General features: G+C 41.2%; 1 protein-coding gene across 1 annotated transcript; it reads left to right on the top strand.

Moving 5' to 3' along the window:
• Positions 1-57,076: 57,076 nt before the first annotated feature.
• On the top strand, positions 57,077-105,616 carry cdh11 (cadherin 11, type 2, OB-cadherin (osteoblast)). The gene is made up of 12 exons (XM_023790827.2): positions 57,077-57,570; positions 89,611-90,060; positions 90,821-91,115; positions 91,999-92,118; positions 93,230-93,397; positions 95,188-95,375; positions 98,085-98,338; positions 98,849-98,985; positions 99,465-99,586; positions 100,001-100,118; positions 102,998-103,249; positions 103,941-105,616. Exons 2-12 carry the CDS (start codon positions 89,830-89,832, stop codon positions 104,435-104,437), a joined length of 2,382 nt encoding a protein of 793 aa, XP_023646595.1. The 5' UTR covers positions 57,077-57,570; positions 89,611-89,829; the 3' UTR covers positions 104,438-105,616.
• The last annotated feature ends 38,563 nt before the right edge of the window (positions 105,617-144,179 follow it).

The following is a 144,179-nucleotide window of genomic DNA, read 5'->3' as shown; positions in this document are numbered from 1 at the left end:
CTGGCACGAATAAAAATATGATTTTATTCATTTTGTTTGGTTGTTTCCTACTGCCAGTTACAAATTTTTGGTTGGATTTTCAGCTACAAAGAAGGTTCTGTATTATAATCCCAAAGGGGCCACGTTACTTCAGCAAGGAACTTAACCTGAATTACTCTAGTAAATATCCAGACGTAAAACTGTAGGCCATGTCGATCCCTCTGGATAATAATAAATTGTGTGACTCACAGTATTTTAATCATATTGTTGCAGCAGTTGCCAGGGCATCAAAGAAAAAAAATCCTGATTGAAAGACACTAACCTTGGGTTTTCCTGATAGCTCACATTTTTCTTTCTTAGGGATGCTTAGTATTTTCTGAAAGTTTAAACCCACTCATCCTGAAAAAAAGAACAATAAAATTTAATGGGAAGCCGGTTAAGCAAATACTTCTATTAAGACTAAGCAGCTGTTTAAATACTAGGGCTTTAAGATTCTCAGCATGAATGAGGCACAATTCGTGTGCAAACGTACATATGTACCGGCCTGTATTTCCTGACACATCATGCATGCTAATGAGCTGGGACAATGGTCTTGCAGTAACGGAGTCACCCATAAGGACGCATGCTTTAGATGAGATGTTTCTATTGCAAACCCTGGGAAGGTGACTCTTCTTCCCCACCCCTCACAGGCTACCACCATTTTTACATCCACATTAGCTCGCCGTGTGCTCATTTTATTTTCCCAGAATGCACCGGTGCAAGGAAATGGAAAATAGCATTTATGGGAAACCTGTTACCTAGCCATCGTGCTCAACCCCGGTGTTCTTCCTCTGAAGCATCACGGACACAATAACCCCCCCAGCCACCCCCTCTCCCACCGAGCTTCCGAAATGTATGGCAGGAAGAATAGGCCTCCACACAGAGCAGACAAGGTGACACACTGAGAGGGTCCTAATTGAATGGAAATGAGTCTCGCAATTTATATACAAGGCAATCTTTCATCAGCTGGAGTTCCCTGCCTAAGCTGTCATTGAGGCTATTATTCCCCGGTGTGATGTCATGCTTCTCTGTTGTGTCAGGTGCATTCTGACATGCCATGTTAGGTTTCCCTTTGTAAAATGTGTGGCACAGCACAGCTCAGCTCGGTGGTGATCTACCAACTGGATGCTCCCCTGTTGGCGTTTTCCCAATAGGGAGCCAAACTTCTCTGCCAGTGTTTTCAAAGAAATACATATATTTTACACATTATTTACACTTATATTTCTACTTTAATTGGTTACTAATTGACTGTAAATCATCTTAGGAAGTGCTGCAGGGTCCCTTTGGACTGTTGGACAGTTGCTCTTTGTGTAACCACACGTTTGTGTGCCATCTAAGTAAACCATCATAAGCAAAATTACAAAGACGGGGTAGCTATAAATTCTGCCTTCGGTAGACTACTCCCTCATTTTTGGCTCCGAAGCTGAAGCCCGAATACAAAGCCCCGAGCATGCAGCCTCCTCTGTCTCCTGCGGAACTTGCTGGTGGCTTTTATGGTAGCCTGACCACACGGCGTTGGCAGGAAGAAAGTCGTTTATTTGACTTTTGAAGGCAGCTGAGGCATCTGCTTGTTGTGCTTTGGATCTGGCCTTGCCCCGATGCTGGGCTGAGGGGGTGGGATTATGGGTAATGGACTTCAGATGTTTTGTCGTGCCACGTCACTCTGCGCTGCTCCCATTTTTTTTTCCACGTCTTTGTCTTTTCAAAAGCTCTGCACAGAAGCGGGGGCTTGGAAAATATAGCAGGAACCGTTTGTAAATTCTGATCGGTCTCAGGTCACAAGTTTGCCAGTTATTACTCTGCTTTTCCTCAATTTAACGACAAATCTCTGCAGAGGTTTAGACAAAGAAGTCCTGCTAAGAAAAGACAGGCATGAATTAGTCCAGCTACTGTAACTCATTTAACAGCTCTGGATGTGGGATGTGTGTGTAAAAAAATAGATTTATTTTGGCTATATTTTTCAATTTTCAAATTCTGTGAGACATTTTAGTTCATACAAGAGTAGCCAAAATTGTGCAAACACTTTATTCAAATGTTGCTCCAGTTACTTATTTAACAGTGTGATATTTGTAAACATTCTTTGGTTGTTTAGAGACATTACTACCAATATTTGTGTAATAGTTTTTAAAGCATAATGCCAAAAATGCTAGATGTTTCCACAATTTTGGCCTCTAGTGTATATGATTTAGAAGAAAACACAAATATGTTTTTTTAGAACATGACAAATGAATAGAGGGTGGTGTCCCATCAGCAGGGTCACCTCACTGGGACACTGTGCCATTTGCAATACGTTTCACAGTCAGCCTTAGTGATCTGTGTAATCCTGTCACTCTCACGTAGTTAGCATTTTATAAACAAAATGGAGGCAGGATTTGCAGCAGTTAGTAAAGGTGATTATATGAATGTTACCTTAAGCTGCTTCAGACTACTCTGCATTTCCTATCTGTAAATCTTGCGAAGTCATTTTGCAAAGTGCATTAAAGACCAAGAACTAATCTTGTGTCTAAAAGGTTCAAGGATCTCCAGATGCTTTCAGGTAATACATTTTTATTTGCTAATATTGTAATTACTTGTTTATTTGAAAATAAATTTACAAAAGTTATTGGTAGGTTATGTGCCTTGTAGCACTTATAGCGCGTATAGTGATGTACCTGCCCTCACTCTAGGTCAAAGAGGCACCACTTCCCAAGCCAGTCCTTTAGGGTGCCAACTAAATGAAACGTGTCTTAGCCAGAGAAGGTTTCAATAAATACTTTGATTAAGACTAAGTAACTCTTTAAAGACTCAAACTTCCTCCAGCCGTTGACAAACTCATCACTTTATCTCAAGTAATTCAGTTGCTATTCACCGGGGCAACCGTCCAAAAGAAGGATTGATGTTCAAAACAGAAATGTTAAAGCAGTTAAATCCTTCAGAAATAAGTATGAATTCCTGCTTCAAACAGAGACTATTCCAGCCGTAAGAGGGGTCATAATTCATACAGAGGAATCTTTTTTTTTTTTTTTGGGGGGGGGGGGGGGGGGTTATTTAATTTAATTTTAGCATAGGACACAAGGCACTGGATGACCGTGAACAGAAAATGAGTCCATCACTGGACATGTGTGGCCACACACTATGGGTAAATATATCAAATTAAAATTAACAAAATTTATGAGAGTAAAATTAATAGAATGTTTTCTGTTTGTTCAATGCAAGCAAATGTTCTGGAATGAAACTGGCAAAGTAAGGGTTTGGTAAATGTGCCTGTGTATTTGCCCTGAGGATTTGCCCCTCGTGCTTGTAATTCATACTGATTGTGATCACTGGGAGGACTCTTTGGACAGAATGGAACCAACATGGCACCACGCTGCTGTGTGTCCACATCTTTAGTATTCGATAGGCACCTGTCGTTTTCTTTCACCAGGCTGGAGGAGGGCAGCAATCTGAACACTTACCTAGAGGCCAACATGTCTATACATACAGCTGACCCAAGGAGACGAAGAGATATCGTGCATATATGTACTGATAAATAAAAGAGGAGGTTACCAATCACCCAAATGAGATACTCACTTCCGTCGCTTTAAGAAATGTGATAATAGTGGCGTTGCATCAGATTTATAGCACAAAAAAATAGATAAGTAAACAAACAAATAAATAAAGTTTCTTGGAAACAAGGGATTAGCTGTACCCATTGTCCCTGGGTAAAACCGCTTTGATCCTCATGTAAGGCTCACAAGCTTCCTGTTTTTAAGTAACGTGTTTCTCCGTTGAACGGACTGGTGATCCGGCTTCTGCGATGTAGCCGACGCCTCTGGGCATGAGGCATCGCCCCGGCTCAGCATCTCAGCAACCGGAAAGCAAAGATTCCGGAATTTAAACATATCCCCCATTCCAATTCCGTCGCGGCCCAATCTCCCGGTTCCCCACGGGCGTACGCGTCCCTTGGCCGTCTGAAGGTTTCTGGTCAAGGTACAGACAAAGCCAGCCCGAATTATGTAACGTTAAGTCATTCGTGAGGTCGTCTGATGTTAAACTGCATGGTCTGATAGGTAGAGAAGCTAGACTGGATCCCGCAGTGTTGTCCTGGTCCAATGATGAGAGAAAATGGTTTATCTGTCTCCTGGCATATTCTCCCTGCGGAGCGACACAGGCCCTTTCCAGGTGTAGGATACCCTATTTTTACCTCCCTGTCTGTTTATTTTCCATTCTCTGTGCACGTGTTTAACATTCAGGACAGCCTTCAGTGGGTAGTTCACAGCAGATCCCTGCTTCAAGCCAGATATCTGCTCTGAGGGAAAGAGATACATCCATGTTGGCGAAACGTTGATTCAAAAAATTATAGCTCAACTGTTAATGTGGCTTTCGCAATAAATCGTTGCGACTGGGCAGCGCACGTGCTGGCCGATTCCCTCAGGGCTGCATGTGGCTTGTTAAATGTTTTCTGAGAAGCAAAAGACAACTCTTGATGTCTTTGTTGCATTAAGTAGAAGACGGTGTTTTTACACTAATCCTTTATTCTGCACTTTCAGGTTCCAATTTGTGTTGGAATATAGCAAAGTCTCTGTATCTAAATGGAAAAATTAACTCACTTAATTGACATTTATAAAAAATAAATTAGCTGGCACGTTCTTTCAGCAGTAGCCATAAAATATTTATGGTGTATTTCTGATTGAGTCGGAGATGGCTTAATTGTTAGAGTTACTGCTGCATCTGTTTTAAATTCTCTGAAAAGCTCAAGGTGTAACACTTAGATTCAAGCTGAGAGTAAAGGGTAGATCACAGCATGGCTTTCTGACGGTGGGAGGGAAAATAGCAATTTCATGTTACTGTCACAAATTTATCACTGTCTCAAGTTACTTACATGTTAAACGGAGGCAGTTAGGGCTTTCTGTGTGTGTGTGTGTGTGTGTGTGTGTGTTTGTGGGTGTGGGTGGGTGGGTGTGCATACCTGTCTGTCTGTAGCAATATGTCCTGTTATTCTGACGTTGTGGGGACCACCTTTTTGTATGTGTGCTTGTGCGTGTGTGTGTGTGTGTCTGTGCGTGTGTATCTGTGTATGTGTGTGTGCTTGTGCGTGTGTGTATGTGCATCTGTGTGTCTGTGCGTCTGTGCGTTTGTATCTGTGTGTCTATGCGTGTGTGTCTGTGTTCCAACAATTATTTATATCTAAAAGGTTGCCAGTTCAAGTGCATGGACTTATTTATTTATTTTTTCTACCCACCAGCAAGGTGCTTAACCTGAATTGCTTCAGTAAAATTGTTTTAAAATTTAAATCTGTGTCACAAAGTGCCTTCAAAGAACATACACCAATAATTAAAATAACGATGTATAATATATGACTGATTTCCTTTGTCACGAAGAAGTGCTCGACCCAAATTTTATGGTACACGGTTGCTAACCCGGCTTATGCTTGTGGCATATAACACATTGCAAATACTGACAACAATGAACAGGATTCTCTCTCTTTCTCTCTCATTTTTTCGTAAAATGCTTTGGAATAAAGAGAACACAAAAGCGTTCTCTCTTGAGGGGATGAATGCTTACTTCACTGTTGCTGTAAATTATTCAAGGTCACCTTTTAAGTTCACTTCAAATGTGTTGGATCCGTTCAGTGGCAAAACAGCTTGTGAGGTTTGTAATGATGCCACCAAATGGATGTTTGTTTGTGGAACGCTTCCAAAGGGTCTTGAAGTTCAGTTTGTCACCAGGCTCTGTATTGTGTTGTAATTGGGATTTCTTGTGAGTACATCATCTTCATATAAAGGAATAATGAGAGTTAAGATGGTAAGCGCAGTGGCTAGTTACGGGGTAAATGGAGCAATGGATATAACTGATGACAGGATCCTTGCTGTAGACATTAAGAAGCTCTTCCCCTATATTGTAACAAGGCATACTGTAACAATGTCCACAGCAGAATCAGAATGTGTATTGTCACATGACCAAGGCCGGTGAAGAATTTCATTAGGTCAGATTGTTACTGTTAGGGACATGACAATAGACAATTAACAATTACAGACAGAGAATGGATGGATGGATGGATAAGAGAGAGGAGTAAAGGTATTGGGAGGTATAGAATAAACACAGTGGTTTGTACAAATTTAAGTAGTGCAATGCTGAAATTTGACAGGTACAATACAGACAACATGCATACATACATATAGTGCACACCATGCATAGTGTACCTATAATTTGCAAATAGAATGTCACAAGTCTCTACTGATGCAAAAATAAACATTTAAAGGGTGCGAATGTCACAAGCAGGTGGGACTGTTGATCATCCCTTGTATTCCATCCATTGGCCATGTTCAAGGCAGAAAGCCTGAAATTAAGGGCACATTGAAATGAATAACTGAAGTCACCAGCTGGGCCACCGGCATATTCAATTAAATATACTATAGGACATATATTTGGATAGTTAAGAAATTCCTGTAAATTATTTGGAAGGGATTCAAAAGCAGGGCTGCTCTTGGGACTTGTACTGGCAATGTTCCGGTAATAAAAACCAAAGACTTTACTGCCTGCTGGTTCAAAAACCTGCCACGAAATCTGCTATACTGATTATTAATTAAGCATGTCTGAGCCAGGGCACCAAACTAAGTGCAGGACTGTAAAAGAGAACAGCACCCGCAGAGTAAACATTATGGTTCCTACCTAAATTGATGATCTCTTCACATAAAATAACTAAGTAAAATGCATTCATTACTGAATGCCTGCAAGCTTTGTGTCATACTGGACAAAGCTGGCACAATTTCTTTCTAATATCTGCTATGATTAATGAACGAAACACAAAATGCATGAAAGTCAATAGGAGGCAAAGACCAGATTCTGATTGTGTGAATCAACTCTACAATGCCTTCCTAAAACAGGATCAAATATAGGGATGCATCACATGTTGTTTATATATAAAAAAACGCTGTTTACATCCCAGTGGCTAATTCCTGAATGGAAGCCTCTGCCAAACAAAAACAAAGATAGCAATGTAAAACTTTTGTGCAATATGCCAAGTACTGCAACAAAATAGTACTCTTTTTCCATTGACACATCTATGCTTTTTTAACAGGTCCAAATGAAAAACCTGGATGAACCCAAATTTCTGTTTTCTTCAAGCCAGCTCACCCTCATCAGGCGTAATTAAACGATATGCCTTTGTCTCCGCTTGGATATCCCCGTTGTTTTGTTTTCATGGGGCTTTTGGCAGTTTGCTGTCCTGAATTTGTGAGTGAGTTAAGCCAAAAATTTGTTTTTTTTTCCATCAAAGTAAACATAAAAACATACGTACAAATCCACTCATCTTCTAACCGCTTGGTCATGGTTGTGTGTGTGTGTGTGGTGTGTGTGTGTGGGGGGGGGGGGGGGTGGTTTGGAGCTCATGTGGACAGTTCATTGCAGGCCACATACACACACGCACTTATGCACAATTTAGAGATACTAATTAGCCTAACTACAAGTTTTTGGACTGTGGGTGGAAACTGAGATACCGGGAGGAAGCACAAGGGCAGCATTCAAACTCCACAAGCTCAACGCGGAGGCGCAGCTCAGCTGTCTGGCCTCAGAAATATGAGGCAATACTGCTACCCAGTGTGCTGCCACACCACACCATATGTAAAAGTGACTGACGTACATTCAGGAAAGGAGCTTTTATCTTCTGATCCATCAAGTTTATCACAGTAACCAGGAGGGAAGAGGTAGCCAGGGTGTAAAACAAACCCACCGCAGGCGAGAAAATTACCAAAAAGATCCAATATGGCTGGCAGGCTTTATTCAAATCTCCTGTTGGGAACAAGGCCCCTGTAGTCTTGTTATTCTGGTGGAATGGTAGAGATAGCATAGTGGTTAAAGGACTGGGCGTGTAAACAGAAAGGTTGCTGGTTTAATGTAGGCCTCGGGAGTTACATGTCTCAGCAGAATACTTGAACTGCTTCATTAATAATTGCTAGCTGTTTAAACGCGTGTGGCAGAAAACAGTAAACTATGCTGGATTAAAGGGATTTGCTGAGACATTAAAGGAGGCTGGGAATGAAATGCATCTAAAATAAAAAAAGGGACACTCTCTTGCTCCTCCCTGGAATTTAATCTAAGTGGACATGCTTTCTCGTGTCTCAGGGTGGGGAGACGGTCCAGCAGGGCGGCATGAATAACAAGACGGGACGTGGAATGTGGCAGAGACGGAGGGTGTTGGCGAGGACTGTGTGCTTAGGCCAGTAACTGGCACATCTGCAGAGTCAGAGAAAGAGAACATATCAATCATGGAAAGAGATTGATTCACTGACAGCACGGACCTGGAGAAGCAGGAAGCTCACGCCACCACAGATCACAGTGCTATTTCATATCAAGCGTAACAAAATACGCCTGCACTTTCCAAAGGATGCTTTTTATTCTCTTTTTATTCTTTTTTAATTCTTTTATTCTCGCATACTGCAGCAGTCTGCTCTTACAAAGCATTTAGCCACTTACTTTTCATACATTATGACTCAGTCCACATCTTCTCCCTTATTTAATCAAAGAGATATATAAGCGTTCCTTTATATTACTGAAATAAGATTTTAATGAGCTGTTTAATTAAAGGCTAATTGAGGTGAATCTATCATGGGTTCTAACATTTGTAATAAAGGGCATGTCTGGACTGCTGGAAATAAATGAATTCTCTTGTCCTGGTTCTTTAAAATACACCAGTACGAGCTGCAATGCTGCTTTGCCATCCTATGGCCAGATGGTCAATTCTAATCTCACCTCAGCTGTATTTGCGCAAGGATGCTTTGTCAATAAGTAATGAAGCACCAGAGATTCTTCATCGGCTTCTGCTCAGCCATTGATGACGGATATGGAATAATGTGTCTAGGCCAAGGATTTTTCTCTTTACTTAGTTACTTGAAGAATTAGCTGGATCTCTTTCCCGTTCGAAGGAGTAACAGGCACTCTATATCAGTGCTTCTCAACCCAGCCCATGGGGACGCCCATTGGTGCTTCTTGGCTCTCTACGTATCTGTACCAGGTATTCAGTGTTCTTGATGGGCTTGGACCTGGGAGGGAGCAGAAATGTGGATTTTCTGGGTGTCCCTGAGCACTGGGGCGAGGATCACTTATCTAGAGAACCAAAAACCCAACCAAAATTAACCAAAAGGAGCACTCCTAGGTCCGCCTGTGCAGTGGTGAGAGTGATCTGTGATTATCCAGAGGTAATTCCGGGTTTTCATCATTGTGCACCTCAGAGGATTTGCCCCTCGACCCCCTGCACACTGGGATTGTGAGACGGTGATTGCAGCTACCTGCCCTCCTGCATGATGACCATACGTTTCCTAGTCCCTAGAACATCATGATCACAGTTGTGGTTCTTCCTGCTTCGGACTCTCTCTAAGCTAGTGTCTGAATGTTCTCATTAGCAGTCACAAAATGATCTATCAGCTCATCTGCAAAGACCCAAAAGCCTGAACTTCCCACCAAAACAGCTGCAGCCTTGGTCTCATAGCAGCGTAGGGATACGCAGAATAAATCATTGGGCAAGAGGTCGTATGAAGGTTTTATTTCCCAGCACCAAAAGGCATGAAATCTCTCTTCCTAATGACTACACTTTTCCAGCAAGAGGGTTCAACCATTGAGGTAAATACCCAAGTTTGCTGTTTAGGGAACAACTTGGATATTACTGTTATAATTCTCTAAAATACTGTATGTTCGATAAAGTAAGATACATCATATGAGATGATACAGGCTTAAGTTTTACAATAAATTTAAAAGTGTTTCTTTTATTCTGGTAACACGGTAACAATCATTATTTACCAAACATTATTTTCTTAATTCCGTTCATTTCAGCTATAATTTTGTCGCCAAAAGAGAAACGAGAGGGAATTAAAAACTCTGGAATATCAATAATTTGCCTCGCAAAGCGCAGCGTTCCAGCAGTGAATCTTACCCATCAGGTTGGGGGTGGGATTGCTGTCTGTACAGTTTGCCAATCGGGGGTTTGGGGTATCGCCCCGAAGGATCAATCGGCCAAATTTAAGAAATTTTATGTTATTATAGATCACGATATTTGGTAACGCTTTACATTAACTGCACCTTCATAATGCATTCATTTAACATTCATAAGCAGCATGTATGCTATAACATCCTGACATAGCTTCATAGCTTTATTAATAACAAACATTACAATAGTATAATCATATAATGTTTGTTATTAATGTATACTAAAGCTGTTAAGGTATGTTAGGATGTTAAAGTATACTTACATGCTGCTTATGAATAGTCTATGAATGCATTTTAAAGGCATTTTGAAGGTACAGTTAATGTAAAGCGCTACTCAATATTTTAACCAAAATTATAATATAAATGTTGACATTTGATGTGTTTAATGACTAAAAAGAAAAAAAATCTCAGATCAGCAGGAAAACCCCTCAATTCAGGGCCCAATTCTGAAATTCCAATCAGTTCTTCATTCAGTTCTCCTTCTCATTTCAGATCTCACTTCCTTTTGTGGGATTTATGCGGAAAAGAGCCCACAGTCTGATCACTGAATTGGGTCGTTGGCTGCATTGTCTGCTTCTACAATCAAAGATAAAGATGCTGCTTTGTGGTTGTTGTCCCCCCCCCCCCCCCCACATTTTTCCAATCTCTCTGTCCCTCTCAATAGCAGCTGACAGCACGGTTTATCTCCTCCATGAGGCCTTGGCTGCTAAACGTCTCAGTCTTAAACACTGCCGGATGAAATGACCGTCTACCAGTCCTAAGTGGAAACTGCCAGGAAAAACACAGCTATGTCATTGCTGCTCCTTGTTGTTACAAGGATCATTTGCCATGAACCTTTCTTGCCTCTTGCCGCATCCTCTCTGGCGCTAGAGCATGATGGGAAATGCAGTATATGGGACTGCCTGATGCGTCGTACAACTGTCAGGGTGCGAAGCTGGAACGTTTACAAATAATTAACCTTTCATGTTACCTTCACACCTGTGGTACCGCTGTACAGATCACACTCACGCAATTTAATGGTGAAACTAAATAATAATACGCAATGCTGTAGTTAGCATGAATTTCCTTTGGAGACCAGCGTTTGAGACTCAAGGTCTCCATATGTGTGGAGTTTGCATGTTCTCCCCGTGTTCTCGTGGGGTTTTCTCCGGGTTCTCCAGTTTCCTCAATAGTCAAGGCGAATTGGAGTCGCCAAATTGTCCGTAGGTGTGAATGTGTGTGTGAATGGTGTGTAAGTGTGCCCTGTGATGTGTTGGCGCCCCATCCTGGGTTATTTCCTGCCTTGGGCCTGTTGCTTCCGGGCAGGACTGGACCAGGATTAAAAAATGGCCCTGGATTGTTGCCCAGACCGGCCCACCACACATACATACCCAAGATAAATTTTGCCAGACCACTAACCCCTCGGCCCACCAGGAAAATCCCTGTTATGCCAGATGGCCAGTCTCCGGACCCCTGACCCTGCCTAGGACAAGTGATCATGGACTATGGATGGACAGTTACTAGTGAAAATACCCTGTATAATCTTGAGTACTTCCTAAATAAATCTAATTTTAAATACTTAAACATTTTATTTAATACACTATTTGTTTTTTTTGCTTTTGATATCTTTTCAGAAGAAAAAAATATATCAGAAGAAATGCATATTTAAAAAAATTAAGAGACCACTCTATATATTTTTAAAAATCTGCTTTTTAAATTCCTGGTTTAATCCAGGTTCTGCTGGCAGAAGGCTACAATGAGCGGCAGGCTGCTTCCAGCCTCAAAGTTTCTCTGACAGAAGTACACAAGAACAAGGTGAAGAAGGGGACACTGGCAATGACCAAAAACCAGCCAGGTAGAGGGCAGAAGCGACCTTATAATGCCAGAGATGATCATCAACTTATCCGCCAGGGTCTCATAAATCAGAGGACGACCTCAAGTGACCTTCAAAAAGAATGTGAAACATTTAGTGGTGAGAAGTGCACTGCTGGGACAGTTCGTATCAGGCTCCTAGAAGCAGGACTGAAGACCCATAAAGCCATGAAGAAGTCCTTCATCAAAGAGAAGCAGGGAAGAGCCAGGCTGGAGTTTGCAAAAAAAATATTTTACACAGTTGCATACTCATTCACCCTGGGCCGGTGTTCTGACAAAACATCCTACCTATCGAGAGGTGCTATCGAGCCTTTCTGCGCATGTGCAGTTCCACCGTCTTGGGATTAGGGTTAGGTTTTAGGGGATAGGGTTAGGGTTAAGGTAAGAGTTTTAGGGGTTTTTTGGGGGTTAGGGTTAGGGTAAGAGTTAGGGTTAGGGCTATCGATTAGCACTACGGTAGGATGTTTTGATAAAGTAGGACGTTTTGTCAGAACACCGGCCCTCATTTTAGTGATAGTGGACTTTCAAACAGAAGTGTTTTGAAGTGTTACTGTATTTCCTTGCAACGGGTGAAGGTAACGTTCCAGCATCAAAAGGCATGTGGCTTTTCACACGGACGGTCAAATGCATTTGTCTCAACTATTGGGCGAAAGGTCAGAGGAAGTGAACCGACTGCAGAAAGTCAGTGGGCTTCATCAGTATTCTTTTGCTGCCTGTGTCAGCTTGCTCCGAAACTGGAAAGGCAAACAGGATACAGCGGGATATAGACATCTGCACGTTCTCTGTATAACAGCGTCTGATAGAAACAGTGTTTGTTCTGTAGACTGAGAACAGAGTTTTGTGTCAGAAACATGTGCATTGGACCTTCTGTTCCCAATGCCTGATGCAAGGTTATGGAGAAATGCTAGATTCCTGCTTTTATCCTCACCTGCCTCTCAGACTTAAAAGGGATTCTGGTCATACGAAAATAATGGCTCTCCACAACATTGTTTCATCACCTTCAGACTGAAACATGAAGTGAAGATATGGAATTGTCAGTTTACAAAGCGTGAATTTGCTCTCTACTGTCTAGCATTTATGGCCTGACTAGCAATAGATACACAGCACAAGGAGAGCTTATTGCGAATGCACTAATGCCTTGTTTTGGAGCCTGTTGTCTATGTATTAATGTCTTGTTTTGAAAACACTATCAAATTATGTATGTAGATGTGTTTCATATGTAATCAATGTATGCAATGGTTTACTGAATGTCTCTGTTCATGTTACTTGATTCTAGCTACCAAAAACAATTGATAACGACAGCTACTTCTCTCAGACTTACTAAATATGGCAGCCTGAATTTGATTTTACTTAAGAGTGAGATAATAAAATACCTCACAATGTTTGACCAGCACTTTCGGAGCTGTTTCTTTTCGATGAATAAATCCTGAAATTATGCTTTCTGCCATTTGCCCTGTAGAATAAGGCCAATCACAATTTCTGTGAAGCAAATTGCTGGCAAGCAGAAGCGAGCCTTAAAAAGAAGCCATTGCACTTGTATAAGAGTGCTGTCTTTAATCAAGAAAGTTCTTTGCTGCGGCATGCACACTGCCACTGAATTTTCCGTTTTGCCTACCTGCATAATATAAACATAAACACAAATTTTTAAATTCAATTTAATTTGAACTGAGAAAATGCTTTATCACTTTAAATATGGAGCCAAAAAAACAATACGTAAACAAAAACATTTCCAGAAATAATTTATGTGCAGTGCAACCTCAGAGATGTTCAAGAACTATAGCACATTCGGAAAGTTGGCCACTGTCCCGCAGTTCCGTTAATTTAAGGGCTGTGATGATGTCTTTTGGCACTGAGGATCTTTAGAGCTCTACAAAGCTGCACTAAGTTGGTTGTTCCTCCCTCCTCTTATCTGTCCTTGTTATTTCTGAGAACATAAGCCAGTTACTTGCCGTATTGTGTTGTTTATAAACACATGCCACCTGTGATTCTATTCTTGTACAGGTCTAGCTGCACTTAGAGAAATCTGTCATACACTTGGTCTTCCTGTAAATTTTAATTCCAGTTCAAATACTGTAGCTTTATTTACACCAAAAAGGATCTTGATCTGGAGAATGGATGAAAAGGGAGTGTTTAAAGGATCATTAAACTACGACCGAAGAAAAAGAGCATCTCTTTATTCGTTATATATTCACACAATAATCTGTGTGCAGGGGAAACCAAATTTATATAATGAGAAAATTGTTTCTAATAAGCTACTCTGGTCTACTATCCAATTGAGTCATAGAGATTATTTTTGAAGAAATGGGACTTTCCTAAACAAAGACTTTTTCCAATTTCATCCTCTTTATGCTCCTTTGTTATATATCAGTTTTTATCTTGCTATAAAAAATGTTGTTCATTTGCAGTTAGGGATTGTTTATTGTATTAAAGAGTCAATGGGAATTTCCCCAGGAATACAAGCATATCTAGGGGCGTATGTACGTGAGTGTGTGTTTGTTTGTAATTGTTAAAATGTAGTGACCAGATTTCCCCACAATGTGATAAAACCCTTTTTAATTTTTTATATATTTTTTTTATCTTGTAGGGACAATTTTCTGGCCCCAACAAGGAGCACATCAATTTTATACAGTGAAATCAATCAAAAAAACGTCAAAAGACTTTTTGTTTGGTTAAGGTTAGGGGTGGGTAGGGTTTAAGGTTGTAATAGTGTGGATTTTGGTTATGCCCATAGAAATGAATGGACTGTCCCCACAAAGATATATGTACAAACTGAATACAAATGGTCCCTCCTATTAACCTTTACATTTGCAAACACTTTTTATCCTGTGGGGTCAAATGGACCCCAGCAATTTAATCCTCCAGAAAATTATTATAAATGAAAACTCCTACCCAGGTTAATGTGTCAGGTTATCCTGCTTCTTTGTTGAATACCAAAATAGCCTTTATAATGATAGATACCCCTCGCATCCCCCCTTATACATCCAGAAAATTTATATGACTAATTAAAAATATAAGTCACCATAAATTCTCACTGATTGACCTGAAATAGAAAAGGTCTTTTTGGTGTCTTAATGACTTGATATAATTTCTAAGTGCAGATCATTTGGAAAGAAAAGGTATTTCTGTTACCAAGGAGAATAACATGTATTACATGAAAAATAAACACATTTTCAAACATTCAAAACGATTTTATTCATAAAATTGAACATCATAACATCAGTTAAGAACACATAACAGTTTGTTTTATAAAAACGCGTGTTATGAAGTAAATTTGAGCATTGAATTAGGGATTATTCTATGCTACTGTAAATGCTATGGATGCAAATGTGTGTAACAGTAAAACTAAGTTACATAATCACCAAAAATTTGACGGAATATGAACAGGTACCAAAGAGCCTTTTGTCTGCACTACTGTGTGCATGAATCAGAGTGTGTGTGTGTCACGAATACGCTCAGACCCCGCGTGGGTTTGATCACTGAGCCTTTATTGAGCCTGTCAGAGACAACAGATATAGGGAGCGGACAGAGACGTGGTCGTGCAGGCAGGGTCGAAAGCCGGGAGATCAGGAACAAGCGGCAGGCAAGAGTCAGGATCCGGGTCTGTGGTCGGAGGTCGCAGGCGAGAGGGTCGAACACACAGACAGGGCACACGGGGAACTCACAAGGAGGAAGAGCGAGGGGAGGAAGGGCAGGAGGGAGGTTGAGATGAGCTGCAGGGAGAGTCGGCCAGGGCAAGCAGGGCGGAACGGAGCTAAACGGAAGACAGGGAAATTAACGCTCAGTATGTCTCTATACATCAGCTCAGTATGTCTCTATACATCGTGCTTTTATTCAACGTGGTTACTGGGTTTTGGTCGGGGGTAGCTGCCTCCCACTGCCAGTCCGCCGGCGGGGCGTGACAGTGTGTATGCGCCTTGCAGACAGATATCAGCGGTTCTCGCAATACTGCAGGTATGTTATGTTAGATTATGGTCCTAAAGCAGATTTTTTTTGAAGATTATATGAAGACTATAAAATTGTATTTTATGGTGACCTCAGAATCATCCAAAACAACCAAAACAAATTTGTGTAAAATGTTGATATTTTATGTTTCGTACAGCTAACACAGCCAGGGGACAATTTGGTGCCCAGGACAAATTTTGTGTGCTAAATGTGTACAGGACATTGAAAACAAATCACCATGATCATTTTATGTTTAATCACTTGTCTCCATCAAATTATGAGAAGCCATCAATTGTGAAGCAAAAACATGATGTCACTCATTTCTTTAGAGACGTTCCTCATGGAATGGGGTCAAATTGACCCTCACGGATAATAGCAGGGTATGTGTGACAGAGAGAGAGCAGAGAAAGAAGTTGAAGTAATATGCAATCAGAGCAGTGAATAAAGGAGAATGTCAAGGTGTCATACAATCCAAAAACAATATGTAGTTTCTCTGCTTTAAAAAAAACCCTTTTTCCCCCCAGGACATGCATTTTCCTAATTCATTCCAAAACTTCCTATTGCATATTAAAAACAGAACTGAGGATTTGTATGTGCGCTGACAAGCTGGACAGATCAGAATACTTAGGCTAAAGGGTGCAAAAACACATTAAGGCAATTTATATATATTAAAGGACCTACATTAGAAGTATTTGTCATAAAATTGCTCCAGCAGCAAGGTGCAGAGTCCCAGGAGATAAACGGTCTTTCTTTCCTTAGGGGCATCTTCACTCAAATTGCTATTTTGCTATTATGTGGAGTTTTAAATAGCAGATCAATTTTGTTTTGTAGTATGGCCTTTTATATGGCACAACAGCCATAAACCTCCCGAATAGGAGCCCCACACGGTACTCATTGAACATTTTCCCCACAGTCGAGGCTGAAATCATTGTGCTACTTGTTCTGACTGATTGTATTTCCATTGTCATATATGTACAGATACTGCATCAGTGGGACGGTTCCCGACCTATTGCACCATAGTGATGGGTTGACAGGGGCACTGAATGGATGCACAGCTTTTTGGGTTTTTAACTTGCTCGACAACTTTAATATTATATGATTGACTTTTTTATCTGTTCTTTCTGCATGCGCGGAAGAGTCTCGATAAATCGAGGCGTGTAATGGACCGTCTTTTGTAGGCTTCCTGCTGACCCCAGTACAGCAACTGGGCCTTTGCTTGTCAGTCCCTTGAAGAAAAGCATCAGCTACCAAACTGCCTGTCGCAGGTGTTTCAAGAAATTTGTCCGAAACTCTCACTTCCTCCACATTTATTTATGTAGCAGATGCTTTTGCCTAAAAATTTTTTTTTAAAAAGTGGGGAAAACTTGGGGTCAGGGAGCAGGATCAGCCGGTGTCCCGGGAGCTGCTGGGGTTAAGGCCCTCGCTCTTGGGCCCAACAGTGAAGCGATTACTCTGTCAGCCACGGAATTTGAACCCATGACCTTCCAGACGCAGGTTATATCTCTAACTCTGTGGAACTACACACCACCCCTGCATAAACAACAGCTTCAAAATAGCTGTTTCATTGCTGAGGATTAGGCTGAAGAAGCTTTTGACAAGGTGGCTGAGAGGTTATAGTGACGAACTGTTAATCTGTTCCGCTTGCCCCCCTGTATCCCATCCTCATGGGTCAGTTTTAAGAATGTCCTCCACGTAACAGTAAATTATCTTAAGATAAGTTCAAAATAGCCTTGACAAAGCTTGCTGACGTAAATTTTACTGATTATCTTTCTAAAAACCAAAATGATCATTAATAATAATGTATTTTATTTGGACATCAGAGGAAAAACTGTAAACATTTTTTTTCTCATCTATGCAAAGGTTCAGAGTTGTGGATGAATCCTGTCTGCGATGTGAGTTTAATGAACAGCACCGTCATCCTAACACTGCATTTGATTAATCCTCCTGGCAACACTATGCCATGATTGGGTCTCAGGTGTCCCTAATAGTGGCATTTATGCTCAGCCTTACATCTTCTTTACTATCCTTGTCATAATGTAGTTCCCCTGACTAGTTCATCTGTATTGTACTTGGCTATATGAACTTGTGCTGAATCTATTTATCAACAAAATAGCTTTTTTTTCTCCATTTTCCCTGGTCTATTTATGGCTCCCCGATGCTCCAGACTTACAGATCACCAGCAGGATTCAGACATCCAGCTTGTGACAGTGTGCTATGAAAGGATTAACATATAGACGAAAACCACGTACAGTCCCGGTCAGAAGTTTGGACACATGTACCCATAGAAAGGTTTATTTTAAAGACAAAAATATAAAACAGTATATGGATTATGCATTGAGCAAAAATGTTTTAAACAAAAAAATTATAATTTGTTGGGCGGGGGGCAACTCTGTGGGTTGTGACTCAGAAGGTTGCCAGTTCAGATCCCTGGGTTGACATCCCATGGGATCCCATGATTGGGCCCTTGAGCAAGGCCCTTATGGTCTGTGCTCCAGGGACTGGCTCCCCATACTTCTTCCTCTACGCTGTTTTCATAAGGTGGTCTCCTGGGATGCTTTTCCAGCTGTGCTGAAGGAGGTCCCACATATATGCTGAGCTCTCATTGGCTGCTTTTCCTTCATTCTCTGGTCAAACTCCTCCAAAACCATTTCCACTGTGTTTAGGTCAGGTGACCAGGTCATGTGATGCTACATTCTGTTATGCTCCCTTGTAGGTGCCTTGGCGTGTCCAAAGCTTTGACTGGCATTGATGCTATCAGCACCTACTCTCTGACCACAATCATTGGTCCCCGTGGCCATTGCCTGGTTACCATATTTAAATAATTTTAAAATCAGCAGTATTCTATTCTTTATGAATAAATTGTTTATTAGAAATACTTTACAATTACTAAATCAGGACAAATAAAATGATATATCCATACAATTTTAAAAAAAGAGAGAAAATCCCTATTTCTCAAGTGAGTCACAGATCAATTTACTCAATTTCAAGTAAAACATGTCGCTGCTGGTTCATATTTAGCCTTTTGCTTGATTGGATGAAGGAAGCCATGTGACCATCACGCAATCAATGAGAATGAAATACAAAACAGAAATAAGAAGGAAAAAATGCAGTGAATTAAGAATGATGAAAGCTAAATGAAGAGTTCTTTTAGAATACACTTAAAAATGAAATGCATTTGTGCCAGGAAATAATTATCATAAAAGTCAAAAATCTTCTATGTTTTCCTGCAGTGTTTGTAATAAAGGATTTTACCACCCAACTGTGGTCGTTGCATGTCAGGAGCTTGCATTGTGTCCTTTATGGATCGTGTTGCAGTCTGTCCCCCTATATTCAGTTTTACGTTTCCATTTTCATACACTAGCTCTTCCTCTTTTGTCACCATAAACACCAGAAATCCTTGAGAGCAGCTCCACTCCTCGCTTCTTAACTTGTTTTCAGGAATCATCACACACGCTATACAAACCGCTCCAACGAATACATTTTAAATTACATCCTGGCACACAAGCATTAAAGCAAACAAAGACAAAAGGCTGTCTGTAATTATGCATATTTAACATATTTAACTGATATTAGCATCTAATTGTTTAGACTTTTTTCAAAACAGTATCATTATTGTCCCCCCACCCTGTGCCCCCCCGCTAAGGTTCCTGACTCAGGCAGATAACAGAAAGGTCCTTTGTTTGCCCAACAGATAATAGAGGCTTAGTTGTGCCAGTAGGTGTTCCCCGTAGTGATATGCCGCAGCCTTGCATGTTAAAGTCGCCATTTGTAGCTTGTCCTCACTGTGATGCCCAAGCTGCTTGGCCCGCTGGCTCAGTCTTAACAGCGAGGCGTCGGTGGCCCAGGTCTGCCGCAGCGACCGCACTCTAATGAAAGTTCCTCAGATGTCAGTGCCCTCAAAGTGCTCCCCAGCACATTTAGACGTCATGTGGTGCGCCGGTGATGACTAGCCCTTTTGGGTAGACGCACGACCTTCTGTGTCTTGATCCACCCGTGCACGTATTCCTCAGCCTCCAGTTGACTTTCACATCACTGTTTCTACCTGCTCACAATTTCCTTTATTAATTGCTTGTACTGCTGATACTCTAAAAGCCTTCTTTTAATCAATGGATCAATATTCAACGCTGCTAAGTGGGTGATTATTTTTCCTTTCGTTTTTTTCATTCCCGGCTCGCTTCATTTCGAGAACTCCTTCGGTTTCACTCAGAGTACCTATATTTAGTGTCTTTTTAAAGTCTTTCTTTTCAAACAATCATTTTTATTTCACCGAGAGAGCTTTGAAGGTGAGTCTGTAACAGATCACACCAAAACTCCCTTGACCAGAATATTTTCCTGTTTTTCTTTTGTCTAATTTCAGTATTTACAGTGGAACTGATAAACTTACTGAGAAACTCAATGAAACCTCTTATCAACAATGAATTAGAACAATATTGTGCATCCAGTAGATGTATAACAACATATTCTGCTTTGTAATTTCAATGTATTCAATTTACAGTAGGGCCAAACAAATATAGGCAGGAGAGATTAGGAAAGGTAAGCAAATTTTCAGTAATAAAGCTGTTAATATGATGTTCTTGCCCACAGCGGTTGAACTACTGGGACTGTAATATCTGTCTGGAAAATATCTGCATCCCAGATCTAATATAACTGTGTCCCCGTATAGGATGCATTAATGTCTTAATGAGCTACTGTAGCACATTGAAATCTTATATGAGGGAGGCAGCAGTTTACGTTTGCAGGGTTACCGGGGGTAACCAAGGGTGATTGTCAGGTCAACAAATCAATCAGTGATTTTTCAGCCAGAGACCTTTATTCCCGAGAAATATTCATCAGCCAATGCAATCCACTGTGCCACCCTTTGAGTCCAGAGTCAAGAAAATAGAAAACTCCTGGGTCAACAGGATTGATTTTAAATTCCCCCATGAAACCAAACACAGAGGTGAAAGGTCATTCTCTTTCTCGTGTCGCAGTGTGGCGGACATCTGCCTTCCCCAGCATGCCATCCTTACTGAAGGCCCTTTCTTTCCTTTCGTTTAGATTGGCGAAAGTGTCCAAATTACGTAAATGCACCATCAGCTGCACAAGCACAAGAAAAGCCCATTCAAGCAGATCCTTTTTACGAACAAAATGATTTATTTCAGGCAGGACAGAAGGTGAAAAACATGTTCACATAAAATGCAGAGGCATATATGAGTTAAGAATATGCAGGAAATAATTTCAACATTTGCTTGAATATATATAACAGATGAGTCCTCAATGTAGACACTGTACTGAAATTGGACCACAACCATCTGGTGGGAGCCTGTGTGCTGCATTTCACGATTTCACCTTTATCCGACTGTGTATTGCAAATGCAGATTAATGCAGTAACAGGTGAAATCTCTTTCCTCTGATGAATCTGTCAGCTCCTATTTTTCCCCGGTTTGTAACAGCAATTACGCATTTGAAAACGCTCTGTGTGCCAAGTCTGAGATTAAAGAGGTAAAGCATAACCAGAGGCTTGCCCTACAAACACCATACACATTGCTTGCCTCTCACTGCCCACAATTACAGGTTTGTACCTAGCCATAACCAATCCTATGTGACAGCTGACTAGTTCAGTCAATCTGCAAACGCAGAGATATACATTTCATGGCAAGAGACGCAAACTGAGGAGCATATATGGCTTGGCCTGCGAGTCTGAGCTAGAGAGGTGCTTGGGATGCACTGTTTGATTCTAACAATGTGCCAGGTTTAATCAGTGTTTTGCCTCATTCCTGCAAGAGAGACCGTGTTTTTTTTTTCCTTTCATGCTATCCGCTGAGATAAATCCCTGACAGTGTTAATAGCAAAAGAGAAAAACCTAATGAAGACAAGACATACACGTATGCACCGTTACGCCAGCATCTTCAATATTTCTGCTGTGTATATTGGCTCTGACTTTTTCATCAGCAGATTTCATCGAGAATTTGTTTTTTTTTTTTTTTTCCTCTAGACACGTCTGGAAACGTTAATTTCCCATGACTTTTGCAATATGCCAGCCATAACAGCAGCATGGCTGTTTGATATTTTCATACATTCTGCTACTCAGATACTGTTTTCTTTTTCTTTTTTTAAATGTTTAAAATTATTTTGGACCCTTATTCCAGCATGATGTCTGAAAGTGAATGTATACACAGTAACGTGATAACCTTGTGAAGCTTTTAAGCTGAGACGGGGGGTGAATTATATATTCTGTGCCCGATGCCGTGAAATCAGAGATTTTTGCTTCAGATGTATTTCCAACTCCCTTTACGTCACATGGTTTGCGGTTTCCCGAGGCTTTTGCCGTCCAATCAAGGCCTGATTATTTTCTGCAAACCTAATTTGCCTGATCTACTGACTGTCTGTATACCCATGAGCTGACACCTTGACGAAAACCTTACGAACAAACAGCAACGCAGAATGCATATGAGGCTTGGCATTTTCAAAAACTGCTTATTTCCTTTGCTGATGGGTGAGTATGAAGACACACATATGACAAGGTGATGGTCCAGAGTGTGTGTTTTTGCTGACCTATTTTGTTGGTTTATGGGAAGGCCTGCCGTGGCGAACAGGAAGTTCACTGTGCGTAAGAGTCAGGGCGTGGGCTACAGAGTATCTAAGCCACTTCAGAGTCGTACAGCATTGTCTCTTTACATTATTGAAGAAAGATTTCTCTTTCAAATCTTTTTTTTTTTATCTCACTTATTTTCCTCTTAGGTTTTCCTCTTAAGGAGAAAAAAATTGGCCGGGGGGGGGGGCGGTCTTTTTACTTGCGTCAATTTTATGTAATATAGTTATTTTATCTCCCTTTGTTGGCTGTTGTGCCTGATGTAATTTAAAGGAAACCTGTAAAGTGAGTGGATATTGTTCCGTCGTTCTACAGTAAGTGCGGCCTGTGATGGGAGAGGGAGTCTTGGAGACAGTATGAAACAGGTCTGCATCTTTCTGCCTCTGTATTCCTCTCCCTGAAGACTACCTCTTGGATCTCAATGGGATATCTCAGCAGCCATTCCTTTTCTATGGCTGTAATTACAGCTCGAGGGCATGGGCAATTCTAGGATATTTTTATGGTTGGGGACATAGCTATAATTCATAGAGGAGGCCCAACTGTATTGATGATGGCCTGAATGATACGTCATGAATCGATGAGTGACAGGGTAGGTGGCACTCCGGGGGCCAATCAGCTTTCAGCAAAGGCCAGCGCTTCTGCGGCGCCGCCCCTGTGCAGACCCCTGCTCTAGGACTGCACTAGGTGATAGAAGTCTGGTCCCAATCAATCAATCAATCAATAAATAAACATTATCTTCATTACCTTTTATTAGGGACAAGTCCAGCTGTAAATCTTTGGGACCATCTTCCATCAAAAATTATTGGGGTTTATGTACATTTACTGTTGTTACGTTTGAGAAACATACCATATTGAAGCATGCATAATTTCCATCTATAATTAAGCTAACAAACGTTAAACAAAATGGTGGTCATGCGAGTCTCCGGGACTTTGGTGTATGCCTCAGTCTATATATACATAAACACACTGATGGGTCGTTATTAAAAGTTCTCAGAATAAGCACCACATGACAGTACGTTTTCACAGTGCCACGTCACATACTGCTTCCACACATACAGCAAATTCACATTGGGCAGGTAATGGTCCCTTCATACGATGGTGCAAGCGGCCATTACTTCACATCATGGCTGCCTGGGCTACTAATAGACACCAGAAAGTTCTAGCTGTCTCCTCAGACAAAGGAAGCCACACATGGCACAAGCTGCCTGTCCAGTAATTGCATCATACCTTCAGCTCATTCAGCAGATCCAGCACATAGGGTTAAATGCCTTATTAAAGTAGGAACGCACAGAATGTCAGATAAATCCTCTGTGCTTGTGTGGGGAGACTCTGCCTTGCAGGGAGTGGAGTAAAAGGCTTCTCTGTTGGACATGGGCTGTGCAATGATGGATAATGGGGAAACTCTCCTGCTCAAGAATGTAGAGGCGATGCATAGCCTAGGAGAAATTAGGAGAAACTAGCATTGCTACTAAAAGATTGAGAGGTTTGTGTCTCTTGAGTATCCCTTGTGTGTTGTCCACATATATCCTGTAAGCCGGTTAAGACAACAAAATTATGGTACTTAGTATACATAATGCAGATGAATACCGTCATTCATTCATTCATTCATTCATTCTTTTTCCATACTGCTTGTCCAACACAGGGTTGTGGGGCTCTGGAGCCTATCCCAGAAACAACGGACACAATGAATTAGATTATTTAAACTTAATATAACTGCATGGCTAATATGACAGTTTGATGTTCCAGACAATGGTAGGAAAGACATAGAAACTTATATCAATTCATTTTTCATCAATATTATGGCTGGTGGAGCCAAATAATGGCAGATGGAGGCTACTTTAAGGACCAAAGAGGCAAGTGAAGTCAGTTTATAACTCATTAATCTGAATTAGTCTCTCTTGTCATCCTTAAGGGGTCAAATTTTTAAGGCTGTTCTTTTTTTTTTCTTCATCATTTATTTAATGGTTTTTAAGGCTTGCCCGCTTCTAAATGTGCCGTTACGAATCATAAAATTTTAAGGGCAAATAATTTGGCGGCCCAGTGATGTGTTTGAGGAACGCCGTGGCATGGTGCTAAATTATCCAGCTTATCTTACACGTCTGGGGGGATGTCCTTTCATCCTTTTTTTTGTGGTTTCTTGAGGTGGAGGGCAGGACTTAAGGAGAAGCTGAGAATTTTTTTCAGGATTCTTTGGTTATAGGGAACTTCCCTGTCATTGATCCTGGGGTGGGAATAGCAAGGCCATGGGGATGCTGCAAATTTACGTGGGGGCCGGAGACAGGAGGGTAATTGAGCAGGTACTGGTGTCCTGTAGTGCTGTGTCAAAGCCTGGATCCCTCAGGAAATGTTCTGGGGGGGGCGTAGTGCTCGTCGGAGGGAGGCAAGACAGGGATTGGGTCAACCCTTTTCACGGACTCCGGCTCAAGTTGAAAGCCAGCGCATAGGGCCAGATCGGATCAGACTCCTGGATCAAGGCTGACGGCCCCGGCTGACCTTGGGGTCCGCTTACCCGCTGTGGGCACAGGGCCTCCTCTTTATTGCCTGCCCGTAGTTTCATGTGGCACCTTTTGTCTAAAGATAAGGCTGACAGGCACTTGACAGAAGCCGGCGTACGATGCAGGTGAGGCATTTAGCTCTGACACAGAGCTGAGGGATTGAGTCAGCAGTCGCCTGATTGCGGTTCAGAGCAGTGCTGCTAAGAAAAGGCGGCTTTGTCTGATACCCATGGATGGGGGAGCCTCTACACCAAGTGTTCAATTACCCCCGAGGTCAGGGGTCAGGCCTGCTAATTGTACGGAAAGCGAAATAATCATCAAGGTCTTTGTGGCATCTTTCGAGGTTTTCCGAGCTCTTATCTCAATCTAAATAAGCAGATATAATCAAAAGTCAACCTCAGCCCCCAAGTCATCTTAGCGGAAGGTCTAAATGCTAAAGTCATGAGAAAGAATCCCCTTCCTTCATTACGATTACATTTCACCGTCTGTATAATTCACATCAGATGCCAGTGAAGAACACAAAGGGAACTACAAAACTGCATGTACGATGGAGAGACTTTCCGACTTGTCTTTCAAGCTGCATTTGTGCTCTTTAGAAATGGCACCTTTGTTAACAGAGTGTGACGGAAGTTGTCCCATCGCCATGTACAGCCAGCGTCATGAAAGTTGCCCGCGCAAAATGAATCGCCCAGTGACATTTAATTTCGTCCTTCATTATTTGGTTTTAAACATTGCACACTGTTGTGCAAAGGGACGGGCCGTCCCCTGGCGTCTGGATTATGCATGACAAAATGCCTGACATCTGAGCGGGACACTCGCTGGAGACTGACTGATGAATGCATGTATGGCTGGCAAGCCAATTCAACGCCCTTTTGTCTGCGACATCACATCGTCTGGAGCAGATCGGAATTTTAAGCACGCCCCCGGTTGGAACATCCCGTGATTGACGGGTGTCTCTCCCTGAAATTCTGGGGGCCACTTGGAATGCACGAAAGCAGGAGTTTCCTCTGAGGGTAAATTATCCTGATGACCGACAAGCATTCAGTGAGCTTGTCCATCTAGATGCTTCTGTAATCACACTAACAGTAGTTTATCTCTCGTCGGAAAACTGGATGGATGGATGGATGGATGGATGGAAGGGGGGGAGCTGGATTAATGGTGGGCAACCCATTAGGGGATATAGGCGACCACCTAGGGCGCCATTTTCTGAGGGATGCCGGCAATGAAGTTTGCCTAGGGCACAACATTGACTTCAACCAGTTCTTCTGCTTCCCTCAGTTCTTCTGCTTCTCCAACAATCTCAGGCTGCACCATCAAAGGAGCCACGTAAACACTTCGGTGATACTGATCATATTGGAGGCAAACAGAACAGCCCTGGGACTTATGGGTCATTGGTTTTAAAGCTTGGCCTCACACTGGGGGCCTCCGGGGCTCCTGAGACACAGGGTGGAGCAGCCAGGGGCCCATGTTCCCCGGGGCCTCCGCCAGTAGGGCCGGCTACTAAGACGCCTGCTTCCACTTTTGAGCTGGGGCGTTTCTTTCATCTCCCCCAGGCTCGCAGAGAACGGTTGGGTCATACTTTCCTTTTCCACAAACCCAATTATCCCACATGGAAGTTTGAATTGGCATGTTACACATCCTATAGAGCGGTCGCTGCCAACAGGTTAATAACTGATAACAAAACTCCACAAAGAAGGTTGCCAAGGCCATTGCCGTATTTTATATCCTGTTTAATGAGCGGTGAGTGGCCTTTTCCACGTTTGTGAGCAGTTTAAGACCAAACGGCGCAACTGGAAAAAGACTAAATAAATGCAACCTATAACTTGACCTTTCCTCAGCCTGTGTAACTAGCTTACAGAGAATAGCTTTGCCAAGCCTTGATAGGTGCCTGAAGGAGTGTATTACACAGTTTTTCAGTATCACAGAGGAGTTAACATAAGATATGCTGGCACACGCTTGTAGAATGCACAGGTGTTTCTTATGACAAACTGTACTGCTCCAAGTAATTGTGTAAGATGTATAATTGATGATGAAACAAAATTTTGTATCTGGACTGTATGTCTGTAACATTCTTTACTTCTCTGCCTTGTTTCATGTTCTGCGTGACTCAGTGGGTTAGGACTCTGTGATGAGATGGCCGCTGATTCAAATCCCTTTGTTGGTGGAGTGGTTTTGCAACAGCAAGACCCTTAACCCCAAATTGCTCAATCAAAGTGGCTGATCCGGCTTTCTAAAGTTCAAGAAAACACTGGATAAATGAATAAATGCAGTCCAGTGTGCTGACACTGAACGTATCATTCGTATGTAGCTTCTGATCTCTGTTTCCCTTCTAGCATCACAATATAATATGTGAGTTCTGATCTGGGTTATCCTTCCTCCGAGCAATCCCTTGGAAAGGAAGAGTGCTCAGATTAGCCAGCTAGCCTTCAGAGTATACCCAAGACAGCTGTTGAGCGAATTGCCCCAAAATGACACAAAACACCCATGACTTGTTATCAGGGAGAAATGCTGTAATTTGCAGCTTTGAGGGTAACCTTTCTGTTCCAGGTCGACTTAAAAACCAGGAGCACATGCCAGGGAGTTTCCACTCTGCCAAGTCCGTGCTCGCGCCCCCCCCCCCTCCCCCCCTGTCCAGACGAGCTGGCACGGTGGCCCCCAGCAGGTGGGCTGCTATGTCCATATCAGATGTACTCCAGGGCTGAAATGTTCGGAGAAAAGTGATTTTCTACCCGCCGCACAAAGGATCCATTGCAAAGGTTCCATGTGGTGCCCAAGGCAAGCTTCACTATCCCCCCCACGGCAAACATCACTGCCCAATTTCACTTTGTCTCTGGGGGGCACCAGTGGTGAAGCTTGCTGGAGGGGGGGCTTTCCCTTCAGAAGAAGATGGTACCCCAGATGGTCACCGGTGTGACCTACTGGGCCAACTGGCACTGCATATACAGTATGACCTGTGTTTATGTCAGTCAAGGTCATAGGTTTCGGATGCGCATTGGTAGGAACCAAATCACCAAATCAGCCCCGAACCCCCCAGCTGCCTAAACACCCACTATACTCCCACAATATTGGCAGGGTCATGTTCCTACTCTCCATACCCAAATCCGTTCCCTTGTTGTCAGTGGTTTTAAAAGGCCTGTGCATCATTTATATACACTTTTCTTAAACATTTCTCATGACACATATTATTCTGCATTTAAGATTTGCTATATAAATGAATGCAAATATAGAGACTTTCCTGAAATTAAATATTTCATTGTTCATGTAAAATTATTTTGTTCTTTGTGGTGTCATTTTATGGATGTTTGTGCTTTTATTCTTTATAAAATGTTGGATTGCACAGGAGGTCTATTTAGAAATGTGAACTTTTCAGAAACAGCGTCTATGATTCTGGATGACATTAAACCCATGTTACTAGTGTGAATTTGAAACAGGAAGTCAAACACAGCATTCTGCCTTCCCTATGCTGCACGGAACACATATTTTATCAGTTCTGCTACATAGCACTGGGTTTGAAATATTCAGTAACAGCATGTGAGTTTAGAAAAAAATCCTGTAAATAAAAAATAAAATTTGACAAATAAAAAATGATCTTGCAGTAGAGGTGACACAGTGGTGCAGTCATTACCGGTGTGGCCTCACAACTCTGGGGTCAGAGCTTGAGTCTCTACCATGGCCCCATGTGTGTGGAATCCAAAAACATGCTAAGGAGATCTGGAGTTGCCAAATTGTTCATAAATGTGATTGGTATGAGTGCACTGTGATGGGTCGGTGCCCCATCCTTTCCGGACCCTGCATATAGGAGGGGCAGGTATAGAAAATGTATAGGTGGGTAGATGGATCTTGCAGCGTAAGTGAGGCTCAGTTTGACTTTTGCTGAGTTGTGTAATGTAGAATCTTAAGAAAAATGCGGAAGAAAGAACGGAGGCATGATAGGAGGTTGAGGTATTTCCATTAGGGATTTTCCTTATAAATTCTATCCTTCAAGATCAGAAGAGCCCTGAACGCTGAATACCAGTGTTTCCCAGTATGGTGCTCGGGGACCAGTCCACGTTTTTGCTGGTCCCTCCTAGCTCCAGGGAGCAAAACATGGACTGTCCTGGGGGGTCCCCTCAAGGACTGGGTTGGGAAACACTGCTGTATATTAACAGTGAGAGAGACTAGTACACTGTTACAGTTTGCTGGGGAGTGATTACCCTCCCACAGCCCCCCCCATTTAAATTAGAGGGCTTCAGAGAGTAGGGCTCTTTGTATTCTCCCTCACTATCCTCCCCCTTTACTCATCGGCAACTTCCACAGCTGAGGTTTCTATTCAAACCCCCCCCCCCCCGCACTCGCCACTTCCCCAGTGACACAAGCACACATGCATCTATGTCTAGACAGGAAACACAAGTCATTCCATTCCAATCCAAGTCATTAAAAATGCACAAAATCTCTTTCAGGATACTGTTATACATCTGTGCAAGGTTTGCATGCATACATTTTTATTTAAAAAAAGAGGAAATTCATAAAAACCTCATTAATCTCAGGTATATTAACAGAAAAAAAGATCCATATAAAATAATATACTAGGGATTTTTTATCTTATTTGGGGAGATATCTTGCAGTTGTACAACGTCAGTTTAGGCCTGTTTTTCTCTTACTTTTTTAGAATGAAAAAATGCTTCATAGAGTTAGCAAATCCGGCAGAAAGCCAGCCACACACTGGATGGGATGCCATTCAATCACAGGGCACAATCACACAAACATACTGATGGTAGTTTCTGACTAAAGAGGGGAGATAGGATTTGAACCACCAGCCTGGAAGGCTTGAGGAAATCACTAAGTCACCATGCTACAGTAAAAGCATTCTGTTTAACATTAAAATAAATGACAGGTAAATGCCCCAGGATACACTGAGCTCCTCCATCATACAGGAACCAGAATGCATCTCAACGCATATTACTGACTTGCACTGTGAGATACCTAAATGTCAAAGTTCCACAGCTCCCTTAAGAAAGCAGTTACCTTAAAGTTCCTCTTGTTTATTTTAATGCCGGCTGTCTGCCTTATCTTCAAATAACATGCTTGCAGACTTGCAAATGGTCTGGACCCTCGTGCACATTCACAAGAAAAACTATATATTTTTTCGAACCCAATGCCATGAACAGGGGCGTTGAAAGGGCTTGGAGATCCAGGCCCAGAATTTTAAATGGGCCCCAAAATGTACTGTTGCATGCCACCCCCCCCCCAACATCCAAGGTCATATTTTATCTGGGGGCCCAGAATTTCTAGCATCACCGTGGTACATTTCTTTTGTCTTTGTGACTCTGCGTACGGTGTGGCATGGTGATGTGGCATGGTGGTGTGGCATGGTGATGTGGCATGGTGATGTGGCACTGGTGCCTCACATTATCTCACTGTGTCGTTGTGGTTTTTCTCTGGGTTCTCCCAAAAAATGCAAAGATGAATAGGAATTGCCAGTTTGTTAGTAAGTGTGAATGGTGTGAGTACCATGTGCCGGGTTGGCGCCGCGTCCTGGGTTATTCCCTGCCTTAGGACAGACTCTGGACCCCTGTGACCCTGTACCGGACAAGCGGGCATGGAAAATAAATGGATGGACTCTTTGTGCTCAACTGCTAGAATTTGTGTCGCCATAAAAAGCCTCTTGGTCTGTAGTCTGTAGACTAAACATCAAATGATCTGTCCACTCTGCATTAATTGAGCCTTTTTTGGATGTATTTTGGAGCAATGCAAAACAGTTATTAAATTTATCGTAAATCATCCTTTAAAACTGTGAACCGCAAATGAGATGTAAGTGGGCTTTTTCTAAATGAAGGGCTTTGAATAAGCGCAATAGCTTTGGGCCTTCAGTATTGCCAATACATGGCTATTGAAGCATAGTCTACTGCCCATTGTGCCAGAACCCTGTCTATGGAAGAGGCCCGTCCTTTTACTGGAAAAAAGAAGGGGAGAATTATGAAATAATGCACCTTCCTTCTGAGTCGTCGGCTTTTTACAATGCACTTGTGCTGTGTCACAGTAAGCGGCTGAACTACCTTCCCATAAGCCCCTGGGAAGAACAGAGACTTGGCGGCATGAGAAGTGAATCGATACGGCCTCACAGTTCAAGGGCTCCTAAGCGAGGACACGGCAGTAAACTGACAGGGTACACCAAGCACTCATAAAGGAATGCTTTATTAAAGCCCAACTCAAACGTCTCTCCTTCACACTACAGGGTGCGATGAAATTTATGCGACTGCACATTTGTGTCATGCAACACGAAGCTGCCGTTCATCTTATCGTCAGCCTCAATGTTTCCGTAGAGACAAGAATTACCAAGACTTCTGAAAACACTTAATTGCCATTCATAGGGTGGTATATAGCTATAGTGGCGGTTCTTACAGCAAAATAAATGTTGTTATTGTGAATCTCGAAGGGCATCATTGGCATTAACATGATTGAAGCTATTATCGAATCAAAACAGATACTTAATTTTCAATTCCACTATTTACAACACTATAATTAGTCAAAATAGAAGAAAAGTCATATATGTTGCAGACTACATTATAAACATCTTTTGATGGACTTTATTTTGATGGATATTATTATTATTATTATATAATTATATTGCTATATTTTTATTTTGTTTTCTTTGCATTTCTCACATTTGTATGTCTTCTGTTCATTTGTCACATCTTTGTAAAACTGAATAGCAATAATTTGTAATACATACGTTTATTACCTGTTCTTGTGAAAGAACAGTAAGTATATCCTAATTATTCTTGAATTTGTTGTAAACAATGTGTAATAAAATTTTAGAAAATTTCAAATATAAATGATATAACAATGTTGACATCAAACTTATTGGTATTTTAGCAATCCATCATTCTGTATTGATTTTACGTGTTTCACTGAGATTTATAAATCACTCCAATCAAAATCAAATTAAACAACTGGAAGCATTTCTTGATGTTCGTATCAAAAACGTACAAGTGTATTTTAGTCATATCGATATCATTGCTAACATATCATTATTGGGTAGCACTTTACTTGAGAACACAAATACTGATGTACAAATCATGAACAAATCATTCATAAATATAATTGGTACTTTGGATGGAAGAAGTATCAGTATTTCACTTGTGTTGAGATCAGTATTTCACTTGTGTTACTCATTAGTTGTTCCAGCAGTATTTCCTTAGTAGTTTCTTCAGAATGAACAGATATGGTAACAAATATAGTAACTGCTTGATGAGAGATGCATCATGATTCATTAACGATGAATTAACATAAGATCAGTTATTTTACATTCATTATTTGTTTCTACTGTACTTCTTTCAGTGGTTCATTCAGTAGTTCACAAAGGTTTACAGAATTAACAGATATAGTAACTAGCGATGTAACGATACACTCAACTCGCAATTCGATACGATTCTGAGTTCACAATACGAATTTCTCACGATTTTTTTAACAGAATGAGCTGCAGACAAATTTATTCAAAAATATTCCTTTATTTATCTTTCTAAACTGTGCAAAACATGTTCTATTCATAACAGTGCAATGGCGGTGGTGAATGGAGCTCACTGTGGTACCGGTAGACATGTTGAACCATGTTCGTTGTGCTATTTATGTAGGTTATCAGTCTTTTACAATGTTTGCATGCAGTTTTTGTCTTGCCTGTGCTTTTCTCGCCGTTTTCGCTTGTGATTACCGAAAAGGTAAAATGCTGCCACACCACCGATTTAAGATAGGGGGGGCTGTCCTCAATTTCAAATTCACTCGCCATCTCGCCTTCGGCCAAAACCAACGACTAACGTACGACGTCAATGTGAATACGCAGTGACATCTGACGTCGAACTGACGTCGTGAAATCAAATGTAATATTACGCCAGTTTTTCTGTTATGTAAAGTACCATAACTAAAGTAGTGATTAATTTTCCACATCAGCCAGTTTAAATCGTCATACATTTACATCAATTTTTAACCGATTCGTAATTCATCGTTACATGCCTAGTAACAAATATACTTGCTTGAGATAAAAGATGTGACAATTCATTAATGATGAACAAACATGGGATCAGTATGTAACTAAGACTTAGTTTCTGGTTAATTAATACATAAGTACAGTAATAGCATAATGCTACATTATTTGTGTCCCCTCAAGTAAAGTGTCGCCCATTATCGCATTGTATACCTCGGAGCATAACACTTAGGAGTTTGGGCTTCTGGACATTTGCTGAGCCAATTTAGGAGAAATAACCGGACAGCATGTCCCCTCCTGGGATTTAAACTGTCACAGGGACAGTTTGCGAACACCAGCTGTTTGACAGTTTGTGGAACCAGCTGATGTCTTGCACAATTTGTGGATGATAGATTAAAATATTTAACTTTATTAATTTTATTAAATGACGTTTTACTTTAACGTTTTCAACGCGTACCAGTTTTCCCCGTTAATAAGGTGCACATGAATGGACGAGGTGTAGAAACCCGGAAATGTTCGTCATCGTCTGCTCACCTCCCATGGAGGATCTGTGGACAGGGCATGGATGACACCCCACCGTCTCCCGTCAGAAAGTTGTCTGTACCTTCCTGATTTATTAATACCGCTTAAGTGCCTCAGACCATCTGAGTGTTTCAGGAGGTGCTGTTTCCGCTGACTCTCCTACCCCCTGGATGAATTTTTCATCTCGGACGGGGAGAATGCTCTTGTCCGTGATGTACATATTTTATTCATGCTGGGGCTTTCAAAACACAATTTTAATTGAGCTGAATTCAGCCATTGACCCCCGTCCCTGCACCCCTTTCTTTCCAGGCACATCCGGGGTGCTGAGTCGGGGGCTTCCAGAGCGTCAGGTCCTGCTGGGTGTGGGACCATAGCCAGCCAGTCTGATCCAGATAACCAATAGCACCTTGTCCTCCTTATGGCCTCACAAAAGGAGTAGGTCAGATGATACAAAGGAACCAAAAACAAGCAACATGTAGAACGAGGCCACCTTGCTTTCACTGGATATGTTCAATATGTGGCAGTAATCACTGGCTAGTTTTTATAAGTGGTGTAGTGGATAAAGACTTGTGCTTGTGGACAAAAGTTTGCCCAAGATGGATAATGGCTTTTGCTCCCTGCTATGGTGATATAAATGGGCAAATGCAACCTATTTAAACCCTTAGGGGCAAATTGTACAACTGCAAAACAAGGTGGGAACACTTCTTATTTGTAAGTGGAAATATGATTTTTGACCAACATAATGTACTGTGTTTTATGCTGTACTAAAATCACATTTACACTAAAAATAAGAAATGCCATTATGGTGTATGCTTATGGAAAAACAGGCAACAATAAATTGCTATAAAAAGATTGAAGTAGCACTGGTGGGAAACTTTTTGACTCCCTAAATCTGTTTTGACAGATGTCACGCTGATCTGAGAGATGTGAAGCAATTTCACCAACCCAGGATAAGAGTGTTTTTGAAGAGTGATTCCTGACAATGAGTTTCTAAAAGAAAGTATTGGCAATGCTATTGCACCAGTAACATACACTTTGACATCCCACTTTGAAATCTATTTTTACATTTAGTTTTTTTGTTTTTTGAAGTATAAGATATTTGGGGGATTTATAGTATTTCTTCGTTTTTACATTTAGTGACATGTCACCAAGCTCATTTGTTCAAAATAGAAAACAGCGACATGTTTAATGCAATGGAGCAGCATGGTGACACAGTAGTTAGCACCGTTGCCTCACGTCACCGGGACCAGGGTTCGAGAATCCGCACATGTACTGAGTTTGCATCTTCTCCCTGTGTCACCATGGCATTTCTTCTGGGTACTGCAGTGTCCCCCCATAGTCCAAAAACATGCTGAAGTTAGTAGAGTTACCAAATTGACTTTAGGTGTACATGCGTGAGTGAATGGTGTGTGAGTCTGTCCAGTAATGGGTCGGTGCCCCATCCTGGGTTGTTTCCTGCCTTGTGCCCATGGGTTCCAGACCCGCCACAACCCTAAATAGGATAAGTGCTTACAGAAAAGATGGATTTAATGGAATAGTTTGTTTATTTATTTGTCTGTTTATTTATATATATATATTTATTTGTTAGCCCACTTGTTTTTGTTTGTTCATTTATGAATTCTTAATTAAACTTCTGATTTACTAACACTAATGATATATCTTTGAATTAGGATGTCTGTGTCAGTGTATATTGCTTTGAAAAAGCAATATTACTGTATCTCTTTTTTAATCTGTGTTGACTGACCAAAGGCATAGGTTATGCACCATTGATCTGCCATGGAGTGAAAGCCATTGTGTAAGGCTGAGCTCTAATTGAACCATGTCAGCATGCTGGTATAAAGGTTATGAAAGAAGAGTAATGATCGAGAAAGGGTGCCTTTCATTCCTCTCCGTTAACAAATGACCTTGACCAACTAGAAGAAGGTGCCTTGACCTAAGAATAAAACTCTCCACGGGATGAAAATCTAGGATTCACTAATCTAAATACGGAGCGTTTGTCATAGAAGGACAAATCAGAGAGGCCAAATAAACTTCTTTTCAAAGAGAGCAAATCACAAAAGGGCATGGATGAAAGGAGGAAGGCATCTTGAATAAGCATAACTCAATATGGCAGGAAAAACTGCGAGGACAACAGAGAGCGGCTTGTAGCACTCGAGTTTCGAGAAGATTGTGCTCTTAGGGATACTGCGACATGGTCAAGTGTGAAAATAGAGCCTTTCAAAGGGTCTGATTAGATCACACTCATGAATGTCATGGTATGTGCTTCCTTAAATAGATCTTTTTGGGCTGACACTTGATTCAATTACAGCGTCTTAGATTTAGAGTCATGCAGGACTCTGGTCTTAGGACTGCAGATTTAATATAAAAACTAGCTATTCGTATGGATCGTCGTTATTGCTAGTTTGTAGTACCACATTCACATTTGTAAGAATATAAAAATGTTTCTGCATTCAGTAGCCTTTGTGTACTCTTCCAATTGATGTTTATGGATTGGGAAACCATTTTATGTAAATTGCTACCTACATTGTATGGCTTTTTTTTCGCAGAATCACAGATCCATAAACCAGAGCAGAAGAAACCTCCACGTTTTACTGATCAACGGTGTAAATATCTGAGTAAAGAGGCTAGTTTAACTTTTATTTTTATATTGGTTAACAGCCTGACTTGCACCTTTCCTGTGAAAGGAACATATGTTTGCTTTTAGATCACAAAATATCATCTTTAAGTAGCACGGTAAGCAGGAATCTTGAATCTTGAGGTTGAAGCCACATGCCTTTAAAATCTCCATGCGGTGGGAACACAGTGTGAGATCATATGAATCATGTGGATGCCTGTAGGCTCATGCTGGACATGTTATCAAAAGCAAGGATATGAGATTATTAAGACAGTCCACACAATTTTAGACAGCGAATCAGGTTTTGTATATGAATTTTTCATCTGTAGCATTTCTGGCAGCCATATTGCCAGGTGAGCTAGAGGGGTCATCAAGCATTCATCACCACTTTTGGCTACTGTAATATCAACAGGTGTCTAATTTGTGACTATTATGTAAATAGAAGTGGTTTGAAGACCAATGGTTTGTCAGTTTTCCCGTAATATAATCCCACACAGAGCAAGGACATGGATCGCACAAAAAAATTCTGAGCACATTAGCATGCCAAATGTCTTCCAGCTGCCCGCCAGGTTAAACACAGATAGCAAGGGCGCCTTTTAAAATGACATCATTTTTCAATAACCAATGGCATGGGAAGAGTGAATAGTCTTTTATATATATACAAATTATTGATTTATTAAAATATAAGGAGCTGACTATCCCATGTATTGTTGCACAATTTTTTGTTGTTATAAAAATCCTATGTTTCAGCCAATTTTAATGATATTTTTCAACCGAGAATGCTATGTTGTGTGTGAACAAAAATGCTTGAAAGAAGGTGACAAAAAAACATTATACTTTACTTAATTTGCTATTATAGAGACAGTAAACCTTCCTATAGGACCAGTATAGTCCAGCACAAATATGACAGGGTGCAGATCCAACGAAACAATGTTTCTTTTACTTACAGTATTTGGTTCACCATTCCAGGAATACTGCAAGGCAAATGTGGTTAATTACCTATGCTTAATGAAAGAAGTTTGTCGGTGTCATTATGTAGGTTATGTTAGCTGCTGAAGTTCTGAATGCCACCATCGGGTACCACTGTCCCTCATACCTGCCCAGCTGGCGGTGTGAATCCTGCCCCCACTATGTGCGTGTGGAGTGTATGTACTGTCCCATATTGGGGGAGCGGGGGTGGGTCGACATCCTGTCCAGGGTGTCCCCTGCCTGGGATAGGCTCCAGGCTGACTGAGACCCCATTCTGGTTAAGTGCTTGGAAGACGGATAAATGGGTGTAGCTTTGTTTGTATGGGCTATTTATATTTCAGAATGTTTTATTTTAATGGTGGCCTAATTTAATGTTTAACCAATTTTTTATTATTATTATTATTTGTTCTTTTATTTATTTAAGGCAGCTGTGAGTAAATGAGTTACAGAAATACCTGTATTCCCCAGCCTCTTTTTAATGGTATTGCGTAGTTGTCACTAGCGTGACCCTAAAGAACTCCGCCCTCTGACATTTAGAGATTCTTCAGATTTTGTTCTGTGGAGTTAACCTTGCACTAATGATGCGTTATAAAGATTCAATGTAATGTCACCAGGTATTGAAAACAGGGCTTTAGTCGAGACTGAGGGAAGGTCTGCTGTACTCAGAATGCTACCAGGGGGTGTTTTATAAGGCAAGATTTCTCTTAAGCTTGAAGTTATGATTGTCCAATAGGAATGCTATTTACCTAAACACCTATTGGAAAATCATAACTTCTAGCTTAAGTAAACCCAGCTAACAGAGAAATCTTGCTTTGTGGTACACCTCCCAGAACCAAAACACTAATTTCCACCTCAAAATCTGTTTCAAGATGTGTGATGACAGGATCTTCCGTTAAGAAAAATAGCCGCAACAATAAAGCAATCTCGTAACTTTTTAATACGCGCTATACATCATGATGCTTTCGATACAAATCTTTAAGAGGGATTTCTATCACAAGACATTAAAATCGGGTGGAAAATCTGTGTTTTTTTTCCCCCCCCACGACCCAGATCATGATAAGTGGTTGGAAGATGGATGAATATATCTTTTTAATTTTGTCTTCAGCAGTATTTCTGTTTTTTAGGACAACAGGCATCTTAATAAATAAGCGTAGCGTACACTGCTTATAGCGAATGTCAGGTCAAGCACTTAAATACCTTTCCCTGAGGGTGCGGCAGCATATGATTAATTCAAAACTTTACATATGACTTTGTATCATATTTCATCATGCATTTTTTATATTTTCAAATTGCCTGGCAGGGCAACTCGCTTTCCCTGCTGGGAACAAGGGAACCGTTGCTCCATTAAACCGGTTTCTTTTAAAGTGATATCTTTAAAAGCAGAGCGTTCTGAGAAAGCGAAGCAGAGCGAGTTGGGTTCTTTTCCCCTTTTCCAAGTACATGAAACACTTTTGTGGGCTTGGAGGAATGGCGATACCAAACACACAACAAGAAAATGTTGACTCAGTAGTGTGCCTGTACTTTCTGCTATTTGGGCCTTTTTTTCTTTGCTTCAGGATACAAAAAAAAATCAAAATCCTGAAACATAACCCACTCAAATTAGCTGGTCAAATGCAGGAAGCTCTTTCCTGCAATTTCCTAAAATTCTAGAAGCATTTTTCCTCCTCGCAAGGCCAACATATTCAACATATCGCTTTCTCTAAGATTAAAGGAAATAGCAATGGTGGCAAAGCCCAAAGGCTGCAGGTCAGTCGTGGGACACCGAAGGCTGCAGGTCAGTCGTGGGACACCGAAGGCTGCAGGTCAGTCGTGGGACACACGTGAGCCTCACCTGAGTATTTGAAAGGTATGACTTTATCAAAACAGAATTTATGTATGGGCACAGAATCCTCCGGAAATGTGAAATAAAATGCAAAAAAACTAAGCCCCGTGTTTCACATCTGGTTATGAAACCATATTTTCCCACGAGAATATGACACTGCGCAGAAATGATGAGAGTATCTGCAAGGTAGAATTCAAAATAGTTAGTATATCACCATTACGAGGTGTTGAGAAATTCGGGAATTCTTCCCTACTGACTTATGATTCTGGTCTGGAGCTGTAGCATTCATGTACATATGTTGCACTAAATGTTCTTTTAAAAAATCTTGTATCTTTACATCTGTCCCAAAAGTATATGGATCACTCTGGATACATAAAAAATGTAGATTACATGCACATGATGAGGTCAGATTTTCCCTGTTCCATCCTCCTAGCCAATTACATGTACAGTACAGAGAACGCCAGACCAGTTCTGCATTTACAGAACCATAAATACTAAAAGGACTGACCTAGATGCTGTCAGTTCTAGTACCAGGGGAATCCTAGAAACAACCCTCGAATGTAGGATTAGACTGAAAGCGGAGCAGGACTGTAAGGATGCTTCATGCTTATTTATGTTGAGCATCAACATCTTATTGACATAGCCTGCACTGTTTGCAATTGCATGAACATGCGGAGTGCTTCAAATCCAGACAGTGTAGGGCACATGTTACCCTGAAGAAAAAAAACCAAAAACAAAACTCCCTGAAAAAGACAACAATAAAAAAAAATTAGAAAATGTGGTTGGATAATAAAATCTACAAGCTATAAATGTTTTATTGAAAACTCTGAAATGGATAAAAAAACGGAGTAAATAATGCAAAAACATAAAATCTAACAAACTAGGTGGATGTGGTATTGATCTAGAACGTGGCCTCATATTAAAGATAAAAGGCATGAATGTGTCAGCTTGCCTTTGGTTTTCTCTGTTAAGAGTTTTATCCCATATATCACCATGAATCTTAACAGTAGTATCCATCCAGTTTCCATGTCGCCTTATCCTGTGCAGCGTCATGCCAAGCCTGGAACCAATCCCAGCAAGCGGGGCACATGAGGCAGGGCACTTCCAGGACAGGATGCCAGTCCATCACGGAGTGACACTCACTCTCTCTCTGGGCTCTTCCAGACAGCTGTTCAACTGTCAACTCAATGTTAACTCCTAGTGACCATAAATACGGCATTCCTCCAGGACGTTTTGTATTCTCTTTATCTCATTGGGCAAGTTCATTGTTGGAGACCATCTATCTTAATGCTGATCATCCTCTTCCTCTTTCCATCTTCAATTTTTAAATGCATTTTTTGGTATCTTCCATGATATGCTGAAAATAAAGCACCCAATGGAACTAAACAAAGTGTTTAGGCAGTGAAACAGAAAGCAACAGGCAAGCACAACTCCTCCCTCAAAAGGTCAGAGCTGGAACCCACAAACCAGGAGGTGTAAAGCCACAATGCTACCTATTGATCGACTGCAATTCCCATCAATAACATGATGCTCAGGATTATTGTTTTTACAAGATGGCTTAAAGATGATCACTTACATTAGGTTCTGAATGGCCTTAACCTTTGTATTGATGGTATATAGGAAAATAAGGTAAAATACTGTGATGCTCAGAACAAGCATCACTTCCTAATGTAAAGATTTTAATGTGCACATTCATTTTGCAACTACTGATTTCCTTCTCCCTATTTTTATTATTATTTTGCATCTTTTTTGTTATATTAATTGTATTTATCCTTATTATACTGTATTATTTTTTTTCTTCTGCATTGCATATTTCTTTTCAAGCATAATCCTAAGCACAGAGTGAAACATTTTAACACACACATGCACCGTGTATGTTTGACACATAAAACTTCAAACTGGAAATTAATTTGCCCAGTGCGCAGTCGACTACCCAACTGCAGGGGAAGGAGACGTTTTTGTTGGCCTGAGAAGGTGACTCACTGAGGTCTGCTACTGTATAAATGAAAGTGTCCTTAGCACCAAGCTCCAGCGACATGCAGTTGGCTGTGAGTCTCTCACGTCCCAAATGACTAACAAGTGAGTAATTCATCGTCGCCTTCCTGGCGAAAGACGATCATTTGCTCTTCAATGGGACCCATGGAACTAAGTGCCCAAGTTTGACAGAATTAAATCTGACTTTTTGAAGTGACTCTCTGGATGTACTTGACTGTCACTATTTATTTTCTGCCCATTCATGATGAGCTATGGCTGCTTTTGCAGCAGTACTATCTATCTTGCAGGCACATAACAAACAGTCCCCTGTGTGTGAAGCAGAGCTTGTTGTAGGCGTTCTGAAGAAGAGAGTGGAGCTTCCTGTTTTATCACGCTGGCAGTGCATGTAACATGTGCACCAATCCAAGCCAGCCAGAAGACACAGTGCAGGCTGAGGAAATTCAGAAATGGAATTCATAACGATACATCCATTAGAATATTGTGAATGTCACACAGCCATATACTTATAGTCTCATTCTTCTTTGTATGTTGTGTTTTTCTATGTCTATCTGTGTATGTTTCTATATTTACTGTCCTTGTCTATGTATATTGTATATGCTGTACAGCTGACTGGGGTGTCACTGAAATCACATTTCCCTGCTCTATGCACAATGACAATAAACATTCTAAACTCATCATATTTTATTCGGAAGAACACGCTTCAGATTTCCTACAGATCATGGCTTTGAGGGGGGGAAACCCCCTAAAATTACTGCGAGATAAAATTAAATTTCATGAACTAGATAATTAACAGGGGCAATTAAGTGGTAACCTCAGGTACTCATATGCTTTTTAAAGAATACATGAATCAGAATAAGATTGCACAGGTGTGGTAAGGAAAAACAAACAAGAAAGAAAAAAAACAAGTGTAAAAATTTCTGACAGGCAAGATGTGCGACGAACTCCCGGGGGTAGGGACTTGTTGGCACTCAGGAGTGGAGATGCTCTGTCTACTGCTGACAGATAAAAATGAGTAACTGCAACACACTTGGTGACGGGCTGCGAAAGGCTTTTTCTTTCTGAAGGGGACTCGAGGGTGACCAGAGCCCATTGTGCGGCCAAAAGACAGGGCTGTTCAGTGCATTATGTCTCTGAAGTGCCCCCCCCCCCCCCATTTTGACCCCAAAGTTGTCCATTCCACTCAACAACTCTCAGAGGTTGGATAGATTTGGGATGGATAGTAACACAGTACAGAAGTTCTTCATCCGAAACATTATGTGGCTTAGTGGGTCAGAGCACTATACTTGCAATCAGAGGGTCACTAGATCAAATCCCCAGGTCGGCTGAGTGATTTCACCAGGAGATCCTTGAACGAGGCCCGTAACTAAAATTGCTCTGGGGATTGTCTGACCCTGCCTTCTCAATTGTATGTTGCTTTGGATTAAAGCATCTACCAGATAAAGAAACATATAAGCGCAGTTGATCAGAGAACCTTAACTGAAAGCAAACGACAATTTCATTTGTTTTGGGCATTTTATAAATACGTATTTACATTTTATAATTTTTTGCCTTCTGTGTTGGGATCTCGTCCCATCCTGGCTTATTGCCTACCTTCCTGGATTATCTTCAGACCCCCCGCGACTCTGAATAGGATAAGCAGTTACAGAAAATAGATGGATGGATGGTATTTCTCATTTCTTGCCTTCTGCGATAGGTTGGTGCCCCATCCTGGGTTATTCCCTGCCTTGTGCCTGTAGCTTCCGGAATAGACTCCAGACCCAGGGACCCCGCATGGGGCAAGTGGGTATGGACAATGGATGAATGAATGAACATTTCTTGTATTCATTGTTATTTATCTTCCTCATTTATGGGTTACAACAGCTTTAACACTTTGCCGCTTAATGCTTTAAAAATCGTGAAATCGGCCACATGTCAGAAGCTATCAAGTATGTCAGGCCAAGTTCAGAGAAGACAATCGGCATATGCAGCAACGTTTCCATGGTGGACATGGACACATTAAGCCACTGAAGAATCACTTAAGGCTCTGTGCAGATTCACCCTAGGCAAACCACTCAAGCAGCATAAATGAATTTCATGATATACAGGGATATTTTCCCCCACAGCAATTTCATTCTGAGGATACAATATGAATCAACTTACAGCAATTGAAACAACCTCTTGTCTCTCAGAATATCATTTATTTCGCTATTATTTTTCATATTAAGTCACCGACCCAATTCACCACAACGTTCCACAGAAGCGAAATACTGAAAAACAAAACCAACAATAATGGAATTTGAGCCTGAATTATTCCCTTTTTCCATATGAACAGCTATGAACAAAATTAATAAAACCAGGAAATTGTTCTTTTTTTTGGTTCCATTTAAATAGCTGATAGATGTGTGATGACCTAATATTGAAAATGACATTTCACAATGACTGCCTAACTCCTCTTGCCTTGGCTTTTATTTTTTATTTTCACTGTGGCCAACATGGTCACTGTGGCCAACACAGAGATCCAGGTCTCTGTGTCTGTCGTCATCCTACCCATCGCCGCCATTCTCCATGCTCTGTGGATTCTGTAATTTCCATTTTCGTGCTGTAATTGAGCTGTTATCTATCCGTGACTGTTTATGCTCATGCCCCGAGTGGCGGTTGGCGGAAATGCGCTTACAGCTTCAGCTTTAAGGCATCGCGGGAAGGCTGAATGACGTCTGTGTAAAAGCAAGCCCACAGTATGCATCGGGAAGCACAATCCCTAGCACTTCCTATTAAATTAATCATGTCGGACTTAGCTTGTATTTCCAATATGCATGCATAATAAAGCAGACGGTTGAATTTTTTTTCAAAGTGGAAAGAAAAAGAATCATATACATGTTGTATTTCACTGGGTAAATAACTGTAATAAAATGATTTAACTGCTATTTAAATATGACATCATGATCAAGATTGAGAGAAGCACAGTCATTCAGGGGGTATGGAAGAATGTCACATTTATATAGCACTTTCCAAGACACGCAAATCACATTACAGAACCAATGGAAGCCATTTCAAACACCACCACCATGCAGCCCCCACCAGGATGATGTGATGGCAGCCATTCTGCACCAGTACGCCTGCCACACAGTAGCTAAGGGGGTGAAGGGGCAGGAGTGAATTCACCAGGTAAATATAGGGGATGATTAGGAGGCCAGATTTGAAAAGGCCACAGTGGGCAGTTTTATCCAGGGCATCAGGGTACCACCCCTACCTTTTAGAAGATGCCCAGGGATCTTTTATGACCTCAGAGGACCAGGACCTTAGATTTACACCTTATACGAAGGACAGCTCCATTTTTACAGCACAGTGTCCCTGTTACTGCACTGGAACATTGGGACCCACACTGACCCCCCCGGATGGACTCCCTTGGTGGCCAAACCAGCACCTTCTCCAGCAGAAACCCAGCTTTCCTAGTTCCCCATCCAAGTACTGGCCTGACCCAAACCTGCTTCGCTTTAGGCAAGTCACCTACCCTGAACTGCAGGTCATACAATGCTGACGTAGCTCTGTTGCTCCACACCTCCAGGGTTGAGCAGAATCTTGCCTCCACTGTCTTGGGTGTGGGGTTTGCATTTTCTCTGCAGGATGTGCAGGTTTCCTCTGGGTACTCCGATTTTCTCTTATAGCCCAAAGACATGCAGTTAGGCTAGTTGCCCGGAGTGATGAGTGTGTGTGTGTGTGTGTGTGTGTGTGTGTGCGCGTGCGTGTATATGCCCTGCATCCTATCCCGGGTGGACCTCAACCTTGCATCCTAATGCTGCCTGGAACAGGCTCCAGGCCCCCCAACCATGACCAGAATAAGGGCTTAGAAGATGGATGATCAAGATTGCTGTTATAATCACTTAAATAGTAATTTGCCAGAGCAGTGTTTCCCAATCTGGTCCTTCGGCACCCACAGCCAGTCTACGTCTTTGCTCCGTCCGAGCTCCCCGCCAGACGGTCCACGTCTTTGCTCCATCCGAGCTCCCCGCCAGACGGTCCACGTCTTTGCTCCATCCGAGCTCCCCGCCAGACGGTCCACGTCTTTGCTCCGTCCGAGCTCCCCGCCAGACGGTCCACGTCTTTGCACCGTCCGAGCTCCCCGCCAGACGGTCCACGTCTTTGATCCGTCCGAGCTCCCCGCCAGACGGGCCACGTTTTTGGTCCCTCCCAGCTTCCAGTGACGTGGACTGTCTGTGGGTCCCCGTGGACTGGATTGGGAATCACTGTACTGGAGTATTGTAAGTATACTACAATCTGTCCTATTTTCTGAATTGTCCTCTTTTCTCTGCAGCCATAATGAAATCGTTGAAACAAAAAATACTGCTTTATCTCTTCATCATAACATGTATGGATAGTATAATTGCGCTCTTAGCTGATGGCTCGTGTAATATCCTCTCCTTACATCTCAGTGACTGCGGCGTAGTCACAGATGTCACAGATTGGAGTCTGGAAATAGGAGGCTATTCGACTGAGACCCCTCTTTAGTTGTACTGGTGACAACACGGGTTAACAGGCCAGGAAAATCAGCCACTATGAATTTAATGCCAAAGACAGGACCTGTTTCCAAGCCAGGTCTTGGCAATCTCACTTGAGGGCAAAGTCAACATAACCTGCTGCATTAGCATAAAGAAGCCATGATGGAGGTTTAACTTCTGCCATTCCCCTGTGTCGGAAATAACGTGGGGTTTTAGATGACCAAAGTATTATTGTCTAGATGGCATGAAATAGTGCTGGGTAATCTAAGAAGCACTATGGCCAATTTAGACATCTTTCAGAACCCATCCAATCACAGCACCTTATCCCATATAGCCACTTCAGCCACAAGATCACTGTCAGGAAGCAGTTTTCTATCCTTGTTGAAGAACAACCTGTGACATTTTATAGCAGAGCAGGGCTTTATGGGTATGAGGACTGCAGGATGAAGTCACAACCAAAATACTTAACCTACATCTCTTCAATAATAATTTGGCTTTAAAAAACGATGGCATTTGGAATTTAAGTTTCCACATAATTTTTCTCTGCTGACAAAGTGAGCTAATAATAGAGCTGATTCCTCCCCCTCCCCCTTGACTAAATTCTAGACGATTCTATTTTTTTTTCCTGTTACTCGTCGGCATTATAAATCCACAAAATGGAAAGTTTTCTATGCCAGGCCATAGCAGAACATGCATGAGGCTAAGCACTTGGAAACTGCTTAGTGTGAAGGGGACGGAATGAGGGCTCCACTCACCAGTGATTGTGTGTGAGGTGCGGGAATGGGGGGGGGGGGGGGCTACATGTCGCATGTTGGCCAGAGCTGCGATTGAATAATTCAAACCATTTACATCAGTAGAAGTGGCAGCTTTTTGGGAGCCATTTTGATTCCGCTCTTTGGCGGCAATGAGGGGCGGAGGGGGGCTGCTGTAGTAAGCGGTGGAGGGGGATCTCAAGCACGCATCACGTGCATCTGGCTGAGATTAGTGCAGACCGGCGATGTCAGGGACCCCATCCATCAGATGGGTGTGCAGCCACGGTCAGCGACCACTGTACCACTCCGTCACTAACACCACAAGCAAAGGAAGGGGAGAAAAAAGTCCAAAAAAACAAAAAAGTGCCTTTTAATCAATGCCAACCGCCCCCCCCCCACCAAAAAACAGCAATTTCTCCAAGTTCTTATTTTGCATGATATGAACTAGTTTTTCATGATATCCTCAAGAGACAATTTAGCTATTTATCTCCTCAGAGCAGAAAAGGACAGAAAAAAAAAACCGAAACATGACACAAACGCAAACCTGTGGCACCACAGCGCAGACAGATATTTAACTGCCTTCCATTTTCCTCCAGCCCGCCGTCAGTTTGACTTGTGTGGGGAATTATTATGGGCTGGAAAGGTCAGACCTCACTAGATTGTGGAAGAACACTAATCATCTCGATGGCACCACTGCCCAGTCTGACATTCTCCCATTTGGTATATGCTCTCCCAGTCGCTTCAAAGTGCTGGGAGCCAAAACTTGTGTATGCGAGCTGTTAAATAAGGCGACAGTGGGAATGCTTCGTGGGGGGGGGGGGGGGGGTGGGGGGGGGGCGATGCTACATCAGCACTGAGGCTTCTTGTAGCTCAGAGTGAGGGGAGGCAGTACAGTACAGTGCACTCTGTCTGTACATTAAAATCACGGTTTCCCTTTCTGTCACTATCAGTATGTCTATATGTTTCGATGAGCACGGATTCATGCTTCTGTATGTTTTTATATTTCTTTCATTTCATAAGCGCGGAGAGGCAAAGAAAATCAGAGACCATCCGGTTTCCAATTTTCACATTCGAAGTGAGGTAATATTCAGGCTGTGTGTTAAACTTTACAACATAATCAAGCACTGGGTAACTCCAAATTGAAAATTCAGCAAATGCTTAAATCTCATTTGTGGAAGTATATAAAGATTGTGTGTTGTGCATTTTTCTTGATTTAGTTTAAGGACGTGTTGTTAAGCGTGAACACAGTTGTTATATAGTGTTGGCATTAATTGCATTCATTGTTTGACTAAAAACATCTGCTAAATCAATAAAATGTAAATGTAAATTTTCCTTCTCTGTCTATCCATTCATCCATCTTCCATGGAGGAAATAAGACATCTTACAATTTAGAGTTTTTCAAATTTATTTTTATTTTTAATTTCACAGCATGTCCTCTTTAGTGTACAACAGTAATAAATATGTTTCCTTACATCAGTGAAAAGATAGATGCAAAAACAAAATGTCCACTACAATGGACATAAATGAATGGGTGGGGTCTCAGGAGGATATAACAAGGTCCATTGCAGTATAGATATGTATGGCAGCCATCTCTTTACAATGAGGGCTGCTTTTACAAAGAAGATATTGAGACCAGGGGGAGGGGTCCTCCTTAATATATTTTTCCGATAGGCGGGGGGATGTGGGATGGGAGCATAAAGGTGTCATGATGGACTTATGGCGGTTTAGAGACACCAGTTCACCCATGCGCATCCTTTAGACAGTCAGGGGAAGCCCAAAATACCAAGAGGACACCAACACTAGCATGATAACACCATACACAGATAACAAGAACCTGAAGCTGCAAGATAACTCCTAACTCCTGGAGGTGTGATACCCATTCACCCTGCTAGAAGTACTTTTGGCCCAAACTCAACATTATTATTCTCTTTTAAATGTTGTAACAGACTTAAACCTCTGTTGCTTTCACTGCTTTCTTGCTAGTAAGAAGCATACAACGTTACCTTCAAGGCTTTTGCAATTTGGCGTGTGGACAGTTTTTTCGGGAAAAGGTTCACTCGTGCGACGAAAGAAGACCGAAGATCATTTGACTTTCATTAGGAACAGAGGGGTCCAATGAGAGCGACACTCAAGCACGTATTTGTCTTGCATAAACAGTTAAGTATTTCCAAGAATGCTAACAAAGACATTCCTTTTGACTAAGCCTGGGCCGAAGGTCCCTGCGATCTGGCACAGCACAAACATTGCGGCCAATCTAACCCAAATGGTTAGAATCACCGTGTTTATTAACTAAAACTGATTTCAGGCTACTACAAGAAAGGGTGTGTGTCCATCTTGAAAGTCAAAAGCTCTGGATGTTTGTGCTGATTCACTGCACCTGTCCCTTGCTGTATTAAAGAATGTATAAAATTACGTGTAAACTGAGCAGACCCTGATGCCCAATCGGAATCCTCTTACAGCTTATTTCGTACTGTATTGATGCCGTCCTGACCAGGGGAACGAAAACTCTAAAGAAAGATTACCAACAAACCTGCTCTTCTTCACCTCATCCCTCTGTTACAAGCTTTATTTTCTTTGCAGACTGAACCAGAGTGATTTTCACGCCGCAAAAATTTGATTTGTTTCTCCACAGGCAGGAACCTAATTCAGTTAGGATTGTGCCTCTTTGTTACTCAAGTTCATCAAAATGCGTATTCATCACGTTGTGGGGACATTGTGTCTCCATAACGTAAGGTACACCCACTCACATGCGCGCACACACACACACACACACACACACACACACACACACTTAGTTTTTCCTTTTGCGCAGCTTTTGCATGTCGCCTTTCGATATCTTAGATATGGCTGGAATGACAAAAGAACTGAACTTGAACTTGACCATTTTGAATCTGCTTTATTTTTATACTTTGGATTCCAGAGTTTGTACTTTACATAGTAAATGCATCATTTCCTGGTAATATTTACAGGTAAAAACACACATAAACTGGTTCATCAAACAGACATCAAATTCCATTCATTTCAATAAAATGGAGTTCAAAGACCTTTTATATGTTTTAGCTTCTTGACTCTTTCGTAATAACAGAGCAAAGCTGGTAAAACAATAATGGCAGCACTAGGTACAACAAGACTTTGGGTAATTTTCTTGGTTGAAAACAACGGCTATGCCAAGCAGAAGGATACATGGACCACATATGCAGCTTCAGAAATGAAACAGGTATTGCATGAAAGTACCTTTGCAGGAAAACATCTGATAGCACGTTTTTTGTATTTCAAAGTACTCGTGACCATGACCGGGGTAAGTGGTTAAAATATGGACGAATCTATGGATGTCGTGGCATTTATTATTTATTTGTTTGTTTGTTTGTTTGTTTATTAAAGGCTGTCCATGATCCTTTACATTCGATGTAATTTTAAATTACTGGGCAAAGGTTAGCATATGTCTTAACCTGTGGTCAGGCCGTGAAAGAATGTACGGCTTCTAAACACTACAGTCAGCTATCTTGAGTCTTAAATACAACAAATTAAACTGTAGTCCACCACACAGACATCAGCAAACAATTTTAGAAATATTTGACTTTGATGTAGTTAGGAAACTAAGTAGTTTATTTAATTGCATTTTGCCATGTCCCATATCAGCAGGTCGTTGGGAGTCTTTCATGTCACCATCTGGTTTAAGTTGTGAACTTTATTGTGCCGCCTTTTCATGGTGGAAGGTGAAAGCAAGACCCGTATCTAAATGTGCACAAAGCGTTATCAAAAATGCTGCTGTTATCACCCCCTGCCTCAATGTTTCTTACCTTCAGATAAAACGCTGTACATGTTGGGTTCAAAATCTTTAAAAGCTCTCCGGGCCTCTGCAACAAATTCAAGAACCTGTTTACGGATTGAATTTTGAGATTAAAATGGCCAATGACCAAAGGCAGTTTGTTATATAGCACATGAATATAAAGATTGCATATAATTAATCCACAGTTTTACAGCTATGGTACGCTTATTATGCAGAAAAGATGTCTGCTCTTTTACTGAAAGCTTGAATCCTGACCCTTTCTTGTGAAGGGCAAAATAATTACCTGGCATGTATGCTGAAAACCCTTAATACTTTGTCAGCTTGATGCTTACAGAGAATAACCAATCTGTGGAACTTTCTACCTATATCCTGGAAACAAGCAAATACTGATCATTTAACTGCTAGCTGAAAGTTTTACTGTATTTCACTGAATGAATTATATTTGAAATGTTCTATATATTTGAAATGAAGTATAATTTAGATTATAACACTGGTTTTAGTGAATCTGTTGTTTTTAGTCTTTGGAAATAAATGATTGGGCAATAAATCATTGCAAACTGGATATAAACTATTTTCTAAGCATATTATTGTAAAATGTTTCAGTTGACAAAACATGAGGCAAGGCAAAACATTATTAGCATTGAAATATAACTGTAAATTGTAAAATACTAAACATCTCTTCATAGTGCATATTTCAGTTACACTTCAGAAGACATGGACCACATTATTTTGTGAAATACATATTGGATGCTGTACAAGCATCAGTTTTTGCATGCTGCCTGGTGCAGTATGGTGGGGAATGCAGGTACAGTTCAGGCTAAGGGGGCAGGGGACGCAGGTGTTTTTACGCAGGGGCCCAGAGGTGTGCTTCCTGCACGGCCTTTTTCCTTTCAGCCAATCACAGCCCGTGTGGTTCAATGTGACGTCTCAGTGGTCCTGCCCCGTCGCGCCTTGGCAACATCGACGGGTCTTATTGGATGCCAGCTGGCCGCAGTCTTCCAGGGGCGGGGGTGGAGTGATGGGAGGGGGGGTTGACACTGGGGCTTCTGCATGCTTAAGTAGCCACCAACAGTGACTCTGTTATTATTAACTGAGGCATGAAGTGAACGAAACCGCATAGTAAATGTCTGCCCCCAGCCTCGACTTTCTGCTAATCTCCCCTCACGAGGCGTAGTTTCTGGTGTTTGAGACACTGTGTGTATTCTTCTTAGCAATCACAGCAAATAAATATTTGTGAGAACATCATTAAATGTGTCTGCGAGCCTGTATCTGTGAGGCCTGACTTCACAATTTGCAGAGGTTTTGTGGGACGTGCAGAATTGCGCAACGTACTGAAACAAAATGAATACATGTCCATTCGGGCATTCCATTTCGTGTGCAGTGTGTGGCTCAGTGGGTTAAGCTTCTGTGCCAGTGAGCAGAATGTAGTTGGTTCAAATCCCATCATTGACAGATAAATCATATCTCCATTAGGCCATATCATAACTCCATTCAGTAAGGATCTTAACCCGTATATATTTGTGTGTGTGTTTCACATATGAAAAACACGACAATAAAAAAAAAAATCCAATGTCCCTGCATTTGATCAAATAAAGCTTCATTCTGTATTATGGACCTTGAGGTTTGGACTTGGACAAGACATTGCAGAGTTTCGCTAGAAATGCGAAAGGTCCTAGTCATTCTGGTACATGAGACCATGACTGTAGGCTGGGCAGTGGGTACGCAGTAGGTGGTCCAGCTGCCTAAGTGGGTGGAGCTGACACTTATGCAGCCACACTGGGCTGCATAAGTGGCTGACAATAGCAACATCAAAAGCAACCTCTCCCACAGCTCAAATGAAGGAGAACCCCCGATTGGTCTGAATAGCAACATTTAGATGCAAAAATAATACTGTGATATGATACAACACTCTGAGGAGCAGGGGAGGTGGCAAAGCGTCCCGCTTTGATGGCTAAAAAAAACTAGTGTAATACTATTTCCTAGCACCGAGACTGATTGACGGGCAGGATGTGGTAACTATGACAACTAGCAGTAAACTGGCAGCTGCCTCCATGTTTTGGGATAGACTCCCCTCTGCTCCTTTAGCCCAAGCCTTAAATGCATTTCCAATGAAAAGAAACGTTTATTTCTGAACTGAATTATAAAGAAAACAAAAGAACAATACTCCATATAGTCGTTCTCAATTTTTCTTTTTTAATAATAAAAAAAAAGTTCTCCACTGTGTAATTTTAAGCCTTAAATCTTCGCATCCAAATTGGGTTTGAAGTACTGCCTTTACCATAGGTTTCAGACGACACTGGGTAAATGTAAATTATTGTTTCCCTCCTAATTATATATCTGATTGATTTTCAAACTGTTTCCCTGCCCGCTCCAACACTCTGACAGCACAAGGTGATGCAGACAAATTGAGGCGGCGAAGCTCAACAGCAGATCTGTTCTTCAAACGGGGAAGTAAGCGAAAAACATTTTATCGCTTACTTTCAGCAATATGTAAATCTATGCATTCGATATTCCTGAATTATCAGCTTCTTCTTGGGCAAGAAAACAGGAATTATTTTTAAAGTGTAAAACATTTTAGAAACGATATATGGGGTCATTTTCAACCCATCTTCCGCCTTCTGGACTGATTCTATCTAACAGGCTTTGCCAGCCCTTTTCTGTCAGTGGGAGGAGCAGTATTAAATGCCTCTCCTTTTAACATGACCATTTTCGAATTGTGCCAGGCCCCGCCTCCTCTGTTGATGGATCCCTGCAGGGCCAAATCCTATTTACTGGGTATCACTGTCACAGCAGGCTCCTCCATATGGACTGTGAGATTCAGTCGTGGCCTGCTCCATTTCCATCAGCCTGCAGAGTGCTCTGTGCTCATTCAATTATTGGACCTGCCGTTCCCCGCCCATACAAGTGTCCTGGTCCCAGGGCTATTTGGGAGCTCTCTGCTATCCATCACACATGGCTAATCACTGCAGTTGTCATTAACAATTGGAGCTTAGAATTTTGGATATTTCTATTTGTAGGCAATATATTACTATTAGATAACAGGCACTCCTGTGCCCCACACCACCCTGACTAGTCTAAATGGTGAGAAGATGGATGGATGGATGGATGGATGGAGTTAACCGATGAAACAATTTTGACAAAAGTAATAACACACTTTGTTATGTTTGTGAGTATTGATACTATGATTGTATATCTCACATCAGATTGTTTTGGCTTTGAATTCTATTACTTTTCTGAAGATTAATCACCTTTAACCCTTTAACCTTGTTTTTTCTATTGTTATTTCTATTTTTTATGAAGTGTAAATCATACATGGAAGTACTGAAACCCAGAAACACTATGCAGTGTTGAAAATACCCAGCTTAAACAGGTCACATTTCAAGTGAAACTTAAATTTTCAAATGATACACACTATGTAAAGTCCTTAAAGTGCTACATTTTGTAAAATGTAAATGTGAAGAAATGGGGAATGTCCATATTAGGATGGAGAATTAGATTACGGGAAATAATGTAGCCCCCCCCCCCTCCCCAGGCTATGTTCCCACTGTGGGAACAACTCTATTTTATGCTTAGTAACACAGACCACAGATAGTTCCGTTCGTTTTTTTTTTCTTCATTTTTAGGCCTGTCTTACATAGTAGAACTTGTGTCCTTCTCACCCTCCAAAATAACTCCTTTTCTTGGAGGAAAAAAAAAAGTTTTCAGTGAGTATTATAAAAGTAAGACTTACATCTCTAATTCACTGCTTGGAGGTCAAAGTCTAAACATGCATCATTTTATGACAAGGACACTGAAATACCTCTGCAGACATCCTAAAATTTGTGATCCACTGACCCTCACTGAATCCAAACAGTGTATTTTTAGGTAACTCACTACATTACCAAAGAACCAGAACAGTAAATATTTGTATCTCATTTTCAAATAACTATAATTTTGTTATTAACCAAGTTAGCCTTGTTTCGTTGATGTGTAAAAGTACGTTTTTATTTGCTTTGGCTTGTAGCTAAGCAGGCACCGCTGACTAATGTGCGACTTCCAGTGACATTCTTCTGCTGGATTATCAATTGAGGCGGCTGCAGAAAACATGCCTGCATAATGCTGGGTGTATGAATTACCTCTGCAGTCAAGATAAAAGGCAGTTAACGAGCTTTGGAATCCAAGGCCATTATAAGATTCGGCACAAACCACAAAGTAAAAGTTGCTTGTCCAATATCAAGTTATACCCGCATTACATGAACAATCAGTGATGGATTTCCTTCAGGACATATAACAGAAATCAATGGTAAAAGATCTTCAAAAACATTCTTGTTTAAAGTTTTTACTGTATCCAGACCATCATGTCTGCACTGTATTTGATGCTATTCTCATGGCTCCATTTTGTGATCCATTACCTGCTTCTTTCCCAAGACTTATCTACTGTAGAGATCAAGGCAATCAAGGGTCGCCCCCCCTGCCTCTTTGCTCAGTATAGCAGTCTTCCACAATTTTAGATTCAAGGAGGATTTAATTAAGACAATAAAGGAACCCGGTCTGCTTTTCCCCTGCAGCCGATACCCTGCAGCCTCCCACTGAGACCTGCGACTGGTCTGCCTTGTTTATCTGACTCTTCTCCATCATTCCCTGCAATCATCAATCCTACAATCTCACTGTGTGGCCAGCAGACGCCGTTAAATGTTGCCACAGGCATCAAAGTTTGTCTTTTTTTTCTGGAATTCAGAGAAGCAGGTCAAGCTTTAGCTAGCAAAAAAAAAAAATGTTTCATCTATGTTATCCGCAAAAAGATAAATACAAATTAAACGAACCCTGGAAGCGTGGCATTTACGCCAGTGGCTAATCTACTCCATTCGTCATTTCCTATGACTTAAACTGAATGGAGAAATGTTGTCAAGATGGCCACACACCTTATTTATTTCCAATAATAATTATGAATGGCTAAACAAACAAACAAACAACTGAGCAAACAAATAAATAAATAAAGTTGCCACGTGATGAAGTTAAATGAAACATGAAGAAGATGCTTGTCTAATGTCTTCTTTGGGCCTTAACACAAGCAGGTAAAAACGGGATGTGTTATTGATTACAACGTCATCATGCAGTGACACCTCAGAAACAATCTCTTTTTCCCTTTTAAAATGGGCCCAGCTAAGAGGAACACTGTGATCAGTAAATCCATTACTGAAGCAACAGCCTAACTCAGTCACAAGACAGCCAAATAATCTGACAGAATTTTTTGTTCACTATCCTCCTTGTCAAATGGAAATAAGAGCCAGATTATGCGAATAGTTTCGCTGGTGTTATGACAGCAATGCAGACGCATAGTAGAATTAAACTGGTGCCAGACTGGATGCAGGTTTTTACACCAGCCAAATGTGGTGCTGCCGATGTACTTTAAATATATTAGGTAGAGCATTATAAATCAATACTATTGACAATATGGAAATCAATCATCTGATCTATGTGATCGGAATGGAAGCACGGCAATTGATTTGTTACATTTATTCAAAATATTTGAGAACTTGCGTGAAAATTCCTCCTGCTTCCCATGAAGCACAGAAAACATCAAACAGTCATTGTTTTACAGTCAGTTATTTGTAGTAGAGAAGGTGTTTTGCAACCATGGGGATGAGCAGGGAACAGATCAACATGAGGTCACACAACAGATCGACAGCGCTGGGCCCGATCCACTGATATAAACACAACCTTAAACCCCTAATTGCTCTATATAGATACTGTTTCTGCCGAAAGTGGCATAAATAGTTTGAAGACAACGCATAATTAAAGTTATATTACCCTGTGATTTCTTCTCTGATGTTGTTTTTTCGTAATTTTGAAAAGTGCAGACTTTTTGATCACATCAGACAACATTTTTTTAAGAATTCTTTTTCATATACATTGCTGGTGTGGGTTTGAGCTCATCCTAACTTGGTCTTCTTTTGGGCGTACAACAAAGGCAAGATTTGCGTGTACCCCCGCCCCCCCTCAAGAGCAATATAGAAAACACATTTTGGCAATTCATTTGTATTGCAAACATTTCACTAGCACATGCTATCTGGCTATTAACGAACCAGCTCTGTCACAGGAAAAGTACTGAAACATCAAAACTAGTGTAAATGACTGTAATCCTGTAATCTAATTGAATGCAACCAGACATACTGTATTTCTTATGATTTTTTTTTCACTCTCTCTTTTGCGCCCCCTAATCAAATGACGCAGAGAATATTTTTCAGATGAAAGTTAGCTGCTTCGTTTCACGGTTCAGGATACTTTAGGGTACAGTGCGTTTAATACTCAAACAAATGAAACGCTTTGATTTATCCGCGGTTGAAGTGGACAGCTCGACAGTTATCATTCACGGCCGCTGACAGAGCTGTCATGCTGGGAATGAACCCGCCAGGATTTGCTTATTTATTTATTTAATGTCCGATTAAAACTCTTATCAAACGCCCCCGGCTGAGTACAGATTAAGATAAACTATCATAAACTCCTGTCAAACTGCTTAGTATCGAAGCAATACTAGCCTTAAACACACAATTCAGACTCTTTTAAGACTTTTTTTTTACCAAATCTCGTATAGGGGCACTTTTTGTTAATACTAAGACTGCAGGAAAGCTACTTTATGCGTGAAAAGTATCTCTGAGACGGGTAGATATATACATTTAGTCCGCATTACCCATGCAATTTCTCATATAATTTAACAAGAAGCTTAATAACATTGTGCTTGCACCATTTAAATTGGTTTCGACGCTCTGTTATTTAAAGGAAATGGTGTATATCAAAAAAGATCCCTTACTGTAGCCAAAAATGTATATAATTGCGCATAAATGGGATCCACTAAGGAATCTGAATAAGGGAGTGTACAGTAAATCTGTCTTCAACTGCAAACAAATAAGGATAAAGCCTCGTAGAAGTATAGGTTGCACTTAGGAGCTGTTTCCACTTAACATTCAAGACGTGGGTTCCTTTGTGGCAGGTATGCATCAGCCGGTATGCTAGACACTAAACGGGCTTCGTCTTTTACGCATTAGCATCGGTTGTTTTATTTTACTTATGTTACAATTTGGACGTTTATTTAACTCTGAAAAAGCGGGGAAACTCGATTCCGGCGTTCAAGGGAATCTCCTTAAGTTCTGCCGAAAAGCAACAAGCAAACAAGGAAGTTTAGGGAACAATTAGAGTTTCGCTTTATTGCATTTGCAGCGGCGAGGATCCCAAGCGGGGGTCTGGGGAAGATGTGCGTTTTGTCCCAGTCTTTCCTCCAGAGCGCCCGGTCCCCTGGGAGGGCTCTGCCTCCATCCGCCCGCTCTGATTGGACGGCTCCCGAACGCACATTTAACCATTCAAGCTCTTATCCTGCACTGCCTGGGACCGTGTGACAGATGAGAAACTGCTTCCATCTGGAAACCCAAAAAAGGGGGACAGACTATACTTAGTCACCGACGGCAGAGCCGAGCCGCTTGCATTGCATTGCATTGCATTGCGATGAGCGTCATTTCGTTTCGGTGAGAAGGCAGCGAGGACGTGCGCTTTGCGGAGCGCTTGCAAAGCATCGATCGCTGGGGGAACTAATATTTTATTCTGCTATTCCAGTCTTGTCTTTCAGCACCTTGTCACCATCTGATTTTATTTTTATTCTTTTTAATTTTTTTTTTACTCAGCACCGGCATTATTCCACGTTTACTGCATAAACTCGCACTAAAGCAATATTGTACCTGGAGTGTTAATTCAAAGACTGGCAGTTTTGGATGTTCATCTCCATACCCTGACAGAAGTACGAGTTGTCGCATTCTCCAGTCGTTAATGGGACTTCTTATGGGGAGACGGTCGTGAGGGAACTGTGTCTGGCAGATTTGTTAAGGTAAGAGGTCATAAGATCTGGATATTTATTTATTTATTTGTTTGTTTATTTTTGGGAAACACGCACAATACTACTCCTCTGCATTTTTAAGCTTTTCTTGGCGCGACGAATAACTCATTTGAGTCGATTTGGACTTGAAAGCGGCATTTTGATATCTTGGCAAAATGAGACTTGTCTTTCTCGCTAACTCAGGGGGCTAGAGGACTACCCAGTCCTTTGGCAGCACGCAGGGAAACACATCCGAAGCATACTGATTACAGGCAGCGAGGATGCCCCGCGTTCGCACTGTTTAAGCGCTACATTTTGTAAGATCCTTATGTAACGAGAACGTATCTCACACGATACACACGTGTATAGTGACTTGCTCCATGTAATTATTATTATTATTATTCAATTATGTTTTTCCTGTTTGTTTGAAACTGGCATTTGCTCAAATATTCTGAGGACTGGTACTGTACAGAGTAAGATAAAGTAAGACATACCGGCATTCTATGTCAATTATTATTATTAACATTATTATTATTATTATTATTATTATTATTATTATTTCAAAACGGTTTCATTCTTTCAGTTTTATATTTTATTATAAAAACGACTTTTAACCAGCTACGATACTTAAAAATGTTATTTTAATTGTAGTATGTGTAAACATGAGCTGAAACTTGAAGGGTAATAACCATTCAGTTAAAACGTCACAAAAACCTAAGACTGGCGAACTGGATCCTGTGAAGGGGCACTGATCATTGTTATTCATACCGTGATTTCTCAAACTATTTTACAAAGAGGGTACTTAACTTAATCTTCTAGTTCGATATTTTGGTTACATTTTGGCAAGTTGATTGCATTTTCTTATTACTTTGGCTTGTGATTCTATTTGAATGAGTTTTGAATAGTTACTGGCCTCTTAGGAATGAAGGTTTTCATTAACTATGTTAAAAACTGTTCGCCTGAGAATTTCGGGAATTCGCAAACCTTGTGAAAGAAACTACTGTAGAGATATCCAAAGCTGCTCGAATGATTAACACATTTATTTCTGAATAAAATGAAATAAATCCGTCTTTAACCAATGATTTTTTTTGAATAATAAAACTGCTTATCCTATGTGACTCTGATACGAATAATAGATATCGATATATGACTAGATAGTATATATATAATTATTACTTTTTTCCTGCAAGACCCACCGTCAGCACTGCTTGGCGAAGGGAATAACCCTCATTTCCCATACCCTCCCCCCCCCCCATCTCCCCATCCCGTCCCTAAACCGAACGCGGAGGTCTTTAGCGCGGAATTACTGAAAGCCACCCCTGTTTCCATTTCTCTTCATCGCTGTAAAATATATAATTTCAGCGGAACATATAATAAACATATACTCCAGAGAACCTGCTACTGCGTCATTTTATTCCAGAGGGTTAGAATGATTAGAATGGTTGGTTCAGAATTGGTCAGTTTAGTTTTAGTTTTGAATTCATAAGGTGAACGATTTGTCCGACTGGCTCTTGCTACTGAAAATAGCTGATTTTTACCTAAATAGTTCTCTGCATTGACCAGGTCACTGCAGCGTGGCAGCACATCACAGGTAAGAGATTAAAATCGATTCATTTATATTTGTGACATAAGCGCACTGTATGATACTTCTATGCATGTGAAACAGACGCATACACATCTATTTTGAGCAGTTCCAATACGATTCTGTAGCAGCATGTTAAGCATTATTAATTAAACCGTCCCTTAATTTTTTTTTAGCACCCTGTTAAGTATAATAGAGCAAATACTTTCTTACCCTTATGCCGAACAGCACGGTGAATAGGAAGCCATTAAAATGTTTTAAAAATGGGAATGTTTGTGGGTTTTCAATAGAGGGCACTGTCGCTCTTTAATGCACTACGCCAGTTTGCACACAAGCTATCGTCTCCAAGGGGTACTCAGAATGATGAAGCGCCACCGCCGGTACAGCCCGCGGTCCCCAGGGACGCAGAATTCAATCTAGCTGCGGCGCAGGCTAATGCTGTGGCACTTTGTCAGGATTAACATCTTTCTAGTCAGTGGCTTCTGTTACCTTCAGTGTCACATTACCACCTTGGAGTGCTGAAGGGGGGCTAAAAATGAAGCTACTGTTTCCTGCCTGGCCCAGTACTACCCCAATCACATCGCGGTGGGTCGATGGAAGAGAAGACTCGATCATTTTCAACAAACTAATGCATTTGTTATGCTATCACTTGAGGGGATTTTGCCTCCTAAAAACAACAGTAAGACTGAGCTTTTGAGAGGTACATTAGTTTTTATAAAGCATAACTGTCAATAACATCCTGGTTCTCTGGACATAATTGTATATGTGATGTTCCAGATACATTGTGCTTCTGGTAGTTAGCTGGTACAATGATAGTTTTAATTCTCAGAGCACTGTGGAATCAGATCATTAAATCCCAGTACGCTTTAATATGCATGTCACAGTGTGCCATTCTGTTCCCTTTATGGATTTCCAAGACGTCGACAGATCTTTGTACACTTCCTAATAGGTGGTTATCAGGATTTAACACCTTTGCTTCTGTCACTTTTTTGGGATTTTTCTGTTGAATCTGCAAAATGGTTGGTTTATCTGAAAAAGATGACATTTACCAAGCTTCTACCAGCAGTAGTGATCTCTCTCTCTCTCTCTCTCTCTCTCTCTCTCTCTATATATATATATATATACATATATATATATATGTGTGTGTGTGTGTGTGTGTTATATGGGAAAAATCTTTAGTCAGTATTACTTGTCATCACTGTAAATCAGTGCTTAGCAATTATGGGCCTTAGTTTAATCTTGAAAATGTTCATTAGTATCATTGTCTGTGTGCTCTGTTATTGAATATTGGATACTCTTCAAGTAAATAAATCACATTTTTGTTTGCTCTTTCTATCTGTCGGAAAATTGGGTTTTGTTGAGGTGATGGTGTGCAGGTTCCTCGTGTCCCATACAGTATCCGTAAACAGTGGAGTGTCAGCTGAAATCCTGAATTGAGAGGCATGGTGAGATGGATCTAAACTCAGGGGCAAAACAGGGATTAGATAAGCTGAGTTTTAAAAAGAAGGAAGGAGTTCAAAACAGGTCATAAACAAATAAAGTTTATTTCGATGTTTCCGTGGAGGTACAAGTGGACATATCACTGTGTCGGAGGATGGCAGCGGGAGGTAAGGAGGCGGCTTTCGTTACTTCACTCAAAGTCATTAATAATAAGGTACTTGACTCCATACAAGGAGAATTATGCCTCTTTCAGTACAGAGCGGTCTTGTGGTGAGCTGATGAGGACTGATTTACTAATCGCAGTGTAGGCGTGTGAAAGAAACCGGTCATCTTCCGAAATGGTGGCAAGCAATAATGAAATTTACAGCATATGGAACTTTTATATGATACCTACTGGGGAGTTTCTGTGCGGCTTGCTGTAGTATCATGCCTTAAAAGTGGGCATCCTGAGATGTAGCCAGTTAAAAGCATCCTTCTTTAATCTCTGGTATGTACTGTTTGATGGTTGATGATACTCTGGAAGTCTGATGGTACATTGAATACCATCATGGCTGCTCATGAAAGGTGGATGGATTTGAAGACTTATGCTAAGAATAAAGTTACATTTTTCAATTACCAAGTATTCTCATTCAGTATAGCTACTAACAATTGAATCCATACAGCATAAGCAACAACAACAACAACAACAAAACAGCAACAACAATAATCATCATCATCATCATCAATGAGAGGCTAACATTTTTAATTCTGAGTTTCTATGTGAAAGTTAGCGATTAATATACACTTTTCATAAAATAACATAATCATAAAATCACGGTCAAAGCAAGTTATAAATGTTGTATACGACCTAATTGTCAGTTTTTAATTTGGTTTGAAATAGTTTTGCTCCATCCTTTTTTATATAAAAAAGAACCTTGTTATAAATGGTATCATTTTGTTCATAGTTATTTAATTAGTATCATTGCGGAATCCAGGGTGGCGTGGTGCCTCAGTGGATTGTTCCATTGTACGTTTGGGGTTTGAATCCTGCTTTTGCCCTGTGTGTGTGTGTGTGTGTGTGTGTGTGTGTGCGTGGACATTGCATGTTAGATGGGTTTCCTCCAGGTCTTCTGGTTTCTTCCTTCAGTCCAAACTCATGCACTCAGCTTAGCTGGCATATCAGGTTGTGGAGATGCCCTGTGATGGACTGGCACCCTGTCTAGGCTTTTCTCCTGCCTTGTGCACTATGCTGCCTGGCATAGGCTCCAGGCCTGGCTAATCGGGTGGAAGTCAGATGGAGAAGTTCATTCATTCATCAAACACCTTTATCCAAAGTGACTTACAGTAGAGGGAAGGTTTACATTTTTATGTCTGCTCCCTTTGATTATGCATTTGTTGTCTGTCTCGGATTTTATGTAAATAGTATACAGTTGTTTCAGTATAAATGCAATTCAATATAAGTGCAATTATACGAACACATTATGGTCACTTGATCCACAATACCGTTTAAACATGAATTTTAACAAATGCATAACTGATACACAAACCTTAGCACTGTGATTGCCACCCCCCTCTTTTTTGATCTCTGCACCAATAAATGACTTTGACTCATGACAAATGGAATTCATTGATTTGTCCTCAGCTTCAATTTCTTTGAATGGCTCGTTGGCCAAACCTCCTGCACTGAGCTGTACATGTACATATGCGCTGGCTTTCAGTCATCTACTCACTCTTATGCCTAATAAGGGATTTAAAAAAAAATAAATAAAAAATCTCTGGGTCACATAGCTTGCAATGTCATTTTTGATATTTTTGGACACACCGCATCACTGAAGTTGCTTTTCTTAGGTACATCTGTCCGTGTGTGGATATGAATGTCATTACCACAATTCGTTTGTTGTCCTTTGCTTTGCCTGAAAAGGCACATCTACAGTAACTCTGAGCCAGTAGAGTTTACATTAGTCACTCACCATTTTTAAAACTGAATGTGTTTCATCACTTACAGTGGTATATTTGAGGGGGAACAGCATTTTTTCTGTGGAATCAATGAAGTACTTTTATTAGCTCATTTATTTACCTTGAGATTTACTGGAAACAACACTGCCATGTGTAATCAGGAAAGTGTGTAGGCCCGTTCTCGTATCGGATTTCTTTAATTTTCAATAGTGGGATTTGAAACTGAACCAGGGTTCCCAGTATATGATGCTGACTTTGGTGGGAGTCTTTTAAATTTGTAATGTTTTCCATGCTGTCCTTGAAACAAGATTGCATGGGATTAAAAAATAAAGCGTAAAATACTTTTTTCAATTCAACATGGACTTAACGGAACAGTACTACAGTGATACATAGTAATTATTTTTAATGGTAAGAACTGGCATTTCCTGTCCAGGGTTTCTTGTGTCTCATGTTTCCTAGGATTAACCCCAATGACCCTGTATTGCATAGGTGGATATGGAAAAAAGTATAGATGGGTGGATGGATGTATGGATGAATGGATAGTTAAATTACAGCAGCATGCTTATAAATGATGGTGGCTTGAAAAGGCTAGCTAGTCTACATGGGGTGCCCGATCAGGTCCTGCATTTTTTTTTTTACTTTAGCAGAGTGAAAATTATTTAGTGCTTCTTTGTTGTTACCAAAATGTTATTGTGCTCACAGGCTGGTCAGTACCTCTTGGTGAGAAGCAATAGATTTATGTGCAATATCATGCATCATTAAATCACCCCACATCTGCAATTTACTTGAGCTGAAGTTCCCCACCCTCATCCTCCCAACTTTCCACCACCACAGACTGCCACCCCCAATAAAAAGCCAGAAAAAAGCAACAGGAAAAATAAATTGGTCTTTTAGAGCCCATCTCGTAAACCAGCCATTTGAATTACCCCCCTGCCGAATTCCACTGTAATTCTGACCAAACGCCGTTGGAAAATCAATGCTTACTATTATTCCAGCTCATAGATCATAACCAAGCTTCCTGAAACTTTTTTTTACCCTCAAAGTTTTTCTCTCTGAGCACATCTTCAAATCTTTGCTTTACGTTGGAAAAAAAGAAAATAAAACCTTAAAAAAATGCAATGATATATGTGGTTAGATTTAATATTTAACTGATTACTGAGAGCAAGTTAATGCAAGAAATTATCTAGCTAGATGATCATGTTTTCAATTGCTGAAAATAAATATTAATTATTGGACTGCACGCTGGTATTTGTTCTTAAAATTCTACAATATAATGAATGTACATAAGATGCTTTGAGTACCTATGCACATAAATGCTGATATATTAATTATTATTCATTAACACTCATTCGTGTTTACATAATCTGACACAGCTAGCCATTGTCACAGACTTTAGCGCGATTTTCTCCTTGTTGTGGGATACCCTTCTCATCAAAACTGTGTAAAAGGCAGATTTAGAAACATAATTGGGCAAACTGCACCTCCATTAGCTACAACCTGAGCAGAAAGATGTACCAAGCAGAGCTAAAGCTCAGGATCCCCAAGTAAGCAGCTCTTCAGAATCAAGATGAATATGATCCTGATTATGGACTGCTGTCTTGTCAGTTATTCAAGTACCACTGTCCCTACATTGGAAAAATCTGGCTTGTACATATCAGCAAAGTAGTGTAGTATTAGTTGAATTGACACTGATTAGCTATGCTTGTTTGGAATCCATTTTTTAAATCATTACATGCCTTATAGTACACAAACCTCTTAAAAGAGCTGTGCATGTGTTTCACCCAATTCCTACTTTGCCTTAATAGAGCTTTGAACTTCTCCTGAGTACCAATCTCACTGAAGGAGTCAGTGTAATATATATATAAAATCAGATATTAAGGTCCAGCGATTGATGCCACATGAAGTATATGGAAGGACTTGCAGATCAATAGATGTTCCATTTTTTGGTGGTCTTTTGCAGCATCTTCATAAACCTGCAGCCTTGCTACCTCTCAATATTTAATGTGGCCACAGGGTCCACGAGCCTTGAATTGAAGGAGAGGTCAAGAGCCACAAGCATCTCAGAATGTCAGGTGAGGCAGTAATGAAGAATCGTGAACCTCATCCATACGTCCGCCCACCTTGCCCGTCTCTCTCCTCTCTCTACGATGAGCATTAGCCGCCTCTTTGCTCTGTGCAACCCATAATGGAGAACCGACCCCCACTGCCCCGCCGGACAACAGGCATCGCCCTGTCAACTGGTATAAAAGCCACCTTAGCAAATGGATCCCTCTAGATAAACTACATATTTACAAAATTTTGCTGCGCTAGCTAATGCACTTGCATCAGATCTGAAGTGAAGCTGCGTCAGGGTCAGCCCTGGAGGTTCCACTTGTGAATGTACTCTGTACGTCTTTTAGACAACTCCAAAATACCTCAACGAAGGATTACAAGGATGTCCGGACCTGTTGATCCTCATGCGTACGCACACGTACGGTGCATATTATAGTAGGATGTCGTATGATGAATCGGCTTTCTCTTGAAACAGAAGAGGCAAAATTACCATCATTTAAAGCCCGAAGGGGCGTGAACGGGCGACAAACAGCGGTCACTTTATTCTCAATGCAGAGTAGGCAGGGGACACCCTGGGAGGCAGGGAAGCATTTTAAACAGCCTAAACAGGGGAGGAAAGTGATCCCACAGACCAAGGCCTTGTCAGAGCCTGGGCTCAAATTCTGGGTGGCGCATTATTTTCCATTTTTGCAGTCAATGCCGTAGGTAAGACTAGATGCTCTGATTGCTTGCATGGGTATAATAATGTGTACAATAGCAGCAAAAACCTGAGGATAAGGGTGTTTCAAGGATCTGTTTGTTTAACATCTGATAGTGTTTTTTACCCCTGAGACTGTCAGCTGACTCAGTATCACACTGTGTCTGTATCACGATTTAAATCTTTCAGCTTTGATGTAAATTTATAATTATCTGCAGGAGTGCAAGGTTTTGGTCTATGACTGGTTGAGGAATTCTGATTTTCACAATCCTCTGGTGATTTCACAACACTGAAATTATGAGTAACGTGTGAATGGAATAAAGTGCAACTTATTATTATTTTTGCGGGAGAGTGAGGTCATTTTAACAGGAAATCTAATGGCTCATTTGTGTCCTTTTCGTTGAATTATTCGGATTTGCACGTCCGTAAACCGAGTGTCCTTCAAGGGCAAAACAGGAAACAATGGCTGAAAAGAACAAGTCAACACACAGCTTACATATGAATGCGATTGTACTGGAACATCTGGCACTTCTCTCATATTGTTTCTTTTCTCTTTGACATGCAAATTCCAACAACACGACGGGCCTTAGAAGTGAGCAGAAAAAGCAGTGGAAAAATCCATTAGAACTGCATTTTGTTCCTGTATGCTAAACCAGATTTGTTCTGGAATGTTTCATTATTATTATTATTATTATTATTATTTCATTATGGCATTACATGGCTTTTTCTTTGTTAGCTTTTCCAGATGAACCAATATTGATGAGATATGCTTAGTGCCACCCTCCAAAATCTTTGGAAATTGTAGAATGAGTTATTCTATTCCCATTATATTGGTTTGGCTAATGGCAGAGTTTCTTGGGCGACAAAAGCATACATTTGTAAATGAGGGAGATAAACCTTTGAGCAGACAAGGATCGTTTTGTCCAACACAGGAATTCTATTGTCCGCTGTTTTGCTTGTGAAGTGCCCGGGTTAGCCATGATGTGCACCAATGCTACAATGGGCCTTTCATCCATGAATCTAAGATGCTGTGAGATCCCCCCCTCACCTCTTTTCATAGCTCCTAATCTCTTTATCAACAAGAAACAATGGGGATTCAGTCCGGCTCGGCTTCTGCTCAGCATTTTAGGCTCGAAGGGCTTCCCGGTCGTGTGTGACCATGGGCTATCCCGCTGTCAACATGCAAGATTCTTTTTTTTTTTTTAGGAACGTTCAGGCTGTCAGTTCCCATTGCAATCCTTGCTGAAAGACAACTAGTGAGTAAAACAAGAGGGAACGGGTGACTGGCGACGGAGGTTTTTTTTGTAAAAAAAAAATGAAGAAGAAATAGATATAAACTGCTTGCGATTTTCCCCTTGCATCTATTACAGCCTGCTTCAGTGAGTGAGAAGACCAGCCGTGCATCAGTGAATCCATTCACACAGCTGAAGTAGCCACCTATTAAAACCTGCTTGCTGTACGCGGCATTGTTAGGATCCATTTGGATTCCTGCACCTGTGCCGTTTCCCTCGCGGTAAAAGCAATGAAAGTGCTTTTTCCATTGCTGGACAAATGGGTGGTTTCCTCCATGTACATCTGAAAGTGGCATTAAGGTATCATGCATTTACTTGAAAGATCCAGCGCCGATTCCGAAGTTAATTTCCATTCCCGTAAGCTCTTACCGGCTCTTCAAGTATTGTGCGCTGTTGGACACATTGTAAGGGCTCCAGATGCGAAATACTTGTTAGGGCAAAAAGAATGTAAAAAGAACAATAACTAGTAGTCTAGTAGTTAGAATAATCATAAAGTAAAATTCAATTAAATTACTTAGGTTAGAGGTTAGAGCGTTAAAGGTTGAGGCGTTTCCCTGCAAATCAGTCTATAATGGCCCCCTGCTCACAGATGTCGTGGTCCGTGAGGAACAGCCGGAGTGTCGTTAAAAAAACAAAGTTCCCTTCCTTTATTATGTTGGTATTGCTGTAACAGTGCAAATTGGGGAACAAAGGAGCCACAAATGGAGACAATGCGAAGGGTTAAAGATCCATGTTTTCCTGACAAAGCCACTGGCCAGATTTGGGGTGCTTTAAGGAAGGGGGGGGTCATTAACATGACAGTCTGGTGGGACACAGCTTGCCCCTTCTGATACTGCCTCAGACCACCCCGTCAGGTACTGAGAAGATCAGAGGAGAAATAAGGACAAGCATCCGTTTACTGTCATGCTAAAAGGCTGCTCTCTTCATGCGCTTCTGAAAGGCTTCCCCTTCCTGTAATGCTTTATCCCACTCTGCCATTATTCTTCTAGATGGAGATCTCCAGCCCCCACCCCAACCCCCCCACTGCGGAAGTCCAGATACGTTAGCATTGACCTGACATGAGTTGTGATTAAGCTCTTTTGCATTGAAACTCCATAACTAGCCCAAGAAAATAGGATTGTTTCTGTGTACTGGTACCTGCATCTGGAATAATGTTTTTAATTGCCTGATAATTTACTTAAACATATACATATTCAATAAACAATATTTTGTTTTCTCATTTTAAAGCAATTATCATAGTAAACGATCTTCTAAAACACTTTCTTGATTAGATCCCTTCACAGAACAGAACTGACAGTAACACTGCATTTATCCCAGGAAAGTTCTGGAATTCTGTCTGCAGCTTATCCAAGGATAGCGAAAGACAATTTCGGCAGGACAACTTGTTTCATGCCTGATCTGAAACTACCTGCTGGGTCAAGCATTTCAAAGAGAGAGCCACCATATATTATTAAGCAGTTTCTGGCCTACCATCGGTTAGCTAAACTATCGCCTCCAAAGCACTTTCTGAGTAAGCAAATGACCAGACAGGCCCGTACGCTCATTAAACGATTGATCGTGGTGTGCTCATGCACCATATCGCTAGATCTCTGTTAGGCAGAAAGGCTGACATGTCGAGGGCCGTTGTCCTTGGAGACTGAACTTTTCTGATCCTCAATTTGGGCGAGGTATGTAGGTATGTTACCTCGGAGATGACAAAATTAGGTTTTTGACAGGGTAATATAGTTTTGTAAATTAGACCCCTGAAAATTGTTCGCCGTGTATTCCAATAGGGCACAAGGCAGGGGGACACCCAAAATGGAACGCTAGTCTATCACAAGGCACACAGTAGGTAATTTAAAGGTGCCAGTTCACCTAATTACATGTTTTTGGACTGCGAGAGGAACCGGGAGGACCAGGCCGGAGCACACAAGGTAGTAGAAGTATATTTGTATAAACCCGGCTCCGTTAGTAGTGATGTTAGATACTTGTTCTATAGTAAATAATGGTACTATTCTTATAGATGTACTGGTAATACTTCTAAGTTCACCAAACATTTTTAAATGACTGCTTCGTGGGAGTGCCACATCGTTAGAGTTTGTGCTCCATGTGTTCTTTCGCCTGTTTTCTGCTCGCAGAGTCCCAGGGCCAGGCTACCTGCATTCAGATAACCATTCCCTTGGCACTGTCTCTGTAAAATGGGTCTCAGGTGCATTGCCCAAGATAAGAGGACCCGGAGCTTGTGTGCGCCGTGAATGTAATGGCGCCTGCAGAAGGACAGCCAGGGAACAGGCACACGGCGCGATGACACGAGGAGATACGCGTTACTTATTCGCTATGCGGGAGTCAAGCTGGAGCAGGTGCAAGGGTTCAAATGGCGGAGCTGACCCATGACTCAACACTGAGCAAGGTTCGCTGAGTCCGGCTGGTTGTATTGAGCAGGCCTGTCCTAAGGGGTGACGCTGGCCAGCTGTGTAGAACGATGAAGGCTTTTATGGATTTTAAGGCCCGGTTTATGGATAAAAAGCCTCAACAGGAAAGCTTTGGGCAAAAGCCAGGAGAATGAAATGATTCTTTTGGATGTTGTTCAAATTGACTTGGCGGAAGCCTTTATCAAGTGTGACCTACCTGTTCCACATGGCAGAGCCCCTCTTGTGGACTTTTAATCTAAGTTGTCTCAGCTGTCTGCTTATAAATCGCCGTACATGCATAATTATTCCAGGTTCGTCTCCCTGAGGGCCAAGTTGTGGTTCTGGTGCCTCTGTGGTACGGTAGACCGCTCACAGTGCAGGGTAACTCTCTACCGCACGTGGCGCTAATGGAAGGCTGGCCTTGTTATTTATCACCAGCTCTTGGACTGAAAGCAATTCAGCACATACAGACTCTTTGAATGGGTGGGTGGTGGAGAGAGGTGCAGAAAGAGCCAGACAGAAAAATAGAGTGTGATAGAGAGAAAGAGAGAGAGATAATCTAAGCTATCTGAATGCATTGGAAAGTCATTAAGAAATGAGACTGGGTATTCAGCTGAGAATACTGAAACAGATTTGCGGTGGCAGACTGTGTGTCGCTCATGGAAACTTGTCTCGCACACACACACATGCACACACGCACGCACACACACACAAAGACACGCAGACACATCATCAAAGCCTGGCAAAAGCACCTGCACCAATGCCTCCCGTATCTCGATAGGGTTCAATGGAGCAGTTCTCTGAAACCAGAGAATCGGTGAAAGATTCTGCGTCCCAAACCCTTTAATAGGCTTTTGCTGTGATGGAGTATTTTCCATAGTCCGGCTCCTGACATATGGAAAACCCAACATGTCATCCTGCTATTTATTTAAAATACAAAACAGATCCACTGCATATGAAGACACGAAGCATTGATACTGCAGCTCCGTCCTGCTTTCCATACTAAAGATATTTGAACATTTAATTTCAAAGTAAAATTAATTATAGTTTCAAGGATACACTAATCACTCCTGGCTGTGGGGGGAGGAACACAGACACACTGTCCAGTGTCTTATTCTGTTCCTGTCTGTTCAATGTGTGGTGAGACATAATGGTGGATGATGTCTTATGGGAATGAAGAAATGGTCTTTTTTGAGATGAGTCTTTCCTTGCACTGCAGTTGCCTTACAGTTAAATGCAAAACTATGGGGGCAACGTGTGGCCCTGGGTTGGATGCTGCTTTTGTGATCCGAAGGTCACTGATTTAATCCCAGGGTTGACAGTGGGATTTCACTATTGTGCCCTTGAGCAAGGCCCTTAACCCCCAATTGCTCCAGGGACAGAGTGGCCAAGCATGTAATTAAAATTATCTTTACTGGTTTCAGGGGAAAATTTCTCAAAAAATATTGCTTTTGATAAAAGTGTATGCCAAGTAAATAAAATGCAGAAGTGTTTAAAACTTTGGACAAAAACTTCAGTGTAATTCACACGAGTGAATAAAAAGGTTTGTTGAGCACTGGTTAATCAGAATTGAACAGCTGAATACGAACTGACAAGTTTCACTTTAAGCTACCATTGTGTCCAACATTTTCACATATTTAATTTGTAAACGGGCTAGCTTGATTTATCTCAACTTTGAGTGAGGATAATTAACTTTCTGTGAGTTCAATTCCAAGGCTTTTGCCAATGAGGCGAACACAAGATGCACATGTGTCGTCTTGCACTGCGACCAAGAGAAGAATCTGCAGCAGAAGGGAACTCGTGGTAAAGAAAGTGACAATGAGTTAGTGAGCGATGGAGAGTGTGAGAATGGAGAGAGAGCGTCGGAAAGTGTCCTATCACGTTGGAGCTAGCATATTGGAACCAATCAACAGATAGAGTTATAGGGCAAATTGATGGTAGTACTTATGACATTTAAAATGACAGATCGGGTCATTAGCCGCACGCGGAGGGAAAACTACAACTGTGGCTCCATCATTTGGATGGGTGCGAGGGGGGGGGCAGGGGAGGCAAAGATGGGCTTTGATGCTTACAATTAATTAACAATGCAACAACAGCAAGGGAAAAGGATGGAGAACACGGCCTGCGGTTTGTGTAATCAGCACCCTTCTTGGTCATCTGCACCACCGACTCGCTGTGCCTGTCGAGAAAATCCCCCATCAAAGCTTCATTTATCGAAGACTCAGCCTTATCGATTCCGCTCTCAGCTTCGGCTTGTCGTCAGACCCCAGGTCTGGTCAAATGATGAGTGTCGAATAAGATGAGGCCGGGGGCTTAATCAACACCCAGTGCAAGAGAGCGAAACGACGCTGGAGCCGGCCTTGAAGAAGTAGGCAGAGGTGCCGCTTTTAATCTGCACCTCCGTTCTCACATCTGGGCTCGGTGACATGGCGAAGTCACTGCTGTTTGACTGTGAAGATCAGCCCTAATTGAACGGCTCCAGCGTAGCCTCTGCCGCTGACTCGTGTCACTCGATATTCGTCTGAGGTTTTCTGATGCCGGTCGGCAATGGGCTGCCTCTTATCAAGCGCGACACTCGTTGTGACAGCGGGTCACATCCAATGTGGGGGTAGTGTGTGGCTCAGTGGGCTAGGATACCACACCTACGGGCAGGAGGTCGCCCGCTTGAATCCTGCGACTGCCAGAGTGATTTCGCCACTGGGCCCTTGGGCGTGGCCCTTAGCCCCCAGGTGCTCCTGTGACTGTCTGACCCTGCTTTTTCAAAACAGGAAAAAAAACAAAACATGTTCTGCTTTGGATAAAAGCAACTGCCACATAAATACAATAACAATTTGCAAAGACAAGAAGTACTGTAGCTACTCCATAAAACGAACAATACCTCACTGCTCAGCTTTACCTCACAATTCCAACATCGATGAGCATCGACGCGTTCATGTTAATTATGCGCTTGTCGTATATTGACTTTAAAATTGAACACGGCAGAGTTAAAGATTAGGAGTATGTTTAGCTCATTAAAAGATGAGGATAGGGCACTGGGCACCACCTTGCCAAACAGGCGTCCCTAATACCAAATGTTATTATATATTACACAGGTATCTAAATGTGGCTTTTAGAAAGCACAAGAATAACCATGTAGAGTAATATCTAACTTACTAATGTTATACTATTATATATTTTAATAATAAATAATATTGGCAATAAAATGTATTAAATACCAATAAATTGAACAAAATTTTTTGCAGAGAGAACTTGAGGTAAAAAAAATTAAAAGCAAATTGCATCTTTTTTTTTGTATTTTAATAATTTGATGAACATTAATTTTTGTTCTTCTGATTTGTAGGTTGTTTCTTGTCAGAAACAAATCAGAGGATATTTGACACTCACACCACCAGGGCTAAATGCATGTTGAAAGCCTATTGAATTACCCTAAGTAGCAGGTTTTCAAACAGGTAATACGATGCACTTAGAACTTCTCCTTCAAAATAAATCGCAGTCAAGAATCCAGAGTGGAGTGATTTAATTTTGGAGTGAGTTGGGCGAACATCAACACCAAAGGGGCCATGACCCTCTCCTGCAGAAATAAAGGACGTTCTTTCTGTAGTATAACTCATAATCTGCCAAATACATATTCAAGAGCTAATCCATAAACATCACCATGCGAAGGAATGAGTGTTTGGAATATCAATGTAGCTAAATGAAGTCAGATTTAGGAGAGAAGATTTCCTAACTGCTGTCCTCCCTCCAACCAAATTTATTACCCGCGCAATCATACTCTGCCACTTGCCTTGCTGTTATTACATATTCGTACTCACTCACCTTGGATGGGTAATCTCCTCAGTGACAACGAGGAAAAATGCTGAGTATCTTTGATAAGGAGAAGAAAAGAGGGGAAAGAAGCCCATTACTTTGTGCGCACCTTCTTCTAAGATTAATCTAAAAAAGATGCTTAGCTACTGAAAATCCGATCCGCCTTTCATTTTCTTCTTCTACCATATAATACGCTAAATATTCTTTACAGAGAGTGGAAAATGGTAAAAAAGGAAGAGTGAAAGGGAGACGGAAAGAACAAACTGGAATGTTTTAACTTATTCTTTAAACACCCTAATTTTTAAGATACAGCGCATGGAGATAGTGTCCCTGCTGAATGGAGTGCAGAGTGATCAGTGTTCGTCAAGTCGGACTTTCACATACAAGCCCCTCTCTGACCTTTCCTTGCAAACTTTCTCCGGGGCGATAATAGCTTTTTTTTTCTAGCGGTGTTTTTTTTTTGTGGGGGGTGGGGGGTGTTGGTTTCTTAGCTGCTCTCCCCCATGAATATTGCACAAACAGAGGAATGGCCCCAAAATCCCTTTTAGCACAGTGTTGGTGACGCCGTAAATGTCAGGATCACTGCTTAGACGGCTGCTGCCGTCTGCTTGGGCACGATCGTCACTGAAAGATTACCACAAAGTTAAATTTATGGGGGAAAAAAAAATTAGAAGATGCAAACTTGTTTTCTTTTAAAAAAAAAAGAAAAACTTGGACATGTGAAAGATGTGAGAGCTAAGCTGTGGTTCCAAAGACATGAAAAATAAATATCAAATAGGAATAAAAAATACAAGCTTGCTGCCTGAAATTTAATATTTCTCATCTTTCTGGCTTGCCAAAAAAAAACCCTTTTGATAAGTCAGAGTCGGCCTTGACATTGGCAGGGTTGCTGCTGGTTTTCCATGCTGGTGTCCGCTTTAAGCAGGCGGTGCGTATTTGTGGGTAGGCCCAGCCGAACGCCCCCGGAGGACGATGATGGCAGCTCCCCTGTGCGGTGGATCTGTCATCGGCGTGATTTAATTAGAACTTTCCTGGCCACAAGTTCAGGACAGGAACGCAGCGGCCTTGGTTCTATTGCCCGGTGCCACTCAGCTGTGACCTGCATATTCATCTTGTGAGCTGGGATTAACCTATCAATCCTTATTTATACATTCTCTATGTAAACGGCTTGGCTGGGGGGGGGGGGGGGTGCTTTCTCCTTCTTCTACGTTCTACTTCGAAATACTTCTTCTTAGATGTGTTTGTTGAGCTTAAATACTGAAAATCATCTACGGACAGCAGCTCCCGGGTGCTTTACTGGACACTTAATACTGTATTCTGTAGAGTAATGAGGCCCCGTTTCAGTGTGAACCCTTGATGGTGGTCTGAAGATGCCTCCTCTGTGTACATCTTCCCTCTCAGTCCGCCTGCAGTCTCTAGATACACTGTTTAATCAAACAAAAGCTGGTGCATTAGAACCCAAACATTAATCTAGGTCCCTAGCATAGTAATTACTGAGATAATTACCTTTGTTACCTCTCTGCCAGCCTTTAACCTTCTGATTTTTGTTATCCCTATGCACAGAGTCTACAAGGGGCAAATATGGAAAAGGAAATACATACAGCTTTGCTGCAGCAGAATTATTATGTATATTTCTGCCTTATGAAATTCCGGCATTGAATTTTAAATAGCAAAATTTTTTGTTATTAGGATCCTATGGGAGGGGATGTGCAGACAGTAGCACCTGATATCACTGCACTGTTGGGTTAAACGCCACTCCCACTCCATGTGAATGTGAGTTCACAAGTTCTCCTTGTGATTTATGATATGATACTTTGGTTTCCTTCCTCTGTCCTATGGCACGCCGGCAAGCAAACTGGTGTCTCAATATCGTGTGTGGGTTCCCTGCAATAGACTAGCATGCCATCTAGGGTGTTCGCCTATGTCACAAATGGCGATATCATGGAGCATATGGAGCTATCGGCCATGTTGGTACCTAGTAGGTTTCAGGGTGGCACCATAGTAGATATCATAATGTTTTTTATTACTTAGATATGCTTGCTCAGAATATATAGGTGCATGTGAGTGTGTTATTTGATATGCTGCTGAGACTTTGCATAAATGGATTTACTATTAGGATTGACTAATATAGTATTTAATTTTGGGAGGGTGTTAAGCTTTAATTTATTTTAGGTGGTTATGAGCCAAATGTTATCTAAGCAAGCAAATATGTGAAGAAAAAGCAATAGACCTCATGGATGAGTGGCTGCAAACAGCAAGAGGGAAATTAAAAGACTTTAGCAACAGGAGTTGTGAACGTAATTGCGGAGATCCGATGCCCAGGCACGCCAAATGCACGCCCAGGGAAAACTCGTGGAACTCCTGCAGAGGGCTTCCCAGCCGAGGGTCCCCTGGTGTTTACCAGACAGAGCGATTCGCCCTGGATGGTGCTCGGCGAACGACTCAGGCGTGAAAGCGTGAATTCCTCATTTAAATCAATTACTGCCTGGGGAATAGACAGAGATGGGCACGTGCGAGTTTGGTGTGACAACCAACTGAGGCCAAGACGTCATCAGAGCATCTGCGTGTTCTTGTTAACCTTATTTGGACAGCAGAAGGTCACATGGTCAATAGACTATCATACAAACATGTGCACAAGGATGTAGACATTAAATGAAAGAATATATTAACACCCGGAAAGTAAAGAATGCCATGCTAAGGGCCCTCTGTATTTTACAGAAGTTTTTATTTTTTATTATTATTTTTTTTTTACATGCATGCATATAAGTCCGTTGAGCCTGTAGCCTCTGCCGTAGGTTCCGGGCCCCTGCGACCTTGAAGGGCACAAGTGGGTACAGAAACTGTATGGATGGGCATATGAGTCAAGTTTTTGACTGGCGTAAGTAATCCAATGAAATTTTACACAAATCAGATTTACCTTCTACTATTTAGGATGCTTTGGGAAAAAAAAACACAAGCTAAACATATTCTAGTATTACATACTAAAGAACACATATTCAATAAATGAAAAGTGCGAAGTGTATATTTTTCGTACAGGCACATGTCTCCTTTTTGTTTTTGCTCTCGCGTAAACTGAATGAATCTCGATATCTTTTGCCTAAGTCCGAATACACGTAAGTCGGTTTTACGTACGTTGAGAGCTGCCAGTGACTGGCATGTGATTAGGGGAACTGGCGACTCTCAGTGTGAGACTGAGGGGGCGTGAGTGTTTGCTTTGCCGGCGATAGCGTTCCCCTGCCTCATGCCCTGAACTTTGTGGGATCACCATGACCCTGTAGTAGATAAGCACTTATGAAAGATGGAGAGATAATAAGCTGGGCAATATATCATTTAATATTACATGAGTTGCTGTGACATCTGTATGAATTATACAGAAAATAAATGTGGTCATTTGTTCCAAATAGGACACAGTACCCTGCATAAATCATAAGTCAATTTTGAAAACATGGAGCTATAATGCATAAAATTTGTAAAGGAGCAAATACTCAGTTTTAGTTTCAACAGTAAAGAGAGAGAACGAAATCACAACAGGTCTTCAAACTACCTTTGTGCCTTATTAATGTGAACTGTGACATTATGTACTTACAGTACAGGTTAGTTTGCATCTTGTCTGGTTCAGAGGCTTTAGCGCGCTATGGTCTGTGACATGCCTTTTCTCAGTACTGACAAAACCACATTTCATCAGTCACAGAGAAGATGAAGGGGAAGGCAGAAAAAGCTTTATAATGGCTGCTCATTAAAGCGAAATGACTTAGCTGTGGAATATCCTAACAAGTGATGAGCTTGTCTGCTGCTCAGTTCAAAGACTTGGAGGCCGAAGCAGGCCATTTTATGTTCTTTTAACCCCAGTATTATTACCAGGTCTACAAAGGAGCAGCAGAGAGTCTCGAATAAAATGATTTGTTCTTGTTATTTTGTCCGATACGTTCTGGGGACTGTGAGCAACTTCCGAGGGATATTATAAAGTGTTCAGAATCGCTTCATAAATGTCAATGGATAGGTGGCAGAGAGGCGAAACAGAATGATGACGATGGAACTATTTGGGTTATAAAGCGCATTAATAATGAATTTAAAATGGAGAATCCACCTCCTGGACGTCTTCAGGTGTTTGGAAATCAAACATCATGTGGATTGTTCCTGGCATACCTCTCCTCTGTTAACGAAGAGGGGTAACTTTTCATTTCCGACGTAGACAGTGAAGATATTTAACTTTCACACATTTCTGAAGCTTATCATTGCTGCGTGAGAGGTCATGGGAGCCACTCATAATGTTATTTTACACACACACACACATATATATATATATATATATGTATGTGTATTTTCTTGCATGAAGCACAAGACGCAGCCTTTGAAAATGGAAAAGCATTAATTTTAATCGACTCCCATTAACACAGAGGCCAACGGGGCAAAATGATTTTCATTCATGCCTAATTCCAGACTAATTTAGCAATATGAGAAAAAAGCAATAAATAGACTGTGAGAGATAGTGATAGAGTAGTTAAACAATAGGGCACAGGGCAGAAGAGCTGGGTCAACTCATGCAACATGTAGACCACCCTAGGCTGACCCTTTGACCATAAGCCCTTCAGCCACATAAATTACACTGAAATGGTGACATTAATTGAGGGTGTGACCCTATTCAATGTGTGATGTATGCTGTTGCTGCTTCAGGTTTAACCAAAGGGCACAATAGCTGGTTAAAGGCTCAAGGCACCAGTAAAGCACCAACCATTTTCAGTAGCTGCTTATCGGTTTGATGCACAGAAATGGCTTTGTCTCGCTACTATGTTTGCCACAGTAAAAAAAGAAGAAAAACATCCCTTTAATCAAAACGCTTGGCCTTGTATGGCTGGGGTTTTAACTGCAGGCGGGAAAAGCAGTTGTTCTTCACTGCTGATTACTTTCACTGCGTTTTTACGCAAAAAAGTGTTTATATAAAAGTGTTTATTTATATATATATATATGTGTGTGTGATTCCCTCTGCCCCAGGGCTAAAGCTTGTTCAATGTTTCATTGAAAAACGAACATGCGATAAATAAAACCTGAAGAATTTCTTTAAAAGTTCCCTGAGGTCCTGGTGCATAGAACTTCGCTATATTTTAATTAATTTACTCATTTAATTCGCGTAACACCTTCATTTTGCAACTGTAAGTACTTTACTGCCTTAATATATGAATATAAATGCAAGGACGGAAAAATGAATAAGCCTGTATGGGTAAAAAATGATGTACAGGAAGCATTTTTCCATTAGCATACATTCAATAGCTGGTAATGTGTCTAAAGACTGTATTTAAAAGCACATTCATAATAAGAAGAGCTTTGCGGATAGCAGAGCTCTAACAGGAAGCCGTGGTCAGACTGTCTCTAGTGGTCATCAGTCTGTTTGGCAACAGATGGGCAGGACATGTCAGTTATCTTGACAGCTAGCTGAGCTCTGCCTACCTCGAGTTGAGGTGTCAAAATCGTCAGCGCCGGTAGCAACAAGATGACCAGGCGTTTTAAAGAGCAGCATTCTGTTCTGCGGTTTTCATGATTGCTTTTCCTCCTGTGGAAACAAGCAGAGGGCTGAGCGATTTTCTCCAAAATGTGTCAGTATGTTTTTACAAAAGCATCACAATCATTATAAAGCCTTAAAGCTGGTGGTGTTACGAAAACATCTTGAAGCAAAAATGTTGTTTTCTTATGGCTAAACTGTTGTTTTTTTTTATTGTAGAAATCACTGTAAAATGTTGTATGTTTAATTGGAATAAACTGATCATTCTGGGTAAGGTTTTGAGGGCAAAATATTGGGAAAAATATGCTGTAATGGACTGGCATCCCATCGAAGGGTATTTTCTGCCCTGTGCTGCTCAGCATAAGTCCCCCTGTGGTCCTTATAAGGGTAAGAGTTTAGAAGATGGATGGATGGATAGATAGATGAGTCTTTCACAGCTTTCTTTCATATTTTATAGCACCGGAGTATTTGGTAGAGCAGCACCTCAAAGACTGATTCAATCTTAAAGTTGTTTTGTGTGCATAATAATAGCGGAATCCTCAAAGTGAGACCAAAATAAAATTCAGGCTTTGTGAAACTGGAGTGATGATATAGATCCAATACATGCCAGAGCTAGCTAAAAAAATATCATTTACTATGGGATTACCATGGTTTGCAAATCCCAGAAGGACTGGATTTGTACATAAAGAAACAAATGTAAGCCCCCAAGGATTAACAATCTCATTTCTTCTTCCGAGCCTCATTTGATAGCTGTCACATTAATATCTTATTAATTTGCTATTTTCTGTAGAAAAAGAGCTGTGTGCTAGACTGCAAATCAGGTCATGTCAAGCAGAGAGTCGTCTCCTTCTCCTCACTCCTTTATGCTCCCAAAATGGTGGATTATGTCAGCTGAAGCCGAGACCTTCTCTCAGGCACGCACACAATATTCACACCCTCAAAACCATCCAAAAAAGTCTACAGTATATAAAGGGGAGAGGGATACATTCACTCTACCTGTCTCTCATGTTCTGGTCGTTCTTAAGCAATAAACCGGAACAGATCCTGATTTCCATTTTGATTTGTTTTGTTTTATGTTGTTCTGCTATGCTTCTTTTGTTTTCTTTTTGAGGTTCCATATTCCAGAATCACACTGCTCTGGGTCTTTTTTAGCAGGAAGAGCGTAATGGGGGGGGGGGCGTAGTATGATCCCAATATGATGCCTGGAATTCCTATGGGAATTTCTGCTTCCTCGCATAGCCCAAAGACACGCAGCGTATTGGCATCTCTACAATGCCCATAGTCTGTCTGCATGTGTCCTATGTGATGGACTGGCATCCCATCCAGTCTGTGCCCATGGTTTGTGGTCTATGCTGCCCAAGACTTCCAACAGCCCCACCTTCACACACCAATACCGGATAAGCTGTTGGAAGATGGATGCATGGATGGAGTGGGATGGGAACGATTTGGGAATGGTGATTGATTCTAATTGCCACAAAATGTTTACGTGCTTGATGATTATGGTAAAAATGTCCGCAGCCTGCAGCTCATCTGTGACGGCTGGTGACATTTCAGATGGTTTTTGAACAGCATGGTTTTTTTTATTATTGATTACAGTTATTTTGTTTAACACATCATTATAAATACAATGTAACTCTTGATGTTAGTGCATCACAGGAATCCTCAACTGGCATCACTGGCTATTAGGTCTATGTAGAATACCTACCTTGCTTATTCTGTTTCCTCATGTCCTTCTCCATAGACTTGATAGTCCGGATGTAATTATCATTACATTTGTTAGATGAAAATTTTAGCGTCACTGTCTATCTTATTCTGTCCTTCCAGGCCACATAGTAACGACATCAAAGAGGCAGCACAATGGGTATCCTCCTGCTTCGAGCTGGATTGCATATTCCACCTATTGACTGGATCTCCTATTGACTAGATAATATGGCTCATTAACTCATCCCCCCGGAATCAATGACATATATGATCTATGATGTTTTCAATTACAAACAGACACATTAGCCCCAGTGTGAAAGGGCATAGCTAATTAAGAGTGAATTTGACTGCACGCCCAGTCCCAAGACGATTGATAGGAAGTCGTTTGCATGTTCTCTGTCATCCGTCTTTGTTCATTCAATCCTGCAGACGAGCTGCCACAAATATTTAAAAAGTGCCCCCCTTTCAGTGATTCCTCCGGCTCCAAAGGTCCGCACTGTAGATCTCATATTGATACACTCTGCAGTAACTTCACTTTGCTCTTATGAAGTAGGTTGTTATCAACAGGTGCTATTATAGAGACCGGGTTGCCCATAGCGAGTCAGTCGCATTTAGAGAAGGTTAGAACAATCCCCCGATTAATAAAAAAAAAAAAAAAAAAAAAAAATCGAAACGGGCTATAAGCCCAAATGAGACGAAGGCTTAAACTTGAAATTGCCTTTCTGGGAGAAAATGTTACTTCTGATGGGTTTTGAAATGTCCCAAAAGCAGCTTATCACTGCCTTTCTGTAAACTCCCCAGGATTTAAAATCTTCAGGAACACTTGTCATTTGGAACAAAACACATAACATATTTATGACCTGTTGAAGCAATTGCCCTTAATTATCTTGAAATTGCAAAAAATGTAATATTTATAAGCATATAAGCAGTAGCATTTCTTGGTATTTAATCTGGCTCCTTATAAGTGTCAGCAAATTGGTCCTCACTTTCAGCACAAGCTAGGCAGACCAAATAAACACGGACCTACAATATCCCCATTGATGGAGAATCGGCTTTCTTCTCTCCATCTTTGCCTAATATGGGCCCTCTCTCTTCTCATTGGTTTTCCAGTGTCAATCTCTCTCTCTTTCTTCACCTCACATTTGCTTTGCTTGTTTAGTGGCCACTAAAGCAATCTCAGGCCTGCTGCCTTATGAATGGCAATAGCTCAATGAGTATAAAATCACGATTTGGCGATTTGTTTATACAAAGCTTCACAAACAAGATAGATTACAAGACAGAATCTTCCTTATTCTGTGACTGCAGCTTGAATTCATTAATGCTCTTTGAGGTCCCACACCAAACCCTGATAAACAGTTTTTCTCTATCTAAACCACTCACAATGTATACAGTACCTTTGCAGGCCTATCCAGGTTATCTCCTGCCTTGTGCCCCATCTCTCCTGGTGTAGCTCTAAACCTAATGAGCAGTTATGGAAGATGGAGAGATGGTTGGAGAACTGCCTTTCTGAAGGCACTTGAATGTTTACCCAAAGTGATATATGTAATTTTACCAATTTATACAGCTGGATTTTATTTAAACAGCTTGGCTTAAGGGTCTGAGGTAGATAATGATGAATGTGACGTTTACACACTTACTAATGGTTTAATAACTAATGCTTTAAGGGCAATTTTTATTACAGAATTGCAAAAAGTAGAACGAGACTTTTAAGATAATGTCTGGATCGGTGAAACCTCAGAAAATACCTGTTTTGCTGCCCTTGGGCAATTTATCTTAATCATTTAACTTTGTCCTTAACATTACTTTTTGCTGAAAAAATACTAATAATATAAAATACAAAAATGGTTGATCCATGTATGACCTAGATGTAGTCTTTTTCACCCCTGTCAGTTACGGTAACGAGTTTTGTAGGAATAGCTCTCGATGGCATTTGCCATCACGCTTTCCTGCATGTTGGGATTAACAGTGAATCCCAGATTTAATTTCGCTGTCGACTACTGACTACACATGGATTGCCCCAGAGAAAGAGGCTAGCTATCTATAGTGTGTAGATGCACCATTATGTGAAAAATCATTTTCAGGTGCTCTTGTGAAAACCCAATAACATGGCCATCAGTCGTTCTGGGTAGCAAGAAAATATCAAGGAGATACTGCAAAGAAAATCAGAAGATATTAGAAAGAATGAACTCAAACACACATAAATTCCAGGAAGGTAAATAGATAAGAGTGATAATTAAGTAAACAACGGAAAAACTGAGATTTTGTTTTTTTCGGTGTTCATATGTGCATACTTTTTTAATGACATATATTCTATTTTCAGAATATATTCGTATTTATACTCATGCACAAACAGTTTTTTTAAAGTTCTCACAAAATGTACAGATTCTTTTCAAGAGATAGAGAAAAAAAGTTCTCGGTAATAGAAAAAGGTGAAACACTGGCTACATGCAAGGAAGTAGAATTGCTGGAAAATTCTATGGGGACTGTTTCCTGAAGTTTTACCTCTAGATGTGGAACTCAGGAACTCAGGAATTAACCATGGAGACCCTTTGTCCATCTCCAGGTCTCGCTTTAGCATTTAGGATATTTTCCTCTCTTCTCTTGGGTGGCTCCTTGTTTCGGTGCTGGAATCTGTGGTCATTTGTCTCCTGTCCTAAGTTTGAAGAATCTCAAGTATTTTATTTTCCTTTTCCCACAAATCGATTCCAGACACAGTGGTTTCCTGCCCCAGTTGTCCCAATGGGGCTGGTCTGTCTGAAACCTGGGCTACTCCCCCAGTTTTTCTTTCAAGGAAATGAAAGTTTTTTTTTTGGTTGGCTTGCGGGTGGGGGGGGGGGGGGGGGGGGATTTTTGGGGGTCTGAATGCAGCGGCTGCTGGGACCTTTGTGTAGCTTACAGTAAAAAAAAGGGAGGTGCACTTACTTCCTTCTTTAAGAAAGAAATATTCTTTATCTTAGACAAAGGGAGAAGTGGCTTTTATTAACCTCATTTGTTTAATTATAGATGAAGTGTCGCGTGGGTGATTGAAAAGCTGGAGCGATGCAGATGTCTCCGATGACTGTTTTTATAACCAAATCATTAACATTCTTGGGTGTGCATCAAGACTGTGGAATGGTAATTAGAATGGCATAATAATTACTGTCACGACTATGATGTTATTGATGTGTTAAAAAATTTCTCTTTGCGAAATCGGTGGCAGCGTCGCAGTCTGGCGGTCTGAAATGACATCCTGATGTTGCTCACAGTAAGTCAATGGTGTGCCTCTTATGGAAGCAGGGAGCACGCCATTAGGCTTTGAATGCGGAGGAAAGACTGTTTAAAGTTTGTAATTAAAGTGTACTTCCCATTTTTTTCCCTAAATGCTGTGCTATATTCAACTCACGGAATTAATGGCTTTAGATTTGACTTGTAATTATCTGCAATTTTCTGGAAGATTTTCCTTCTATATTCTCTTCCAGTCTCCCCTGATTCTTGCTTCAGCTTATAAAACTCCTTTCCACAGCATGTAAAGCGTATTCATAAAACTGGACATAATAACCAGCTGGTGGTTTTTGTTTTTTGTTTTTTGCTAAATTGTGCCAGTGAATGAATGGTTATCAATAGATTCCATCAATCGTATTACAGTTACATCTCGTGCGATTCACCTATTTCTGGTTGCCACAGCCACATGTGCTACGTCAATAGGCTCTCAGATTTCTCAAGTATTCATATAGATGCTACTGGATTTCTCAACTGTATTATTGTGCTTCCTAATGGAAGTCCTGGACCACTGATAAATGTCTATCCATGAAAAAAAGAATACAAAGACAAGATAATAGTATTGTTGATCAGACAGACTTCTCTCTGTGTTTCTGGGTTCCCTTCACAAATGTTGAATCCCTCCCACCATGCGAAGAAATGCTGATTTTGTTTATGAGTATCTGAGTGAATTTATCTCTGTCGAAGCCCTTCAATGCAGTGGCACTGGCACCCCACACAGGGTGTATCAGACCTTGGCACTCTGCGATTCCCATTTTGTCAGCTACATGAAGAAAAATTAACTAGCAAAATTATGTACAAGAATACATCGGAATGGGATTTTGAAGTTTCGGGTTCCTGATGAAGATGTAGAGAAATGTCAAAGGCTGATGAGAATCCTGGGAGGACTATAAAACACGTCCTTCTACTTATGCATGCATATGAGCCCTGCATGAATAAACAATGAGATTATGCCATGAATAGGGATGAATAATGGTGAACATTACCAGGGCCATGCATGTGCAGATCTGGAGCCCTAATTGAAGTCGTAATTGCTGTTTAGCTTTTGTAATGGTTTTAGAAGACTAAGAGACAAGTCTTCTCTCTTTGCAAAGTCCTGCTTGCAGGGCATTCTGGGAAGGCCAGCTGTAGCTAAGAACAATGGGATTTTTATTCTTTTAAGCTACATGTAGCTCTACTAGAGTGTGCTCATGCACTTTTTCTGATTTCTTCTGTTGCTGTGATTTGTCTGCCCTACTTCTTTTCTTTTTCCCTTTGTGTATTTCTATGCCTTCTTTGAAGTGAGTGGTGAAGGACATTCTGTTCTAGTGTGGATTTGTGTTTGAGTGCTACTCACCAAGGCCTACAGGCCAGTATGGTAAAAGCCACTAAAGTGTTCTCATAGATGTTCTCCTTCAGATAGTGGAAGGTAACCTCTTTTGACTGCTGAACCCTCCATTATAGCATGGAATGTGATACCCAGCCAAAGAACTTTCAGATCCAAGGACATGCAATGCATCCTTGAACCAAATTGAACCAAGGGCTATTTAGAAATAACATCGCCCCTAATTTCTGCACCATCGAGATGACTGTTGTCTTAGTAACTAGATTTTCACCATCGGTCCTAATCCTGCGAATTACTGGGTATCCTCAGCTGGCCAATTACGGCTGCAGGCCATGGGAGCTCCCGTGACTTCAGCTTTTATTCCCTAAGAGCAAAGGCAGCAACAGAAACAACAACAAAAGCCTATGTGCTATGAGCCCTTCGACCAGCTCACAAACATGCCTGTCAATCCCCCTCTCCCCTCAAGAAAGAATCAGTTACCTGTTAGAATGCATTGGAAGCCTATTGGGTCGGCAATTCAGAGATGCCAATTCTGACTACTCCGCTGATTAGTCCCGTTAATTGAATGGCAATTAAATGCCAGGTCCCTTCATATGAGTAGGATCACAAAGTATTAGCAGGCGTGAGAATCCGGCCTGCATAATTAGAACCTGAGAACCTGCTGCTTTACGGCTGTATAAATTCTTGCATTTAGCATGACAGACATTTTTTTGTTGCTGGGATGACTAGATGAATATCTTTTTATCCTCCCCTCATGTTTCTGACTTGAAAGATTTTTCGTCTGCTGACCTAGGTGGGTACAGTATATGCTGCAAGCACTTTTGTGTGTTGTTAAAAGGAAGCATTTAATTAAAGTTTTGTATGAAAAGCTGAGTATTAAGAATCAGAAGAAAGAGCAGTATGGGGAGCGTCTTTGATGATGTAGCTCATTCTCATGGCAGTGTTGTTCTTTGTGAGGTAATTGATTTGTCTCGGCCAATGAGATCTGGAAGCAAACTGCTTTAGTTTGGGGAAGCTCCTTCTCCAAGAATTTACAAGGGTGGGGGCCGTAACCTGTCAAACTGTTAATTAAGGAGCTGTGGAATGAACAAGATTCTGAGCTTCTGACCCCAATAGATGTTTTTCTTTTTTTTTTTTGACTGAACTGGACTCCTCTCCGATTGATGCAATGATTTCTAGGTGTCAAGACAGATGCCCCGGGGCACTGGAACATCCTTCTCTTTGGTTGAACGTTTGAATGGGAGGTCATTGAAAAGCAAGAGGTTTAGAAACAAAGTAACCTTTGAGAAAAGAAGTGGCTCTTCGGCTATTGAGTCATATGTTTTTTTTTTTACTCCAGTAAAAACTGTGAAAGAATGGCTGGAGGTTCACAGCATCAAATGAGCATGCGAATGTCATTCAATCAATCAATCAATCAATCAATCAATCAATCAGTCAATCAATCAATCAATCAATCAATCAATCAATCAATCAATCCATCAATCAATCACATGAGTATGGCAATGCTGATCAGTTATATTGGCTTATAGTAAGAGTTTCTAGTTCAGCTCATATGAGGGGTGTGACTTCTAAACTCATATTTTATTTATTTAACCTTAATGTCTAAATAAAAAATAAATAATAATAATAAATTTGTCAAAGCAAAACAAATAGCAAAACATAATATTCTATTTTTCTTTGTTTCATAATTGAAAATGTCTTTTTAAAAATATATTTCTTTCACTATGAATTAAATGCTAGTCTTTGATCTACAACAATATGTCTCACTGCTGAACTCGACTGAGCTGAACATTTCCTCGTCCCTGAGTGTTTTAAATCAAGTCACGCTACAAAGAGACTTTAATGCTCTATTTGAATTAGATCAGGCGCTTCTGCTCGTAGAGTTCCGAGCCCCAATACGTGTCTATTGTAGAAATGGTCCAGTTTTTGCTTTGATTTAGAGATGATCGGTATAATAACCATCTGGGGAACAATTGGTCCCTCCTGAGATACGCGCACACACACACACACACACACACACACACACACACACAACAGCATGTCTTCTCTTTCACACAACAATCCCTGTCTTAAAGGTTTCTCTCAGCAGAGCTAAGCAAGAACTTTATTTCTTTTATCTTTCATTGCTCGCCTCAGTCTGCTGTGGGAAAATATCATTAAAAACGGGAGATTCTTGTCAGAATTTTAATGAACCCCTTCAGCAATGTGTGGAGAAACTCATAAGCCCTGTCTAATGAAATGGCTTTTGGATTGGATGATTGGTGTGAACATTTATGCTCCGTTCCACAGGAGAACTTCATTTTTCTATTGTTTACATCAATAACACACATCAAGGGCCCCATAAAGTTAGAATACAGACACATGTCCATGATTTCAGGCCTCATGTACACTACAGACCCCAATGGACAGGATTCAAAACACCACCTTTACTTATGAAATTCCTTGTTTTCCTGTAGCAACATGCTAACCCGATGAGGAACAAAATTATTATGTCTTATTATATAGGAAAATTGGTCACACTGTCTTTTAAATCGGCTATATTTTTATGGGCAATATTTTAGCACCTGCTGTTCCTACTGGGGCTACACAACCTTATCTGGATCCTTATAATGGTGAATTACCACTACAAATCACCAACGGGATACTTTTAATTGTCTTTCATTGCTAGGTGGCTATATTTCTTATTGGGACACTGTTCCTCAATTGTAAAAACAAAACAAGGACGTAATGGAGGATTGGGCCCCAGGCAGAGATATCTGATACAGTATTTGACAATCCTGCCCTTTATATTTTTTTCCTTCTTTTTTAACAAAGCGGAAAGCACACAAGGAAATATTGTTTTCCTTAGACCCATAATTACATGGCTTTATAACCCTTTTTTTCTGTGACTACTGGCATTTTCTTATATGATTGCTCTCTACTCCAAGTCATTATTCTTTAAAGCCACATAGACACATTATCAATCGAGCTGGACCAAGCGAGAGGCACGTATCTTCCACAGAAGTTCTGGCATCCTCTTCCTTATCGGGTCTCTAAGAATGCTCCAGATTTATTTTACATGTCTGCTTCTCAGACGTCCTTGAGCTCCCAGCAGTGATTTACACTCTCCGTCATCCACCATCCAGTACTCCAGTCCAACTCGGAATCACTGTATCGCTTGAACAGATGACACATTCAGTGCTGCTGGTGAATCACTTACTAGCCTTGAATAACTTCTGCACCAGACTGTGTTCCATACATTAATCTTGGGTATTTCATGCAGAAATAAGGATTGCACTTGGAGTGAAGCATTTCTTTGAGATCCCCAACATGTTTTTTAGGGGATGGAAGTTGAATGGCATTAAGAATTGGGGTGGTGGTGGGGTGAAGGGGGGGGGGGGGGATGCCACATAAATAATTTTGAATTATTTCCACTTGGACTAATAGGAACTACACATCCATTTTTAATAATCTTGACAAACTGTTCACGATTGTACACAAAGAAATGGACAATAAAGCTGAACAAATCAATAAAGTGAACACAGATGTTTGAGTCTTCCAGATATTAAAAACAAGCTCCCCCATCAAAGTTTCCACCGCATGTGCCTATCACGTAATTTTAACTTCAAACAAGGAGGTTCTATGTCTTAGGCTTGCTTAATCTCTTCTGCCGTTCTTTGATTTAAGAAGAACTAAAAATGAATTCGCCGGTACCGCGGATTTGCTGACGAGTCCGGGTCATGAGTCTCGCTTTTCTCCCGGGGTACAGAGCAGATTTCCGGACTGTACAAAGCGGCGTTTTCTATTTCTGTGGCATATTTAGCAGGAAGCACACTGCTTAGCATGTGGGCCTGTGGCAATTAACACTGCATCCCACGCGTCGCGCAATTTTGACATTTTGGTTGCCAGCCAAGAAGGAGGAATGTCTCCCTTTTAGCATAGCGCCTAATTTATATACTAAGAGCTAAAAAGGCATGCTGCTTATCAGGCAGTCATTATGGGAGCTGACAGACCTGAGGCTGGTCAGGGCTTCCATCTCCCTTCCCCACTGGTGGATGCGCTTTTTTACGCTGTATTTATGGTGCTGCCGCATGGCCCAGTTTTTGGTTTACTGCCTCTTTAACTCCACTGCAAGTTCAGCCAGATCTGGGTGCCCTGTATTTAAGCCGTCTGTGAGAGTACAAGGCAAGGCTCACGCCATGATTGGTGTGGAGGCGGGTTATTGCCAGCTCACTGGATCGGAAATTCTGGCCGCTGGCTCATTGGTTAAGGGGGCCTGCCCATCAGTTGGTTAAGTGGAAAGTGATGAGAACCCTCCCAGAATATGCATCTTCTTAGAGCAGGGGTGGGCAATCTTATCCAGAAAGGTCATTGTGTCTCAGGGTTTTCACTAAAGCTCCCTAATTAGATTACTAATTGGAGGACTGACTGGCGGAAGAGTCCTCACCCCTGGGTTTGAACAGCTGACCTAAAGGTTACCCAAAAACCTGCGTACACACCGGCCCTTTGCGGATAAGATTGCCCACCCTTGTCTTAGAGTAATTGTGTGACGTGTTACTCCACATTGTTTAACAAGGGGAAGAAACTTACAGTGTAACAAAGGATATTTTACAGGCCCCAGAATAGCAATATTAAACACTGCTACCTGTAATAATATTTATAACACCAGAAGTAGCAATAATTTTTTTTAAAAGGCTATTGAGATGTTGAGATAATACTAAATTAGAAATTCAGAAACTCAGTTTGAGTAGAATTAAGCAGGATGCCTTGTGAAAATCGTCAGGGGATGAGATTAGGCATGTTACACTGTCCATCTGAATGAAACATGGAAAAATTATTACACAGACTAGTCCATTTAGCCTAAATTTTGTGATAGTCAACGTAATTAATTATTAGGAAAGTGAACTTTTAACCTCCTTCAGTTAATTAGTATGGCACATATGAGCATGAAATAAATTAATATGTTTGGAATCTATGAAGTCAATTAATTAAAATAAGGACTACGGCTGGAACTGACATATTTTCTGTAGCGCATGTGCTTGTTAATATCCCCTGTGACTAACTACGCGCTCCTCTGCCTGCTCCCTCTGTGTTTCAGAACGTGCACCAGGAGGAGAGCGCAGGGGAGATGATCCACAGCGCACGCAGTGGAATCTGGGACTGAGGTCAGAGTTGGCTTCCAAGCGAACGTCGGGACAGTCTTTGGAACGCTTTCTCTCTGGCACCCCCTTCCCCCACCCTCCCTGGAACATCAGATAGCAGCGCGATCTCCGAACAGGAAGGCGTAGGAAGGCCGGCGACGCAGAGCGGCGGCAGGATGCGGGAGACGCTGGGCCTGTGGGTGTTTTTGATTTTCCTGGGCGTGGCTCTTTGTAGCCACGCCTCCATGCCGCCGGGGCATGGTCACAGGAGGCGGCTTTCATTGCACAGACACCGGGAGAGGGGTAAAGAAGGACAGGTCCTTCACCGCTCCAAGAGGGGCTGGGTTTGGAATCAGTTCTTTGTCATCGAGGAATACACAGGACCTGATCCAGTGCTGGTGGGCCGGGTAAGCACCATTCCTGGGTTCCTTAAACATTGTGTTTTCTGAGGTAACTGCTGCACAAAGTCCCCTGGGGTCTTCATCACTTGTAGGGCCTTTGCAAAATCCCACATTTGCTCTATAGTGAAACCAGTGCCCCAGTTGATGAAAGGCCATGAAATGGATTTCCTTTTTAATAATGGAGCAGCCCCTAAAAATCCTGGCATTTGGGCAAGGAATGATTTATGGGTCCAAGAAGTAACGATTTCCAATGCCTGTCTAAATATGCCTTCTCCGTTCCTCCTGGACACAGCAGGTGCCCATCAGTTATTGGAAAGAACAATCTAGGGTCAAGGGTCCTCACAGTTTTATTGCATTTAACAGGTTCCCAGGCAGTTTTCGACATTAATCAATAAACAATAATAAGCAGAGCATTAAAAAATAATGGCACCTGCTGACATAGAGATTTTAGACCACCTCAGTCATTACATATTTCTGATGCTGTCTTACTGAAAAATAATCAGTGCTCCAGGAAACTTTAATCTCTAAATAAATATTGACTTAAATAATAGATATATATTGACTCTAAGTAGTTTCAGTTTTCTCTGAAAAATAATGAGCGTTTTGCAATTTCAGGGCAAAGCTTTCTTCCAAGCATTATCTCAGGTTTAACAGTCCAGTTTAGACATTGTTGTCTCATTCATGGCTATTTGTGTAAAGTGACTGATTACAATAATATGGCCCCCGTCCGGTGGCACTTGGCTTCATTATAATGTCCCCTCATCAGCTCCATTCGGACGTAGACTCAGGAGACGGCACCATCAAGTACATTCTCTCAGGTGATGGTGCCGGCACCATTTTCGTCATCGATGACAAGACTGGGAACATTCATGCCACCAAGACACTAGACCGGGAGGAGCAGGCCCAGTACACGCTGACAGCCCAAGCGGTGGCACGTGACACCAACAAGCCCTTGGAGCCACCTTCCGAGTTCATCGTCAAGGTGCAGGACATCAACGACAACCCGCCTGAATTCTTGCATGGCCCCTACTATGCCAGTGTACCCGAGATGTCCAATGTGGGTGAGTGCTTGTCATTTTCCATCTCCAACGTGTGGCCCTTGACCTCCGCATTACTCTCTCCATCTCTCTCTCTTCCCGTGCCACGCTAGAAGAAGCGTCGTCTTGTTTACTGCACCCCGGCCGCTTAAATCAAGCGATCGTTATGCTGTTAATATTGCTACTCGGTTACCAGGCGATGCTTTAGCCTGGTTTAGCCTGCCTTACGCAATACCTCGATGCCATGCACGGCTGTGGGTTGCACACTTCCAAACCCTAGCCATACATCATCGTTAATGCGTGGCTGTCGCAGAGTAACGATCTGTTACCCCACCATTCCCACCATGTGACAATGTAAATGATGCTGCGGGGAACCCGGGACAGGATACCAAGCCCGGCCAATTCCGAAATGTACTTACATCCTCTGGCCATGTTCACGTCATTGAAAATTGATTTGAGATCGTCGGACTTGGGGGATTAGTTTTTCCTCCCTCAGCCCTGTTGTTGATGGACAGGCAATAAACTTGATGTCGCATGCTAGAGGTAGCGGCTGCTAATATCTAACAGCTAATATCACCACCTCCTGTCCGGCCACGTCCGGGGACTAAAGGCAGAGGTTTAATGCCTCTGGTTTCTGACCAACCCTGTGAAATCCAGACAAAAAAATATGAGGCAGGGCGTTGGAAGAGTCCGATACTTTGGCTCCGATCAAATGTCAGCTGCTCCTCACAGCTTGTAATCCAGTGTCAGATGCAGTGGATTTGCTCATAATCAACAGCAAACATTAGTTTGATTCCGGTTCAGCCGTGCTCCGCGTAGCCTGACTGAGATCCAGTTGGAAGAACTTGCTGGCTGTTCTTAGCCACCCACCAGACTTGCATCACATCTGCCGGCCCTCCCCTCCCAGGCACGTCGGTGATGCAAGTGACTGCTACGGATGCCGACGACCCCACCTATGGGAATAGTGCCAGGCTGGTGTACAGTATCCTCCAGGGCCAGCCATACTTCTCAGTGGAACCCCAGACAGGTATGTCCAACAGAGAACTGGAAAAAAAAAATGGCCGCCAGACAGCCAATGGAAACATATGAGGTCACACTAGTGTTATTAAGCAGTTGAAATTCCATCCTGTTATTACAGGAAAATACTGCGTTTTGCATGCATTGCCGAATTAAGACACAGAGTGCGATACGCACAATTTAAACAAACTGCACATTAATGATACGATTTCAAATTTAGATTAGCTTTATCTAAATTTCTTAATTTTCTCTCAAATACAGTTTTATACTTCTTATTGTCATGCGGTGGTGGATTGCATTTTTTCTTTTTTTTTTTTTGCCTGGATTCTTTTCGAGTAAGGCGTAAGTGGCATGTGCCGAACGAATTAAACTTTGTACCAGAGGAGTCGAGTCTCGATGAAATCCTACGACCAAAACCTTGGGCTGGATTTTACGCTGGACAGCATCCAAGCTCCGCGGCTCTAATTTGTTTTGGCCGCGGTTACGTTTTGGCATAAAGCTCGGTTAAATATCGCCGTCCTTACACTATTCCCCATGCGGCCCGCAGACTGCCAACTAGCTTGGAGAGTTTAAAAAAAAAAAAGACCCTAGCTTAACGAAAGTGCCAGCGAGCACCAGGCTTATGATCATCCACCTGAAAGATACTTAAGCTGCATTCCTGGCAGCTTGACTTTCTTGGCTTCCATGTTTCTTGGTACCATGCTACTGTTCGACTCTTTTCCTCACTGAGAAGGGCGAGTTTCACTGCATGCTCTTTCCTGTTCTAGTACTGAGTCACACCACCTGGCATATATTAGTATAAGCCGCACCAGCTATCACATCCTGGGATTGTGCTGCACAGCCGACGATATCTAGAGCCCAGAATCGAGTCACATAGCCTTCGATAGCCTAAGAACAAGGTGTATAGCCTTGGATATTACAGAATCGAGGGGGATAGTGTAGGACATCCGAGCCTTTGAAAGGCACAGCCTAGGATGTTGCGTCACTGAGCCAAACGGTCTATGAAGTCCTAGCTGTAAGCTGCATGATCAGGAGAAACCTTTGGGGCTGGTTTATCCCCGCAAGCTGTTAATGTAAGACCACACGCTGGGCCGTGTTCACATCCCGCTGTGCTTTCGCAGGGATCATCAGGACGGCCCTCCCCAACATGGACAGAGAGGCACGTCAGGAATACGACGTGGTCATCCAGGCCAAGGACATGGGCGGCCACATGGGGGGGCTGTCAGGGACGACGGAAGTGAAGATCACCCTGACGGATGTCAATGACAACCCGCCCAAGTTCCCACAGAGTGAGTGCCCCCCCGCACCCACAACCCTAAACCTGTCTTTAGCCAGGTTCAACACCAATAGATTTCTAGGTAACACTTTATTTGAGGGGGCACAAATATTATAGTATTCTACAGCATTATGCTCTTACTTATCTATTCATTAACGACAAACTAAGTCTCAGTTACATACTGATCTCATGTTTGTTCATTATTAATGAATCATGACATCTTTTACCTCAAGCAGTTACTATATTTGCTACTATATTGGTTAATTTTGCAAACCTTTGTGAACTACTGAAGGTAGTATAAGTAATGAATAACAGAAGTGAAATACTGATCATATGTTTGCTCATTATTAATGAACCGTGACACATCTTGTATCTACTATATTTATTCATGATTGTACTTCAGTAGTTAACTGAGTTGCTACTAAGTATTTATGCCCTGTCAGGTACAGTAAATTGTTACCAATTCCTCTCTTCAACAAAGTTCATCACAAAAGAATAATTTTCTCAGCTTTGTTCACTGCAAAGTGCATATTTGAGTAAACCATTTAATGGAGATGCATGTCAGAAGCCAGACAGTCCTCTGAGATCGTGTAAAGCAGTTATGTTTGCCAGTGTGATGGACACATCTTTGAAAACAGCAGCTGAGAGGCAGAGTATATAAGCAAAGGGATGTTTGATCCTTTAGATATTTGTGTGTGTTTGGGGAGTACATGCAATCATGTATATCAGACAAAGCTGAGATTGTGCGTGGAGGACCTTCTGTGTATGTCTGAGCGAAAGCAAAGACAACTTATTTATGTCTCAAAGGGGATTCAGCTTCCAGTTAAAAGCAAGAAACCCACCATCCCTTGAGTAAGATTTGACCCTGATTTCAATTGCATAGTTAAAAACTAGACCACTTCTTTAGGCCAAAGTCTGCCCCGTTTTGTATTTTTTTTCATAGACTGGGATCAAACTAGAATAAGAGCTATATTTTCACTGCTACCATTCACACTCTGTCCAAAAAAATCTTCATGATTCATCAACATAATAAACCAGAGGAACACTTTATTCTGTTACTGGTTTTCACGTCTTACTTTTACAGTCATGTTGACGTAAACTTGCTTCTTGTGCTTGCTGTATTTTTAAATATGGCTGAAGCTTGAGCCTTGGGAAACACCGATAGTTTGACCAGATGAGGGCCAAAGTGAGACTCCCGTAAAACACCTAAGTTATGGGCACTCGACTCCATTGTCATTGGCTGTCCTTGGGGACTGAGCTTTCCCATAACACACGACCTCACAGCTCAGCTACGCTCACGTTTTCTTCACAGACATCCTGATTCATGTACATGGCTAAAGCTACAAATATTGCAATATATTAACATTAATCAGCTAGGAACATGGATACAACATCATGTAAATAATTACAATTAGAAATTCAAAATTAGCAAAGTACTGCATCCTAATTTGTGGGTGACTGAGAATATTATTATGCCAGTTTTTTAGCCTGTATTTGGACGAAGAGTTCTGAAATACTAGCAGATTTTGAAGAGGTGGTTGTGGTGAATGATGGTAGTAGCGATTCGGTGAGCGCTGACAGGGTGTTTCCTGAAGGGGCAGGGAGCACTTAACACCCAGAAGTTTCAGGGAGGAGCGGTTTGGCTGGAGTCTTAATCTCAGTGCTCTGCAGTTGTCAAAGTGAAGAAGAACTTAGCGAGTCACCAGAGGAATAAAATTCCCAGGAGTAATCGGAAGTGTGCTGCGAGCGAGAGTGGATGTGCTCAAAGTCTCAATCTGCTATTGATCTCGTCCCTCTGCACAGGTGTGTACAGCATGTCTGTCTTAGAGGACAAAGTCCCTGGCGAGGAGGTGGGCAGGTTGAAGGCGAAGGACCCCGATTTGGGGGAGAATGGCCTGGTGACATACCGTCTGATTGACGGCGACGGGATGAACGTCTTCGAGATCGTCACCGACTCCGTGACACGGGATTGCGTCATCAAGCTGAAAAAGGTGGGGCCTGCTGGTGATTTGGGGATGAAGAGAAGCTCATGTTAAAAAGGCAGGCAGATGGCCTATACTTGTATAAATTCTTCGAAATGCCATAGCTTTATCCAAGGCCAGAGATGAGCAGCTGCGATGGAAGCATTGTTACACATGGAAATATGTGAGCGTGTAGCTGTGCGTGCGTGTGCTCTGTGTGAGAGAGCGTGTGTGGGAGTAGCGGCATCACGGAGCAGAGCTGTGAAAGATTATTCATCCACAGGCTGGCTCTTCAGTCTGGGAAGAATGGGGGGGGCGACCACATGGGTGGTTGTGTGTGTGTGTGTGTGCATGTCCAAGCATGCGTGTGTGTGGCTCCATGTAGGTATACGTGTGCTAATGCATGTAGCAGAGGGCAGACTCCGGGGGGGGGGGGGGGAGTGAATTCACTCGGTTCCGCCCCGTGAACGCAATGACAGTACCGTGCTTCCTCATTATGTCCCGGACGAGCCTCGACTTTCATGGCTGGCTTGCTCGGTGAGAGAATTCTTTTTGACGGATTTCGGATTCCTGGCCGGACTCCAGAGAGTCAAGCGGCCCCCCTCCCCCCCTGGGGACCAGGATTACCCAGATGCTAAAACACCTGCCGAAGTTCGCCTAACACCTTGTGGCAGTACGACTACCCACGGGTAAATTGGAGCAGGGCTAGCTGGAGATTGGCTGCGATGGTGTACAGGCATCCAGGGTCACGGCCTGGGAGGTGTATGTGTGTAGACTTAGAGCCGTAATCCAACGATCCTACATATTTCCATTTGCCATCTCCATCCAGCATCTAATAACTACTAACTAACCAGCTTCTATCGATTACTTGGAGTGTCAGTGCATTTTTCTGTGTTTTCAAGCTTTAATACAGGCAGGGAGATGCTTTTTGTAAATACAGGCAATAACTATATAATATTAGTTCTTATGGGTTTTTGCGGGATACGCCTATCGAATAACTTCAGAGGTATCTTAGTCATAATCAACTGCAAAAACTGGGTGGTCGGAGTATCTGGCTGGGAGAGAATATATGTTTGGGGGGTGGCTAATTGTCAGTGGTGAGTCTGCCTCAGATTGTAAGGTACGTTGGCAGTAGGTGGTGGTGAAGAGAGGGAGACACAGATAACAGCACAAGCGTGGAACAATGACTTTGATGCCAGGCAGCCCCGCTCAATAACATAATACCTCCGTGATCCAGCTCTCGGGAAATCATCACCTTTTGCTCTTCAAAGCATGTTGAAAATTAAAGTCGAAGTTACTGACGGAATCGCTGGGGTTTTAATCAAGTATTCTGTTTCAACTGGAGGCAGCCGGCGCCCCTCGGAATATTAAGAGGCGGCCCCGGCATTATTGTGGATATTATCTGCTGTTGATTACTTTCAGTCAGTCGGTTATTAGGTGCCGCGATAAAGGATCGGAGGAGGGGGCCCGGCATTGTCGGGAGACGTGAGCCGCGACTGCTGACCTCCGAGAGTACGAGGCACCACGTATCCGTCTCCCGAACAGCCGGCTCCGCTGGTAAATGCGGCAGGAAAAAACACACGAGAGACAGGGTTTCGTAATTTCTCATTTGCGAGTGACAGGTGTGACAAGACAGACGGAGTCTCAAATTGGTAACCGGGGGGCAGGGTGACAGGTGAAATGGGAGTTTATTCAAGCAGAGTATCTGTTCTCTGCACTTGTTGTTTTTGAAGATATTTGCTACCATAAATTCCTCCACCTTTCCCGCAGTGTTAAAACGCCGTTAGTTCATCGAGTCTCGGTATGTGGATACATCAGTATAACGTCTCTGTCTGTAAGGTTAAATTTATCTTAGTTACATAAGGCAAGGACAGACTTGAAAAGAAGCCCAGCGGAATTATGCTTTCAATGATAATCTCTTTAGCAACAGTGCCCTCTATCAATTCACCTTGGTACTGTCATATATTTACCTGGAATTAACTGGATTAATCAATGAAATGTAGCGTATTCTCATATTTCACAGCATTTCGCTTGCATTTTGATATATTTTGGGTTAAAACCTTATGCAATTAATATTCAAAATCAGTCAGGTATATTCAGTCAGATAATTCTCTGAATCCACCCCATCTTTGAAATTCCTTCACCATTTTAAATTGAAAAAAGATTTTATATACATAAAGTGTTACCTTCTTGTAGCTGATGGTGTATGACATACTTGGAACACGGACAAAAATCTTTTTTATTTTTATGTAAATGGTAACGGATGTAAAGTGGGATTGAATTCCAACCTGTATTTAATTCTAAATATCATCTAAACATCTATCAGTCATGTGTTGACCCTTCCTAATCCTCACCATTCAGAATTTCTTACAATGGCATTAGTTACCAGAATCAAGCCCTTTCAAAGGCAGGGTACTGTAGGAATGTGATATTTATTTGACTTATTTTTTTTTTGCGATCGGTTGCTGCCCCATCCTGGGTTATTCCATGCCTTCTGCTTGTAGCTTCCAGGATAGGTTATGGACCCCAGCAACACTGCACAGGACAAGCGAGTATAGAAGATGCTTGGATGGATGGATGGATGGATGGATTAATTAATTTTTTATTTTCATTGATTTCTACCAACATATATTCCACATAATAAAGGCTGTGGAACCTGACGCTCTACAAACTTTGTTGCAGTTGAAACAGGAATGTTGCTATGGGATTGGCTAATGTTGGCACCTTTTGCGCTTGCAGCCGGTGGACTTTGAGACCAAACCATTCTATACGCTGAAGGTGGAAGCGGCTAACCCGCATGTGGACTCCCGTTTTATTGCCTGGGGGCCTTACAAAGACACGGCCATGGTGAAGGTCACGGTGCTGGATGCTGATGAACCCCCATTCTTCAGCTCAGCCAGCTACACCTTTGAGGTGGAGGAAAACGCCCCTGATGGTACCGTGGTGGGGCAGGTGCACGCGAAGGACACCGACACCGCCAACAACCCCGTCAGGTGCGGAGCCTCACGACAAACAACAGCTCCTTGTTATGGATCCAGATTCAGAAGCTGCTGAAATATTTTCACTTAAACAGAATAACGCGCCATCATTTGCTATATCCAAACCATCGAAAACATTTAGGCTTTGCGTGTTTGCAGAGTAGCAGGCAGGGCGACACGGCGGATAGCGCTATCGCCTCACACCTCTGGGACCCGGGTTCGAGTCTCTGCTATGGCTTCGTGTGTCATCGTGGTGTTTCCTCCACGAAGTCCAGTTACCCCCACCCAGTTTAAAAACATGCTGTGATCAACTGGAGTTGCCAAATTGCCTGTAGAAGTGAAGGAACGATGGGTTGATGCCCCATCCTGGGTTGTTCCCTGCCTGTAATCTCCAGGACTCCCTGCAACCCTTAGTAGGACAAGTGGTTTCAGGAGATTGAAGGATGTTTACAAAGTAGAAGTCACCATGAATACATATTTTTTACTATTTCCACTCCAATAAATAAATCCACCTTTATTCGCCAGATATCAGATTACTCCCTACACAAACCTGGACCAGCTCTTCACAATCAATCCTGAAGATGGCGTCATTAAAACAACGAGACCCCTGGACCGTGAGACCCAACCCTGGCACAATATTTCAGTCAGTGCCTCAGAAATCGGTTAGTTCTTTCTCCAATAATGGAAATTCTTTCATTCCTGCCATAACATTCTATTTTGCACCCCCCCCCCCACTCTTTCTGTGGTGTAGCTTAAATAAGGATAAATAAATAATAAAGTGAGTTGGAATTTAGTGTGTATCATCTCTTTATCCAATCAAAACAGAAACAATCTCCAGGATTATACTTGTGTCATTTGTCTGGAATGGCAACTTAATTTTGCCGGTATCTAATTTTGATATTTTTGTTTTTCAAATACTTTCAATTTGTGCCATCTGGAACAAATTGCATGAAATTCAAATCTCAAGTTCCATGCACGAAATGTTCTTTTGAAATATCTACACATGTCAAGTCTCTTGGCAGATTTGTAATGTAATTCTCAAATCTCTCCTGACTTGATGAGTGTCAGATAAAATTTCTGCCTGGGTTACTCTTTTAGAAGCCAAAATTGTTTATTGACCTTGTGTCATGGTTGTGTGCAGGTGGACATCACCAAGATGCCAAAGTCCGCGTCAACATCAAGGTCAAGGACGTGAACGATAATACCCCAGAATTTGCCACCCAGAATGATGTCCTTATGTGTGAAAATTTTCCAGCAGGAAAGGTAAACTTCATTCAGCATCTTTAACTTTAGGTAGATTACATCAGGATGCAGACTGAGGAGAATGACTGTTACAGAACAGATGTAATTTTGGACTTTCAAAGCCAACGGTAAAAGGGAAACAGATGTGTATCTCATGAATAGATTATAAGAGGAAATAAATGAGATCCTGGTTGTCTGAACTGTCGAGGATTGATAAGTCTAGATTTCAACATCCAAAGAAATGTTTTTTTTTTTTTTTTAAATAATTTTCTTTTTTACAAATGTATAGATAACGGCTTCAAATCTTGAGAAGAGAAGCCCTCCATGTGTGTTTGTGTGGCTGTGGACATCTGTGTGAGTGTCAGTGTATGTATGGTAGCTACATGACCATGCACAGTAACGTCGGTAATAACCTATTTGCGGCCCACACTTCAGCTTATTGAGACAGTCAGCGCCGTGGACAAGGACGAGATGGCCCACCGGCAGTACTTCCGCTTCAACCTCCCGCCGGAAGCTGTCAACAACCACAACTTCTCTCTCAAAGACAACCTCGGTGGGTGTTGAGCCGGCCGCATGCGATAGCAGACCCCCGGTATGCCGGGCATATGGCTGTCATTTCATAACCCCGTGAGTCACATCAAAACACCGTGACTCAAACGTAAACTGCTCCCCCGATTGGTCTTGACACCCTAACTCGAGTGCAGTGACAGATAGTCTCTCCTGATATCCGAAACGCGCTTTTAACGTGCCCTGCTGTGTCTTCTCAACTTCTGACATCTTCCACAGAATTTGCAAAGGACATGCTATTTGTTTGTAAGTCCACATCGGTGATGTCTTTCCTGGGGATCCAACACTACCATGCCTATTAATCCCATTGGTTGTCCCATTTTCCCCAAGCCATGAGAACGTAGGAGCAGAGCCAATCACAAGTCAGGCACTGGCACTGTGTCAGGCCCCTCCTACAGCCTCGAAGAGGTGATGGATGAATCACACATCTTTCTGAGAGTCCTGCCCTTGCCCTACCGACAGTGGCACTTAGGGGAGCGGTACTGGCTCTTTGACACATCAAAGCTGCTCGCATGGTGACAGGTTCAGTGCACCTTGTGGAACTGATCACTGATCAGAGGACAGCACTGAGTGGATGACATGGATAAAGCTTTGCAAGATTCATTCTGCAAGGACGATATCTGTCATTATCGTACCTGATGCTTTTGTCCAAAGCTTACTTTTCTATCAATTTTTTTTAAGCAAATGAAGCTGAAGTGCCTTGCTCGGCTGCATGCAAGGGCTGCTATTGACACAAGATCTTGCTTACAAGACTGTGCCCTTGGCCACTATTCTGTCTGTCTTGTGGGAGTCTCTCTTACGCCTTAATTTATGAAGCAATGTATTGAATTGGGCTTTTATGACTTAACACAAATGAATTGTAGAATCCCCCCACCCGGGTATAGTGTTTTATTTTAAGTAGGGGAGGAGGGGGAGTCCATGCTCTGCTTCATTGTTTTGCTTAACTGTTAAATTGGAGATTTAGAATGGAACCCCTCATGAGATAGAGCAGGCTGGCTAACCTTCCCCCGCCAATTGACATGATATGTCGGTGGTACATAGACGGTCCTGAGCACGTCCTCAGTTACTGGAATGAACCCACACTGACTTTGATGGGCCCCCCAATGGTTGCCCGGGGTGATTACGCACTGTCATTGTTAGCGCGTTAATTATGCACCGTTGCCCCTGTTATGTCGTACATCAATCAAAAGTGGGTAGTGTTTTTTTTTTCTACGCATTAGGCCATTTGCAGTTCTTCTGTCAGAGAAAAAAAATGCTAATCTGTGGTACAATTACAAAGCAGAATACGCTAATTGTGGTTTAGGCGAGCGCAGATTATGTCAAATCAAGCTGTTCCAGGCTGGAGTACTGTACCTGCACTGAGAAATGGCTCAGAGTTTTGATATTTCTGATCTTAATGAGAGAGGAAATGGGCACCTTTCAGAGGTGATTTAAAAACCCAACGATGTGAACGAGACAGATTAGGCTTGTCCAGATTTCGTGGATTTATCTGAAGGGAAACCATATTTTCAAACGGATCAATTTTTTTTCCTACAGATTCATCTCCCTCTTGCTCTGTGTTTGTTTGGCCATCTGCTGTATTTGTCCTACAAAGATCTGATGGATCACTGTTGACAGAGTCGCGGGATATATTGCAAAACCCTACATGGCCTATTACATTTTCCAATACATTTTACTATAACCAAGGACCAGCGGCATGTTAAGATGTTCTGCGGCCCCCAGGCCATTTGAGCTGTCACAGGGCCCCTACTATTTTCTTCAGTGGTATAGCTGTCAACTGCGGGGTGGGGGTGTGTTTGTGGATGATAAGATTTATATTATTTTTAGTGGGGGACCGGACGTACGTTCCGGATTAAGTTGAATTTTGGTTCACACACGAAAATGTGGGGCAAATCCTGTCCTGTGCTAGTTCAGTGTGGGACACAGCATTTTATTATTTGGTACAGGACAGGCGACAAATCTACATTTAAAATTTTGTTGAACAAGGTCAGTTGAGTCCCGTTTTAGTGGAGGCCCCTGGGTTTCAGCGCAGGTAAACCTGTGCATTATAGCGGCCCTGCTGAGGACAGTGTAGCACAAACTAATAGGGATTTTAACAGCATTGTCAAGTTAAAAAAAAAATAAAATCTGTGGAATCCTTCATGATGCTGTTATTATCAAGAAATTAGCAGACCTTCAGGCTGCCTCTCAATTATTAAGAAACCGTCATAGACCAAATGTGCCTGATAATAGTGCCCTTCATTACAGCTCTCGTTAGTGCACACATTATGCTATTTTTAGAATGCATATGTTTCTTACGAGTGGCCAACAATTGCATCCTTCACAGTCTATGTCGGTAGGAAGCCCTAATAATTGGTAGTGACAGTGTAGGACAGTCACCCTAGAGGCAAGAGAAAAGCCTTAAGCAGCAGTCTCATAAATGAACTCGCTCTGGCTTTGCTCTGATTGTGACCTTGTTCCGACTGTGAAGGTGTTCTTGGCGCCGTTCCATATCCTCTCGGTAAAGCCAATATACCTACTACAAGAAGGGCTTTGATTACACTTCCAAAAACTGATAAATGGTCACAATATTAAACATGAATTTAATATTGCAACCCCCCCCCCCCCACACACACACACACATACACACACACACCTCCCTCTTTCACTACATAGTTTATTTGTTTACCTCCTCTGCTTATTGGATAACTAAAACTCACGGGACATAAGTAAACCTCTGCTTTGTTGCCCATATGCCGTTCTATGGAATTGACTCTGTCACAGGCTGTGAAACAGTCTGTTGCATCCACAGTTATTTCCCCACTGCCCTGTAAAGATTTCGTTAGCGATCTAAATCTTTCGCCCTCGTCCCTTTCACCTTTGCAGACAGCACCGCCAGCATCTACGTTATCCGCAAAGGCTTCAGCCGGATGACCCAGGATATCTACTTCCTGCCCATCGAGATCAACGACAACGGCATCCCCCCGATGAGCAGCACCAACACCTTGACCATCCGCGTGTGCAGCTGCGACAGCAAGGACACCATCCTCTCCTGCAATGTGGAGCCCTATGTCCTCCCCGCCGGGCTCAGCACAGGAGCCCTCATCGCCATCCTAGCTTGCATCGTCATCCTACTGGGTAAGCCTGCATGTGGTCAGCTTGATCGGGGATCTGAGAAGGGCCTCAACAGCTTGCGTTCAAGTCTCCATTTGTGGAACAGAATTGCGACACTAGTGATGAATAGTGATGCTATTATCTTTGCACATATCCCCATCTAGCTCTAACTGAGACACAAAGACACATTCACACTAAAAAGCTTGGTGGTCACAGCACAGGCTTGGCCAGCGTGCAGCACTCCTGGAACAATTGGGGTTAAGAGCCTCGCTTAAGGGTCCAATGGCAGCATCCGACCCCGGGATTTGAACCAACAACCTTAAGTCTTAAGCTGCCCGAAATTTGGTAGGATTCTTGGGTAGTGAAACCTGTATATATTCTTTATTAAAGGAGAGTTTGTGTCTTAATGTAGGGTTATGTCTGAAAGTACATTTAATCAGCTTAATCCGTAAGTACTTTTATTAAAGTGCCTTTATTGAGTCGCCGAAGGACCAGATTGGTTCAACTAGTATGTAACCTTCAGCTTAATGTACTAGTTTCCTACTTTAAATCAAAGAAAATTGTAAAACCTGTTATATGTTGAGAAATTAAAGCAATTTTGGTTAAGTATGCTGCCCAAGGCTGGAACAACTTATACCACTTATGGACACAGTCTGTTTCTTTAGCCACTGGTGTATATTATTGAAGCTATATGACCCCGTGTCTCCCACGGCAGCTATCGTGGTGCTGTTCGTGGCCCTGCGTAGACAGAAGAAAGAGCCCCTCATCGTCTTTGAGGAGGAAGACATCCGCGAGAACATCATCACGTACGACGATGAGGGCGGCGGCGAGGAAGACACGGAGGCCTTCGACATCGCCACCTTGCAGAACCCCGATGGTGCCAATGGCTACCTGCCAAGGAAGGACATCAAACCAGAGCTGCAGTATGCGGTGAGACCTGGATCGCGGCCTGCGGCCAACAGCGTGGATGTGGATGACTTTATCAAGACCCGCATCTCGGATGCAGACAACGACCCCACAGCGCCCCCTTATGACTCCATCCAGATCTATGGGTACGAGGGCCGTGGTTCGGTTGCCGGGTCCCTCAGCTCCCTGGAGTCAGTCACCACAGACTCGGATCTTGACTACGACTACCTCCAAAGCTGGGGGCCACGTTTCAAGAAGTTGGCCGACCTCTACGGCACCAAAGACCCTGTCGATGACAACTCTTAACACCCGGGAGAGTCACGTCGGTACCCCACAGATGACAGTGTAGTGTGTGGAGTAATCCTATGGGTAACCTGCGAGTTCAGCTATTTATGGTAAACTTTCTTTTTTTTTGTTGAAATGTACTTGTAGTATACTACAGTGCATCTTTACACGGGGGATGAATTTGAAACCAAGATGTAGTTTGGAGTAAAAGCCAAAAGACAAAAAAAAAAATTATAAAAGACAAATCTGAGAAGTACTGGTACGTATGAAAAACAAACACGCGACACATTGTGATAATAGATAAAGAATGTTCTTTCATTTTTTTTTTTTTTTGTTGGGCTATTGGGTACTAAACTGGGGCTTCACAGCGGTATGTTGAGATTAAAGAAGATCACCGAAAGACATGGCATTTCCGATACTGTGAAGGAGTTCACTATGGAAAAAATGGTTGCCTTATATTTAAAAAATAATAATAAATCAAACAGAATGCCTGAAAAAAATAACATCCAGCTAAGATTGACCACTTCGGTAGCACGTCCATCTTCCAAATGGAGCACTCTTCCTGACTCTTAGGTGTTCTTTTCCATTAGCAGAACGAAATGGATAAAACAAACGAAGAAACTGTTTTTCAGTGTGTCCTTGAAAATCAGAAGTCCCCACTTCAGCCAGATGAAGTATTAGACACAACGAACAAGCTGTGAGCTCAAAAATCGCCTTAAATAACGGACACTCTTGCAACGCAGTGCATCTTTTGTAACTTGAAAAATATATCCTAAAGCAAGTTAAAATATAACGTACATATAACGTATGTACAGTACAATGTGCAAATGTCTCGAGAATCAAACTTTGCGCCTATTAATTCTTGTAAATCTCTTTTTTATTATAAAATAATTATAATTATTGTTAGTTTTTGGTTGACTTTATTTCTTATTTTCTTTATTTGTGTATGTTATTCTCCCAGGTGAGAAGAAATCAGTCTGTCCTGTCGCAGTGGAAGATGCCTAATTTCTATGTCAATTTTATGGTACCTTTGTACAATTTTAAAAGTTCTTATTTTAGTATACATTCAGATATCAGTATTTCAACATGTAAGAAAATGTTACATCACACATATTTTATGAACATTGTACTGTTGCTTTATTATGTGCTTCAATCTCAGAAGCGGAAAACTTTGAAATAAATGCTCTTTTTATAAAATGATCAATGGTGTTAATAAATCTTTAATAGCATTATTATTATTATTATTATTATTATATTTTTATTACTGTGCCTGCAGCATTTCCTTTTGCTATAAGCCCAGTGGTTGGTCTGTCAATTGACCGCAGCCAGAAAAGGACCTTATTCACCCTCTCGGAGGGTTTCCATTGCCGGTAAAGGTCGGTGTGCACTTTGGGAAACAATGGGGAGGAGAGAGGGAGGGAATTGAGTTTGGTAACACCTGAATGAGGCTGCCACACAATTTTACCCCGAGAGACCCAGGGTAAACAAAAGGACACAGTCAGTCTTTGGGATGGGACAAATATTTACTAAAAACTAATGAAACGCAAGCGGTGGACAGAAAGGAAGAAGGGTATTACATCATGTTAAGGAGTGGTGTGTGCTCAATAGGCTTACTGTTGTCTAAAGTGTTGTCAATGAATGGCAACACAAATCATTAGTCTGGATATTTATAGGAGGCAGAAGCGAAATTCCTGACCTATTTTTCTGGTGTGAAATGTATTCCAACAGGAGTCAGCATTCCACATCCTCCCCAAACTATGTGAAACAGCTGGCATTGCCTGATTTCCACTGCAGTAAAATGGGACGGCAGGCATTAAGGCAGACACGCTGTGAGCTGTGCCTTTCGGCTTTTTCAATCAACTGACGCATGCACCTATCGTGACACCTCATCAGCTCCACCAATCAGAGCGCTTGGTTTGGCGTGAGCCTTAGGAGGACCCATCCCAGAGGCCCGGCTTTGGCCTACTTGTGTATCAGAGGGCAAAGTTGATGCATTTTGTTGCACTGCCGCTAAGCCGTCGCCTACTGTGTTCAGATCTTGAGAAAAGTCAATAGGGCAGCAATTCTACAATCCGCAGGGATTCTGTGACATGGTGGTTAAGGGAGCACAAAGGCAATTTTTTTTTTATCTTTGTGGCCTTAAATTGCCAGACATTAATCCCCAGCCATATCAGAAGGATTCTGAAGATGTGCTTTAAACAAAAGATCCTACCTCTATCGACACAGAAATGCTTGTGGGAGATTAGTATATATTTCTGAAGCAGTCTGCATTTTTGATTTCGCACTTAACCTTATCTATGCGTCTGTGGCATCAGCAGAGATTTGGAGTCCTGCTGTGTTTTAGTCCTTTGGTTGTCATCATCAATTAAATGCAGAAACAGTACTTAGCAACTTCTGTATAATCACAGTGTTTCTGCTTAGTCTCATTGCACATTAAAACGAGCCCTGAAATCAAGTATTTGTGATTTTGAGCGTGTTGGGGCTTCTGACTTGAGAGTGATCGGATGCGGTTGATATTTATTCCTTTGTATTCATGTTCGCAAGAAAGGAGAAAACAATCGAGGCAGGCTACAAGTAAAGTAAGCGTGAGCTGAGTCTTTCAGCGATTCTTCCGTTCTGAAAATGTTTGGCACAAATCTCAGATGAGCCTGGCTAGAGAATTGAAAAGCTTATAGGCTGGCAGAATGCCGGCCCGGCGTACCAGGCTTTTAAGTGCTGAATTATGAGTTGAAGTATGCGAATTTGTTCAAATATGCATACCCATTTAACCATCAATTTTCGGTAAGCAGTCATTCATCCAGGTTGTGCTGATCTTGAGCCAGACCCAGAAATTATGTAATGGAACAGGAAACACAAAAATTCACTCACATACAGCCACTGGGTAATTTATTTCTGAAGCACCAGCTCAGCTATCGAAAGAGCTTCATGGTCAGAGCGTTCAAAGAGAACTGTGGTTTGACTCCAGAGTCTTGTTTCCTGTTGTTTGGTTTGCATCCACGTGCTTGTAGCATACCGCTAAGAGAATGTGGGTGTCGGAGCGTTTCTGCGTACTCAACTACAATTTCCCGGTTCCTATCAACAGCTCCGTTCACATTTTGCTCATGGTTCTTGTGTGATGGCCCTCAGCTCACCGCGGTCCAGCATAGAACATCAGTAAGGCACTCTGAAGTAAAGATGACACCAGCATCAAAAACTGCATGAAAGAAGCAGAGCAGGAGGCAGGTGAAAAAAAAAGCTTGCCTTAGAAGTGTGAAAAAATATTTCGTAAAATAGAAAATGTCTGTACTGCGCGGGTCATTGTTTTGTTCCTTTGTTCCGCTAATCCGCTGGGGTAACTGGGGGGGGGGGGTTGCCTTTTGAATACGAAGCTGTATATTTACCGAATAACAGGAGGGCCAGCTTTACGTTGCATGTGGTCTAAATCAGCAGCAAACATGTGTGATGGTCGTAACTTAAGCAGGCATTCGAAATGCTTCGTGTCTCATTTTAAAGCTCTCTCTCAGCATGGCGTTGTGTAAGCTGCAGGATTTAGGGAAAATCTATGAAAACTCCCTTGCATATATTAAGCATATGATAAATATTTTAGAGGATTTCATTAGTGTGTACACAGGCCGTAATACAAAGATTAGCATACTTACTATGTCCCGGTATCTTGTTGCTTGTGAAAGTAAATGAATATAGACTTGGATATTTAAAATAAACAGGGAATCATAAGTTCCTGCTTTTCCTTTTTCTTCCATTTATTTCTTCTTACTCTTTCCAATTAAACTCCAGATATTATAAAAGGGATTGTTTCCTCACGCCGCAGAGTCCGGCATCAGGGGTTTGTAGCCTGTGGTGATTAGTGTCACCTGTCCCTCAGTGAACCGGTGTGCTGTTATTAGATTCACCCCGAGAAACCAGGACCCCAACCTACCCAGAGGGATCAGCGCCAACAGCTACACCATGCACTTGTTTAGTCACTGAAATACTAGAGTTTTGACATTTTTTTTTCCATCTACTAAAATTTCTTGTTTTTATTGTTTCATAGGGGGGAACCTCTGGAGACCAGGTTGCGAGTCTCTACCTTGGCTGCATGTGTGTGGAGTTTGCATGTTCTCTACATGTCATCGTGGGGTTTCCTCCGGGTACTCCGGTATCCCCCCCACAGATAAAAAAGCATGCTAAAGTGAATTAGAGTTACCAAGTTGTCCATAGGTGTCGATGTTTGTGTACAGTATATGCCCCGTGATGGGTTAGCGCCCCATCCTGCGTTATTCCCTGCCTTGCGCCCGTTCGTTCCTGAATATGGTCCTAACCCCAAGAACCTGCATAGGACAAGCATGGATGAATGGATGGATGGATTCTGTTCATGTATTGCCCATCATTATCCCAAATTTTCAGAAAAAATAGAGAAACAAACATATCCTTAGCTTTGCATGGCAAACCCTGATTCTTTCACGGAAGTATTGGTCCTCAGACTAAACTGGGCATGGATAATATGGAAAAAGATTAATTAAGTATAATTCATATACTAATTATAATTCTAAACTATTTTTGGCATATAGAATTTTGTATTCCAGATGTATTTGTCCTTGTATATAAAAAATGTTCTTTTGTTTTTTTTTATTAAAAATACCAAAATAATTGGTGTATATAGCTAAAATGCCAAATTTCACAGATCCCGATTAAATAAATAACTAAAAAGTAATATGTGTGAAATACAAAGTGCTGAGATCAAAAATGTAGAGACTTGAATGACACATTCTGTAGACCGTGTAATATTCCATTCTATCGGGGACCTTTGCTGTCAGCCGTGATATTGCATTAATGTGATTCCGTGGCAGGGAAACGCTACGCATTCTCGCCCTATTCCTCTCTAACCACTGTCTCAAGCAGCTGCAGGACTCAACATGGATTCATACACGTGTCAAGTGTTGCCAACCCAGAGTTAATATTATTGCTATTACCATGGCTAAGGAGTGTTTTTTTTTCTTTTTTAAAATCAAAATGGTCTTACACAGCTGCTAGAATAATATTTTACCCATTTACACAGCTGACTTCTACAACAACTGCTACGCTTCATTCCTTGATAGTCAGTACTGATGCAGCACCCAGGAATCTCTTCTTTCTCAGGTCTTTTACATTAGGACCTCACTCTTTGATCCTTGATTATTAGAGTCTCGGAATGCCCTAGTGGACACTGCAGGCACTGCAGCCTTGCACGTCCTGTCTCCACACAATTTATGCTCGGCGCCTGATGGTTGGAGGGGGACGCAATGCACTTCGCTACATTCTCGGAGGTGCTGCTTATCCTTCTTATCCATGTCAAACTCATCCTCAGGATGCACGAATCAATAGTTCCTTTGAGAGACCAGTAGCACAAACTATACTGTGGCTGGGAAAGGTACTGTGAGTTTCTGCCTCGGAGAACCTCAAGGGATAGTTCCTGAATGACAGGCTCATTTGTTACATTCGGCTGCTGTTCCTACCCTTTTCCGTGCATATTTACATATTTCTATGTGTTTCTCATTTCATCTGGTCCACTTTGAAAGACTTTGTAAATAAGGGTGTAACTGCTGTCCTCTCGTAATGAGAGGATAACTCCCGCAGTGACAGCTCACCGCATAATCTCGCAGCGTTTTGATTACAATGTTTGCAGGGCTCCTGCGGTGCAGGGAAAATGAGAACAAACTTCAATCAGCAGCTAAGGGGCAGGGGTCTCCACCTTCTCAGTGTATTTTCCTTTGCTAAGCAGAGTGGGTGGACAGTTCAGGTGTAGAGCGACGCTATTGCTGATGATGAAAATGACCATCCACGGTCCACCTTGTGGGCTATATTGTTTGAATTCTTAGGCCTACTTTCTCACACTGAGCACTTATCTCACTGTCTTCCCATTAACCAGCTGCAAATTTTCCTTTTATAAATCATACAGCAGGAACTTGACAGCAATATGAAATGAAGGCATGCATGGCTCCTGTTACCTATTGTTTGTAACTAGAGTGCTAATTGCTTGTTATCATCAAATAACCCCAAGCTTTAAAACAACACAAACTGTCCTCTGTGATGTTCTTTTTTAAATGTGACACATCCTGTCATTAATGTTGTGTTTTTGATGTACGAAATGAGAGCAAATAGGCTCGTTCAATTTCTTTCCATGAATTTACACTATTTTCTCAGTCTATGCAATATTTTCAAAAGAATGACTCATTATTTTTCATATTGAAACCGAAGTTCTCTTAACTTGTGTGCAAGTATTACAGAAGAAATTACTCTGCAAGTTAATGAGTTACCACATAATGCAGCTGTGACATGCTAGGAAGGATGGAGGCAAAGGCAGGTGTCAGGGGAAATGGGTGGGGTTTTACGGAACAAAATGCTATACAAAGGGGTAAAGAAATCAAACTGCGAGGGGTAAAAACAAGGCTCGGAGAGCGGGGGGGGGGGGGGGGGGGGGGAACACAGGGTGCAGGGTAACCAATGGGGTAACACAGGCAGGCAGCAGGATCTCACACACACAACAATACAATGACCAGACTGGGGAGCTCAGGACGAGGAGGCACTATATACACCACAGATGAGGGAGCAGACGAGAGGCACCTGGGATCATCCACACGAGGGCTGAAACGAGAGGCAGCTGGGATCATCCACACGAGGGCTGAAACGAGAGGCGGGGCTAAACGAGGAAGAGGTGTGGCTCGTTAGCGCCACACCACGGCGAACACAGGGGAAGAAGGCTTGCGGAGCGTGACAGCAGCTATATCAAAAGCAGCTCTCTCAGTAACCATGGGTCAAGGGGATTATGACTAAATTTAGTCATAGATAAGGTGGGCATCAAATATGCCATCAGCACATGTTATTTCATGTTATAATGTATTTACTGGCAAAAGTATCAAGCAAAGAAAATGTTTAAAGCTGTATACTGTATATACATGCCATATGGAAGCCCTCCCCAGGCAAAGTGATGTGCGATTAAAGGCTTCAATTCTGACTAAGCTGGCCAATGTTTTCCAAGCAAGAAGGTTTTATGACACCATTGTCAGGACATTTAATTTACTCAAAAGTGCCTCTGAGCAGTACAACAGCTGTCAACTCCAGTGACAACAAGAGCATTTCTCCTTGTGGAGGGATTCCAGTTTTATTTTTTGTCTTTCACATCTCCAGTCACCTCCAAAGACTAAGAATTACAAGAATATAGTTGTATTCAAATAGTTAAACTGAAATCGTTTGTTTGTTAATGTATGTCTTGTGACATCGTTAACATTTGCATCTAATTTGTTGTATGACAAAAAAAATAATCGGTCACTTACAATGCAGAATTAATTTCCCACCTGCCATATATATCAGGAATAAAAGATATGCAAATTGATGTTTGGTTGATTGTGCTGAAAAATGTCCATGGCACAATATCAGAATATGAGGTCTTTGCCTATAGCGCTATTTCACGTTTCATTGCTTGTTCTCATGAGAACCAGAGCTATTTTTTTTTTTATTTTGCACTCCACAAAATCCCCATTTTGAATATACCCTAATCACATTTCCACATAACAGAATGAACCACCTAAATGTTACATATTTCTTAAGTAACTTGGTAATAAACACCCCACACTAACATTAGCCTAATTCTGAGGTGGAGCATTTGGATACAAGGGACTGTGCAGCTAGTCTGTTTGAAATAAATTAACTTTGAATGCTGAAATATTGAATGATAAACATTGTGATAAACAGGTTATGATAAATAAAAGCCTTTATGGCCTTGATTTATAACACTGTATGATAGTCATACAATGCTCATTATAGCATTCATGCTGTGAGCCAGTTCACGTTAAAATATTAACTGGTGTGACACGTAGAATTTCATCACCTTTTTTTTCTTGAAATTCAAGCCTGCTGTGTGCAAGTTGGTCTTTAATAATTATTTAAATATATGTGAGCCTGAACCATGCTTTTAATATTTGACTTATAAAAACAATTTATTACCCATGGCCAAAGTAAACTAGACCTAAGCTAGCAAATCTATTTTAATAAATTCAAAATAAAAACATACAGCTCAACTGAGATGAACATCAGTTGAACCCACTTTGGTGTATAATCACTATAGATTACTGTCAATTCTGGCACTTCGTCTGAGAATGTGGATTACAGTGCCCTCACTGCAGGAATTGCAGGGCGAATTTGAGATGACAGATTTGTAATACCTTACGTTGCTTAGCTAACACTTTTAACCAAAGCGACTGAATTGCACAGCTTGATCTTTCACTACAGCGGGAGCCTTTGGGGATGAAAGTTGCAACCTCTGGGTTATAAGAACACGTCCATTAACCGCTACGCTATCTGCTGGCCCAGATATTCTGCTTCTGTACCCTAGAGGAAGGAAATGAAAACTTAATCTCAGGGAATTCATGTAAAGTGTTTGGGGGCTCCACCAAGTATAAATTATTCAATCAAATGAAATTTTCAATGCAACATTCCTTATTAATTTTGAGACAGGTTTGTTCCAAACGGCATACAGTGTCCTAGCTGCTTCCATCCCATTTATTCAGGTAAGAGTCTGTTTGAAGCCCAGTTTGAGTTTGACAGTCATGATATCGTTAAATCTTGGATGTGGTATTCCATCCATCCATCCATCCATCCATAACCTCGGTTAATCACTTGGATGGGTATTACTTGAACACATAGAAAAATGCCAGAAGGCTTCAAATTATAAAATTAATCCCACAAGGTTTATTTGACACAAGGAGATTGAGCGAAGTGGGTATGTGACGACAAACACAGAAACAACAGATACCATCTGCAGGTCATAGCAACTTGTTGTATCAACAAACAGACAGACAGATGAAGAAACAAACTGGTAACAAACTTAATAAATTGCAGCCTGAAGCGCCTTCTTCTCAAGGTTGCTGGATAGAAGAAGGAGGCGGTAGAAGGAAGTGTTTCTGTGATTTATGGGAGGACGGCTGAAGCCTGCACGAGGAGGTCCCTATAATTCATGCCAGAATCCTTTGAAAGCTTCACGGTCACGCTGGCTTTCCGGCCTGCGTCCCTTACCCTCAGCTACTGGGAAATAAATCCATCCTTTACCTCAAAAGGACAATACATTTCTCACGTCCCCTTCACGAGACATGAACGCACACTGCAGACCAAATAAGTGAAAATTCAGCCGGAGTCACAACAGTGTAAATAATTCCATTAGCAAACTGTTGATGCCGAAGGTGCATCTATCAGCGGGATACTTATAACCCACTGTGTTCATTTACAGAGTATGCCTTGGTTATGTTTATTTTTTGAGAATAAATTTCACTTATTTTCTATGCCACAGTCAGAGTAATGAATTAGGCCAAAATCTCTGTGTTTTTAGATTGTTTAATCTATAATGGTTATAAGGTTAGAAATTATTATTAGACAATTACTAAAAGGCTGAGAATGAACAAAGGAAAAAAGGGGGGGGGGGGGGGGGACAAAAATGAAAACAATGAAAACACTTAAACACATAGGTTACACAAAACACAAGGTCCAGGTGCCTGAAAATTTCGCACTATTAGTATTACTGTCACTTGGGCTTATTGTTTATTATGGGTTTAGTTGTGTCGGTGGGATCTCTGCTTATGTTTATGGATGAGTTTATCACAGAAAACATGCTAATGCTTAAAGCCAAGTTTCTTCCTGCCATCAAAATGAAACCTCCAGTGATGCAGAAAGTTTCTGTTCAGTGGGAGATATTATTGAAACAATTGGTGTGTGATTATGAGCATAGAGTTTTTATAACTCCCTCCTCAAAACCGAACAGTGGAATCGGTTAACGTAAGGGCAAATTGTTAATCATTGCGTAACAACAATCCATTTTCCAAAGAGCGGACCTGAATTTCCTGTGCATGAGGTGTGAAAATGCAGAAGAGCATTACATTATTTCTCCTTGCAGTTTGGAACGTGAGGGGCCACTCTGTCTGGCTTGGACTGAGGAAGGAGCTGGCACGGCATTTAATATGCATGTGACTGAGGGCAGCAATCATGGAGCGATGTGTATGTAGGCCAAAGTAAGGCTAGCTAATGCTTCAGAGAATAATTTTAGGGCCCACGAAGGAGAAATAGCATGAAAACAATTAGGATTTTTGTCACTTTAATTAAAATTTTGCTTAGTGTTATTGTCTCATAGGTCCAATCCACCAGAGGTATTACTAATTAAAACATATATCCTTCCAGGTCTGATAAGTAGGCGTAACTTCAGAGACCAAGGTGTGGGGGTAGGGGTTCTGTGGGATTCTGATCTGATGATAGAGTTTGAGATGATGTTCTAGCTTAATTAGGACGGTCTAGAAAGGTAGGTGTTGATACCTCATGGTGATTTCATATATACACATACATATCCAAGGATGGATAAAATCAGTTTCTGCTGGCATTTACTTAGAAAAATTTAAAAATTGACCCATGAATTTAATATTTGGTGTAAATATGTTTGAGAGAAATAACTTCAGGTGAGTCTCCAAGCTCATCTTTGTCTCCTTGTCGTTTTCACTCAAAATTTTCTCTCTAGAACATGCTTCAACATGGCTTGTCTAAGAAATTCAGAGAAACGGGATAATTCTAGAAAAGTAACATTTACAGAAATAAAGCTTGTACCTACAGTAAGTTCCAGCTATATAAAATATAAACATACCAGAAACAAAAAGGGGTGACAAAGGGGTTCATACTCTTGCCTCACATCTCTGGGACCTGGGTTCAAGTCTCCACCAGAATTCCATATGTATGGAGTTTGCATGCAATGGGTTGGTGCCCCAATCTGGATTGTTCCTCACCTTGTGCCCATAGGCTCCAGACTCCCTGTGACCCTGCATAAGACAAGCAGGTACAGAAAGTGGATGGATAGAAAATATATTATAAAGACACAATGGAACAGACTACTACACAACAACTATAAAAATCACCTGTAAATCCTACAGTGATACTTTGTATATTTTACATTCACGACACAACACTACACCCTATGAATAGATACAATTTTACTTCTTCTGCCCTTTTCAGAATGATAGTGATAATGACCCAAATTTGCGTGTTTTAAGTAAATTATTTTAGGGCTGCATTTTTAGAAATAACAAGTCAAAGAGTTTCTAAATCCAGCCTGGACACTGATGACACTGATGTCTGCATTATTTGCCCATGAAGATAATGATGAACCACAATCAGGGAGGCTAATTATGCAGGCTGCCCTCTAATTTGTATATGCCCATTTATAATTACCACTTGTAATGTGATTAATTGAAACAAGTGTCCTTTGCTTTTTCCACTATTTGAAACTGAATATTTTGCTCCTCCAATTATAACGAATGAACTCAAGGACAGGTGTCATATGCTCTATTTTAGCCTGAATATTTAACATTCTTATTTCGTAATTTGAACTGTGAACTTCCCTCGGTTCCATTTCATTCTTCAGCGGATTAATAATGTGATGCTGCTTCAATATAGTTATGCAGTATTTATGGAGTAAATATGCACATGCATCAGCTGCAATCATAGTATTTTTTCAGTGGCCAATATTCTTTTAACACTATTCGGTGTCACATATTAAGAATACCATTGTCTACTGAATACGGATGATTGAAATATCTTTGTTTTGTTCATCCGACTTTTGCGAATCAAAGCCTAGCTGTTTTCTCGTCTGGCTCATATACCTATAGCCTTCCATCCTCAGCTTTTCCAGTGTCTTTTTCCACACCGTCATTCAGCAGCGTGTCCATAGTGGGTCTCGGAGCTGCCTTCTGTAAGCAAAGGCTGCAGTCCATCTTTATCAGGGAGGCGCACGGGGAAAACTCACTCTGAGCCGCCACCTATATCTGCTCCAGATGGCAATGCGGCAGCCACCACCAGATCAGATAAATCTTCATTTTAGTTTCCATTTCCAGCAAAGAAAACTCTCATGTATTCACATGTTCATTTTCTCCCTGTCACCTTGTTAATATTGAACTGAAACTCCAATCTTGTATAATCCAGTCTATCCCTTTAACCCAATTTTTATATATAAATTCACAATCCAAGTAAAACATCCCCTTATGCAGCTGCTGCCTTTTTATCCTGCAAATATATTAAGGAACAAAAGAAAAAAGATTAAAGAGGTTTCCGAAAATTATTAATTATGCACTTTGACAAATAATACAGAAATTTGACAAAACGTAGATAGTGTGCAGGCATTAATACGTATGTTGTTGCTGGATGTAACAGCAAAAACGTGCCATTTTCTCCCTAACTTATCATCTTATTATGGATGCACAGCGTTTAGCTATCAGAGCCAGCGTGACGGCGAGAGACGGGCTCGGCGCAGAACGAGGAAGAGGAGAGAGTGACGGACAAGCAGAGGTTGTTTGTGGATTCAGGGGCGCACAAACCGCAGGCGATGGACGTCTGAGCAGTAAAGGGGCTTGATATGCTCTGACAAGTCGTCCTTTACCGCGTGCTTGATGAATGGACTGCTGCATGTGCAGTGACAGTCCAAGAAACGGTAAGCCTCTGACTCTGGTTTCAATGCTAAAAAAAAAGCCTTGCTTGTTCCTTAACAGCAATTTAGCTATTCAAAAACAAACAAATGAACAAACAAAATAACAAATAAACAGGTGATTTAAACAAAAGCAGTGTGCGGCTCAGTGGGTTCGGCTTCTGTGCTTGTGCTCGGAAGGTTACTGCTTCAAATCTCCACTGGGCCCTTTAGTAAGGTCCCTAACCCCCCCCCAGAAAAATGCTCTAGGGGTGCTGGATGGACGCCTGACCCTGTGCTCAGACCCCAAACTTCACTCTCATCTCTAAATATATGTGTGTGTGTCTTAAAGAAGGAAAGCAAGATAAGATGTGGAAAAAATAATGCAAATGGAAAATAATGCTTTAGGTCATTTCTCATAAAAAAATCTATTAAATAAGGCCATCACTATGTCACTATGGATCATTTTGTTTATCTGCATGATGAGCGTTGCTAGCAATTGGCCTACACCCTGTGTTTGTTTGGGAGATCCAGCTGGATGCTGGAGCTTCAGATCTTGGCAGAAGCTCTGCCATTGTACCATTGACCTGAAGTGTCCAAATGTATGATTGGTCCTAAAAATGAGAATATTGAACACATGAATAACAAACGGAATGTAAAAGACTATGTAATTTATTGCATGTAAGAGAGTTTGCTAGAAAGTAATGTAACACAGTAACAATAATACCATATATTTATGCAAAAAATAGCCTTGACCACCAAAAGTTGCATTACAGTATGTATAACAACGTATAATTTTCAAGGTGTGGTCTTGTTTTGTTGATTCCATTTAGAACTTGAGCAATCATTTGCATCACACAATGCATTTTCCTAAGTTGGAAAGCTAATCTTACAAGCTGAGGAATGCACAGTGCTCATGTTGTGTCATTCGTGTGCCTGTTGGTGATGGGCCTGCTGTCTTCTCTTCTCCTTCTTCAGGCTCCCTCTGGAAGATCACTGCTCTTACACGCAACGCTCCCACCTCCTGATTTGGGGTTGGGTGACTGTGCATTTAGTCAGTTTACATCCCCGGGAAGAGGAACTATTGCCTCTGCTTTTCCCCGTTTGAAATGCTGTGTGTGCTGATCAGTTCTGTAAGGGACTCTCCGCCGTCTCCGGCCTGCTTTCCTGCTTTTATGTCATTTGTACACATTTGTATGCAACCGTCACCGTGGCTAGTAGGAAGTCGGCATTATTTATGTTTATTTTTGTTTCCTCATTGTATTGGATTAGTTAGGGAGGTTGGAAAGGAAACATTATGCTGACCATTAAAATGCATTAGGAAGGTATTTATAGTGCATTATAAATGAGAGCTTCATAGAGCATTTATAATGCATAATACACATGGCTTTGATGTGGTATGCCTTTTTATAGCTATGTTTACAATACTTCATGAATGCATTATTATGCATTATGAAAGTATTTATAATGCATTATGTTGAGTGCTTTAAGCAAAGTGTTAGCGGAAATGTAATTTATTTAAATTTGGTTGAAGTTAGTTAACATAGTGTATAGTTAGGGGGAATTTTGTTTATATTTTGGGGTTGGTCAACTTCTAAAGTCATAACCACTTTACGGATCAAGAATAAAAATACTAAGCAACCACAGTTTTGGTCTTGCTCCTCTTATTTGTGTATGTTGTGCCTATCCTAGACCAGGTCATAACACTATCACAGCAGAATGAATTCCAGCATTGCTTACTGGTAGAACTGACAATGTGGGAAGTAGGCTGAATGCAAAAGTATGCCCAGAACCTTATTCTGCCCACGATGCATTATATACATCCCATAATAGGCATAAATGGTGATAGAGAACATTTGAAAATGGTTTCTGTCTATCGTCCATCACTTTCTATATATCATCACCACATTCGGTTAGAAAAGAACTCCAGTCAACAAGAACTGATTTACGCCACCAGTGAACTACACAGTGGTGCTCATACAGTATAAAACAATAACGTGTGGACTCATAAAGACACTGGAAGGAAATCATTGGGCATCTGATATATCATTTATAGATGTATAGGAAAGATGTCTCTTTCCAGGATTAGAAATTCTTTGTCCAGACGTCATATTTTTTCTCTTTGAAAATGATATTCCCTACCACGAAATAGCCACTTTTATAGGGAATGCCTTGTTTTCGAAAGGATACCTCTGAAATGCTATTTTTATATTGCACAAAGATGTATTTTTGCTGCTCTTATCTGCCTGGCTTAACCAGCAACAGTTTTGCGCCCCGACACCTTTTTGATAAACTCACTGCGCAGAGGTCGCTCCGGTGTCGATGTCTGGAAACTGAGAGGAGAGGGGAGCCTGTTCAATAATACAACAAGAGGACAGCTGTGTAGCCAGGTCATCCAACAGCAGTACCAATGGTAAGTGGAACAGGAAGTCAGGGAAAGGCAGCATTAGAAATGCATGCACTGTCTGTGCTAATAAAATACACAAATGGCACAATATATTTGGCTATAACCCTTTTTGCTTTTTTTTTTTTTTTTTTTTTTTACAGTTTTTGCAGTTTTTAAATGAATATTTTTTTTACTGCAGAGACATGCCATGAATGGAATAGATTTAAGTGTTATTTAAACAAGCTTTTACTAAAATATATACGATTCCAGGGTGTTTTTAAAAGTATATATTCCTTTGTCAGTTATTTTTAAACATCTTACTCGTGTTTTACAATGAAAACAAAATGTTGCACATTAATCTGTCTTCTAGTAAACGATGGTGGTTTATAGCAGTAATGAACAAAGTCAAGCACGCTGGGCCAGCTGTTTAAACAGGGAACGGCGAAAGCCTCTCGCTGTCCCGTCGATCCCGTCTCTGCCGCTTCCAGCGACCTCCCAAATTCGACGGGGCTGCAGAAGTGCCCCTCCAGCTTGGGACCACATCTTTGGAGGGGGGGAGACGAGAGGTCTGGCTGACTACCTGTCCGAGACCGCTGTTTACTCAGCCCTCCCTGCAGGCGGTGGTCTCGAGAAGCCCTTTTAACCAGAGTGACATTAAAACGCTCCCCAGACGTGCAGAAAGACGATAACCAGCTGGAGGCTGCCCTTCTTCTGCCAAACTCCTTGCTCCTACAGACACCGTCTGTCAGGAAACAGAGACCTCCAAAGATCTGTCTATTACCAAATACTCCTAAGGGAATAAGGCTCCATTGCAGGCTCCTGTAATCACAGGAGAATCACCATGCTGATGTATCCTAAATTGGTGTTTCTGTGTATATTTTGGTTCATCCTAACAAGGTGATACTTGTTTTCATTCCATTCTCTGGTGGCACAGAATTCAGAGGGGTGGCGCTTTGCTCAGTACTGCTGCTTCACGCACCTACCCTCACGCCATGTGTGTACAGTTTCCATGTTCTCCCAAAGCAGATGTGGGTTTTCTCTGGCTTTTCCAGTTCCTGTCCATAGTTCACAAACATGCTAAACATAAATCAGAGTTGCTAAATCGTCTCTAAGTATGAATGGTGTTGGCGACCCATCTTGGGTTAAGCTCCAGACCTCTGTGACCCTACATAGAACAACTGGGTATAGAAACGAGATGGATGGATGTTACAGATAACTTGTATGCCATTTTCCAGGTAGTCAAGGTGTATAAAAAGGTTTTGAGGATTTTTTCCCCCAGTTATTTTAGCGTCATTCATCTTCCAAAGAATTTTTTTTCTGTTTCAGGGTCACTGGCGGGTCCCAGTTAGGGGTACACCCAGGAAGGGATGTCAGTCCATTTTGGCGCAAATAAACTCAAGCACTCACACACAATGGTCAACTGAAAACTGTCAGTGAGCCCAACCACATGTCTTTGGACTGCAAGAGTAAAGGCCATTGCACCAAGTCCGTATTTTATATCCGAAATTGTCGTACATTTAAGAGTAAATACTTCACATTGTGTTAATCACATTTCAAACAAACAAACAAACAAATTTATTTTTGTATAGCGCGTTATCACAACATTACATAATCTCAAAGCGCTTTACAGCATCCCCACCCAAAGCCCCCAGTGAGTAAGCCATAGGCGACAATGGCAAGGCAAAACTCCCGAGAAGGAAGAAACCTTGGGAGGGACCAGAGGGGGAGCCCATCCTCCAGGGGCCGACAGGGAGAGTCAATTCGGAGAGATGGCTAAGTGCCGAGTCATACTGTCCAAATCATAAAATTTGAGACACAACCGGGGAACAGGGGGGAGATGACAAGCCGGTGCCGACGCTCCCTCCACTCGCCAGGCAACCAGAAGTAAGGCAGCGGGTCATACATTTCCACACCGACTATGAAACTTTTGTCTATCAGTAAAGTGTTCTGAACAGATATGTTTTTCTATGTTTTTTTTTTTTTTCCAACCGTCAAAAGCTACTGATCATGATCTTGTGTATCTGTTACAGAGTTTTGATTCTGTGCTTTGAATATCTGTCAATCACCTTGATTGGCTATTAAACTCATGATGTTTGTGTGTGTGTGTCTGAGTCCATATCTGCTATGTGGTTCCAGTACTGTTAGCATTGTATAAAACTGAACCACTATTGAAATACACTTTGAAATGATCAGGATAATTCAGCTGGTGAATCTCTCTATCTCTATCTTGATGACTTTTAGGGGTTGGATGGATCTAAAATAAATGTATTATTATTGTTACTATTTACATTTATTTATTTGGGCTAAAGTTTTGTGCGCTGGGAAAAGGTGAAACACAAACATGAAGGCATTTTTCAATGGATCCTTAACGCAGGTGCACCAGGTGGTCAAGTCACGTCAGATGGTGAGAAGCAAAGTAAACGACAGAAAAAAAATAATCAAGCTTGTGGAAGCAAGACAGTATAAACAAGAAAAAAGGGTGAGTGACATGTTTGTAAAAACTGTAAAATGTAACGGCAAAGCACTGTAGAAATAAGCAACTTATCGGTTTTCTTTAGCTTCTTAATGCTATTTGGAGGACAGTAAGGTCAAATACATCTGGTCCTCCTAACAGAAAAACTCGGCCCAGTATTGTATTGCGATTTTTTCGCAATTATAGAATAATAAAACGCCTTGGACTCAGTGTGCAAGGTGTGTAATGATTTTTATCGGATGACGGATTAAAAACACATATGAAAAATTCAGGCTTGGTGTCCAAAGGCCTTAATAGTGCCGGGTCCAGACCACAATCACTAAGGATGCATCTGTAATTAGGGAGGATGCATAATCCCCACAAGCATGCTGCAGTCATGCACTGATTGCCTTCCACCTGAGGGTGCAAATTTTTAATTTGAGGATGCTATACTCCCTTAGGCACCCTTGTAAACCCAGTGAGACAAGGATAACATGCAAATACCGCACAAACACACACACGCACAGAGACACACACACATGTTTGTGATTATATCTTTGTGGGGACTCTCCATTCATTTCTATGGGGAGACCTCTTATCGCAACATGACGACCTTAACCCCCACCCAGCCCTAACCTTAACCATAAGTAACCAAACTAAATACAAGATTTCTGACATGTTTAGTTTCCCCTTGTGTGGACTGGAAAAATGGTCCCCACAATGTCAAAATAACAGGTTTTTATCACATTGTGCAGACATTCGTTCCCTACAATGTATACATAACACCCCCCCCCCATCCCCCACACTCACACAGAATAGAGGTGGAATTTAAACTAGTGAGTTTGAAGATGTGAGCAAAATGTGAAATCCGCTGAGATCTTCATTCTCCCATACCAGCGCTACCTACCTCCACCAGTGTCTGATATGCTACGCTGTACCTCTTTTATTCAGGGTTATAATCTATCCCCACACCTGAAAATTGTACACCTCTGGCGTCTCTGAGAAGCTGCCATGAGCCAATCCCTTGTTCTTCCTATTGTGTTAATTACCAGCCTACAACTTACAGCCTGTCACTCAAGCGACAGGCATGACCTATAAGAAAGATCATTAAAATATGTCAGCGATTACTTTAGATTAAAAAGGAAATATCTACTTACATGTCTAGTCAATACCGTAGACATGAAATGAACACGCCTTTCCTCCTAATTGCCAATTACAGTCTTTGAAATGAATTTAGTCTTTTTTTTGTCAAGTGTCTGCCTGGAATATTGTTTAAATAGAAGAAGACCTAAGAGATGGATTGAGATCGAGTCCGACCCAGTATTGGGAAAGATTAAAAGGTTCCATCTGTGAGATATTATTAGCTGATCAAAACAGAAGCAAAAATGTTTGTGCTACCAATCTGTCTCAATTTATCTTTTGAAGATCAAGAACTAAATGAGTCTGTAATGAAGGACTCCCAGGTTTTCCATCAGTCATGTGTTTTTTATTAGAATGATGACACCTGCCCTCATTTCGAAATAAGACACTCACTGCTAAACGTGTGACATCTAAATCATTTTTCATAAACAATTACCAGATATGACATATGTTGGAGGAATAAAAGGAAGCTGGTGCTATATCAGACTTGTGTGTGTGGAAATTCCGTCAGTGTATATGCCAGGACAGTCAGAATTTAAGCTTATTTATTGTGAAGCAAATTGATTCAAGCTGTCAGGGGAGCAGAAATTGTGTTGTTGGGCCTTGTCCCAGAGCAGTGAGTCTTTTCCGATCTCTCACCCCAACGCAAGACGCCACACTGACTCCGCCAAAAATATAAAAAATAGGAAGTGTATTAAAAGAGGCCCTTCTGATTCGTAAATTACAATCTGACTAGGAGCCTAAGAATGGAAACCAGAAGTTATAATCTTTTATTATATTATCAAGAAGAAAAATAAGAAAAACATTAGTCAGAAGGTAAGAAATAATAATCAGGAAAAAAGAGCAGAGCGATCGAGAAGTGTACGTCTGCAGTCTGGAGCCAGGCAAAAGTAGGAGGGACTAATGCTGCAGGTAGGAGGGGCTTACTCCACAGGCAGGAGGGACTTACAGTATGCTGCAGATAGGCGGGACTTATGCTGCAAGTAGGATGTATTGATTACAAGAGGTACATCAACACATCTCATGAGAGGTACTGTTTACAAAGAACACTGGTTAAGTGTGAGTTTGGGGAAGCCACCATCACTGGTTTGGGAGAGGTTGTTGGCCAAAGTGAAGTACGGCTAATGGAAGCCAAAGTAAAGGCCATTCGGTGCTTTCCTGTGCCTACCACAAGACGACAGGCACAACGCTTCCTAGAAATGGCCGGATATTATCAGCATTTCTGCTGCAGCTTCTTGACTGTGGTCACTCCTCCGAGTGCCTTTGCGTGGACACCAGAGTGTCAGGAGTCCTTTGAGCATGTGAAGCTGCTACTATGCAATTATGATAAACATAAGTACAACTAGTCCACAACTGAGAAGGAATATTTAGCACTTTTATTAACGTTACACCACTTTGAAGTCTACAAAGGGTCTAGCACACTGCCTATAGTGGTGCATACTGACCACAACCCTATTGTTTTGTATGCAAAACCACAGACTCATTGATATCTGTTATAAGAAGGGTCGTGAGAATGTTTTAGCAGATGCTTTGTCCCGCTGGTTATAAAATCTCGATTAACTCATTTAGCTGATGAGCTTGTTCTTGTGGGTGGGGGTGTTACGCAGTACTGCACGTTTATCTGTTTTCCTTCCCTTGTTGTACTCCCCCATCCAACTTTCGCTGCTGCGGGTGGCTATGCCGGGGACTCAGTGGGTCCGTCGTCCGTCTGCTTCAGAGCCCCGTCTCAGCGAATTGCGCTGTCCAATTGGGGAACGCCGCAGTCAATTCAAAGATGCCCCGATCCCAAAGACAGGGAGCGGTGATCGAGAGGCAGAGAAAGAAAGAGTAGTGCTATCGTGGGAATGTAGCGCCATTGATGGTCATTCTGATTACTGCATGTGTATGGAATTGGTAAACAGCGTCTCAGTATGTAAAATACTGTATATCACCTGCAAATACTGCCGGACTGCTTTTTTTCTTTTTTTACATTCCCCAACTCCATTCGGTTCACGTATCCCAGTAACTCTTTTCTTTATGTTACCTCCCAGTCTCCCTAGACGCCGGTGCTAGGGGTTGTAACATTCACATTCACATTCTTTATAAACGCATCAGAAAACCATCCTTCTAGAAGTAATCCTGATTTATTACAAAAGTAACTGTAATCTGATTACGTTTCCTTTTCTCAGTAACTGTAACGGAATACAGTTAGTTATTTTTTGTATCCAGAACACTTAAAGCAGTTGCTTGTGTTTTGTTCCTCCCAAAACCTGCTTATAGTGCACCATCCAGTGTAGTTCGATAAGCATAGCATTGCACTAATATGCAGAGATCATAGGTTCATACTGCAGGACCAGGTGCAAATTGTAATCTTACCCTGTAGTGTCAGTTGCGTTGTATAAAAGCATCTGGTTAATATACCACTAATGGATAAATAACTAAGAACCATCACTGTAATTACAGAATCTGTACTCACAGCAAATAGGGACGCTTGCTTAATTCAGTAAACATATTCCCAGGCATATTCCCCTTATATCAAAAATCATTATAGCCTATCATTTGTTTACAAAAATATGTCACATTAGAAACAACTAATATTTTTAAGTAAAACATTAATTTCAAGAAGTAATAAATCAAAACCCAAATTACAGTTCTAAAAGAGCTGTTCTGAGCTAAAAAAGTACTTTGACCAGCAGTCTCACTGGGTGGTTTTTTAATTAGTAACACCTTTAAAATTACATAAAGCATCAAACATTTGTGTTTAGTATCCCTTTGGGAGCCAATGACTACAACTGCAATTAATAGTAAATGGCAAGAAGAGAACTGAATGAGTCAGTCAAAAAAAAACACAGTATGATAATAATTAGAAAATATCTGTGTGGATGACACATGAAGATATGTTAGACGTTGATTGTCAATGTTTTTTGTTATGTAACCAATAAATCTGCAAATTTTTTTACAATATTTAGTAAATGCCCCAAGACTTTCTGTGAGCACTGACATGAAATTTATTTGTCTTCAAAAGGTAACCTAGAAGAACTACATTTATAAAGTGTTGAATTAAAGATTTATATTTGAAATTCGCAGCAATTTATTTACCACACAGAGTTATTGTAGCTAAACCTGGTATGGTTACCATAGAGATGCAGGTTTAAATCTCAGAATGGGCACAACTACTGGGGAATAGGAAAGGCTGCTGTATTTAACTCACACGTCAAAGAAAAATTAATCAGTTATGCATAATCAGTTAAGTTATGCATTGTGTGGTGGATCGAATGAGATTGCTTATACTCTATACACAGAATGAGTTTGACACCTGTGTGTTAGACTGTCTCTGTACAGTTGGCTCTGTCTCTGAAGCTAAATGTCATACCATCTATTTACTCAGTTAATCAAGTTGGCCGTGAGCGTGCAGAGTGTATGCTTTCTGTCAGAGAAAATATGAAATTTCAGGAGCTTTGTCCAGAAAGCCTCTTTTTGTGATTCATGTAGCACCAGACTTACCAAAGTTCAAATTAAGGAACAATTCAGTTCTGTTTTTTAGTGACTAATAATATATATAAAAAAATCAATCCATCTTCTGACCACTTTATCTTGGAGAGAGTTGTCGGGGGTTGGGGTAGAGAATATGTTTTTTTATATCTGCTGAGTGAGGCACTGCAGTTTTTATACAGGGATGTGTGTTGTTACATAGATATTTGCATTATAGAAATACATGGATATTCAGATATCATGGGTTTGACTTCAGTCTTTGAGATATTTTCTTGCATGGTTGATTTTGACTATTAAATTGTAACAACTACATGTTAATATACCTTAAATCAAACAACTGTTCTACATACTTTCTCATTGACAATAATGATGCCATAGAGACAGTGACTTTCTTTGAGATTTACAGATTAGTGTGTGAGTTTTTAACTTGTTGTAAAACTTCTGCTTCACCTTCCAGTCACGATTCTGATCAATTCTGTCATCACTCTTCTTCCAAGGGCAAAGGGCTGGATTATCCTCTCTACAAACAATGTCAGTTCATCATATAGCACATACATACACATGATCTAACACTATAGGCAATTGAGAGACACTGTCCAATCACTCGCACAAATTGGCAGAGGACACCCATGTAACATGGATGGTGCTGGTCAGAGCCCATGTGGTACCCTGGGCAAGATTCACCACTGGTGTTGGGGCAGGGGGTTACTAAGTTGATGCCCCCCTAGCCAGCGGATCACAGGCCCTGGAATCATGCAAAATTCTCACAGAGCTGGAGGACTGAGTCACTGTGCCCATCCCTTTGTAAGAAATGACACCTGTGCATGTTTGTCTGTGCTGCGGGGGACTGTGTTTTAAACATGTCACTTCCTCTGTCTCCATCCCCCTGTCCCTGTTCCATGTCACACCGCTCACTCCTTTAACGTGGTCGTTTGCTCTGTCTCCTCCCCCTCCCCCTGTTCCATGTCACACCGCTCACTCCTTTAACGTGGTCGTTTGCTCTGTCTCCTCCCCCTCCCCCTGATCCATGTCACACCGCTCACTCCTATAACGTGGTCGTTTGCTCTGTCTCCTCCCTCTCCCCCTATTCCATGTCACACCGCTCACTCCTTTAACGTGGTCGTTTCCTCTGTCTCCCCCCCCTCCCCCTGTTCCATGTCACACCGCTCACTCCTTTAACGTGGTCGTTTCCTCTGTCTCCCCCCCCTCCCCCTGTTCCATGTCACACCGCTCACTCCTTTAACGTGGTCGTTTCCTCTGTCTCCCCCCCCTCCCCCTGTTCCATGTCACACCGCTCACTCCTTTAACGTGGTCGTTTGCTCTGTCTCCTCCCTCTCCCCCTGTTCCATGTCACACCGCTCACTCCTTTAACGTGGTCGTTTCCTCTGTCTCCCCCCCCTCCCCCTGCTCCATGTCACACCGCTCACTCCTTTAACGTGGTCGTTTCCTCTGTCTCCCCCCCCTCCCCCTGTTCCATGTCACACCGCTCACTCCTTTAACGTGGTCGTTTCCTCTGTCTCCTCCCCCTCCCCCTGTTCCATGTCACACCGCTCACTCCTTTAACGTGGTCGTTTGCTCTGTCTCCTCCCCCTCCCCCTGTTCCATGTCACACCGCTCACTCCTATAACGTGGTCGTTTGCTCTGTCTCCTCCCTCTCCCCCTGTTCCATGTCACACCGCTCACTCCTATAACGTGGTCGTTTGCTCTGTCTCCTCCCTCTCCCCCTGTTCCATGTCACACCGCTCACTCCTTTAACGTGGTCGTTTCCTCTGTCTCCTCCCTCTCCCCCTGTTCCATGTCACACCGCTCACTCCTTTAACGTGGTCGTTTCCTCTGTCTCCCCCCCCTCCCCCTGTTCCATGTCACACCGCTCACTCCTTTAACGTGGTCGTTTGCTCTGTCTCCTCCCCCTCCCCCTGTTCCATGTCACACCGCTCACTCCTGACCCTTTTTCAGTTTGCTCATTATCCTCCCTACAGCCTTCCTGCTGTGCTTGTTAATTGTCTCCTCAATTTCAATTAGGTTTCCACTAGTGAACATAACTATAAATAGTCCCTGTGGTCAATTACTTCTCATTGAAATGTTCAGTATTCTTTTCGTTCCTGCGCTACACTTTTAAATAAAATGGCTTAGAACTATCAGAGCCAGTCCATACTATCTTACACACATTGTTCACAAACACGCTGCCCTCAGCACGATAACTGGCATGATGGAACCCTGGTCAAATGCCTTGGCTTATAACCTACAAATTCCTGGGTTGAATCCCATGGTTGTCTGGCTGTCAAAATTTCTAGAAAAGCACTGCACTCCTTCAAGCTGGAAGAGGTGAAGGTTACTAAATGTAAGACACACTGAAGTAATTCATAAGAAATAAAAGCAACAATAGTACTACTATTGCACTGCAACTATTAATAACCATCATTGTCATAACCATCACCACCGCTGAGATCAAACCCAAGAAAAATCCTATTACAGTGTGTTTTTGTACTCAGCTGTGTATTTATATCCATGGGGGCCCCCTGTTGGCCACAAAAGTCACTGAACTAGAGAAGGCAGTGGGACCCCAAAGTGGTTTTTTGATTAAGGCCCCAGAAACAGCAAATCCACCCCTAATTGTGCTGTGTAAGTGTTTGCTCTGTGATGAACTGGCATCCTGTCCAGACTGTATCCTACACCACGCTTTGACCTCCCAGGGACAGGTTTCAGGCCTCCATAAAGCATTAAGGGACAACAAATAAAAATGAATTCATATTTCTTCTTGATGGTTTTATTAAGCCTTTACTATGTATATCTGTTACAGAATGGTACAATGTGGGTAACAGTTATGAAACTTAATCTTTGTTTTTTATATCTGCAACCTTCATTTACAAGGCAGCTGCAACCACATTTCTTTGATTATATTTACAACCTGTAATGTCCACTACCAAATTCATTTATAAGTGCTTGATTCTCCAGGTATGAAATCATATTTAGAGAAAATGCTTTGCACGCAGCCTACATAATCAGTTCTCTGCTGTGTTTTGTGCAAATGTGGCTTACAAAATGGAAAAAATATAGATACACAGATTATATGATATGTAAAGACCTGATCTACTTTTCTTTTATATTTTTGTGCAGCTGGCTTGTAACTTATAGATTCCAGAGGTATAAATGATGGACATTCAGACTTGCTGACCTTTGCTGAACACACTGGGATGCCTCTCAGGTATACTATCCCTTTCCTGCTTTAACCCAGTAGATTTCTTCCATCTTCTAATCAGATCTTTGTCTCCTAGTAAATCGGAAAGAGAAAAACAGTCCTTATCAGTTTTAAGATGTTATCCAGTGGCTGGCTTCCTTTCATTGTCTCCTGACCTAGAACATCTGTGCATCTTAATGTTGAGAAGATATAATGTATGATTTGGGATTTGGAGATATTTGTGAATCACAAGCCACACGGTTTTCGTTATACGTCTTCTTTGTTCTGCCCAATCGAGCAAAGCGATCTCTTGCCGATCACAGCAAAGATCTTAAAGGACAAAGAGTTTGAGAAAGGAAGCCATTTTCCATCCCTTTAATTGAGATTTCTTGATTTTATAGAAGTGCACTGTCCTCACAAGAATCAAATGATGCTGCATGATGATAAAATAAAAGATTTACTCTCTTGAAATAATATATTTGTTCTTTTATATCTTCCAGTCACGAGAGAATGCTGACCAGCTCCGTCAAAGCCACAGACTCTCTCCAATCCACTGTGTCAGTACTGCAGGATGAGCTGATGACAGGCTTAACCCCTTTCAGGAACTCGATAATCACCCTCGACATACACAATCAGCAACTAGAAAGCTCCCAAAACGAACACAGAAATTCAATAATTCAACCGTCTTTTCAGCCAAAAGATAATGTTACATGTGCAACGGTTTTAATAGCACAGAATTATCTTTGAGTTTTTCTACCCCCAGTGGGGCACAACTTAAATATTTGATGGATTGTTGCAGAACAATTGGAGAAAAGTTTGTATCTCTTTATAGTTAATGCGTTAATAAAATAGAAATACAAAATAGAAGGGCCAGTTTTGGTCTGCAAGAGCGGCAGGATTTGGCAATCAATGTATTACCTAATGTTTATGCTTAGGGAGAACATTACATAACTTGCAGATCTCCAGCCATGAATCATTTACTGATTGAAGCATTTTGCAGGCTAGCAGCTGATTATTATTTATTTATTATTTTTCTGTAAAAGCTACATGATGCTATTTTCAATTCAATTATTTTTTTAATTAATCAGCTGAATACTGAGACACAATAAAAACATGGCTATTTAGAGCCTGATTGCTCACCCCTGAGTTTCTGATAAAAGATAAAGGAGATGCTATGAAATTATTCTACATTTTCAAATTTAAATAATTTTTGAATAATTATCAGCAGCATGCAATAATAGCCACAGAAATTTTGTTATATGCTAATCTGCTTCCTGATAACTAATTTGGTTGGGTTTCAAATGACAGTGAGTGACCCAATTTTTCAGAAATTTACATCCAAATTAGATAGCAAGGATTCCATGGATGAACAATGGAGAAAAAGAAAGAAAAAAATTACCTCGCCGTTTAAAAATATTTTAATATTGGTGTTCACATTTACTGTAACTACAGGCTAAAAGCCGGTAAGATGCAATGATTCATACAGGTACTGAGAATTTAGTTTTGCCAATTTGTCCCTGGAGATTGTGCAAAAATGGTAGGTAGTTCTGTGGCCGCACACCTCTGGAATTAGGTGTTCAAACCCTGTGCCTGCGTTGTGCATGGAGTTTGCATGTTTTCCCATGAATGAATTGGTTTACTCCCGCGTTCTAAAGATGTGCAGTTAGGCTAATCGGAGTTGCTAAAAATTGCCTATAGCATGTGATTATATATACACATGCATGTGGCCTACACCAGACAGACATCCTGTCCAAAACATTCCCCTGTTTTGCACCCTATGCTGCCTGAGATAGGCTTGACGATTCCCTGTCCCTGGATAAGCAGATGGATGGATTGTGTAAGAAAATCGTATCTTCAGTGGCATGAACGGGTCCTTTTGGTGCTACTCAGAGTTTCATTCAAATGGTTTGAGTCACTGATGAACTGCTGAATTCAGGAAAAGTGTAATTTTCTCATATATGGAAATGCTTTTCTGCATCTACACCTATATTGGATTTTAAAGTACGACCATTAAATATTAAAGACTGGAAGTTAAATGCATTTAATTCCTTATTGTGGAATATCGCATTATTGATATTATTTGCATAACAGTATTTGATATTGATGGTTGGTACTTTTGTACAGTGGTCTGACCCTTATGTGGAATATTGCAGATTTTATTAAGTTCTCTCCTTGTCTTTTTCAGAGTAACTAATGCAGGTCATTTACTTCTCAACTGTGTTGTTTTTACACTGGAACTTAGCCACACTTGAGTTATGCAGTAAACCAGTCACAATGGTTCATAATTATCATCCCCTGTGGTCATGCTCCACAAGTTTAATTACAAAGTTACAATCTACTCAGTCCTTGTGTGATGGGATTATTATGAGTAATTCGAGGCAATGAAATGTTCTGTCATTCCTCCTTTCTTGAAATGCAATTACACATCTCTGTTATCTTAGCCTTTCAAAGCGAGCATTTTAACATTTTGGGTCATTCGTTGTTTTCAGATTTACTGTGCAATTTCCGTTATACAATATCATTACTTTGCAGCAAAGATAAAGTACCACAATGGGGTGGTGGGGGGGGCAATAAAGGCCATTACTGTGGTAATCTGAATATTCCATTATGTGAAATAGATGTGATCTCTGGAACAAAGGAAAATAACTATATATTTGAACAATAAGTTATACATTTCTGAAGTTGTTCTCTGTTCAAAACAAGTGAGAACACCCCAGGAATACAAAGTGTAACACAAGGCTCAGTGTGATTTATATATCATAATCATGCAGTAGTGAGATATTTCAGCTCTGTTAGCTGGCTTGCAGTCAAGCTAAAGAAAACGCTCAGTCTCTGTTAGATATCTCACGCACGGGAGAAACGGCTTCTGGCCGTATCGATTGCAGCATGAGCAAAGAGCGGGGAGACCGACGCGGGTAAGCCAGGGGCATGCAGGCAAGTTTCCGCAGCAAGGAACTTATTGTCATGGACACTATGTACATATTTAATCACAAAGTCAAACCTTAGCCGATGATTCAATGCGATGAATTATTCTTTGGCAAAATCCTGCAGGGTAACGTATCACATGGTTAATGAACTGAATTTAGATTTCTTGCCGCTGGGTGGATATTGCTACCTTACCCTTAAGCCATGCGATTTAGTCTGAATTGCTGGGGTGAATTTGCAGCTTTTTAAATATAAAAGTATAAATCTCCAGGCTTCCCGCTTTCGGCTTTTTAGAGAGGTTTATCAGCCACATTTTTTTGTCAGGATTATTGGCAGTGAATCGACAGACATATTAATTGATTTCTGGAAAAGAGAGGAAGCAAATTCTTCCTCGTCCCTGTCTTTGGATAGAAAAATTAGTCATTTCATGAATTTCATGAAGAGATTTATTTTCATTTGAGACTAAGAACCTTCAGTTGTATTTGATAGCGGAGCGCTAGGCTACTGTGAATATAATTCCTGACATTCAGCTCAAGCTTACTCCATGGCTGGCAGTATGCTATGCACTGGTGCTTTGTAGGCTAGTGTTTCCCAATCCGGTCCTCTGGGACCCACAGAGAGTCCATGTTTTTACTTCCACCGGGAGGTGGGAGGGAGCAAAAATGTAGACTGTCTGGCAGGGAGCTTGGAGGGAGCAAAAACATGGACCGACTGTAGGTCCCATAGGACTGGATTGGGAAACGCTGTTGTAGGGCCATGGGGTTTCATTTCAAGCATCCTAATATATTATTTATTATTGATGCATAGAATTATTCGCAAGTAAACATGCACTGTCACTAGCGGGGCTTTTATGTTCTGCTTAGACCTAGTACCTGGCTAGGGGGTACGAATGGGAAAGCTGGAGGTATAATTATTTATCTGACTGCATATTCTTCTCCAGGAAAATAGCCAGCTGTTGCAATCTGTCAAATCTATTGTTGTTCTAGAGCAAACTATTGATAAGTTTGTTAATGGAATTCAGGGAATCTTTGAATGCAATCTTTTGTTCAATGTATTATTTTCACTTCTTACAAGCATATAGTGTCAGGGAATACTACTACACAGGGGTAAGTAATGTAAAGTTATCTTATAACCACATGTCCTTGTCAGGTTTGTGAGCCAGGTGCCTATCCCTGGCAGGATAGGACACAATATCATGGCGAGGCATGATAGAGGGAAGGACAATCCACAGTGAGGCTTATGAAGAATAGGAATTTTATTATAAACACACTAAACAAACAGGAAACAAGGGGAGCAGCATGATGAGTCAAACCAAGGCAGGTAGAAAAAAAAAGAACTAACTATGCTATAAATAACATGAGAGAAAACTAACACTAAACACAGGAAAATAAGACACAGGAATCAAGCAGGGAGCAAACAAAATGACAAACTGAGGAATAGGGCAAGGGAAGGAACTTAAATAAAAAGATAAGATGGTTATGGTGAGGGACAGGTGTGGGCCATTACTAATCACTACTAACACACTAGGATCAGGTGAAGATCATTGATAAATACTAAGGGTTCAAACACTAGGGGATACCAGAAACATGGCTACAGACATTACTACAAAGCTACAAACATACAATCAAGCATAACTACAGAATTAGAATCCAAACAGAGATGCAAGAACACTTAATTAATAAGATATGCACAACAAAAACAAGGGCACGAGAACACACAAATGTTCAAAAGGGTGGAGCTGGTTTCTAACCAGCCTCAAACCCACAAAGGAGGAGTTGCTTATGTTGGAACCACCTACTTACCTCATTTATCTGTGTGGCAGCCTGAGGAACCAGGGAACACACTAGGACCTATGAAGGGAACCAAACTTAACTAGGAGAACACAGAATAGGATGGCCGGTGACACCAGCTGACCAAACAGGGAAATGGCAGACAAGACAGGGACCGATCCTGACACACAAGGAAGAGGCACATGCTGGAGGGGATGCCAGTTCATCACAGGTCACATGCACACCCCTGATGCATTATGGGTATCTTGAAGGCATGTTTTTAGACTGTGAAAAGAAACCAGAGAAGCCAGATAAAACCCATCTCACTTGGCCAAAACATGCACAATCTACACACACAGAGCAGGGACTCAAGCCCTCATAGCCGGGGCTCAAACTTGAGACCTGGAGGTGCTAAGTGATAGACTACACAATAAGCTTATAAGCCACCCTATATACTGACATAACCAGTAGCTGACCTAATAGATAAACAGGTTTAAATAATGCCATATATTGTGGACATAATTATGCAGGTGAAAAATGCCTAATTTTGAAGACAACTGAGATGACACAGCATGAATTCAGTGGCAGGCAGTTTTGGAGAATTCTGGTGTTCAACCTTTTCCTGGCAAACAAATTGCAGGCACTTTCATTTCATTTGCCAGCACTCAAGTTTGTGAACCAGATTTTCCAGCACTTGCTGCCATGAAAATGAAAATTCAAAAATCAATCGTGTAAAAGATAGCATTTCAAAGACGATTCCAACAGCAGTTTTTTTATTGAAGCCAGACAGCAGGAGCCCTTCTGGAATTGACTTCTGTGGTGATTTTACTTTTCACTTATTTGCAAATATGAATTTAATTTCATTATTGTAGAAAGTGTCCATCCATTTCCATAGGGAAAGCAATGTTCAGTGCTACATGAAAACACTTTCTTTTCTGATGAATTAATCAGATAACAAATTAGAAAGATAATTGTGCTTATGTGTTATTGTCAAATAGGTCCATGATTGTGAAAACAAATGCTAAATAGCTAGAAACATAAACACCAAAAATAATAGCATTACATGATTATAATGATTAATTGTATTCATTTAGATCAGTGTTTCCTAATCTGGTCCCCAGGAACACATAGCAGTCCATGTTTTTGCTCCCTCCCAGCTCTGTGGGAGGGAGCAAAAATGTGGACTCTCTGGTAGGGAGCTCAGAGGAAACAAACATATAGACTGGCTGTGAGTCTATTGGGACTGGATTGGGAAACACTGATTTAGATGATTGCAAACATAATTTACCATAGTACGGCTTAAGGATAACACTGTTGCCTCACACTGCTGGTGTTTAGGGTTCAAATCTTGCCATGGTGAGGAGTTGCATCTTCTCTCTGTGTTGTACATCTTCATTCCACAGTCCAAAAATTGTCCAAATAGTTAGAAAAATGTCTGTCTCTGGATTGCCCATTGCAAGTTTGTAAATAAATGTAAAACCCAGTAAGACATTATGCAGCAATTCTGGGCATAATAGAATGGTGACTGGCTGGTGGTATGTGGCTTTTGGACTAGCAGTCTAGATGCATAACTTCAATTCATAAAATATAGTTTATCTGTTAAAATGTTATGCAGTATAATAATAGCAAATAAATTATTGAATATCTTAAGTTTTGTCGCCTGTGTTTGCCAAATTAATCAACAAATGCATCGTTATTAATACATTAAGCTACTGTGGTATAAGAATTGTTGCTAAGTGTTATTTACTTGCACAGTCATCAAGTTATTTTCATGTGTCAGTATTCACATTCCTCAGTTTTGTTATTGTGTTGCTCATTTAAATTTTATGTGATTACTGCTTCTTAATCATATTTTCTTATAGATATATGATGACCGTACAGCATTTTCAGCTAAGCGACAACAAACAGACTGCCAGCATCACTTTGTTTATTTTGACTAACTTGCAATGTGTTAAGTGGTCGTGAATGTCAGATCGACATTTTGCTTTCTTGCGTTGCCTGCCTGTGGTGAGTGTAAATTCTTGCCATTTCTCCTTCAGGGGAACTTGGTTCTTGGGGGTAAGGCTGTTGAATTATATACCGAATGATGCTCGCCATGGAGGATTTGAGAATGGAAATGCAACAACGCTGTTGTAGCGTCAGTCACCGGCCATCAACATCCTCATTTGACACTAAACAGACAGGACCTCCCATTTGATTTATTGTGCATGCAAGTCATGGTTCCCCTTCCCACAGACTGTGCCATGCCGCTTAGGGCACACGGTTTGAGTTAGGTGTACACTTGATATGTGATATGTAGTATAATGTAGAGATATCTCAGAAGGTATTTTCTGCATAAGAACAAGATCAAGACTTTGCCGCTTATATTTAATTTAGCAGCTACTTTGATCCAAAAGGACCCGCATTTATGAGAAGGTGGGGTCAACCAGGTCCTGGAGCAATTGGGGATTAAGGGTCTCAGTAAAGGAGCCAATGGTGAGACCACTCTGCTGGCCAGAGATCTTCTGATGACTGGCAGTGTGTCCTAATCTGCTGAGCAGCAATGCCACCCACAACCACAAAAATATTCAAGGGTGATTACTTTTAATTTTCTGTCATTATTTAATAATTATCAACTGGGATGATGTCCCCTATTTCTGTTATTTGTGGTCTCAGGACATTTTCTTAGAGTACTCTGTGCTGAAAGGCTGTGCATTTTCTCTGTGACTGGAATTATTTGTATGATTTAACTCTGTACACTTGCCCAAAGTCCTGGCCTGTTCCTGGAACTGAAGCGGTGATTGAAATAATCTTTTGAATAATTACATATATCTCCTAATCTCACTGGCAGCACTGTTGTAGGAGGGATGACACTTGCCAAAATGACAAGTGGAACAGAAAGACATAAAGAGAAATGAGGAAGACTAATTCAATGTGAGATTAACCCCAGTATGGGCTTTAGGAAAGGATCTCTGAGAATAATCATGCAGATGGGACACTTTGGATCAAGTCTTTCCTATATGCAGAAGAATGTATGAATGAATGAATGAATGAATGAACAAAAAAGATGGAACATGTGACTGAAAATATTTATGGACAAATTTAAGGTAGTCAAAAACCAACACATTCTTCAGAAAAATGAAAGTCTTCATGGTTATTGAACTACATGAATATTAAAAAGAGTGAACAGATCCGGTTTAATTTAATTTAAAATGATTTTTTTTTTTTTACTCTAATTGTTAGTTACATATTTGCGTTTGTGTGTATTTGACCTAGCTTGTATTCCGAGGATGGTGTGCTGAAGGGGTTTAATAACAATGATTAACATCAGTCTCCTAGTTTTAATCACTGCTAGAGTAAACAAGGATAGATTTAGAAAAAGGTAATTCATTACAGTAAAAAAGTACAGATACCAACCTAAGTACTGTATACGGCATTAGTCTTTTCAGGCTTTAGCTTGCTTTGTGAGAGAACACAGTTTGCTCTGTACAATAGGGTTACAGATATCATGAATCTTTCAACAGTGTGGTAGTTGTCAGTGTGGAATTTGCGTAAGCAACTATAGCTCTTCTGTGCATGTATGATATGTAGTTTTACATGCATATTAATGTATATTTAGCATAATGTCATGATGAATTTTGGCATTGTGGCATGGTTTTAGCATCTCATCATCATTATTTAGAATCGGTAGAATTTTGTGATGTTGATGAATATGTATTCATTATCTAAAATGGATTTAAAATGTCTACAAACACACATCTACCTAAACTATGCCTTCTTTATGCTCAGAAATACTGGTTCTCTTTATGTTGGCTCAAAAGTTTTATGAAAAATACTGAATTCACATCCTTGGAGTAATTTCCTTTCTAAGAATTAGGCCATTTAGAATGGTGGTGGCCAGAACAAGAGAGATAGAGTTTAATCAACCAACTCAAATCACAGAACCAAACAAAACTAGAAAATCAAGAGATCGGGAACAGAAAGTCAGACCGTGATAACATCCTCGACTGGGAAAGAACCCCAACCTCAAGACTCAAGGAAATATTGACCAGAATGAACATTGACCAGATTGCATTGATTGCAGAGGTGAGAGATTATACATTAGGATCATCTGGAGGTAGATATGCTGATATACTCATGGGGACTGACTTCCCTGCAGGTAACTAGGGAATTACAGACTGGATGTGACAGTATCATATAATTCTCATCAAAGCTACTTTCTAACTTGATTCAAACTGTACTTTTCCATTCTCTTGCATCACAAACAATTTGTTTAAGGGAATGGAAAGATGAAATCTGATGTCCACCATCATTCCATTAAAAAAATGGAAATTGCACAGTAAATAACCTTGGTTAAAAGACGAAAAAAAAACTTGCTTGAAAAAATTATGAATAAATTAAATTGCGTGGCCAGCAATATTATTCTGGGAATATCATAAAGATACTTTAGTATTTTAAAGTACTTTAGTAAAATGGTAGCGCTTGTATGCATGTAAAAGATTTACGTTGCCTCACCTAACCTGTTTAAATTAAACGCTATATTGTCAGGTCTATTTAGGTGTCATGAAACCAATTTTATTGTTTTCATTCATACGTTTTCTAATAAATGTTTCTTTATCCAGGAAAAAAAAATCTTTAAATACTATCCTATCTCATTTGTTTTACATTTTTAAATTTTGTCCTTATTAATGCTCTCATTTCCCTGCTAGGTTTCAAAGTCTTGCAAAGTTTATCATTCCTTCATTATCCAACATCCAAATATGATTATCTGCCATGATAACTGATAGACCAGTTTTTAATTAAAAAACTTTTACACTCTGAGAAAGATGGGAATAAAAACATTGTGCATAATACCTTTCCAATGCTAAATACGGCAAAAGTATACTAAAATATTGCATTTGATTTAGCAATATAGGCAATATAGACTTTTATATATAAGGCACCGCCCTTGCCTTGTCAGCACCCCCAATTGCTAACTTGGTGCCCCCAATTGCTAACTTGGCACCCCCATGGCTAGCTTCGCGCCTCCCTTTGCCTAGTCGGAACCTCCCTTGCCTAGTTGGCGCATCCTATTGCTAACTTGGCGCTCCCCCTTGCCTAATCAGCACCTCCAGTTGCTAACTTGGCACCCCCCTCGCCTAGTCAGCGGATGCCATTGCTAACTTGGTGCCCCCCTTACCTAGTCGGCACCCCCCTTTGCTATCTTGGCACCCCCCTTATTTAAGCCATCCCCCCATTGCTAACTTGTTCCCCCCCCTCAACCATGGATACAGGAGTGGAACATATCCAAAAAATGTCTGATTCACGCATCTTCATATTTTTATTTTAAGTCTACATTATTATGCTTTGGCAAAACCATCTAGTTTACCAATCCTACAGATCTCTATATAAAAAAATTCTGCTCGTACTGTTCTTCCATTGGACTCTGCCTGTGCTTTGACATTGATCTGCCTGCCCAAATTGGGGAAAATAGTTTTAAAATATCATTCAATCAGAGCAACAAATGACAATTTTAATATACCTGAAAGTTAAGGTGATGTCAATTATTCTACATGTAAAAAACATTGGATTCAAAATGAAACTTTTTTATCTATTTAAAAAAAAGAGAATGACTCATATATTTTAATATCAGATGGTTTAACTGTCGGAGCACAGGGAGGACTGAGACCCTGCTAGGTTTTACTGGCAAACCCTCCTCAAGGGGCAAGCACAGATACAAAGGGGGCAGGCAGATCAATGCTGAGGAGAAGGCAGGGTCCAGGGTCCAGCAATCAGCAGCTATAACAATCCAAAGGGACCGGAGCTCGATGCGGTGGGCAGGTCAGTACATGGTTAATCAGAAATAACCAGAACAGCCCAAAAGTCACCGGAAGTTATGCTGAAATGTAATGCTAGACTAATGATCTTGTACTGATACAAACTCAGAGTGGACTTGAGTACCGGGAGAATAGTTTGACACAGGTACAGTATGATTGAAATTGAAGAAATTAACCCAACAAGGTAATAAAAGAAACTAACAATAAACAGGGAAATAGTAACAATCCCCAAATTAAACTACACATTAAAACGGTGCTTAATTACCATCCTCCTTCAAATTCCACCATGACACACTGTCTGCATGGTTTGATTTTAGCTAAGAATGCAAGGATTCCGTGCAACATCACGGCCACAGCTCTCACGATACTTTCAACCAGGAAGGAATTTCATTGGTCTATATTCACAATCTTTAACAGACACCTGATTTCAATGCACAATAAGAGTATATCGATAAAAACAGTATTGGGTTATCCTATATCTCGTTTGGAATATATATACCATTCAGCCCTAATGGTTCTTCTCATTTTATTGTCCCTGAGAAACTTCCATTGTGTTGTGAGTGGACTTGCAGTGTTCTTTGTTTTGCATGTGTGTTCACAATGTGTAAGTATTCTCTGGATTTGCAGCACGTTGACACTTATCAGTTGCCATCTCTATCAAGCTCTATCATTTGCCTCCCAGACTAATCAAAACAAGCAAATACATGTTATACTCTGCTACACTCTCTAGGTCGCATTCAGTGTTATTGAAAAGGATTTGCTCACATAGGGCTTTTTCTGGAGCTCTTGGGAAATTTTTCTATGCAATTTAAAAATGTTTCACTTGTTCACTTAGTTTAGGTAAATAAACCACCAAATGAAAAATGCTATTCGACTGAGACCAGGCTATCATGGGACTACAGAACTTGGAGAAAAGGATTTTGATAAGAACCAAGCCCATCACTCTAGTCTCTGAATGGACTCTTTGTTCTCATTTGGCCCCACAACAGATTCTATTATTTTTAACATCAGTAAATATCCCTGTAGTTCAGACCTTAGGTTAATCCATTACCCAGAAAGCTCAAGTGATTAATCAGTTCCCGGACAATCCTGTATTATTACTGTCCAGCTTCATATGGGCAAGGCAGAGAAAGAGGTTTTACAATGAGCCTAGATGGAATTATATTCTGATGCCAAAATACGGTTTACCTCCGACAGTATCACTCATAGTAATGCTACACTGCAAATACTGGTGTTCATAGTCCTTTATTCATCCCTTCGGGGGTGCCCAAAAGTGTGCATTTGTTAGCGTGGTGAGACCTTACATTGGCCCACATGCCACAATTGCAAGCACAGCTAAATAGCATCTGAGAATTTTGCATTAATTTTATACAGTTTTAACAGATGACAATGAGGACTTAAAATGGTGTTATTCTGACTTTTTGGAATGACAGACTCATTTTATGTTTTATGCTGAAAATTTTTTATAATTCCCTAGAAGCAAGTAGATAATTTTACATACACACACACATACACACACACACACACACATCTATATATATATATATATATATATATATATATATATATATATATATATATATATATATATATATATAGATAGATAGATAGATAGATAGATAGATAGAAAAAGTACAGTTCTCTTATTCAAACAGTCAACTGAATGTGTAACAATAAATATCAAGATGCAAAAAAGGACATCAAAAGCACACACAGCCTTAACAAAAATTCTGCCCAGGCTCAAAGAATGGCCAAATAAACAAAACAAGAAAAAAATCTGTCAAAATTATTAAAGGGACATTGTTTGTGCTACTGAATGGTGTGATTTAATTAATGTATGAACTTTGATTTATTTATTCTGTAGGTTTTGATTTATTTATTAATGTATGAGCCACAACATTTGTTTTTCAATTACAAAAACGGAATTGAAAGTGTGAGATGACCTTTCGACGTCCTGACTAATCATATCTGGCTTAGCAACCATTATGGTTTGTTGGTGATTAAGACTGGGGGTGCATTTATAACCATTAGAAGAGCTGAGGCCATTCATCACAATAGCATATGCAGAATTAAAGCAGGGAGTGATTGATTTTGGGGGTGTCTTGCCTGACCCAGGTGCTAATGAATTAAACAAAGCTATTGTATGACATGATGGAAAGAACCCCCCCCCCCTTATGATTTTGCAGCAACTGAAGTTTTAAAGTTTCCATTAAAGTTGTCAAACTTAATAATGAAAATAATAATAATAATAGCTTGTTTGTTCTGATACAAGTTCATCAAGTGACAGGAAGAATAAAGCATTTTTGTATTATTATATTATATTCTTGTATTATTATTATTATCATTATTATAGTTATTGAATAATAATAATAATAACAATAAGTCTGGTGGATGGGTTTCCCCCATGAATCTGGCTCCCTCTAAGGTACCTTCCTATGCTTTGGCACTGTAGGCTCCGGAACACTCTCCAGGGACCTCTTGGAAAGTGCTTTGTAACAATGCTCCTTGTTGAAAGTGCTATATAAATAAAATTGAATTGCAGTTATGTGAAAGTCAACATGTATTGAATCAATTATAATGGCAATATCAGAGGTGAAAATATTCGAGTGGCCGTTAACATTCAGCTTTGAAAATCTCAAGGGAACTTTCGTACTATGAGTAGTACAAAAATATGATGATAATACAACAGTACCGTTATCAATAATTGTAATAATGTAAACTGAACATCCAGGCTGTTCTCAGCTTCTACGTACATTAATGGTTTGGGAATTTGGAAACCCTACATTGTTGTAGGCCCACCTACTTCACACAGATCAGCGGCATGAGATTGTTAACTGCAAAAGTCGTCATGGAGGTGTTCAAAGCCTCAGGAGATAGATGGAGATAATCGCCATAACGATCACCATCTGCACCAGGACAGTCAAGTATAAAATACTTTCAGCATCTGTTCATTTCATTAAGAATCCATGTCAGTAATTCTGCACTGAGCTACTATATTTTATCTGCTAGCATTTACAGCTCATGATGGAAAAACTAAGAAGGATCATACCTGGTGTAAAAATACTTACGCTCACTTTAGATTTAACTTACTGACACATTAATTGTTTTTTTTTTCTTCTTTTGAACACTGAATAGAAAAGGGATTTTGTGAACACATTTAATCAATGGGGAATGGGGCACAGACTGGACTGACAGGGTCTCAGATAAAGGGCAGCATAGAGGGTGAATTTTGCAGTCTGGGGTCCTTGTTTGGTCTTCTACTGAATAGTGTTTTTCTTTTTTTTATCCCCAAACCAAAATTTTCTCACCAGACATCATCCATAAACCAAACGATTTTCTATACCAAGAGCACATTCACATGTGTACATGAAACATTTTATAATTGCCTAAGGTTAATGTGGGTTTCAAAGTCACGCATAAAATATATGCAGTATATAATGGAATTAAAATCACACATCACCATAAGTCAGCCATGTTATTCTAAAATGTTTCAGGTTAAAATAAGAGTTAGCCCGTTTTTGGCAGAAAATAAAAGAATGAGCCCATTTTAGAAACTGGCTTTCTTGAGGTCAGCACACTGTGGTTAGGTTACTTGCCCCTACTATCAAGAATTCATATGTTTGCAAAGGCACTTATAAAGTTTAATACCTTGAAAATGTGTGGCCAGAAGCCTTGACTACATGAGTCTGAAGTCATAAAAAAGAACTTCTTCAGAAGGAACACACAAGGATAAATAAAACACACATATGAATTTAAGAGGGAGTTGTGTATTTTATGCATCCTTCAGTTTATACAATTAATGCATATACTGTATAGATATCAATAATAACACAAAAAATATGTTAATATTTTTTTACACCTGCAGTCCGTGAGTTTCTAATATGATAAATGCATACCCACTCTTAAACAATGCACTTCCTGTTCTTTCAGGGACAAACACATAAATCGAGACAGAGATATTCATTACATAATCAACATATTGCTGCTACCTCTTACAGAAGTCCACTTCTGACTGAATGATTATCAAGTGTCTGTTAGCATGACTCGCAGCAACCTTTGACACAATCTATTGGCAAATAACATGATCAGTTTGGCTGTAATTTATTTCAAGTAATTGCATCTCCTTTTTTGTTTTATAAATATCACAATATTACTCATGGAAATTTCACATATCGCGATGTGATATCGTGCAGCCCTTTTTAGTA

Source organism: Paramormyrops kingsleyae, chromosome 11 (assembly GCF_048594095.1).
Source record: "Paramormyrops kingsleyae isolate MSU_618 chromosome 11, PKINGS_0.4, whole genome shotgun sequence".
Classification (NCBI taxonomy): domain Eukaryota; kingdom Metazoa; phylum Chordata; class Actinopteri; order Osteoglossiformes; family Mormyridae; genus Paramormyrops; species Paramormyrops kingsleyae.
Note: the sequence above shows the minus strand (reverse complement) of the source record. Positions and strands in the feature narration are given on the sequence as shown.

Excerpts from the sequence above, each read along its gene's own strand:
- cdh11 (XM_023790827.2), top strand. The coding sequence starts at position 89,830 with ATGCGGGAGACGCTGGGCCTGTGGGTGTTTTTGATTTTCCTGGGCGTG. Across the intron at positions 92,119-93,229 it reads CTCAGTGGAACCCCAGACAG|GGATCATCAGGACGGCCCTC; the intron begins GTATGTCCAACA and ends GTGCTTTCGCAG. Across the intron at positions 98,339-98,848 it reads ACCGCCAACAACCCCGTCAG|ATATCAGATTACTCCCTACA; the intron begins GTGCGGAGCCTC and ends TTTATTCGCCAG.